The sequence below is a fragment of the Phoenix dactylifera genome, chromosome 2, assembly GCF_009389715.1.
Source record: "Phoenix dactylifera cultivar Barhee BC4 chromosome 2, palm_55x_up_171113_PBpolish2nd_filt_p, whole genome shotgun sequence".
Lineage (NCBI taxonomy): Eukaryota > Viridiplantae > Streptophyta > Magnoliopsida > Arecales > Arecaceae > Phoenix > Phoenix dactylifera.
The window spans coordinates 20,088,315-20,232,493 of record NC_052393.1 but is presented as its reverse complement, the minus strand read 5'-3'; the positions used below and the strand labels follow the sequence as shown (position 1 = coordinate 20,232,493).

Below are 144,179 nucleotides of genomic sequence, written 5' to 3'. Positions count from 1 at the left end.
TACGAACCGATTGAGTACTCCGCGGCGAATAAGCGCCTCAATCTCATCTCGGAGCTGAAAACAGTCCTCCGTGTCGTGCCCGTGGTCTCGGTGGAAGCGGCAATACTTCCTGGGATTGCGGGGAACTCCTGTATCCCGCATAGGAGGCGGAGGTCGGAAAAAGTCCCGACCTTCAATCTCCATCAGAATCTCGGCCCGAGGTGTGTTGATAGGAGTGTAGTTTTCGTACCTCCCCGGGTGCATCCGAGGTCGTAGTGGGGACCTTGGCTGAGGCGGGGACCTCTGTCGAAACTGTCCCCGCTGTCGAGGCGGGCTTCTCAGCCGAGGAAGGTTCTTCTCTCGGCGGGGGGACCGGCTTCTTTGACGGCCGCGCTCCTCGCGGCGTTTCTTCTGCTTCTTTGAAGCTTGTTCGGTTGTACCCCGCCTGGAGGCAATAGCCTCCTCGGCCTTAGCGTACTTTCGAGCTCGGGCCAGCATCCGGTGAAGTCGACGGGGAAGTTCTTCTCGATAGAGAAGAGGAATCTGTAGGAACGAGCCCCAGTTTTCAGTGCCGGCATGGCTATTGACTGGTCAAGCTCGCGAACTTCCCACGTGGCGGCGGTGAAGCGGTCAAGATACTCCTTGAGAGATTCCCTCTCCTTTTGCTTGATATCTAGGAGGGAGTCCGATGTCCGCCGCTGGCGCCGGCTGGCAGCAAAGTTGGTGGCGAACTGCCTGCCGAGCTGCTCGAAAGAGGATACCGTGCTCGGCTTTAGTCCGGAAAACCAAAGCCGAGCTGTCCCTCGGAGGGTCGCTGGGAAGGCCTTGCAGAGCACGGCCTCCGAGGACCCTTGCAGTGCCATAAGAGCTAGGTAGCTTTCCAAATGGTCGAGGGGGTCGGTGGTTCCGCTGTAGGGCTCCACTTGAGGCATCTTGAACCTCGGGGGGACCGGCTCGTCCTCGATTTGGCGGGAGAAGGGGGACTTGGTGGTAAATTCAAAGTCCCCCTCGTGCCTTGCCTTCCTGCTGTGGAGCGCTTCAATCTGGCGCTCCAGGTTCTCGACTTTCCTGTCGAGCTCCCCAACCCAGGAAATTGTCACCGTAGTTTGCTCCGGCTCACGACGGTCCGGGGCCGACTCGGCTTCGGAGAGCTGGGGTCTTCTGTCTAGACTTCCCCCCGGCAGCTCTCTCTGGGGGGACACTCGCTCTTCGTTGTTGGCCCTAGAAGAGCCATGAAGGTTCTGGCCTTGGAGAATCGGGCCGTTCGGAGGAAGCACCAGCGGGATCTGGGCCTGCGGGGGGAGCGTAGGTAAGGCTTCCTCACGCCACAGACCTTGGACGGCGGCGGCCAAGACCTGGACTTGCTGCACCAGGGCGTTGAACTGTTCCGGCTGAACTTGAGGAACCGGATCAGCCGGAGAAGGCGAATTCTGGACAGAGTGTCCAGGACTCTGCGGGAGACGCCGGGAAGCGTTGGAGGCTCCCTTACTTCTCAGCTTCATGACCGCGACTCGGGCCCTTCCTCTAGCGCCAACTGTTGCTGGAAATTGGACCCGGGGGCGGCCGTCGGCTGAGGAGGAGGAGCTCCGGCAAACACTGGCGGGCGGCGATCCGTCGGCGAGCGGCGTCCTCCGTGGGGGGCCTGCAAAAAGCCGGTGGCCGGGGTTCCCGACGCCGGCCCTCCGATGCTTAAGTCAGAGAGGGGGCTTAATTTTGAAAAAGGAGAGAAGAGGAAGATGTATTTTTTGCTGAGTTTTTCTGAGTCCAACCCCCTCTGGGAAGGAAGGGTCCCATTTTTATAGGGGGGTCGGATTACCTGTGATGTGATGGGGCGAGGTCGCCGTACGACTTAGCACGTTGCTTGAGTTGGTGCGCGATCAGGTGAATTAATGCCTTGATGTCGGAGGTGAGGCCGGGATCAGAGAGTTGTCACGGCTGACCGGACGCTGCCGAACCGATTTGCCGTGGAGGGCTGAAGATCCGTAGGTAATAGGAGCCACGCGCATTAATTGTTGAGTGGGTCGGACATATGCATTAATTGTTGAGTGAGTCAGAGATATGCATTAATTGTTGAGTGAGTCGGAGATATGCATTAATTGTTGAGTGAGTCGGGGGTTTGCAGAGATCATGCGTATTAAATGCTGGAGGCGGTGGCAGGGTATGGCCCCTGACCGGACTTCGGAAGGGTGCTACCGCGGTAGGTGGACGGCGGGGTCGGACTTCCGAGGTCAAAAGCCCTGAAGCTAGACGCCTGATGGGGCGCCAGGTCGGGCGTATTACTTGTGGAGTAAGCCACCTCAGGTGTGATCCTGCGTCGGTCCGTAGGGGAAAGTACCCACAGTGGACAGTTGGTGGGGTCCAACTCCCGAGGTCGGGAGCTCTTCGGGTCGAGTGTTCTGAAATCGGGCGTCAAGCTCGGCCGCCATCCGGTCCCGTACCGGCAAGGTTCTTATGTACTCGGGGGAACCTGCGTTCCCCCAATAGTTTTCAATGATTTGGGTTCTCAGATCGGGTTGCTTTGGGTTCGGAATAGATAGGGTACTCTTTTTTTTTTTTTTTTGACCCAAACTAAATATTAGTCAAAAGACGGTTCAAAATTACAGAATATAGACCCAATTCCGAAGCATGTCCATTTAAGCCCGATCTGGCTGGGAGTCGTAAAAAGCAAATTGGGCAAGATCTAATCAGGTGAGGACTAGATAGTTCGCAGGTTGTCCGACCCATTTGCACCCTATTCTCTCTCTCTCTCTCTCTCTCCTCTCTCCACCCTCTTGTCATAGAATCAATTACTCTGAGGGGAAAGAGGAAGAAAAGCTTTTCTAAAAAAAACAATCAAAAACGGAGAGCATATGTAGGAAGAAATGGGAGCCAAGAAGCGGTCTTTCCTGCCACTTGGAGAGAGGGGAAGAGGGTTCGGATGCCCTAGAGGTCGAGAAGAGCTCATCGGATCAGACGAAGACATCGCCGTCGGCGAGATCGTGATGTTCTCAGTCGTTCCATCGCGCGCCACTCGTAGACCTTCGAAGGCGTCGTCTATCTCTCTCCCCGGCTGTGTGGACGGGAAGACGCCGAGCTATGGCGAAAGCGGTAAACATGAGCCGATAAAGAAGGCATCCCAGCCTAGAATTCAATACCCCTTGGCAGGCACCATAAACTCGAATTCAATCTCCCCTCACGTCCGCTGGAATTTCTATTATTGAATTAAAATCCTCTTTCTCCAGCATTATTTAAATCCCCCCCACCCCGCCCTTTTTCTTTCTCTCGCTTTCTTCTCCTGCCTTTATGCGGACTCATCCCTTTCCCTGTCTGCCCCAACTCCTTCCTGGAAATACACCCGCACCCCTAATCCTCGCCTTAAATCTCGCAACCTTTGGATTCGAGGAAACTCTCTGATGGAGAAAATTCTGTCCGTCCGATTCAACATTGTCGGCTGGGATCCACGTAGGGCGAGAGACCTGGGGGTATGACGATTTTACTCTCTTATTAATGACCTAAATTTTCTGTTGCATGGAAAGAAACATTGAGCAAATGCATGGTACCACAGTGCAATCCTTTTTTTGTTTTTTTTTAATTAATTTCAGTATTCCAAGAGGACAAAGGGTTGGATCAATTTGTGAATGACCTGGTGAGCTTGCTTTGCTGTTATTGCTTTATGCGTGCAAATGAGCTTGAAATGTTGATTTGCTCCATGTTGCTATTTGAAAATTTTGTTAATAGATATACCTTCTTTGTGCTTCTGGGAAATATAGAATTCAATCCCATTGTGTCTTGATATATTTGCTATTACAGAGAATTGCAAACTATAGTAGTGCTCATTGCACATGCATGTATATGACTGAGAAACTAAGATTGCGCTTTTGTGGTTTTCACTATAGGCCCAACATCCAACTAGGCTGAGGGGAAGGAGGAAGAAAAGCTTTTTAAGGTCTCTTGTCATAGAATCTATTACTCTAGGTCAGGCAAGAGATGGAATTTATTACTCTGGTTATGGCCTCTAGTATTTTAGTTTAGGATTTTTTGCATGAATATCCTCCTAAATATTAGATTTTGCATGAATACTTTCTCAAAATTGATATTTGTATGTATACCCTTGTCAAACACTTGTTTTGCTATTTTATTTTTTTTAATTCTTATTTTTATATATGTACCTATGCTATCTAACGCCATTAAAAAATTAACGGTTTCAAATTAAAATGACTAAAATACTTTTAATGGATAGACGTACAAATAGAAACATGTATAAAGATATACAAGCAAATAGCAACTTTACAAGAATATTCATGTTATTTTGCATATTTAGAAGGAAATATATGAAAAAAAGAATCATGGTAGATAGAAAAAATTTAGATACATTAATTAATGTGATAGCGTTCAGTGCACCCAAGTCTTGCATTCCGATATTAACTACATATATGCATTCTTCAACCAAGTCTTGAGTTTCGATATTAACCACGGTGCACCCAATGGCTTTTGCTGAGTTCAGGCAAATAGTGTGATTCTCATTTTTCTCCCATGGGTTTAACATTCGTTTTGTGTTAATTGCTCTGTCATCTATTGTCCCCGGCACCGCAACATTCATCAACTTACTAAATCAAATTGAAACGAAGGCATGAAAATAAGAATAGCAATATCCAAATACCTATGAGCCTCTTATCTAACATGTAAACAGTAGGATCATTTGAACAGACATACTAATAAGATAAAATATGAGAATCTAAAACCACTGAAAATAAATCGACAACAAATTTGTTAAAGAATTGAGAAGACCCGACCCAAACAACTTGCCCGAGAAGAACACCATCCTTCGCAAGGTCGAAGAGATCATCTGTACCTGGATCTAGCGGGAGATAATGCTTCAAAAATGGGTCATCCCGAAGATAACTGTTGATATGTGCCACATAAGAAGCTTTCTCCGATTCACTAATAGTGTGCACTTGTGTGGTTGTGGCGGCCTTCAGGAATGCCGATGAGTTTTTTGAAGCACCCAATTTGCCTGCAGCCCGTGCTTGGAGATTTAGATATGCCTGCTCAGTTCACCAGTTCTACTTCACCAAGTCTTGCTCCCAATCCTACTACACAAAGAATAAGATCCAATGACAACAGCAGAAAACTACACAATACCTCAAGGGATTATGCTTCAAAGTCAATTTCCTGGGTGGTGGCCTGGTATGACTCGCCCAAGATTGCAGAGATCTCTTCCTCGGTCATTGAGACCCTTCAGTTTTCCCATCACTGCCGGCAAGTTACCAACCGTCACCTGGCCGGACTCCTTCTTCAACGAGAGGAACTGTTCGCTCCCGCTCCGGAAGAAAAAATTAAGTGAACCGACCCGCAAGCGACACCACTTGAAATTGAAACAAAAAGAACTGAGAGTGTGGTTTGTAATATCTTACTTTGGATTTGAGGCCCCGTAGCTCAACCTGAGTGAATTGGCTCTGGAGCCAGGGATCGGAGACAAGAACCCCAACGTAACCAGACATTTTTTTTCCTTCCAATTTATTTGATCTTGTAACCCGATTCACCATCGGTTCAAGATATTCATTCCTTGTTGAGCTCAATTCAGTGCGAAATTCTAAAACCAGCAGACGCAGTCGCCGGTGTTTTATCCTCTTTCGATGTCTCGCGGCCGAGAGACGGTGATGGAGCGCAGGAGAAAAGGAAGTCATGAGGAACAGAGAGAAGAACATAGGGTGGAAAAAGAACCCTTTTTCTCTGCGGAGCCCACGAAGACAGAGGAGACAGCATGCCGTCTTTTATAGCCACCGCCCCTCCATGAATGAGAGGAGTCATGCAATGCGTGGCCTCGTAGACCCGCATCCATGCGTACACTTCATACCGGAGAAGATATGAAAGTTGCTAGTTTGTCGTTCAGCGGGATCGCAATGCCGATAGCCCCGGGGGGGGGGGGGGGGGAGACGGAGGGACAAAAAAATAATTTAAATATTTTGTTTTATTTTTTATTAAATTAAATATAATTTTATTAACTGAAGTATTGGTACAAAAATAGTATTTTATGAAGACAGGGGGAATCTCTTCTCTCGACCTTCTTGTCATAGAATCTATTACTCTGGTTATGGCCTCTAGTAGTTTAGTTTACGGTTTGTTTACAAAGACCTATGTTTCGTTTCAGCCAACATCATAAAGCTTCATTGGGTATGAGTTTGTAGCTTTGATATATCATATAGGCTCTGTTGGATGGGCATAATAAAGATTCTTTGTCTGCCCTCCAATACTTTGTGCTTTTATCCTGCCAAACGCTGTTTTGGGCACCTCGGAGTAGAGTAAGACCCTGCACGGGATAAGTAGATGAGAGAGTGAGAGCGTGTGTAATTCTATTCCACCATTTTGAAGGAATACCATACAACTTGGGAGAACTACCCCTCCAATTTTTTTATTGCCCTTATCCACTCTCTAAAATCACAAACAAGTTGGAAGTCAAAGCACCACAAAATGAGATGCACATTAAACACATGCACTTATCCTTTGCAGTTATCCCTTCAACCAAACACACAAAATTCCTATCCCATGGAATAAACCCTATTCCTCTAAACTTAATTCGGCCAATTTTGCATATCCCTTCCAAATTTATTCCGCAATCAAATGCTACCCATCAATGGAACCTTCCAACAATGTGCACCGATCACAATAGTTTGTATTATAACATATCTTTTCATGTCTTGTGCATTTGCACGTCTTGCTGTGAAATGATGAAGACATGACAACCTAGCGAACAGCATGCATACGTTGCAGAACTTATTCATATTCTCCCTGCACCAGTGCTTTAAAACTCAGCTGACCTGCTTGAGTCAACCAAGTTAACTTGCCACCCAACAGGCATAGCAGCTTGGGCTTGGTATAAAGTCTGTTCAAATTGTTGACCAACGGTTAAATTGCTAGAACAGCCTAAGTCAAGCAGCTCAGACTTGCATGGACTGACCAGACTAATAAACAAATCATTATATATATTGTTGCTGGAAATTGGACCCGGGGGCAATCTTCGGCCGAGGAGAGGGAGCGGCGAGTGGCCACCACGGCGGGGCGGCGACCGGTCGGCGGGCGGCGTCCTCCTTCTGGGGCGGTCGGAGAGAGGGAGCAGCAAGTCCTCACGGCGGGGCGGTGATCCGTCGGCGAACGGCGTCCTCCGTCTGGGGTGCCTGCAAACAAGCCGGTGGCCGGGTCTTCCGGCGCCGGCCCTCCGACGCTCAAGTCAGGGAGGGGGCAAATAGTGTTGAAGAGGAGATATAGAGTGTGTAATTTTTCCAACCCCTCACCTGAGAAGCCAAGGTTCCCTTTTATAGGCGGGGGTCGGTGTACCTGTGATATAACGGGGCGAGGCCGTAGTACGGCTCGGCATGTTGTTCAGGTCGGCGCACGATCAGGCGAATTATTACATTGATGTCGGCGGTGAGGTCGTCGTACGACCTGAATTGGGGCGCTGCCAGGCGGATTATTGCATCGGTGTCGGAGGTATGGCCGAGATCAGAGACTTATCATGGTTGACTAGACTCTGCTGGGCTAACTTGCCGTGGAGAGCTGAGGATCCGTAGATGACAGGAGCCATGCGTATTAATTGTGGAGTAAGCCGGAGATCCGCATTAATTGTTGAGTGAACCGGAGGGTTACAGTGGCCATGCGTAATAAATGCCGGAGGGGCGTCAGGGTATGGTCCTCGGCCGGACCTCAGAGGGGTATGGCCGTAGTAGGTGGCTGACAAGAGTAGACCTTGAACATCAAGGTTTTTCTAGATCGGAGTTCTCGAGGTCGGTCGTCTTGAGGTCGGGCGTTCCGAGGTCGGACGCCGACTTCGGCGATTGTGCGGCTTCTTAGGGGCATTTGTGTCATTTGGGGGGGAAAAAATCTTATTCCCCCAACACTACCCCCCGACTTCCGAGTTCGAGCGGCTTGCGGGCTCGGACGTGGGAAGTAAAGTCTATCATTAAAGTTGGGGGGCGAATCTCATCCGCATCCTTGTGTTTCTCGGAGTTTTTATGGCGAGACCTGCGCCCTTGGGCGTTTCGAGGTTGCTTTATTTAGCGAACTTATGACGAAGCTCGTATCCTTACGCTTCTCGAAGCGGGGGTGGCGTCTCTTGGATCGCCGAGGTCGCTTTGTGCGGCGGACCCCTGATGAGGGTCCTCGGGCTCAACGAGGCGGCGCCTCGATCCCGTAATCGAGACTCCCCGCTCATCAATGAGTGTGCCGTTACGGGCTTCAAAACGGACACGCGGCATGACCTAGGGTCGGACGCTTCCGATCTCGTGTTACTGGATCATGGATCCGGCGAGGTGGAGGCTACGTCGGGGATCCACGTGCCCCAGGGCCTTATTAAATGAGGGGAGCGGAGGTGCCGTCCGCTCGTTCTTCAAGGCGATTCGATTCTGCGGACCCGTAATGAGGCGCCGAGATCCGATGGGACAGGGCTTCGATTTCGTACCCGATTTATTGATCCGGAGTGAATACGGTGCCTCGGCCTCCGAGGTCGACACGTGGCGCAATCCGGTCGGGGGATGGGAACCGACCCCGCCGATCTGGGCCGTCAAGGGGGTCTATATAAACCCCTCGAGTTTGCCCTAAAGGTTTTATTTGGCTGCCTCTTATTTTTGTTGTCTTTCTCCCTTGCTTCCTTCCTCAACCGAACCTCGCCGTCGGTGCCCGGAGCGATTTCCGGCGATGTCCAGTAGGTCCCTACCCTGTGATTGCTAGGGTTCCTCTTCTCTTTTCCTCCCAGTTTTCATCCTCTGCTTTTAATTTTATTTCGCTCTCCTGTGAAATGGGTCTTGGTCCGGAGGAAGTAGGGTCAAGTCTGTCAGGAGAGGAGTTGGAGTTAATCCGCTCCCGGTTTTTCTTCCAGCCCGGGTTTCGTCTCGAAACTGCGGGGCCGGAAGACAGGGTGACGCAGCCGCCCCCAGGTCGGATCGCGGTTTACCGCGAGACGCTCTGGGCGGGCCTGCGGTTCCCCGTTCACGAGTTCGTGAACAACTTGCTGGTCGAGTACCAACTCGTCCCAGCACAGCTTGCTCCGAACTCGTGGAGAACCATCATCGGGTTCCTCTCCCTGTGTCTCGGGCATGGGATCCTGATTACCGTGAGCGTCTTCCGTCGGTGTTTCTTATTAAAGAAGAACCCGGCGGACGCGGAGTGGCTATACTTTGCCTTCCGAGGCGGTATGTCGCTCTTTCACGGGGCCCCTTCCTCTATACATGAGTGGAAGGGGAAATTTTTCTTCCTCGCGTCCGAGGCACCGTGGGGGTTCAATCCGAGGTGGGGACACCCTCGGTTGAGGGCCCTCAACAAGCTCTCCGAGCCCTCGGGGAGGGAGCAGAGGACCCTGGACTCTCTCCGAGCCCTCGGGAAGGGCTACGACCTGACCGAGCTCCTACGGGAGGACGCCCTGGCGAGCGTGGGTCTGAGCTCGGCGCGCCCCGAGGGTAAGGGTAGTTACATTACTTTCTTTCCTTGTCCTTTATTTTTACTGCCACTGGTCTGACACTTAGTGAAATTTTTGATTTCAGATATTCCCCATATACCGACCAGCAACACATCACTTTTTTCCCGCCTGAGGAGGCGAGAAGCCGAGGCTGGGGGAGCTATGCCCCAGCCTCGGAAGAAGGCGAGGTCGGCCGGCGCTTCCACGTCGGCCGGGACGAGCGGCCTTGAGGCGGGGGCCTCCACAGCCGACCCGAGGTGGACGCGGGTCGTTAGTGACGCGGGCCCATCGGCCCTTCCTTGCCCTGCCCCCATTGCCCAGCAGGAGGGCCCGGCTTCGGGTTCCTCACAGCGCCTGGGGCCCGAGCCGACCAGGGGCCCTGAAGCAAGCGGCCCCGAGATCCCAAGGCCGGACGTGCCGAGCTCCTCAAGGTACTTTCAAGAGGAGTCGGATGAGCCGGACTCCCCTATCCCCGGGGGGAGTTCGGCTATTCATGATGCTGAGGTCGCACGCGCCGTGTTCCGGCGTGCGATGCTTCCGGCGGACCGGGCCGAGTTTCGGAACATTTCGCTGGAAGAGGTCGTTGACAGTACCTACTGCAACGCCGCCCGGGTAAGTCCTTTTCTCGATTTCCTTAAAGTTATTAGCGAACCCATATGTTTTTATCTCACGACCATTTTGTCTCTTTCTTTACAGCATATTCACGAGCTCGACACCCTGGTGTTCATTGCCCAGGGATGTCAGGAAGAGACCCGGCGGGTCAGCCGGGAGTTGGAGCCGGCCAAGAAAAGGGTCGCCGAGCTGGAGGCGGCACTGGCCGAGGCCGAGGCTCGGAGGGCGGCCACCGAGGCCGAGCGCCTCGCTATGGCGGAGGGGCTCGAGGAGGAGAAGGCTGCTCACGCCCTAACCAGGTCGGCCTTGCGCGCCTCGGAGGCGCGCTTGGGGGAGGTCCAGTCCGAGGTTGCGGGCCTCAAGTATGAGGACGGGGTTTCCCGCCTCCGAATCGAGCAGCTTGAGGCCCGAGAGAGGAGGGCACTCGAGCGAGCTGATCACGCCGTGGAGCTCTTCAAGGGGTCGCAGGAGTTCCGCGACATGCTCGAGGAGGAGACGGTGGACGGGTTTCTCCGGGGTTTCGAGAACTTCCGGCTGCAGATGGCCCGGTACTGCCCCCAGTACGACCTTTCGACGGTCCGTCCGAGGATGAACTTGGGCTATGGGTCCAACACGGAAGACCTTCCTGCCATTTTGACATCCGAGGCAAGATTGTACGAACAAGACCCCGCCGAGCCTTCGACGACGGCGGCCGAGACGGACGGTGTCCCGGAGGCGGCACCGGCGGCCGAGACGGACGGCGTCCCGGAGGCGGCACCCGAGGCCCCTGCCCCCGACCCTGAGCCTGTGCCGGCTGAAGGTCCCGAGGTCATCACTGTGCCAGACGACCCCGCGGATGTTGCTGCCGCCGCTTAAGACTTGGCGTATTTTTTCATGTCAGCGGACGAGATTGTGGAGGCACAGGCGGAGAAGATGGATCCTTCCCTGATAGAGATGCTAAAGAAGCGTGGGCAAGACAAGTTAGGGAGAAGGAAAGGTGCTGACTTGAAACGGGAAGGGGGATGGCATGATCTGGGAAGTGCTAAGCCAGTTGGAGAAGACCCCGAGCCTGTGCCGGCTGAAGGTCCCGAGGTCAACACCGTGGACGACCCCGCGGATGTTGCTGCCGCCGCTTAAGACTTGGCGTATTTTTTCTTTTTCATTGTATCCGAGGTCGGCTCTTGAATGGCCGACCTCCAATTTTGTAATTGGCCTTCCGGCCCTTTGTCAATGAAAAAATACTTTTGTCATTCTGTGCTCGTCTTTCCCTTTCTTGTCGTGAATGAGGCTAGAGCCTTAGCTAACCGCCTCGACGACCTCTAACTTTGTATTTTAGTTTTCGGGCTGCTTAACGAAGTTGCCCTTTTTCCTGAGTTATATCTTGGCCTTCTCGGATTTTAGTCATTCCGACCAAAGGGAGCTCCGAGCTTAGGTTTCTAGAAAATTTCTCTAAGTCCTATAACTCGGATCTTAGAATCGCGAAAGTCGTCACGTTCGGCCTTCAGGGAAATCCCAAGGCATTGAGGTCGGGCCTTAGCCCTTCGAGTAAGACCGGGCTAGGTCTGTTCGTGCCGCTATTCGGGGAGTCTAGTCGGGTTTCCGAACTTGACTCCCGGGTCTTTTGTAGGGAGCGCGGGCTAATAGTCGAATTATCGCCGAAGGTTTCCATGGTTATCGTTCTCGGAATTTACCGAGGTTTCGGTGAGTAAGGCTGGAATCTCTAAAGATCGCCTTAGTATCTGTGTTCGGCTGGTACACTCGCGGCCGGGACCACTTTCTCAGCTAGACATCGGAGTCTATGTATGGGGGCCGAGTTGGGCCCAAATTTATGAAGACTTTGTACAAGTTGAGACTTGACGAGTGGAGACTTGTCGAACGGAGCATGCATAATGTAGTTAGGAGATCGGTCTTAAGCCGACCCATTGGAGTAGCCCGACTTTGGGGCGAGATAGGACTCCAACGTTGGATGATTAGCAGTATGTAGATAAAATTTGACAAGGAGGGCATCGAGTTAGATGTACCTCTTGCATTCTCGGAGTTGTGTTTCACATGGCGGAGTAGGTTGCTTCCCTTCCTCGTCGACCTCCGGAGTCATTTTTGACTTGTAAGGGGGCTCGGGCTTTTCGCGGGCCCGACGACACCCGCCGAAGTTGAGAGGATCTGGGGAGGCTTTATTGATTTACAGTTCTTTTCGAGGTCGAGGGAGCTTGAGACCCTCTGGTCGGACCTCGGGGCGCCCCAACCTTGGTCGAGGAGTCTTGTGTCAGGTCGGCGGGCTTGAAGACGTCTTGCGGACCTGTGGTGCATCCCGAGATCGAGGGAGTTTGGGACTCTACGGTCGATTCTCGGGGCATTCCGAGGTCGAGGGAGTTTGGGACTCTACGGTCGACCCTCGGGGCATCCCGACCTTAGTCGAGGGATCGTTCGTCAGGTCGGCGGGTCTGGGCACGCTCTACCGACCTGCGACGCTTTCCGAGGTCGAGGGAGTCTGGTTCTCTACGGTCGACCCTCGGGGCATCCCGACCTTAGTCGAGGGATCGTTCGTCAGGTCGGCGGGTCTGGGCACGCTCTACCGACCTGCGACGCTTTCCGAGGTCGAGGGAGTCTGGTTCTCTACGGTCGACTCTCGGGGCATCCCGACCTTAGTCGAGGGATCGTTCGTCAGGTCAGCGGGTCTGGGTACGCTCTACCGACCTGCGACGCTTCCCGAGGTTGAGGGAGTCTGGTTCTCTACGGTCGACCCTCGGGGCATCCCGACCTTAGTCGAGAAGGCGCTACGGGGGGCCGCGAAGGTACTACCCCGTTGTTGGTGTTGAGCGCCACGGAGGGCCGCGAAGGTACTACCCCGTCTTTCCGAAGTGTCGAGGGGTCTGGGCACGCACTGTCGACACTCGGGGCATCTCGACCTCAGTCGAGGAAATCTTGCGCCAGTCGATGTTTCATCGTCCTGCGATACTTCTCGAGGTCGAGGGAGTTTGGGACTCTACGGTCGAGCCTCGAGGCATCCCGATTTTGGCCGGGAAATCTGAGGATCATAGACGACCCAATATTAGAAGAGAATTACAGTCATCAAGACGAGAGAATTATTTGCAAAAAGGAAGCTGAGTCCATTGTCCTGATTGTCTTGAACCCCTAGGGGTTTCATTGGTGGTACATTCGTAGATTCTCGGAGTTCCAGCTTCGCGGAATCGGGGTCCCCTCTAGGGACTTCAATTTGTATGCTCCGGGTCGTTGTACTCGGGCGATTTGATATGGCCCTTCCCAATTCGGGGCGAGCTTTCCTTGCTCGGTCGGTTGAGAAGCCTCGGCTCTCCTGAGGACGAGGTCCCCTACTTTGAAGAGCTTGGGCTTGACTCTGGAGTTGTAGTATTGGGCCGTTCGCTGTTGGTATCTTGCCATGCGGACCCGGACGACCTCTCGTGTCTCTTCGACGAGGTCCAAGTTGCTCCTGAGCTGGGAGAAATTGGTGTCGGGGTCATAATGCTCCACCCTTGGAGAAGGCAGGCCGATCTCCAACGGGATGATGGCCTCAGTGCCGTATGCTAGGTTGAAGGGGGTCTCTCCCGTGGGCAGTCGGAACGTGGTCCGGTACGTCCAAAGGACATTGTACAAGTCCTCGACCCACTGTCCTTTGGACCGATCAAGCCTAGCCTTGAGTCCTTGCAAAATAGTGCGGTTAGTTACCTCAGTTTCCCCGTTTGTCTGGGGGTGGGCAACCGAGGTGAAGCGGTGATCAATGCCGAGCTCAGAGCAAAATTCCCTGAAATGAACATTGTCAAATTGTCGACCATTGTCGGATATAAGGATACGGGGTAGTCCGAATCTGCAGATTATGGACTTCCACACGAAGTCCCGCATCTTTTGCTCGGTGATCCGGACGACGGGTTCGGCCTCGACCCATTTGGTGAAGTAGTCGATGGAGACGACCAGGAACTTTCTTTGTCCGAAGGCTAGGGGAAAGGGCCCCAGAATGTCAATCCCCCATTGGGCGAACGGCCAGGGGGCGATGATGGAAGTCAGCAGGGCTGAAGGTCGGCGCTGGATATTGGCGTTTCGTTGGCACCGATCGCACCTCCGGACAAAATCCGTCGCATCCTTCTGGAGTGTGGGCCAGTAATATCCTTGCCGCAGGATCTTATGGGCCAGTGCCCGACCCCCCAGGTGATTTCCGCAGATCCCTTCATGGACCTCTCGGAGGGCATAGTCCGCCTCGGAGGGGCGGAGGCATCTGAGAAGGGGAGAAGTGAATGATCGCCGATAAAGTCTATTCTCGTACAAGACATACCGGGGGGCTTGGCACTTGATTCGGCGAGCCTCTGTCTCATCATGAGGTAGAGTCCCGTCTTGGAGGTAGCAGGCGAGCCCATCGATCCAGCTTGGCTCGGAGTCGATGCACATGGTGGGCTCGGGTTCCTCCGTGCTGGGGATCTGAAGATACTCGAGCGTTGTTCCCTTGGGAAGCTCGCTCATGCGGGAGGTTGCCAATTTGGACAGCTGGTCTGCCCTGAAGTTTTCCGCTCTGGGAATGTACTGAATGCTGAAAGAATTCAGGGCAGACGTGGGTTCCCGCACCTTTTGGAGATACTTTTGCATGGATGGCTCTTTAGCTTCAAAGTCTCCTTGGATCTGGTTCACTACCAGCTGGGAGTCGCTGAAGGCCGTCAGGTCTTCCACTTTCAGTTCTTTCGCCAGCTTGAGCCCGGCGATGAGAGCCTCATACTCGGCCTCGTTGTTCGAGGCCGGGAATTCGAGGCGCAAGGCTTGCTCGGCCACCACTCCGTCTGGACTGGTGAGGATGAGTCCGGCTCCGCTACCCCCCGAGGTTGAAGACCCGTCCGAGTGCAGGACCCATGGCTGCCTCGGGGCTTCCTCCGCGGATACGGATGGCAGCTCGGGGTCGTCCGGTAGGGTACACTCCACGATGAAGTCGGCGAGTATTTGGGCCTTGATAGCTGGCCTGGGCCGGTATTCGAGGTCGAATTCTCCGAGCTCGACCGCCCATTTGGCGATCCTCCCCGCACGATCCGACTTTTGCAATATTTGCTTCATGGGCTGGTCGGTCAATATAGCTATTGTGTGGGCTTGGAAGTAAGGCCTGAGTCTCCGAGCCGAGATGATGAGAGCGAAGATGGTCTTCTCAAGTTTAGAATATCGGGTCTCAGCATCCCTGAGAACCCGGCTGGTGTAATAGACTGGCTTTTGGAGCTTGTCCTCTTTCCGGACGAGGACGGAGCTCACTGCAGCTGGGGAGACGGCCAGGTATAAATAAAGGATCTCGCCCTTCTGGGGCTTGGTGAGCAACGGGGGAGAGGCCAGAAGGCTCCGGAGCTCTTCAAAGGCTCGCTGGCATTCTTCTGACCACCGAAAGTCTTTCGGCCGTTTGAGGCTCTTTAAGAAAGGGAGGCAGCGCTCGGCTGACCGAGAGACGAACCTTCCCAAGGTGGCAACTCGCCCTGCGAGCCGCTGCACCTCCTTAACTGTCTTCGGAGGCGACATCTCTTGCAGTGCCCGGATTTTCTCCGGGTTGGCTTCAATTTCGCGCTGGGTCACTATGAAACCCAGGAACTTGCCTGAGGTGACTCCGAACGCGCACTTCGCTGGGTTGAGCTTCATTCGATACCTCCTGAGCTTGGAGAACGTCTCGTTGAGGTCGGCTATGTGGTGTTCCGCCGCTCGGCTCTTCACCAGCATGTCGTCCACGTAGACTTCCATATTTCAGCCGATCTGATCTTTGAAAATTTGGCTGACCAGTCTCTGATAGGTGGCCCCAGCGTTTTTCAGGCCGAAGGGCATCACCTTGTAGCAGTAAGTGCCCTTGTCGGTGATGAAGGCCGTCTTCTCCTCGTCTTCTGGCGCCATTCGGATTTGATTGTACCCTGAAAAGGCGTCCATAAAAGTTAGCAGTTGGTGCCCTGAAGTGGAGTCGACGAGCTGGTCGATGCTTGGGAGGGGGAAGCTGTCTTTTGGGCAAGCCTTGTTCAGGTCGGTGTAGTCCACGCACATGCGCCATTTTCCGTTGGCCTTCTTGACGAGGACTACGTTGGCGAGCCAGTCCGGGTAGGAGACCTCCCGGATGAAGCCGGCTCCGAGGAGTTTGTCCACCTTCTCGGCCGCAGCTCGTTGTCATTCCGGGGCGGAGCCTCTTTTTTTCTGCTTTACAGGCCTGCTAGTTGGTTTCACCTGGAGTCGGTGGACCATGACCTCAGGGTCAATTCCCGGCACGTCCGCGGGCGACCAGGCGAAGACGTCAGCATTGTCCCGCAGGAAGCTGACGAGGCGATCCCTCTCGCGGGCGCCCAGGCCGGAGCCGACCTGCACAGTTAGCTCGGGAAAATTTTCTTGTAGTGGAATTTGAACAAGAAGCTCACCGGGCTCTACTTGCTTCTTCCAGAGGGTGTCCCTCGCGTCGAGGGTTTCTATGGGCAGCGAAGGGCCCGTTGGGTGGTCCGGCGCCTCAGTTGGTTGCTTTACTGTGTGGGCCGCCATGTAACATTGCTTGGCGACCAGCTGGTCTCCGCGGACCTCGCCTACTCCTTGGTCGGTGGGGAACCGCATGAGCAAATGGCGAGTTGAAACCACGGCTCGAAGGGCGTTTAGCCCTGGGCGCCCAAGGATGGCGTTGTAGACCGAGGGCAGACGGACCACCAGGAAGTCCGTCCTCACAGTGCTCTCCCGGGGGGCGAGGCCAACTGTGACAAGGAAGCTAGCCTCACCTTCAACCGGGACCGAATCTCCGGTGAACCCAACCAGTGGGGCATTGATTCTCCGGAGATGTCCTTCTGTCAATCCCATTTTTTGGTAGGCATGATAATACAAAATGTTGGCTGAGCTTCCATTGTCAACTAGGACACGTTTTACATCAAACCTATTTACAATCATTGAGATGACCACGGCGTCATCGTGAGGGGTCTCGACCCCTTCTAAGTCCTCGTCCGAGAACGAGATGACTTCATCAGTGCGGAGGCGTTTCGGGGATGCTCCCTGGGCGACTGCCCTGCCGAGGCCCTCCCAATCATGTTAATGGTGCCGGCGATAGGCCTGTTGTCGTCCGGATTTTCGGTTGGTGCGACATTCTCCGCCGGCCTCCTTTCCTCGCGCCGGTTTCTCACGAACCGGTTGAGTACTCCCCGACGGATGAGTGCTTCTATCTCATCCCGGAGCTGGAAGCAGTCCTCCGTGTCGTGCCCACGGTCTCGGTGGAAGCGGCAGTACTTCCTGGGATTACGGGGAATTCCCGTGTCTCGCATAGGAGGCGGGGGTCGGAAGAAGTCCCGACCCTCGATTTCCATCAGGATCTCGGCCCGGGGGGCGTTGACGGGTGTGTAGTTCTCGTACCTCCCTAGGTACGTTCGGGGCCGTGGTGGAGACCTTGGTCGAGGAGGCGTCCTCTGCTGTGGTCGCCCCTGCTGACGGGGCGGGCTCCTCAGTCTGGGGAGATTCTTCTCATGGCGGGGGGATCGGCTCCTCTGTCGGCCGCGCTCCTCGCGGCGCTTCTTCTGCTTCTTTGAGGCGGGCTCAATTGCTCCCCGCCTGGAGGCGACCGCCTCTTCGGCCTTGGCGTACTTCCGGGCTCGGGCCAACATCTCGGTGAAGTCGGCCGGAAAGCTCTTCTCGATGGAGAAGAGGAATCGGTAGGAGCGAACCCCAGTCTTCAGAGCCGACATGGCTATCGACTGGTCGAGCTCGCGAACCTCCCATGTGGCGGCGGTAAAGCGGTCCAGGTACTCTTTGAGGGACTCCCCCTCCTTCTGCTTGATGTCCAGGAAGGAGTCTGACGTCCGTCGTTGGCGCCGGCTGGCAGCAAAGTTGGTGGCAAACTGTCTGCCGAGCTGCTCGAAAGAGGTTACCGTGTTCGGCTTCAGTCCAGAGAACCAAAGCCGAGCGGTCCCTCGGAGGGTTGCTGGGAAGGCCTTGCAAAGTATGGCCTCCGAGGACCCTTGTAGGGCCATGAGGGCCCGATAGCTCTCCAGGTGGTCGAGAGGGTCAGTCGTCCCGCTGTAGGGTTCTACTTGAGGCATTTTGAACCTCGCGGGAACCGGCTCATCCTCGATCTGGCGGGAGAAGGGGGACTTGGTGATGAACTCAAAGTCTCCCTCTTGTCTTGCCTTCTTGCTGTGGAGCGCCGCAATCTGGCGCTCCAAATGCTCAACTTTTCGGTCGAGCTCCCCCACCCGTGGGATTGTCGCTGTGGTTTGCGCCGGCTCACGGTGGTCTGGGGCTGATTCTGCCTCAGAAAGTTGGGGTCTCCTGTCGAAGTCTTCCCCCGGCAGCTCCCTCCGGGGAGAAGTTCGTTCTTCGTTGTTGGCTCTGGAGGAGCCATGCAGGTTTTGGCTTGGGAAAACCGGGCCGTTGGGGAGACACTCCGGCGGGGCCTGGGCCCGTGGGGGGAGCGTAGGTAGAGCTTCCTCGCGCCGCAGGCCCTGAACGGCGGCGGCCAGGGCCTGGACTTGCTGTACCAGGGCATCGAACTGTTCCGGCTGGACCTGAGGAACTAGGTCAGCCGGAGTTGGAGAATTCTGAACGGAGCGTCCGGGACTTTGCGGGGGACGCCGAGAGATGTTAGAGGCTCCCTTACTTCTCAACTTCATGATTGCTACTCGGTCCCTTCCTCTAGCGCCAACTGTTGCTGGAAATTGGACCCGGGGGCAATCTTCAGCCGAGGAGAGGGAGCGGCGAGTGGCCACCACGGCAGGGCGGCGACCGGTCGGCGGGCGGCGTCCTCCTTCTGGGGCGATCGGAGAGAGGGAGCAGCAAGTCCTCACGGCGGGGCGGCGATCCGTCGGCGAACGGCGTCCTCCGTCTGGGGTGCCTGCAAACAAGCCGGTGGCTGGGTCTTCCGGCGCCGGCCCTCCGACGCTCAAGTCAGGGAGGGGGCAAATAGTGTTGAAGAGGAGATAAAGTGTTTATAGAGTGTGTAATTTTTCCAACCCCTCACCTGGGAAGCCAAGGTTCCCTTTTATAGGCGGGGGTCGGTGTACCTGTGATATAACGGGGCGAGGCCGTAGTACGGCTCAGCATGTTGTTCAGGTCGGCGCACGATCAGGCGAATTATTACATTGATGTCGGCGGTGAGGTCGTCGTACGACCTGAATTGGGGCGCTGCCAGGCGGATTATTGCATCGGTGTCGGAGGTATGGCCGAGATCAGAGACTTATCATGGTTGACTAGACTCTGCTGGGCTAACTTGCCGTGGAGAGCTGAGGATCCGTAGATGACAGGAGCCATGCGCATTAATTGTGGAGTAAGCCGGAGATCCGCATTAATGGTGGAGTAAGCCGGAGATCCGCATTAATTGTTGAGTGAACCGGAGGGTTACAGTGGCCATGCGTAATAAATGCCGGAGGGGCGTCAGGGTATGGTCCTCGGCCGGACCTCAGAGGGGTATGGCCGTAGTAGGTGGCTGACAAGAGTAGACCTTGAACATCAAGGTTTTCCTAGATCGGAGTTCTCGAGGTCGGTCGTCTTGAGGTCGGGCGTTCCGAGGTCGGACGCCGACTTCGGCGATTGTACGGCTTCTTAGAGGCATTTGTGTCATTTGGGGGGGAAAAATCTTATTCCCCCCAACATATATAATATAAATAGATAAGCCTTGGCTTTGCCCTATCTTCTCAGCATCCATTAATTCCATAATGGGAGGAGGCCAATTCCCATTTTTTTCTCCATATCTATTTCTCTTCTTTTATATCCCCCTTATGCCCACCACCAGTACAAGAGGGAGCTTGGGGGAGCGGGGAATATCGCGGACGCCACGAGGCGTTTAAGCGGCGTGGCCGCTCCCCTTTTTGGAATCCCACGCCGCCCGTATGTCCCGTCCGGCCCCCATCGGCCCTGACCCCACGGCTTCGCCGTAACCTCGCCCCTCTCCGCGTGAACCGGCCGTTAATTGGGATGGCGGCAGAGAATTCCGCCGTTAGTTCCTTCGCACGCGTGTACGACAGTAATGCCTCGCGAATGGAGATTCGCGCAATTTGATGACGTGACAGCAGGGAAAGAGTTTCGAGGTGGGGCGCCAAGTCAGGTATCCGTTCATGGTGTATCTCGACTGGGATACTGGAACCATCTGATGGTGACTGGATGGTTGGTGATTGCTAAAGCGTAGAAAGCTTCAAATGGGACGGTAACATGCTTGGACTCTAGCTCCGGTGTGGAACCTAATTCTAAAGCTATAGAACGGGTATGGATCCGACAAAACCAGATCGCCGGAACAAAAAAAAAAAAAAAAGCTCAAAATAACCGGTATGAATCTTTAAAGTGCAGCTGACTCTGGTAGATTTTTTTTTTTTGGAAGAACCACGTATATATTTCTTCTTCTTTGTATTATTTCTTTTTTATCTAATTTTATTGACCATACCCACATTCATATTGTGTGAAGCGCCGTTATACCAATGAGATTAGTGGTATGGTATTTGCATTATTATTTACTGCATTCTTTATGTGCTTAGCTATTCTTAGCATGAATGAAGCTTTGGAACAAGTGAATACACAAAGAGACATGAAGATAAATTTTTTAATTTGTCTTGATAAATATACAAATGTCGTAATAAATCTAAATATGCAGCGGATGTGGATATAGAAAAATTGTTGCATGCACATGTACAGCATTGCGAAAATTCTAAACATCTGATCCAAAATGCAGAGCAAGAATTCTGAAATCATGATCTAGCTTATAAGAGAAAATTTAACATACAAATATCAACACGTTAGTTATCTAAAAGTTTACAATGATTAGCCACATGGTTCAATTGCAATAAGAAAATCATGAATTTATGAAGCCACAAACAAGCAAGACATTTTTTTTGGTACAACACAAGTAAGACATTCAAGAAGGTGATATTACTCGCATTGTGATTACAAGAAAAAAGGCTGCACACAATGTGCTAAACTTGAGTGAGCATAAAAATTTCCATATTGCAGCCTCCCATCCTGCCTCCGGTAGTTTGTTCTTGTCCTTGGAAAGACACGGAATTTTATTGCCACATTAGGCTACATACCATCATAATAGAATGAGATCTGATACATATAACGATTCGAAACCGACCAAGATTCATTCCCAGCTTCTTGTTGCCGCATCACGAACAAATTCAGAAATATACAGAACCTCTCATCAGTGATTTGATAGATGACATACATAAGCATAACAATTATGCACACATTGAAACATATGTTGCTGCTAACTGTAACTAAACTAACGAACTTCATAACAGATACTTGCTCATTATCATTGTCATTGTCATCATCAGTGTGTCCTCACAAGTTTTTGTGTCCATCCTTGCCACACAAGCCGTCTCCCTTCTCCTACTTTCAAATCCCCAATCCTTCTCTTCCAGTTCAGTCCTCTCTTTTTACTTTCTTCAGAAGCTGTCTCTTCTAAATAACTCCTCGGAGGAGGGTGTGGAATCCCAGTCTCCATATTCTCTATGATGCTTTGAACCATCCCTAACACTTCGCTCATCTTCGGCCTTGATTTGGGACGGCGTATCAAACATTTGTTTGCCACAGCTGCAAGATTTGTTGCTGATTTTAGAGTATAACTCCCTTCTAGCCTGGGATCTACGATCATATGAAACTTCCTGATGTCGGATATGTACGGTTTGACCCAATCCAAGAGCTTCTGCTCGGCTTTGGGGCGGTTCCTATCCATTGGGCGACGGCCAGTGATAAGCTCGTAAAGAACAACCCCGTAGCTCCATATGTCGCTCTTGGCAGTCAGGCGCCCAGTTTGGATGTACTCAGGAGCTGCATAGCCAATGGTTCCCACAACCTGTTTGGTTTAGATTATAGAGGAATCAGACTTGTCTTCAAAGCATCTTTATTAGATAATGCAACTCCACTACCGAGAATATAGTTAGCTACATTATAATTACCATTTTGTGGACACTGGACAATGAATTAGTCTAATATTTTCTCACAAGATAAACCTATGATTCATGCAAAGTCATAAGTTCCTCATTAATTTAGTGAATATCTATTCACTATGGAATAACTAATGCAATAATACATTCCCAAAATGCTCTCTTGTTGCATGACTAACACTGAATATGAACCCTGAAAATATAAAAAAAAAATTGTACCACCAGGTTTTCTAATCAAAGTACAATCTTAATGATCATCTACTAAAACTCTTACAACTAAAATCTTCTTGAGGAAGTCTTTCTCTGGGCTTACTGGCTATGCAGCCAAAAGCATCCAACTGCTATGTTATTAGTTATTCAGAATTTCTGATTACAACCTTTGTCACAGCAATTTCCTAAATGTATATGATAATAATTAAGATGGAGGCTGCCAGGAAAGAAGTGAGAAATCCTGATTAACAGATATTTGTTTCCAGATTCTGATCGTTGTAGATGTTAATTACTAATCAAATTACCCCTGCAAATAATTTTATGTTCATATTTGTGTCTAAAGTGTTTATGTCAATCTTTTTTGTCCAAATGTTCTCAAATTCAGTGACATTTGTTACATGAAGAAGAAGAAGAAGTACTTTAACATGCCATTCCCCTGCCTTGAGGGTGGTTAACAGGACAATGCATAGGGTTAGTTTCGTATTGTTTCAGACTGCATCATTGGGTGAACCATTCAAATTTTGGATATGCTTTGCCCAGACCTGGCCCATTGACATACCTACCTATCCTGACTGCTCTTTTTTTTACTCTCTTTTTATCCTTCCTGTCAATTTGCAAGACATTGTTCCTTGTTTTCCCTTCAAATTGGTAAATGTAAAGTTACTAATTTTTAAACAATACCAACTTGACTATGGTTGCCAAAATCACATACTGAGATGCCACAAGAGTCCAGGCAGATACCTCAAGGGCCCATCACTAGAAGCAGCTCACTGAGGCAGGATTATTTATGCATAAACCTCGGAGGCGTTTCACTTAGGGGCCCCTGGCAATCTTGCAAAAATGTCAAATACTATATATCTAACTAACATGCATAAAGATACCAACTTTTTGGTGTCAGTTTCATAAATCAAGGTACAATCAACTAAAGTTTCAGAATGTTTTACAAGGCACTCTCGAACTAATATCGACCTTGAGTTGTCAAATTCCTGGCCAAGACAACCATAGGCAAGAAAGAATTCTGCCATTAAACGTAAGAAGACCAATTAGTGGAACAAGAGACCTCCCTTATTGGTTCCAGAGTTTAAGCTCGTGCAGCAGGAGAGCAACCCTATAAGGATTCCTAGACATGGAAAGAAGATATAAAAAATGGAAGCAAGAGACAATTTGAACATACAATTTGCATATTTTATTAAAAATAAAATCATAATTTACATTTTTTTCTCAACATACATACAGGTTGCAAATTAGTTTTAGAAAAATCACAATACTTAAGTAAAACATGACCAGCACATATAGCATAGTCACATACCCTATCACTTTCCAAAAGTTACCACATATTATCAAATAATATGAAGTCTCTTTGAATTAATTTATTTCATTATGTAGATAAATTTTGATATTCATAAAATTGATTAATAATAGACCATGCAACACCTAGATGACACTTAGGATTCTAGGCATCTGACCATCTATGACCTGGATCAAGACTTTGCTATCAAACTTTTTGAAGTGTTTCCACATTGTCCATGAAAATTCGCGTGTAAATGCTGATATTCCAACAATAAGCATAATAAAGAAGATGGAAGAAAGTGCTTAATGTTATTAACAGAGACTAATACTGGCATGATATGCAACAATGCTGAGGTGTCTAGATAATCATATTATTCTTACTGCTGTTGAAACATGAGTTTGTCCTTCCGCTGGTCCTTGTCTAGCCAAGCCAAAGTCAGACAATTTTGCATTCCAAAGCTCATCCAAGAGAATGTTGGATGTTTTCATATCTCGAAAAATTATCTGTGCATACAGATCATTTCAGTATATGAAAACCTTTGTAGGGATCAGCATGATAATCACTAGCAATAGAAGTACGCTACTGGTAAGCAACTAAAAATCATAAAAAAAACATTTTTCTTTTTTTGTTATTGACCAAGTATTTTAGAATGGCAGCTGTCTATATGCTGGGATGCTAGCAAAAATAAAAGCATAAGTTTTTAAACGTTGTTTTATTGGTTTATACAAGTAGTTGTAAGATAATATGTTAAAGATAATTCTTAACTCTTGACACCCCAAGTAACCAAATGAACATTTTCCCTGCTCCAGCATTTACTCATTTTGTTAGCAATCCCCAACTGCATGCATGAAGAATGAAGCTGTTCATCCACTAATTTTAAAATGTTGTTTGGAAGCATCTTGAAAAAAGTGGGGGGGAAAAGGAAAATGCTATGTAGGGTCAATTTGATTGCCCATAATAGCTGTATATCAATACCCTGACTAAAGTGGTACAAAGTTCTCTTATGAAGGCATACTGTCTGACACTACTACATTGCCAATTAAATTCAATTTGTATTACTTTAACTCAGGAAACATTTATGCCAGCATATTGTAACAAAGGATCTCAAGTCCTGGCTAAACACCATTGCAGATGCACCAGTGGTACAAATGCGTATATTCTTCAATGACATTTACCAAAAGTACATCGGATGTTTAAAAAAATTATGAATTTAAAAATAAATAGATAATAAGCTCCAACTATTTACACTGATTTGGTACTGTACACTTGTCACTAAAGCTTTTCGATTTTGATTCCATTTGGCCATATGTACGACATCCTTGTATAAAACGTCCAATAAAAGAATACATACTTGACAAAAAAGAGAAAAGGATTGTGACCTTTAATGATGATGAAAGCTTTAAATGGAAGAAAGCATGGATAGAATAAAAGGGAAAAGGAGCATGACCCTTGATGATGACAAAAGCTTTAAGATGGAAGAAAATGTGGGGGATCTCTTATAGTGATGGGAAGGATAAAGAGGTAAATAGTGAAAAAGTGGCAAAGAGAAGAAGATGTAATGGAACTAATGTACTCAGTTTGGTTCGTATATCATTTTAAATAGGTGGTTGGCTTTTGGTAGCCCAAATATATTTAGGCTGCTGCACCAACCCTAGCATGCACTATCACATTCTACTTATTCTGTGTAAATTCTATATGAAGAGGTGGCCAGCAATAAGTGGTCCATGCAATTTACATATCTTACTTCGAGAAATGCTGCTTAATCTCATTTGAATGAATAAGCCATATAATAAATAAAAGATGAAACTTATCTACTGGATGCAAAACAGGAGGATATGCAAAGATGCAGCAATATATCAGAACATATATTGCATGATTAGGAGAGGTTGTGACATCATCCAACACTTTCAACTTGGTCACTATGATTGGCTAGCGCATGCTCCATGCACAATACTACAATAATTGTATGAGAAAATGGTGCTGATGGTTGCAATGGTTTTTTTTTTTATCAGTCAATTCAAATCTTCCAATCAGTTATGGCTCTCGCTTACGCATCCCAAATCCAACGTAGTATAAAATGAAAAAGTGATTGGATAAAACATCTAATAATAAAGTGTGGAGTCCAGAATGGGTAATTAGATCTATAGATTTTTTTTCTTTCTTTTTTGTCTGAATTTGCTTCAAGCAGCTCGAAAATGAATATGCAAATTCTGTGACAGATTAAAGGATTGACTAAGACGGGGTTGTTCAAATGATTTGAGAAGCTCAAGCTCTACTCGAGCTCGACTTAAATTCAAGCTCAAAATAAGCTTGGTTCATATTTAATTGAACCAAGCTTGAACTCAATTCATAAGCGCTAAAAATTTATATATGGTGGTCGTGTTATATTATATATATATATATATGTAAAGATAATACATTTCTTAGTACAAGTGGCAAATTAAGACCCGACCCCCAACTGACCTGCTTTAAGCAAGTTCGGGTTTGACATAAATATGTCTAGGTCATAACCAGGTCAACCTGCCTAAAGCAATTTATTAAACAAGTCATGATCAAGTTTAGACCTCCAACTCATTTAATAGTTGGGTCGGGTCATGACTCCTCGTTTAACCTATTTAAAACCTGCAAAACCCATTTAGAAACCACTTAACCATTTAAGACCTACTTAACCTATTTAAGCCATCGAACCTAATTCAAACCGTTTATTAAACTGAATATACAAATTGGGTCGGGTTACATGTTTAAAAGCAGTGGATCTAGAATTCCTTAACGCAAAACACAATGCCTGTGATCTAGGTAAACATGAAATTGACAAAAAGGAAAACAAAATACCTGGAAATCCATTTCTTCATGCAGGTATGTCAAGCCACGAGCAGCATCAAGAGCTATCCTCAGTCTCATGGCCCATGGAAGAGGCTTACAACATCGAGCTGACAAATGATTCTCCACACTCCTGTTAGGCATAAATTCATATACAAGAAGACGCTGCATTCCTCTTTCATCATCTTCAGCACAGTAACCAATAAGTTTGACAAGATTTGGATGTTCAACCACCCCAAGAACATGTACTTCAGTCAACCATTCCTTGTGTCCCTAAAGACAATATTAGGATCAAAATGTGTTCAAATAACTTTCTTTCTAGTTGATCAAAACATCAAAATTAAGCATAAATTCACAAGTTAACAGAACAATTAATTATTTAGAAGAGAACCGAAGAAAAGGTAGCAAGCTCGGCTAGTGAGGCATTTATGGTGTAACTCAAGTAAAATTGACACATGGAATCAGAAATTGATATGTTGCTAGGCTATCCAAACATTCTTGAATAACCTAGATATCTAAACTTTTGTCAGAGATATGGACTGGTCTGAAAATTCTATGGTTGGTGAATAACTTTCTTCAAACTACTACAATTAAATAAATGAATCTTACTGGCACAAAATTAATATAAGTGAGGAAATATTTCTGGGCTTTGTTTTCTGGGGCAGTGGTAAACAAATCTATACAGTAACTTATTTCTATTAATTTAACAGTTTATATCCATTTGGTGGATGCCCACTCAAGTGTACCCGAACACATTTATTGGACCCCATTATATTATGGGCTGACTGTGGATACCAAATTTACATATACAGTTCTTATTCTTCCAGACACTTCAGAGGGGGAAAACGTGTCTTACTAGGGGCAAGTGTTTCAGTCAAACCATTAAGAACAAAACCATTCAAATGAAAAAAAATGTTGTGTTAAGAATGAAATCCCAAATAACAGTTGAATGAAGAAAGGTATTTGGCAATCATACAAGAACGATGAAATGACTTCACTTCATTCTCCCTATACTTATATTAGATATATCATTTTTTAATTCTCCATTTTTCAGCAGAATGAATCAAACACATCACGGTATCTCTAGGAACGAATCTTGATTGGGACATTACTTCTGTTTTTAGTCGTACTATATTCACATTCCATTTGCTCTTTGGCTCTACCGTATTTTCATTATTTATCTAAAGCTTTCTCCAAAATTCCAGCATTAACAGATTTTCACCTCATCGACTTCTACTGTATCATCTGTGAACGGCATACACCATGTCTTCTTCTAACACATATAATTAGTGGGTTAATTAATAACATGTGAAAAGCAATAAGCACTCAAGTTTAACTCTGGGCATCAGCCCACCACAGCACTAGGGAAGTCACCTGACTTACTGCAAATAATTAATGCTTGTTTCTGTTTGTTTAATTATAGATGTCCATTGGATCTCTATACAACCCTTAGAGAAAACTTTATTTCCTTGATATGTAATAAATTAAGCTTGTTTTTACTGTATCATATGTTTTCTCTGCACCTTGGGGAAACATGTTCTAGTGTTTCTCCTTTCTTTAGTAATCTTCATAAATTGTCCAAGGAAAAATAGTATCCACATTGTTGACATTCCTATCATAAAACCAAAACAGTTATTGGAGCTAGTTTTCATTTTACAGGCTTGATGATGAAATGTAAGAATAACACATTATGACTTGTAAATGGGAGCCAAAAGTGGACTAACATTCTGAGACAGAATAATAGCATTGGCGATAAGGAACAACTTTTCTAACATAGGCAAGTACTGGCAAATAAGACAAATAGAAACATTGCCATAATCTGTGGTGGAACAATATTTTCCTATCTGTTTTTGTTGTCAAAGAGTTTGCACTGGAGCAAGACCCATTAATACAAGATCAAGTTTTCATTTACACAAGGTCTAGCCAATGCTCTCCTAAAGGTTCTACAATGATGATAGGACCAAGCACATGGGTCCTTTCTCTGAGGTCAAATTACTGACATCTCAACCATATAAATGTCAATGCACTAACTTGTAGAGAAAAGGAAACTTCATGTCCAGTTTATGTTAACTGACTATGGTTAACCATTAGTTCACATAATGATTTTATGCTTGCCAATACAGTATGAAGGATACAGCTCATTTTTTATCATTCCTAAGATTTAAAATATGAAGACACTTGGGTTACAACTGTTGCAGTGTTAGCTTAATAAAATGCAAGTTTATGCTTATAATAGCTTGGTTGACAAATTAAAGGTGTGTGATTTTTTGGGGTTTACTGCTTGTGCTTCTTTCTTCTTCTGCTAATATCAATGGGGTATATTTTTCTTCTGCATTTACTCTTCTTTCTTCTGCACTTGCTCCTTCTATATCAATCGCTGTGTTCTTCACCTCAGTCCCATATCTTGATATGTCTGGTGTAATAATGTCTCATCTGATGTGTCATTACCTAGAATGGTGCATTCTCCAAATGAGGAACAAATACAGATGGAGAAGTGGAAGACTATGAATGGTTAAATAGGAACTTAGCCCCTTGAGGGGAACTGATGGTAAGATCAGAGTTTTAAAATATTTTGGTTCAACTCATATGAACCCACGCTTTTTTTTTTTTAATGCTCTTATACAATAAGTAACATTTAGGCCATAGTTGTCGTCAACTATATAATTATTCAAGCACTCAACAACTGAAAGGTAATAATTAGACGTTTGGAACAGCAAAGTGAAATGACTCTTGATCAAAAAACTAAACAAATTATGTGATTTAAGAGCAGATGATCTCTTTCTGGTGTACTTGGGGCAAATGTTCAGTCACCTTCTCATTTCCTTGTCATTTCAGTCAGCACATATTGCAAAAATCCTTCTGGTACTTCAGCACGTGATCACCACTAGCTACTGGAAAGAAATATTTGACAAATAAATGCTTCTTCTTGTTCTACCAAATGCAATTACTTTTGTTCCCTAATCATCAATTTTTTGGGATGTGTAAATTTAATTTATAATTTATATGATGATGTTTGGGAGGTCAAATAAAATTGATACTCCAAACTGATCAAGAGGGATACATGGTTACAAGATGGACTTCTCTATATCATGAAAATAATTTCAAAAGTAACAATTTTGTCGCATGACCAAACCAAGCTCCTTCAGTAAAGAAGTTTTTCAAGACCATTTATGAATAAAATTTAGAAGATTTATATATTATCCAGGGTCGGCGGAACCATCCCAATGGCGGACCGGGGCGTCCCGGCAACGGAAATGAAACCCGTTGCCGAAGGAGGAGAAGGAGAAGGAAAGAGAGGAAAAGAAAGAGTGAGCAAGAGAGGGAGGGAAAGGGAGAGGAAGAAAGAGAGAGGGAGGTGGAGGCGGCCGGCGGAGGCCGACGATCCAGGCCGAAGGCGGAGGCCGATGATCCAAGCCGAAGGCGAAGGAAGTTTCCGCGGCTGGGTTCCCTGTTTCATTCAAAACAGGGGTCCGGCCGCTTTTTAATTTCGCGATTTTTAAGTGAAAACGACCCTCCGCCGGCCACCGCTGGCCCTCCACTAGCCTCCACCACTCTCCTCTCTCCCTTCCTCTCTCCCCCTCTCTCTCTCTTTTCCTCTCTCCCGTTCGCCCTCTCCCCCACCTTCTCTACTGTGTCGGTACAAGCCCGGCACGGCATAGCGCAGGCCCATACTGATCTGTCCGCCAGGCAATCGGTCTGGTGCCCGGTACCGGCACAACAGACTATTGCCTCACATTTAAGTTCCTAACAAGTGAAATTTTTTTTTCTAAAGCATCTTAAAACTATTCTTTTTATTTTATTTTTTTTTACAGATAAGCAACTCAGATCTGAAAACTTCAAAGTTGCTTAAATCCTCATAAGCTAAGTTATGGACCTGAAACCCTGCCTTAATGTTTGCCAAAGATGTGTAAAATGGCGAGCAACAGCAGTGATGGTGAAGGAACAGTATCTCATGGAGCCCCCCCCAACCCTACAGCTATTAAAGACATGTCTACAAGCAAGACAAGCAAACATGAAGGAATGTCATCCTATGGAATTCCCCACTACATATTATCAATATAAGGATAAATGGCAAGATGTGAATGTTGTCACATGGAAGGTCTGGAATTAAAGTATACGAGGAAAATAGTGGATGCCATTGAAGAGTGGCAAGATTTTGGAGAGAAAAGTAGGAAATTTTAGTGGCTGTCATCATGAGGGTAGAAGGTAGTTTTGCTGTGGATGACAATCAAATAGACTAGGAGATCAAGAAGATGTAACTGCAGACTGACTACCAAAAAGTATTTGCTCCATTTTTAATGCCCTAACTCATTCTTACCGGTTCGTAGTTTGGTTACTTCTTGTTTTGGTATTCCATTTGTAATTTGCTTATGCCAATATACATTACATAGAGTTGGATAAAGGAATAACTGTTTCGACTTTGTTCCTTGTCATGCCAGGAAGAGTAGTCAAATGCATAAAACATGTAAAAATGCAGAACTCAAGAAGTGACAAACTAACAAGAAAAAGAGTGAGTGCATGAGGGAAAGAAAGCACTTCATATAATATCCTGTCCAACAAGCGACCATGTTTCATGACATATATCAGTCAGGTTTATCAACCATCAAATTCAGGCTCCAGATTAGAGTTTACCAGTTGAAATGCTGATACATTATATCAGTAAAGAAAACAGAGATGCAGGACCAAGAAGAAAGAATTTATAATTACTTATCTGTAGCAAATTTTAGTTTATATATACTTCAAATGACATGTATTGTTAGTACACGACAATCTATGATCATTTTGTTTCAGGGTAAGCACATGTGAGAAGAATTTGAGGGACAGCTCCCTCAAATTCTATATTACCCAACTTCCTGTAGTAAATTACCACTGTTAGTTTTTGTAATCTCTCTCCTCTTCAGTTTCCACTGCCCTTTTTTCAGGTTTTCTTCTTCACGGGAATGCCTATATTGGTCTGCATGATAGTTCTGATTCTGGCATAGATAAAAGAGCTCATATGAGAGTCAAATATAGTTCTTTAGCAGTGGAAAAAGCATAGTTGATTGAAAATTAAAGTCTCATCAGCATCAATTTCACAAAGAAATAGCCCAATGATCTGCCTCAAATATGGTTTCTACTGTGACAGAATCTTTCATGCTTTTCTACCTTCTAGTGCTTCACTTTTTCGAGGTAATCTTGGTGACAATGCTCTAAGTCTCAGTAACAGGTCGAATAGTGGTACCTACAGTATGGTACACTGCATATTGGCATGTGATAAATTGTTGGATTCAACATAGCATCCATAACGATGTGTTCATAAGGGAACATATCAAGCCCCCAGACCATACCAGTACCATATCAGGTTGGCACGGTACGTACTGGACTATCAAGTACAGTTGGGTACTTAAAAAATTGCCTGGTGAAGCTTGTAATGGAACCATAAAACATGGGAATTTATTCATATGCAATTAGTCAAAGAAAATACATTGTCAAATCTGTGCATATGAGTTTCCCTATGCATAAGCCCACTAGGCAAACTGGTAAACCAACTAAATGATTGTATAAGACCTTGAAATCCAAAGTATACCATCTAATTCAACCAAAACCACTAAAAAAATTACCTAATTTGGCTGAAACACAACTTTAATCCCACACTGAAACTTTAGGCCCAATTTTTGAACATCAAAATGACTAAAACAGCCAAACTCAGAACACAAATCTAGTAAAACTTGAATACAGCATCAACACAAGTATTTGCATGCTTCAAATGGTCTCGTATAGCTCAAGCAATGCCTAGGGAAAGAGAACTAATTTGTAAGAACTGAAAATTGATAAAATTATTTCCATTAGGAATCCTTGTTTGCATCAGCAAGCCACTTAGATTATCTCTCCATTCACTTTCCTCATAGTAACTGACACCCCAAGCATTCATATTCCCCTATATCTACAATGACAAACCCAAAGGCATTGACATAAGCAATAAGGCAAATGATAATTGTCACCTAACTAACAAATAGCTGGACAAAGATTTAGTGTTATAGACAATTCTATACCGATAATTAGACTAAAAGGTTGATACATGATAATTACCTAAATAGAAGATTATTTGTATCCATAATCTTAAAATCTGTACCCAGACAAAGAACTTTTCCTTCTTGCTGCTTGCCAGCAAGATATTATTCAATGATATGTAGAACAAAAACATAATGTTATGAAGAATAAGTAATAAAGTGATATTTTTGAAGGAAAGGAACATAACGAATTTAATAAAATAAACTGATGAATAGATGAAACTGTAAATAACTCACCTGCAGCCCTCTGCGACTGAGTTGTTTTATGGCAACATCTTTCCTTGTGTTTGGTTCATCAGAGCTCCTGATTGCGCCCCTGTAAACACATCCAAATCCACCTTCTCCAATCATTAGTGAGTGGCTGAAATTCCTTGTAGCATTCCTCAGTTCTTCAAAAGTGAATGTTCTGAGATTGCTTGGTCTCTGTGAGAAACTAGGGAACTGAGACCTCCCTATGGAGTCAGCACTCATGTCTGAGACACTAAGAGAGTTGAGCTCAGACCCTGACCTCCTCATATCACGATCTGTCGACATGGTGCTGCTTGACATAGAAGATGGAGACCTCCTCGCTTGAGGTTCTCTTTTCTTTCCATTTGAGAAAGGGAAACACTTCATAGCCTCACTGTAAGACCCCTTATTTACTCTGCAGATTGAAATTAAGAAAAGAAAAGGGAGTGAACTTTTTATATCACAAAGCGCTAAAACATCTCAATTACATCACAGATAACATTGTATAGGACCACTAAAATACACATAAACAATCAACAATTAACATCAAAAGAATTTGTTGTACGCTAAGATCTACACACCATCAGGGACTAAAAGTTTGTAATTTCCAATGAAACGCAAGGAAAGACTAATGGAATATATAAGAAGTATATCAATAGGCACCAACAAGAACAATATTTTTCCTCCCTCAAATCATGTTCCAAAAAGGCAACCTCTAAGAGTGAAAACGTGTCACCTCTATAAGAGCAGAAGTCATCATTTTCCTCCCATTCAAGTTTCAGATACCCAGATTAATACAAGGGAACCAGGTTTCTTCAAGAGAATCCTCCACCATCTTTAATTTAATTAAAAAAGACGTGTGCAGCTGCTATATTCTTTCGAGAAGGGGGGAACTCTTTTCTACCCAACCATCCCATTGAAGGAAGAATTTCAAAAGAAATTTGGAAGGAGGAATAAAAAAAGATACATACTCAAGATACTGAAGTATAACCTAGCCCAGCAATTATGCAAGAATCACAAGTCACTTTCTTAGAGCAAAAACCTTTCTTTTTTTGGTTTAGAATATAGGCAATTTCTCAGCAGTTCGCGCAAAACCCACCTTTACAATTGTCCTTTTAAAACCTCAAGCAAAACCATTACAAAGTAAGTAATGAAACAATCCAAAGTAACCATCATTTCCTCTCTAAACCCATATCAGAAATTCCACATGCAAACCTCAATAACTCAATTCTTCAGAAAGTTAGCAGGTAACTCGCCACATTATATGAACAAAACATCTTATAGCCAAACAATTAGCATGACGGAAGACCCTCGTAGTTTGCTAAAATCTTCGATTTTTTATTGATTACCAGCAAAAAAAATCCAAGAATTATCCAAATGAAGGAACAAATAAACTTGTTTTAAAAACGATAGAAAAATCCATATTTACACATTCGTAGAAATTCCAAAAATTATCGAAACGAAAGAGCAAAGAATCTTCCTCTATTCTCAAAGCGATACAAGAATCCACATTTTTCTCTTCAAAAATCCTACCTTTCTAACAACGCGTGCAGCAAGACCAGCAAAAGAAAGGAAAAAACCAACGAGTTCTTACTTTAAAAAAAGGAGCTTTCTTTTGAACTCGAACTTGCCTTCCAGCGAGAATGAGCAAGAACCCACGAGTCTCCTTATCTCTCAGGGGTTTCTCAGAGAATTCTCAAAGCTCGAGAGGGCCCTCAGAGAAGAATCGACGATGAGCATCCCATGACGAGATGACGAGTTAAATACAAGTCAATGCGGTAGGTTTCAGCTCACCCAACTATGGACACCTCACCGGGAAGACGACACGTTTGGAGAGGGAGAGGAGAAACGGTCGCGAGAGCGATAGGCTTCTGAAAGGGAAATGGGATCAGACCTAACCCGAAACGTAAAGATATAGAACTGCTTAAGAGACGAGTGGATCTAAACCATGTTAAAATTTTTTTTTTTTTTTCTATGCTCAAATCCAGCCCATAATTTATAAAAAAATAAATAATAATTAAAAATTAATTAATGTAGATTTTAAAGTACACTTTTATTTTTTTAAAAAAAAGTCTCTTTTTATGTGTCCCTGCATAAAATTGTCCCGAGCGAGTGCATTAATTAATGAGTTAAGCGTATGATAAATTTTTCTAAATTGGATAGGAGGTAATAGAACTAGATTTTTGTGAAGATTATTATTCCATAATCCCATAATATAAAATTATTTATAGAAAAAAAATTAATGTATTAGTGTGTGTATATAAATGCATACATATATAGAATGAAATATGTGAATGGTTGAGGTTGGATAAGACCCACAGTGCTTTCTCTTTTAGCAAATGTTATATCCCTCACAAATAGATGGTGGAAAAGTTGAAGCTTACTCGTGGATATAAAAATTGTAGACGGATGACTCGAAGAAAAAAGAAAATGCAATGGCTTAATAGATAGGATAATGGAGAGATTTATTCTTCCTAGCTACCTAGCTTTATTCTTATATAAGCTGTGGCTCCACTTTATATATTCTTTTCTAGTTATTTATTAAGTAAATAGTATTTAAGGTTTTGTAAGATAAGGGAAATGTTGGGTCCACTTCATTATTTAGAAGATAATTCACTAATATGTAATCAATATAGACTTGAAGTCATATATGTATTATTTATTAGGTTGGAAGAGAATATTAAGTAGGAGTTTTTGACCTCTATCTGTCAATTCAGAATCCTCTGACAATGTGCTGTTTTAGTGAAGGTTGCCAGAGTAATGCTGTCAAAGATTGATCATCTTTAACATTATTTGAACACTCCTAACTTCCAGATTTGTAACCTCTATAAATTTAGATAATCGAGAATTACCATTAAATCCATACAACTAGAGGTTCTAAATTTGAATCTTAAAGGGTGCAATCTCAAGTATAGGAATCTAAAAAAATATAATATGGATGAGGAAGAGCTTAACACATGGAGAAAGAGCTTAACACATGGAGAAAGAGCTGTGGCATGCATAAGACCCCTGATGGCCCCATAAATCTGGACGGCCATTAATGCCTGGTAATTGACCCTGACCCACCAAAGCTTCATTCACGTACAAAGAGAAAGAGTCGTTCATGGATGGCGCACTGTAACTGCATAAGGAAAACAAGATTCGACACGCTTACACCGAAGCATAAGCATGCCTTAAAACTAGAAGCTGGTTTTCTAAATCCTCCAAGCCTATCATCCTTATGTTGTTTGAGGCTATGGATTCAGCCATTTTGAATGAGAGTTGCTGATTTAGCACAATAGTAATTTTTTTTGTTTATTCTTGAAAGGCTGCCCTCTTCTTCTTTGGAAGCCAGTACTCTGTCTCCTCTATGTATTCTTTGCCATCTTGGCTTAATCAATAAAAGCTGGGTGGTCTACAAACTCCCTTTCAATCAACAAAAAAAAAAAACAGAAAAAAATCAAAACAAAGCTGACGTTGCAAGACTGTTAGCCTACAACACAAACAATGAGTAGTATTCAGTGATACACTAAGTAATTATAAAACAGAAGTAAAGTGATGATTAACAATAGGTTTGCACAAGTAACAGTATCAATGGATGGTGCTCGGTAGTTTACCTACTTTGATTGTTTAAGCAAGCAAGCAATCTCTTATTTAGAAAAAAAATTAAATACTACAGCAAATATCCTGATGTAAATTACTTTAGAATAATCAAATATGATCATAAGATTTGTCGAATTGTGTTTGGTGCATTGTTTTAATCACAAGTTAAAAATCCTGAATTTAGAGACAGGTAAGGGTGATAACAAGCTCATTTCTTTAAAAAAAAAAAAAAATCCACGTGAAGCTAATAGTTATTGTGATTCACAACCAACCAAATATTTTGTGCACTTATTTGCACATATAGGGAAAAAAAGTTCTATGAGCAAAATTTGTAGGAAGAATTTATTCCGCTACTTATTTATAGAAAATTATTTTAGAATATCAAAAAACAAATCTCAAGTTAAAATGATATAACAATTTTACTATATTTTATTTTTAGATTTCAAGAACTAATTGATTCAGGGAAAACTCTTATCTTATTTTTCTAGGAGCCAAATTGTTCGGCAAACTAGTTGGCTATACTTTAATTCCTATATTAGAATCAGAAATTTTCTTCTAAATTACTAAAGAAATGTAGTGTCTACAATAAATATTATAGTTATTTTAGAAGAATATAATTAAGCTCTAGCTTTTAGAATAGAAAAAAATCTAAAAGTGACACAAAGATGAGCATTTACTTAAAGTGAACCAGTACAATAAAATATGGCCTGTACCAGTTTGCCTAGAACTAAAGCAAGGCATGCATTAAAATTGCAAGCCAAGAGCAATTGAAAAGGATATTATTATAAGGAGATCAAAAAATAAAAAAAAAAGGTGTGAAAAATGATTCTAGCTTTCTACCAAATCATATGGTTATGTTGTGCTTATAGTCTTGCCTTTAAGTTTATCTATTTGAGCCTTTGAGGTCCTTGCATTCAAATAAAAATCCAGACTCATGTCATCAGTTAATAGCTAAATTGGTGCACTTCATATGATAATAGTAGCCGAAGCATTGGTTTACACATTTTATCAAAAGGATGTACATGTGTTATATATTGGAACTTTAATCAGTGATTCATGCATGCGGTTCTTGAGCGGAGGAAAAAACCTTAGTAAGTCAATCAAAGAATCGAGTTCTATCTCTTCTTTTGTTTCTAGAAGAAATATGATAACTCCCAACGATGTTTGTAGAGAAAAAAAAAAACATCGTAGGAAACTTGTTTCAAATAGCAATATAGTCTTGGTTTGTACTAACACTTATTTAAGACAGACCAGAAACAATACAAATAAACCAGTTTTAAGTAGCATGAGGATGGACTCAACAGGATCCAGGCTACCTTAAACTTTGGATCCAGTTTCATGGGTCTTGGCTAGCCTACGAGAGGTCTAAGCCCAAAAAGGGCAAGGTCTGGTCTTGGCCAATGCAAATCAGTCCGAACGGTACCAAAAATGAGGTGGTCATGAACCAAAGAACCATAGCATTGTTTGGTACCTTTTTTAAAAAAAAAATATTGAATTCGATGCAGAAAATATATTTGTTTAATTTTTTAAAAAAATATAACTTCCATCATTTCTGAATTTTAACTTCCATTTTATATAAAAGTTTATTTTCATCCTTATCCTCTCGATCCCTCTTCCTCCACCCAACCTCACCCTCAGCCTCATCACCCCTGCTCGACCGTGCCGGCTTCCCAGACCTCTTCGACCACCTTTCCGCCCGATGTCGAGTTATTCCTCATCCCAGTTGCATTGCTAGTCCCATTCCCCCTCTCTCCCTCCCTCTGTTTGCTCCCTTAGCTGACTCTTCACTCTACGCCAATCTCTCCCTTATCCTTGGCTGCATCGCCAACCCTATCCTTCCTCTCCCTTTGCCGCCCTATTGGGTGTCTCTCCTCTGACGTCAAGCTCTCTCATCGTCAACTGTATCGCCAACCTCATCCTCCCTCCCTTTCTCTCCATCCAATGCAAAATCTTTTGCGTCCTCGACCACATCGCCAACCTTATCCTCCCTCCTCCCTATCCCTTGGCTACATCGTCGCTTCTTGTTAATTTTTTTTTAAGAAGTGAACCAAACATATTTTCTTTTATCAGCAATCGAAAAAAAATAGAAATAAAATTTCTATTTCTAGTTAATTTTTTAAAGTAAACTGACGGCGTTGCCAAATATAGTCTTAATTTTCATCATCGTCTACTAGTCCTCCCTCTCCTTTACCAAATGTGATCTCGATACTACTACGAGGACTAGTTGCCAACCCTATCATCACCCAAGAACCGAACACATTTGGAAGGCACTTCGATGCCATCTCAAAACTTATTTCACATTTTTTTTGTTTGATAAGACGATCAAGAGAGGCAACTATGAAAACATAATCAATAAAAATTAAGAACTATATAAATAACAAACAAAGAAATAATAAATTTGATATGGCAGTTTTAGTTTTAACAAGTAAACAAAGTAACCATCGTACTATTAGTTTATTAATAAAATATTTAATTCAAAATTTTGAGATTTTAGAATTTTATCTTAGATATTTATCAAAATATAAATTTAGTTAAATATAAAAACTTATCTTAGCCTCTCAATTAACTTGGTTTTCTAAATAGATAAGATTTAATTGTCTATCTTTATCTCTCTCCTCTTAAAATTCTGTGGACACATCTCTAATTATTGCTCATGTGGTATCTTAAAAAGAAGCGTAGAGACGCTTTCTCTTCTCACAAAACATCCGAAGAAATGTTTCTTAAACAAACTCTTCGGGAGACTTCCATAAATGTAAATATGCATTCTCATGAAAAGACGCATCTGATCTGATAGTGATCCCAAGGGACACAACCCTTGATGAATGGATGGATTATATGAAAGGATGCAACGAAAGGATGCTTAAGCAGCTAATCATACTCACTCTTTCACATCTATTAATAGAAAAGAGATCGTACTCTCCATCCATCAGAACATTCATTTTCCATCTAAATAACTCTAAATTAGATAAGAGAATTGAGAGTACTAAGGAGTGAACTTAAGTGTACCCAATAAGCATTTGAGAAGAGGATTGTGTCCACATATAAAAGGATTGAGAGAGATTGCTTCAATCAAATTTGCTGATTTTTCAATACATCTAGATTTGGCTAGTTCAGGTTTGACTTTGATTCTTCTTTGTTAGAGTGCACTTTAAAGAAAATACAAGACGGTTCGTTGTATCTTGGGAGTAGACCGTCATTAACTATTTGTACCTGGGCAGGACGAATTCTACTCTAAAAAAAGAGCCTTTCATTGCGTACCTCGAACTGGATAACATCAACACTTAATTTATTAATTTAGTATGTGCAGAAAGCCATTAATTAAATATTGAAGATAAAATAATAAAATCATATAAAAAAGATTTATAAGATTTTAACAGATTATTTCCAATATGAACCAGGAAGAAATATCAGTGTAGATCTTACAAAGAGTCCGCCATCTGCCGGTCAATACCAAATACCAAAACTATGGTCTATATGGTCTGTTTTCTAATGAAGTAAACCTTTTTACAAAGCGACCCATAAATTGAGCTTTTACAAACGAATTGTTGATTAGTAGCAGGTTTCCGACAAGGTAATGCACTATTGTCAGAAGATTAATACCAAAAGATGAGTAAGAGCCATCCAAGCTCGGGACCACTCATACCGAAGTGTTGCACCATGATGAGCCCCGAATCAAGCGAATTACACCATAGGCCCTTCTCTAGTATCATAATCCACAAACAAAACCATGTCCATACTCTTCAACTTGTTCATTATCACAATCCACAAACCAACTAGGTTTATCGTTGGATGAACTGCATTGCTGATATTGACCCCAAGAGAAAAACGGTAGGTACAGCTAATCCGTAAACAGCCAACCATCGTACTGTAAAAATTGGATAGGTTCGATCTATGGTCATTGGAGGGCCTCCTAAAAGGATCTACGAACGAATGGATCGGATCGAAAATAGAAAGATTTGTACAAGTTATACGTTTCGTCACCACTTTGTGGAAAATCCTTAGGTATGAATATGTCAGATACCCGTGACTCGATTGGTGAAATAGTCTCCCTCTCCCAAAAAATATATTTTTTTTTACCGACGCACAAAGAAAATATTTTGTTGCGAATGAATCTTGTCTGAAGTATAAAAAACATGACAACGGTGGGTAAGCAGAGAATACTTAGGGGTATTAGGCAACTCTTTTTAAGGAACTAGGCAAAATAGCCCTGTAACATCTAGAGAAGGGGTGCCTCCTCACAAAGAGGGTCGCATTGATCAGGCCTGGACGACTGTTTACCAAAAACACTGATCTCTGCAAAATGGTAAGACAATGTATGGGAGTTGACGCCTGCCTAGTGCTGGAAGGCCAAGAAAATTAATGACCTAATGATGACATGGAATCCAATGACCAGTGACCGAAGCCATTAGTCTTGTATAAGAAAACAAAACATCTCAATCTCAATTTCTATTGTCACTTCATATCCCAATCATTTTGCTATCTTCCAGCATTTCTTGTAACAGCTCCATCCAGATTTGATCACCATGAAATTTCTCCACTGCTACAGCTAAGCTGCTCCATATATGCCCTCAACTGCATTTAGAACGGGCATGCTCTCTCTCTCTCTCTCCCTCTCTCGTATCGTTTGAGGTAACCCTCACTTAGATGCTGGCCCAAATGATAAGAAGAGCTCATCATTTTTTTCTCCGAATGTGTGCCAACTAGAAGCATGGCTTTCCATGACAGGCTTTTTATAAATACATAACATCTGGTATATGTGTGTTATAATTGTTATAATAATGATTAGCTGATCGATCACAGCGTCATCATCGAACCTTATTATTTTTACTAAAATCCAAATTGCTTTTATATTAATATACCTATAGAAGATGAAAATTTATTTAAATATTAAATTACATGGACAATACGGCTATACTACTATTGTGTGAAGTGGTGAGGAAAAAAAAAAGAAAGTTTGGAGGAGTGGATTTTGTGATCAGAGACTACCATGGCACACTAGTTGTGGTGGGAGATCGGTGTTCCCCTGGATTGACCGTCGTGGAGACAAAGCTCCTGGCGGCATAGAAGGGCATTTCCTATGCGAGGAGGGTCCTTGATGTAGATAGGGTATACCTCGAGGAAAACTCCTCTACTGTTATCGATTGGATTCGGAGTACGGATCGTTACGGGGACGGCCACCCCCTGATTCGGGAGACTCGTAGATTGGCCAGGAGGATGAGTTTCCTTCAAACAGTACATGTGTATCGAGAGGTGAATAGAACTGCAGACTGGGTTGCCTCCCACGTTGCTCGGCACTCGGACGAGGTCACTTGGACTGGTGCCGCGGAGATTCCAGTTTCTTTGTATCATTTTATTTCTTCTGACTTGGCAGGCTTTACCCATATAAGAGCTATATGAATGCTGTTTTTACTAAAATAAAAAAAGAAAGAAAAAAAAAAAAGATAGGTTGCAAGGATTCTGTTTAAGTTTGGATACGCTACATAAAATGCCCTGCATTTACATAGTAATCAATGTCAACGGCCAGTGTCCTCTGATATAGTATTCTCTCTAAGATTATTTAACACTATTATACCATGGAGAATATTATGGCCGTTGTTTGCTCAATCTAGCCTTTCATTGTATTCTTTTATATAAAATAATTGATAAATGCATGCCTCGACCGTTGTTCTTCGTTCTGAAACGAGGCCATCACTTTTGAAGTGGCCGGACTGCAGCAACAGCAGCCATCTGAAAGAAAAACCTCAGGATAGACGCTATTTAGAAACACTTACTAACATAGAGACGCTGTTCTTCCTTAAAAAAATATAGGAAGACATTGCTCCACGGCAAAGAAGTTTTAACAATCTATTGACTTAGTAGGAGAATCCGTATGAATGTGTATTTTGTCTTGCATTGATTATTTATTGGATAGATTTTTAATACTTATATAAAACTAAAAAATTCAAATAATACCTTTCGATTAATTTTTTTAGGTAAAATTTCGAATTGTTACAAATATTATCAGAGCGAATTCGACTCATAATTAATCTACGTGGACTAGATGACACTGCAGCACGGATTCATTAGGACTAATCATGAGCCGACTATGATGTTTGTGATTAGATTTGGATGAATTTGAGTTCTTAGCTTGATAAAAGAGTCAAGAACTTAAATTGTTGCAATTAATTGATCCACATTGCCCAGTTGTTTGAGTTTTATTTAAAAAAAAAAAAAAGTTGGTGTGGAATTTTTTTTTTTTAATCAAACTATCCAAGGGCACGGCCAACAAGCAACAGAATTAAAATATTGATAGGACAAAAAAGATACGTTCTGGTCGTGCTCATCATCCCTGGTAACATTAGCAGGCAAGGTGGGATTTGCCGGATTTGACGTGACATTGGCGTGCAAACGGTCGTACCAATTCGAGTCTGGTTTAGAGAAATGTTTTTCTTTAAAGAAAAGATGAAGGAGCCGATGATTTAGGTCAGCCCATGGTTTTCAACTCTAGGAAATTTAGGACAAGATCACCAGATTGGCATCAAAAAAATACTCATGACTAACTTGGTAACATCGGATCTTATTATATGGGCTGGTCGAGAGAGGTAATGCCTTCTTTAGCAAAAAAAAAAAAAAAGAAAAAGAGAGAGAGGTAATGTCTTTTAACCTTGGTATGAAGTTTAGATTCTTGTTCTTTTAACCAAATCCTCATACATCGTTAGATATCAGACCATGTGTCATCCAACATTCTGGCCAGGATTGATGTTTTAACTCTATTTAAATATTTCACTGTTGGTTTTTGAGTACTAAATTGAAATCAGTGGTTAAAAATCAAAATCAATATTTTTGAACTAAAAGAGGATGAAAACTGACTGCAAATTGGGCGATAGTTGGATTCAAACAAAGATCATGGGAATTGATTTTTTAATAATTGGCCATCTGATATTACAAAATCTGGGTCATAATAAAGCTAACACATCCAATTATGTTGGTTCTTGTGCATTTTCTTCAGTCTTGGCTTAAACAAAAAGCTTGTGGACATAATAATGTGAATAGATTTCATATGGAGGAGTGCCCATGACTTGCTCAACTCAGAATTAGTATTGGCCTCATCTTGACCATAAAAGGTGGTTTTCTGCACCAAAGTCAACTTAATTATTGAAGACGACTTGTTGGGTCAAGTTTGGATATGAATTTGATTTACAACCCTGCTTGTTGAGAGTTTTACTCCTGGATACTTAACCCACCCATATACGTGTTGGGGTTGTATCTTGTGCGCGAAAGATTGGTTGATCTTCTTTCACAACATCGGCCGTCTGCTGCACTGATCTTGAAGTCGCCATTGCATGATCTAAGAATGGATTCGTGAGGAAGGTAGGTGAATCCTTCTTTTATACAAAAGATACAACCCTTTCCCCCTATACCTATGAAGCAAGAAACATGCCAAGCAACCTCTACTGATCTTATTTAATCAAAACATTGATAAGAATTCTAGACATGCTTGAACGTTTGGCAATCTACAATATGGAGGAATCCATCAAGTTGAGGTTCAATTTGCTTGTGCATAGTGTAATATCCGGGCCCAATTTGAGCCCAATACCTTTTTGGGCCTGTACTCGAGCGTTGGGCCAGGATACCTAAAGGACCTAACTGGGGCCCATTGTTAATGGCTGCCACCTCATGCTTTATGCATGGATGTGACTAGGGACAGGTGGGGATCAGAGGAGGACCCAGCTGTTCAAGCTCCTCACCAAGAAGAAGCTGGGCGTGACACTCGTCCCCCCCCCCCCTTCTTTCTTAAGAGTATCTATTAAACCCTACTGGCTCTCTCTCCAAAAATCGAAGGAACCCCTAAATCGGCAAAGGCGATGGAGTGGAGGCACTGGAGCACGGAGCACTGCAATCCCCTTCGGAAGCCAGATAAGCCCCTGCCTTCTCTCCCCCTGTTTTGTGCAAGACAACAAAGAAACAAAGAAAGAAGGGAGGAAGGGGATTGTTGGCAGGCCGAGAGCCACCGGCGACGGCCATCGGCTTCAGCCGTGATCCCGTCGGCGCGGGCGTCGGCTGCTGGCAGACCAAGGGAGCGGCCGCGGGCATCCCGCAGTGCCGCCGGCTTCTCCCGGCATCTCTTCCCCGTGGGAGAAGAGAAGGCCGCCGCAGGCGCGACCGTGGGCTCAGCCGCAGGCGCGGCCGTGGACGCCGCGAGCCTGGCCACCCACGGCCGCGCCTGCAGACGCCGCGAGCCCGGCCGTGGCACCGCCGACTGTGGCTCGGCCCTCCCAAACCCCCCTTCTTCCTTCACAGGGGAAGAATGGAGGGAGGAAGAGAGAGGGTTTGGGAGTGAGAGAGAGAGAATATGGGGTTGGTGAAGGGAGGTTGAAGAAAAGAAGAAGAATGAAAGAAAGAAAGGAAGAGGGAAAAGAAGAGAGGAAGAGGAGACTCATCCTCCTCGTCGTGTGCGGCGGCCGCCGGCTTCGGCCGCGAGCACCGTCGTCCCAGGCTCGGCCGAGGACGCCGCGGGGCCTAGCCGTGGACGCCGCCGGTTGTGGCCCGGCCTTCTTCCGCTCGCCGTCCTCCCTTTCCGCTCGTCGTGCTCCCATCGTCGGAGAAGAGAGGAAGGGGGAGATCGGGATGAAAGAGAAGGGAGGAGAGGAAGCTTCGGGAAGGAGAAGAAAAGAAGGAGGAGAAAGAAGACATGGTAACGGGTTTGCGGGTCGGATCTGAACCCGCAACCCGTTAAGCTTAAATATATATATATATATATATATATATATATATATATATATATGTATATATGTGTGTATATATATATAATTAGAATGGGTTAGGTGAACCCAATAAAACCAGACCCAGTCTGTTTGGATGAACCCGGATGAGGGATGGGCTAAATTTCAGGTAGAAAAGGAAATAACATATTATTATTATTATGACATGATTGTAGGTGACTTAGGACTCGTCACCAGGACGCGGGAGACCTAGGAAAAAGGCAAATTACTGTAAGTAATCTATCTTAATCTTATCGTATATCTTGTATTACGTTTTATAAGATGAACCAGTGTTTTTCATACAATTTGAATTGTATACATGATTTGTGAAGAAAGTAAGTAACCTGTTCTAATCCTACGTTGGATCATATGAGTACTATGTTTGTTAAGTTTCTAAAGTGTTATTCATGCATGATATGTTATGATGGATAAGTAACTTGCCTGATCTAATAAACTATGGCCATGTATGCACCATGATTATGCTGATATTTTAATCATGCAAGCAAGTTAGTATAACGAAATACTATCTAGCCAAGAGGCACTATAATGGGCTCAAAGATGCTACTGATCGAATGCAACTGAGCTGGCCTGCTAGTGGCCGAGAATAACTTCGCTGGCCTTGCTAGTGGCCGAGAATGACTAGCTGGCCCCGCCAGTGGCCGAATGGACTTCGCAGTAGCATCCGAAAGAATGGACCACGGCATGCCGGGGGCACGGTTTCATATGCATGCTTTATGAAAATGATATTTGAAGCATGATCATGAGGCTCGTTTCAGAGCCTGGGTATATGAGGCGGGTGCTTCCAAATCCTGCAGATGCGTTTTTGGGGAGAAGCAAAATCGGTGAGGGGTGAAGGACGCTTGCGTGAAGCCCCGGAACCGGCCAACATCTGGCAGGGGAGCCCCGTGTTTCCCCCTCATGTGGGCCCGATAGTCACGTGCCCTGCGCAGGCGGACCGTGACATTTATGAACGTGCCTGGCCAAAGCATACATTGTTTTACAACGGATTTTTGAATATATCCATATGAAATGTTGTATTTTGCTAAAACCGCTATCTCCTTTAAATGATGCCAATCGCATGAATTCTTATGTTTTATGAAAATTTTTGTTTGACTGAAAATACTGCTTTGTTTTCCAAGCATACATATTTTGCCATGATAAATTGTGAGATAATACGCATGTCAGCTTCTCAAACCTTGCATAAACATGGTTACCATTATGCCCGATCCGGTAAGATTATGTATGATTACTTACTGAGCCGTGTAGCTCATATCCATTCATTTACTTTTTTCTTTCAGATCCTCACCACTGATAGCTGCCAGAGACACGTTAATTTGGTATCAGGGCTTCTTTTTTTTGGGATAAAGCAAGTATACTTTTGTGTACATAAACTACATAGAAGCTCTGTATTTGGGTACTGACCAGCATGTTGTATTAAGAATGCTTTCATATGAAAAGATTTGGTTGGTTTGACTACCCTGCTACCCAGGTATGAGGCTGCGTGCTATTGTGGGCGGTAGTCGGCAATAGCACGGCCGTGTCACGGATCCGGGTCCGGGGCATGACACATAGAGTTTTGGTGACTGCTGTAGTTGACAGTGAGAGATTATTTATCATTGAAGAAACAGCTCGATCGAGTCTCACCTATCATGCAAATGAGTCAAGTAGCCGAGCTGGTTGTGTTATAATGTTATTCCTCCCTTCTTGCCATGGTTAATTTTTTTTGGACTTATACATATATATATATATATATATATTGTATCAGAACTATTATGAAACCTTTCTTCTATTTCCCTCATCTCCTTGCTATTATTCCCTTTATATCAGTCATTCAACAATTTTTAAGTACTCTTTTCTCGAGACATGGAGAAGAATCACAGCACCTTCTAATCATTTCAAAACGTGATTAATCATAAACAAAAAATATTAAAATTTAAAAAAAGAAAAAATATTTTTGTGATCCTAGGACGTCTTGGCAAATATTACACAAATATGAGATCCCTCCAATCATGGTCAATATGGTAAAACACAATAATTTAAATATTTAATAATTAAAATAATATGGTAAAATTTTGGTAATTATTTGAGAAACTTTGACTGATATTTTGATATAATTATGGATGATAAGGCTAATAAAATAGGGCCATGATATAGTTTATATCATTTCGGTGATCGGTCAATAATGATAAAAATTAACATTTTGGCCAAGATATTGACCAAGATAAAAAAAAAAAATCTTGATATCAAATTGTTTATTCATGTTTTATCTAGTGGAAAATAATTTATAATTAGACATGCTTGTATAAATTTATCAATAATATTAGGCAATTTTACCAGGTAAAAAAATGGGTGGTACTATATCCAAAACTATATTCATAGAGCTGAAAATTAATGGAACATAGACCGGATATTAGTATATTTACTAGTATGTAATTTGCGTGGATCGAATATTAGCATATTCACTACCTCATAACCCATGCAATGCGCAAGTTACGATTTTTTTCTCTTTTTCTAACTATTTTTTAAATACAATAGAGTAATATAATAAATTATCATAAATAGAATACTTCACTAGCTAAATTTTTGTTGCATATTTTTTGGTACAAAATAGTTGTTGCATATTATGCAATTAATTTTAATATCGGCTCGAAGTGATGTGCGGAATATGTTTTTTTCCTACTTTCATTTAAAATATAGTGCAATAATACAATAATTTGTAATAATAGGAGGTTTCGATGGCCAACCTTTTATTGCATAGGAGGTTGTGCACATTAATATTGTTATTGTTAATAAATGTTGGATATTAAGAAATGCAGTTTTATAATGGCCGACTATATTAATACATGTGTTATGAAAATCGACGTCCATATAGTGAATAAAAAACTCTGTACAACTGTGCTTCCATTTTAGATGGGTATATAATAGATATCCATATCTATTTATATATGATGAATATAAATATGAATATGATTATTGATTGGATGCAAAAATTTATATATATATTTGTTTTGAATAGATACATATATAAATCAAATTACGAAAGAACGAATTTAAGTCAAATAGTCAAGCTATATTTGTGATATTACTAAATAGAAAGCAAATTAAGTTAGTATCATATTACTATGATTGCTTATCTTTTTTAAAGTTCAAAAGTGCTATATAAAATTAAAAAAAATATTAAAAAATCTCTCAAATTGGATTCCATATTTATTTTTTTATTGAGAGATATGGATACAATTATACATATTAGATGAATCCTCAAATTTACATCCATATCTATATATAAATAAAAATATAAAAATAGATCTAAATAAATATTATCTGAAGTATTTTCAGCCCAATACAGGTATTTTTTTGTAGAAATTTTTTCTTTATTCTTCGATAAACCTGTAATTTTAACCGCTGAACGCGGAGCAACGATGAAAAGAAGTCTCCATGTAAAAAAAAGTCGCCCGGTGCAAGAAAACGTGTAGTCGCTTGGACAAGACAGTGCAAGAAAGCCCACAGACAGTGGCGTTACCGCGGACTTCGACGACCACCTTATCATACGGACGTTTAAAACCTCCATCCCTCCTTCATCTCTGCCATCCACGCCTTCTCCCCTTTCCCTTCCCTCCCCTCTTTTCTTTCCATGTACCCAATCTTCAGCTCCAAGCACCCACCCCACACACCACCACCAATCCTCAGCTGAGATCCCCAATCCAACGGCTAACATCCCCCCTCCCACTTGCCCTCTTCAAACCCCGTCTCTCTGCCTCGGGAAGGTTCGAATGCCGGCGAGGTTGGTCCCATGTATTCCCCTCGCCGGCGTTATCACCGCCGTCATTCTCCTAGGCCGCCTTCCCGTCGGACGCTGCCAGGTTGGCGGCGACCGGGACGGCAGCGACTGGGTCCCGTCCGTTTCCAACCGGGTTATGAATCTTACCAGCGGCTTTGTGAAAGAAGCCAGCAAGAACTTGGGTTTCTGCATCAAGGACTGGTATGTTGCCGGCTTTTGGTTTTTCTTTGCCAAATCGCAATCAGCTTGAGGTTTATGGGTGTTTCAAGGTTTGGAACGTGTCTTCCAGGGAGAAGGACTGGAATGGGGCATTCGACTTCTCGGCCGATTTGGGGTTCTTGGAGCAATGCATGGAAGAAACACGAGGTACAAGCTATTTTCGTGTTTTCCAATGTTATTCCTTTATTTCTAAAATCTGTGGTTGGATTCAGTAAAGAGACTCAATAATGCTTATGGGAAAGATAATTACTTATTTCCAACCACATCTGCTTCAGTAATGGCAAGTCAAATTATTTAGGTTCTTTGGTGAGCTGGTCCAGCTTGGACGCACTTCTTTGCTTGTTGAAACTGCACCTAGTTTGCTTGAAATAGGTGATCTCCTTTAATAGTGTGGTTCATTTCCCTGCTTTTTTCAGTAATGGCTTGATCTTCTGGTTTTCCTCTGTCTAATCTTGCCTACTGCTCCCAGTTCCATAGGTGGTAGTTCATGAATTGAATAATTCTGGAAGATTTTGCATGCTCTTGGTAATCCACAAAGATTTGATTGGGCCCTTGCTGTAATTCAATTTGAGGCTGGTTGGAGTTAATGTTGATTCAATTTGCTGGGCATCAAGATTAGTACTTATTTTATCTCTTAGATTGGTAACGACCTATGCTCTATCACTTACAACGATAGCAATCTATGGAGACGTATCTTGATGCACATCGAGTGCCATAAAATTGTTCACTTATATGTGCTGGAGGCTTTAATCGAAATAGTTCCTATTGATCAATTTTTGCAGTGGATTGCATGGACGAAGCAAATGAAGTAAATAACAGTCAGAGAACATTACCTAGGCTGAGCCATACTACTGCCTTCCCTTTAGAGTAGAAATTTGCCATGTGTTGGTGTTGGAAATCAAGGTTGGGTGCCCATGAGGGCAAATGCCCAAGCTCGGTTCAAGTTCTGGTTCCTGTGGGTGTTATTAGATGGTGATAACCACTTGTTGTAGTTATCATAGCTCCCATACACTCCCAAAAACTTCCCCAGTCACTTTGTGATGATAGGTAGGGGATCAGAAACGGGAGAAAGACTCTTAGAAAGAAACACTTCTCTCCTCCTTCCTATCTTCCTCTGCCATTTGCGAACCTAAAAGCTTCTTGGATCATGGGAAACAATTTTTGTTTCAATTGTAAACAGATTTCCGACCTTGAATTCATGCTACAATGAGAAGAGGATGTTCAAGAACTCGACGAGAAGCCCTAAGCATGTAATTTTAGCCAAAGAAAGGTCCTGAAAACATTTGACCATGGACTTCCAAAAGGTCCTGTGAACATTCTGATTGAAGATTTTAATTTCTTTCTTTGGTATCAGCTGGGCTAGTTTACATGCTTCATAGGGCTCTACGGAGTATGAACGTACTTTTGAAATCCTATATTTATATGATTGTCCATGGGTTGGCTGTTAATGGGACCTCGACCGTTTCTAATGGTTCAAGCCTTCAAGTGTTGTACGGTTCAGTACACCCCAAATTGGGTGGCCCGGGGTGATATGATCTTCAGGACTTTTGAGTGAAAAGTTGATAGCAGGATTTGATGTTGTGAGGAGGACATAAAAAAGCTGAATTTATTGGAGGGTGCTGCTGCATAGCTCTGTGTGGGGGCATGGAAGGCAAAAGAAAAAGAATCATAATTCCAATTAAAATATGTAAGATTAATGGACTCAGATACTACCCTGTCATCATCTGATCTGTCACTTTAGGCTCATTTATAGCTTAAAGTTTTAAACTGCACAAGCCAAACAAGTGACAGTTAAAAAGTACCATATCAGCGAATTATATGTGCAAGTGACATTTTAACCATGCTAGTGCAACTCATCTCTAGGAGATGGGATATAACTTATGTATAGTTGATATAATTTTAGTTTGAAGAAAGAATTCATGTATATGGCATTCGTTATTGCTGTTGGTATTGTGCCTTGTAGATAGGATGACTCTTAAGATTAGAATGTCAAGTTTTTTGTTTTCTTCTCTCCCAAATTTTGATGTTTGATATATGGCAATGCATGTGAATATACTGTTAGTTCGGAGGGAATTGCTGTTTTTGTGTAATGTTATTGCTGTGCCTTCGGAGATACTATGGTATTTAACAAGATGTTGTAAATCCTTGCTTTTGCATCCTTCATATACATGTCACTAAGATAACATAAGGATGCTTTCCTAATAGACTTTTTTTTTGTAATGATTTGTTAAAGAAAAAATGCCTTTTATTATGTGCTTTCCTATGCTTAACTAGTATTATGTTGGGATAAAACAAGCATACCTGATTTGTTGTCCTGGATTAAATTGAATCAACAGGGGATCTCCCACAACGCTTATGCACAGCAGCAGAAATGAAGTCCTACTTGAGCAGTTTCTATGATGATGGGGTTGGTAGTAAATACTTGAGACCTAACAAGAACTGCAATTTAACTTCATGGGTTTCTGGATGTGAGGCAGGATGGTCATGCAGTGCCAGCCAAGATCAGAATATTAGCCTCCAAGATGCCAAAGATATGCCTTCTAGAACTCTTAATTGTCGTCCGTGTTGTCCGGGCTTCTTCTGTCCACATGGTCTTACTTGCATGATACGTAAGTGTCTTGCTCTATGGTTCTTTCTGAAGTGATCTGTGACTAGTTTTAGGTTGGATACTCCCTAAGTGATGTTTTGTAGGTATGAATTTCATTAGGGTTATAACTTATAAGGTGATCAGTTTTCTGTGGTCACTCATTACAATTTCTTATAGAAACTAAAATAGAACTTCCACGAATTATGAAGAGTAACATATTGATAACACTTACAAAATATTTTATTTATATAATCCTTATTTCCATCCAAAATGCATATATATCTAAACAAGAATGTATCCTGGTGGATGAAAAGTTTCTTGTTTTGTGAAAATTTGATTCACCTGTTGAAATAAACTGTGACCATGCCCCTCAACACATCTTCTTGATTTTTCAATTATCATATGATATACAGTAGCTTAAATCTTTCTAAGTGGTATATATTTTCCGGAAAGTGAAAAGAAATAAATTTTGAAACCCACAAGTACCTGAAAAACTTATTCCTTTTGGCAACAACACTATATGTATGACCTTAATAAGTTCATGACCACCAAATTTGAAACAGGTTATAGCCCCATGCTATTTCCTTACATCCATTAAAGATCAAATCTTTTCCATTAGTTGCAAGTGATCGTAATGAACGATCATTTCATTTCAACTTGGTTTACAGAAAGCATCTCTATAGTTTGGCATCACAGATTTTCTTCTTGATGTTAATGTTGCAAAAGGTACAAAGCACTGATGTGCCTCTAAGTGGTTCCCCCATGCATGTTTAGATGGAAGTTTGGTGGTTCACTGGGTTTGCATCTAGTTAGGTCCGCTAGGGAGTATAGTAAGATTTTACAAAAGAGGTTTATCAAAAGCACCAAAACAAGTGTTTCTACAAGAGTGTCTTTGCAGATTAGTCCCTGATATTTGCATATTAATCCCTGTCTTTTTTATATTTATATAAAAAATCCTCGTAAAGCTCTCTGTTTTTACTTAGTCCTTGTGCTAGCCTTTGTTGATTATACCTTAGTGCAGGTTAACCAGTATTACAAAAGGACAAAAAAATGTTTGACTTAATAGCAAATAAGCCTCAGAACTTGGCCTCTTCTCTCTCTGCCATCTTCTTGCTTGGGACTTGCTGCTAGGGGACCAACGGTGGAGGGACATGATTAAGAGGTTGGTTCAGTGCTAGGGGCAAAAATGTTCAGAAGATATGAAATTAACACTGTTAGGAGAGTTAAAGTAGACTATTCCATTCTTATATAGTTAACCTAAAGAACTTAGAAGCAATAAGTTACAAGATTTTAGGGATTAAATAGAAATATGAAAAAAGATAGGAATTAATATGAAAATATAAATGATTTCAGGTACGAATTTGCAAAAACCTTTTCTAAACTCATTTGCTTTAGTATAGACTTTGTTTTACTAAATCATGACAACTAAACAACCCTAGAATTATTTGGTATTATACAGGAAGGCTAAAAATCTTTTCTTAATTTTATAATTGTATAAAATCTTGAGATGTCCGGAATACTGGTTTTTAGAAGCAACACAACTTCAAATACAATTTTGCCACCACGCTTGGGAACAAGTGAACAACAATATGCTGATTCATGATAAGGACCATATGTGACATGAGGCACCTTACTGAACAGAAACTAGGAGGATGATACTTCCGATCAGGTCCATCCATACATCATCTAAAGATTTTGAAAATAGTTAGTCCAAACTTGGCATGTAGGGCCAGTTATATTGCTAAACAGCCAAATTCCATTATGCTGCTTCCTCAGTTTCCGAAAGAATAAATCAAATTATTGATGGACATGAGACAGCTATTTTTAAGTTGATATTTTGTCATTACACATGGTTTAACCGGTTGATAAAATCCCCGACTAATAGTTCTTTTAGAAAAAGCTTTTTCCAAAATTCCATGGTGCAGGTCAGATTTTATACTAACTTGGAGAGAAGAGAATATCCACAAATATTATTTTATCAAGCTAATCATCTATATATAATCAGCTGTATATCTATGTGATTATTACATGTGAAACATCAAACAATAATTAAATAAATAATGAAGTTTGTGACATATAATCCTGTTGTTTCTACAAACATCTAACAAGCAACTATTACATGGCGTGCTCTTCAGTTTTGGACCAGCAACATTGCATACTAATCTCTTGATTGCTTATCTGCCAAAACAAAAATGAAGAATCTATCCTCTAAAAGAAAATCAGTTCTCAAATGATAATATTTGGTTTGAATGCACCACTATTGCAAGTTCATTTTACTTGTATAAGGTGGTTTATTAAGGTATTCAAACACCTTTCACCATATATGACAAATTATGGAAGAAGTTCCTTATTTTTTTCACAACTTTCTGTTTTTGTCAAATGAAGCTTGTCCCTTAGGTGCCTACTGCCCACTTGCCACACTAAACAAGACTACAGGGATTTGTGATCCGTAAGTTGATTTTCTTCTTAATGGATCCATTTTAACATTTTCTTTTAATTTTCTTGCAAAATATGGCATGTCTTGTTTATTGCTCAAAAAACTATGCAGATGCAATTACCAGCTACCTCCAGGAAAGCCAAATCATGCTTGTGGTGGTGCAGATAGGTGGGCTGATGTTGGAAGTAGCCCTGAAATCTTTTGCCCAGCAGGATACTATTGCCCAAGCACCATTCAGAAATTTTCCTGCAGTAGTGGGTATTATTTTTATCCAACATGTCTATTTTCTTTCATTTGATCCTATGTTATCTTGTAACAAACATGATCTTGCATCAGAATGTATGAAAAAATGTCAATTATCCTTTTAAATGTTGATTTTAGATCTTGATGATTTGTTGTTTCTTCCTTTAGGGATTTGTGGTTATAAATCTCTAACCAGCTTCATGTTGCATCTTCCAGACATTATTGCAGGAAGGGTTCTACTTCTGAAATAAGTAAGTTTTTCATTGGTCATTTGATTGAGTAGCTGTTTCTAGGTATCTTTAAGAACCCTTTGTTCTACATGCTATGGATTATTATTTTTGCAGGTTTGTAGATCTTGTGAAATCAGGTTCATTTAATACTGCGTGTAGAAATAACAACATTGTAATTTATGGCTGTTCATTTATTTGGCTTTTCTGAATTCTTTTGAAATAAAAAGCTGAACCAAAAGCAAATGATACACTCATTTAATGCTACAAGGTTATTTAATTAAACTAGTTAAGGCAAGACTAACAGGCTAAACTGAAGCTTGCCATAGAACTAGCCGTGTATAAAGATCGTAGTAACTCCAAATGTAGAAAGTAGAAGCAGGTTGTCATTGTAAGTTGTGTTATGACATTTCTGTAAAGATGTCTTATAAGATGATAGCTGTGAAAAGCTTTGATCTTTTATTTGGAGGGTTATTATGCAAGTACCGGGGAATGTTCGATGCAGGTCGCAGGTTTTCGCGTGCCTTCCCCGACCCGTGGGCTCATCGCCTCACGTGTGGGTACGTCACCCCAGATGGAAGAAAAGCATATTCGCCAACGAGCCATCCGGGTGTGGGGCATCTGGTCCCCTAATTTAATCGATGCCCGTGCATTTCGAACCCGGGCAACTCGAGTGGAATTATCGCCCCCTTACCACCAGGCTACCACCTTGGTGGCAAATATGATTATATTTGCAAATATGAAAAGTCAATGCAACAGAGTTTGCATTTATAAAAAGCCATTCTATGCCCTTAAAGAAAGTTAGAAACCTTGTTCTATTTGGCACGAAGTGTAATTCTATTGTTGTGTTGGAAGTTGCTAAACAAGAGAAGAAAACAAAGAAAAGGGAACTTCCTCTTCCTTCCCTTTAGTTGCTAGAGTTTCTTTCTCATTCTCTTGGAGCGAAGGTGGTCACCATGATTCTTCTTTCTCCCTTCCCAAGTTGCTGTTGCTATCTTTTGCTGGATGCTGGTCCCAGTCCTAACCTACCCCTTTTGGGGGATAAGCATGTGCCAAAGTGCTACGTGATTAGAGAACCCTTCCCTAATACAGTCAGTTTCCCAACAGTTCTGGCAAGTCTATTTGGGCAAACATAACTACTGGTTCAACATCTTTTTTTATTTCTGGTCTCCAATATATATGATTCAATTTCGTTATTACAGGAAATTTGCCAACCTATATTCTCTTTTTGTTTTTCATTACTTTTTGAGCTGGCACTCTTGATTAAAGCTCATAATTAACTTTCAGGATGCTACATCAAGAGCTCATGTAAGTCAAATTCCGCAAATCAAAATATCACTTTATTTGGTGTTTTATTAATGGTAAGTGTTTTTTAGCTTTATTTTACTTGTACATTTTGCCTCTTTAAAAATCAGAGAAGTTGCTTGAAATTATCTTTCTCTTAGTAGTAAACATATAAATATCATTACATTCCTAATAACTGCTTCAGAATTAGAAACAGGCATTAGTCTTGTATGGAATTCTTGAAAGCTCTTTGTACCTGCAAAGGATGGTTAATAATGTGTCATTTAAAGTAAGTCATCACAAAACTATCATTTTCTCTTCTAGGTGTCTAGAATTACTTGGTTGTTTCATCCAAGTTGTTGTGGCTCAAAATGAATGCACTTCGACTGGATTTGGAGTTGGGGCCATGGGCTTTTGGGGTTAGGCAATGGTGGGTTTTAGGTGTGGAAGGTATTTACCTAGAAGTGCTGACTCTTGCCTAGAGCTGCGTAGGTTCCTTTTGGGCTTAAACTAGGTCTCTATTAAAGGACCATACAGTCAAACCCCAAGTCATAATTTCCAGCCCATGAATTTGAGAACGCAACTCCATTAACAGGTTTCTTGCAGCAAGGAGATAAGAGTATAATAGACTGCTTTTCTATGGAGATTTGATGCTTTATATTGATTTGCTAGGGGAAGCTATTTGTATAAGGCACTTTATTGAATGAAAATTTGCTGGGGCTTCAGCAAGGAGGGATAATTTAACTTCTGTTGATGTAGGAAAGGAGGGGAAGATTTAAGGTAAATGGATGAAAGTTATGATAAATGCAAGGTTGGAAACTTGACTGTACTGTTGCATCTCAAACCCATGTCAAGCACTGTATTGATCCGTATCCACACAATGTTGTTGTTTGGTTCAGCGAACATGATTAGATACAGGGGGCATCTCATGTCTCCTACCATCTTTGTACATGAATGATACAGGGGACCTTGAAGAAAATATGTGGAAAAGCTTGAAATATACATATGTACATACTGAATGATACAGGGGACCATGGAGAAAATATGTGGAAAAGCTTGAAATATACATATGTACATACCTACGTGCACACATACATGCATGTATTGTGCATGTATGTATACATAGAGAATGAGAAGACCCAGTAAAAGTAAAATTTTTGGTACAAGTCCTGGTTCGTCCTAGCTGTTCCAATTGTCAGGGACCTCAGTACCTGAAAAAATGGGTCCACCCTGTATTGGCTATTATGAACCAAGACATTGACTGGAATGGGTGATGTCCACTGTACCGACACTTGGTGTGGCCTGGTATCTTGGTAATTCACTGGCATGCCATTTTTTCCTCTTTATTGCTGTGTCCTATGTTTGTTTAGAGGCATTTTAGGGTTCCTTCGTATCATACTTTAGGATTAGGGATGTTTTTGAGGACTCGAAATTTGAGGTTAGGCCTTTTTCTTCAGCCAAAGGCCCAAGGAGAGGCCCTGTGCCAGTATATCACCTAAATACAAGACACATCATAACAAGGGAGAAGAGAGGAAGAAGGGCAGGAGCTCAAAACGTGGGTGCCATGAACCCAATACCAAAGTGGTCTCGGTACCAATGTAGCATCATAAATCCAATTGTGGATTGTTAAACAATATCTATTTTGTTCCAAATCACGAATTATCTTATTTGTGAAATAAAACTATGTAGACAAATTCAATTTTTTTGTTGATAATGCTTCTTTTCATAAAAAAATGTTAAACATTAGACAGACTCTATAATGTAACTTAGGTATTCCACTTTTATGATTACAGTGCTGCTGGTATATGAGCTAATTATTATACAAATGCACAAATACATATACAAATACATGCATAAAAGCATGTGTATGTGGTGTATTCACACACACAATCCTGACCTTAACTCTATACAACTTGGTGCTGAACTCTTACCCATGAAAATTTTGTTCCAGAGAGGGTCTGGGCTTAGCACGTGGAAGGATAGCTCAGGCTAGCTCATTGGTTATGTGATTTTACATTGTAACACTGAAGAATAATTCTCTGAAGTTTCTGTTTAGTATGAAAGATTTTAAACAAGAACAGAAAGCTAAGTTTGACAGACGAAATGGCATCTGTACTCAGGGAAAAAATTTTAAGCCTCAGACAATCACAAAACATATTTTTTGAGGCCCAAATTTGTGCTAAACTTTTGCAGAACCTGCCTTCGTCTTGTGCCCCTTTTCAACCATCATCAGCAGTTGTTACACAGAGAATTCCCATCTTTGAAAATTATAAAATGTGCTGTTGTTACCTATGGAAGAATAGGCACCTTTAATATAATATTTATGATTTTTCTACAAACATAATAGTCACTATCAATTTCCTAGTGTCTATAGCAATGCTATACATAGGTGTTAAAAAATAAAAACATTGTCATAAGCCACTTGCCAATGTACTTTTGATATTACTGCAACTTCCTAAGCTATGGAGCAATGGTCCTAGGAAGATATTTATGTTAGTCTATCCTATCTTAATCTTGAGCATAAGATGTTTGCCTTCTGTTTCTGTTACTGTAGGTTGCACTGAGTTTGTTATTATTGATAATATACAATTTCTCTGGCCAAATTATCACCATCCACAAAAGGAAACAAGCCAAATCTAGGGAAGCTGCTGCAATGATGGCTAGAAAAACTGTACAGGCTCGTGAAAGGTGGAAAAAGGCAAAAGAAATTGCAAAGACACATACAGCTCGGCTTCAGAATCAATTATCTCATACGTTCTCTCGCAAAAGGTCTGTTGAACGGCAAGAGGAGCTAAAGTTTCTTAGTCGATCTCAGCAATCACCAGCAGCATCCACATCAAAGAACAGTGAACCAGATAATGTTACTAAAATGATGCATTCACTTGAAGAGTACTCTGATAGTGAAGGATTCAGTCTTGAAATGGAAGATAAAAACTTTAAGAAAAATATGCCTAGAGGTGAAGAAAAGCAGACTCGTACCCAAATCTTTAAGTATGCATACGGTCAAATTGAAAAAGAAAAAGCTGCGCAACAACAAATGAACCTGACCTTTTCAGGAGTAGTTTCTATGGTTGCTGCCAATGAAATCAGAACCAAGCCTATGATTGAGGTTGCTTTCAGAGACGTAACTCTATCTTTGAAGGGAAAACAACTTCTGAGGTGTGTGACAGGAAAACTTATGCCTGGCCGTGTAACTGCGGTCATGGGCCCTTCAGGTGCAGGAAAAACCACCTTTCTTAATGCTATGACTGGAAGGACAACTGGATGTGAGATAACTGGTTTAGTTCTTATAAATGGAAAGGTTGAACCTATTCATGCATATAAGAAAATCATCGGTTTCGTACCACAAGATGATGTTGTCCATGGAAACTTGACAGTGGAGGAGAATCTTTGGTTCAGTGCAAGGTGCAGGTAAGAATTTTCTCAATACATACACTGCATATATTAATGTTTTATGTCAAAGCATTACCTTCGTGACTGAATATCTATGACAGTATTTAAATATTTGGAAATTTGATATTAGTAACCTTTATTTTACCTCCTCGTTCATTCATTCGATGCTTGCTCTATGAAATTTACTTTATTATTCATTTTTTATCAAGGTTATATTTAGGATTAGATCTGGATTAGTATTGTGGCCTTTGAGACTTTTTAGACATTGTATTAGCCTATCAGGATTGGTGGGCAGACTTTGTCCTAGACATTAAAGTTTGCATAACTGATGGATTTCGCACAATTATCTTGCTCCTATAATCTTTCATTTTTTCCCCCTCTTTTTTACTTCCAGATCAAAACATTGTTTCTCTAGAAACATAGTCTGCCTTGGTTTCATCACTTTCATGTTCTTGTGTTCAAGTTTCTGTTATCTAGAATTGTTTTGGCAGCTTGCCCTCAACTTCAGGACTTGTGTTTGTCTTCCTGGAATCTGTTTGACTATACATGCATGATGCATATTTAATTTTAAGAGATCTGAAGTTTATCAAGACATCTGTCCTTTTGTAATCATGTGGTCATAACTTATTGCTGATTGTGCATGGAAGAAACACATAGCAACAGATCTGCTACCAGATTTGATGTGTTTATCTATCAGATTCTTTTATCACTTTTGAGATCGACCGTGCTAGATACTAGAGAAAAAAAAGAAAAATGCATACCATTTTCTTGATAAGAAATCCCAGATTTCCTGCTGCTCTATTTTGAGGCTAGCAATCTATCCTTTCCAGAATTCACAAATGGAAGTCATGGAGTAGAATAATCTCCATGGCAAGTAACGTGTTTTAGCCAAGCGACGCAGGACAGAAGAGAGAGAGAGAGAGAGAGAGAGAGAGAGAAGAGGAGAAGAAGAAGAGGAGAGAGGAAAGCCAAGGGAGAGAGAAAGGAGGATATCTCAATATTCTATAATCTCAATAATGTAAATTGTGTTATCATTAACACAGGAATGGGTTTATTTAGACAACTCGAAACCCTAATAAGAGTCTGCATAAAAATAAATTCTAAATCTAAATAATATTCTAGAATCCAAATAAAAAATAAAATTTTCTCATTTTTAAATAAAATAAAATATCTTAATTTCTATATTTGCATCTAAGATAAGTGCATCAAGATTTCTTATTGTTGGACGGGCTTCTGTCACCAAGGTTTGTCATCTTAGTATCGGGTACTGTACGAGCACATTGCTAGTTCGATATAGTATGATCCCTTTGGAATGTTATGCACCCCATGCCGAGATAGATCTTGACCTCTTATACTCACTTTTTATCATAGACCGCTTGAAACTGGGCGGTACGGTACAATATGACCTCAGTATGGAACGGAACCGCTCAATTCGGATTGCTACGGACTGCCATCGGTCAGTTCAGGTTTGTTTGGGGCCTGTACCAAGCCAAAACTATCTCGTCTCGGTTCTAACCGGGTACGAGTTGCACATCCGAACAAGGCAATTCAGGATGAGATGGCAATCATTGGTTTTATCTCATTGGACCTTGGCCCAATCAAATAGAGAAAATTTTTATTACCGAGAAAAATACATGCTAAAAGGAAGTTACATTATTTGATAATGGGTCCTTGTTTGCATTACTAGTAGAATTTGTTGTTGTTGGATTGGGAGAAATTTAATTGATGAAATAACTTTAGAAATTGAACCAGCAACTATTAGTTCAGCTAGTTGGCACCTCTCTTCTTAGGTAGGGATGGCAACGGATCGGGTAGGTCATTAGTCGTCCCCACCTCCTATTTGCTTCGGAGTGGGTAGAGTCAGATGGGGTAGGGTGGGGTAGGTAAAGCTAGATAGGGCGGGTTGGATGGATTGGGTCAGGTAAAGCTACAAATTTTTTTTTTTTTTTTTGCATACAAATCAATTTTTTGCCTTAGAAAGGGGATTTGTGAAAAGTTATATATTATCGAGTCGAGTTCGAGTCGGGCTTTAGCATTACCCACACCTGCCGTGATTCTGTTGCGGTTCGAGTACATGAGGGGTGGAGTAAATTGCGACCCCTATCCTTAGGAATTCCTTTTGGGGGAGTTCCAAGGTTCAAATCCTGGTGGTGGCATACTACCACAGTATCGCTTAGGAAGAATTAATGAACTAGCTCACAATAGTATGGACTCATTCATGTGCAACGGTAACTTGTCTTTTTAACCTTGTTGAGGAGACATGGGAGGCTTTATATGATAGGCACTCTGCTCAGGAGGTTGTGTAAGTAAATGAATCTTTTAAGGTAAGATAAGGTTCCAAAAACATGAAGAATGTTACATTTACCAAAAGATATATGTTTAAGAAGTTGAATGTGTGTTGACCTCTCATAAAGACCTTGTCGAGAACAAAATTGACAACAAGAGTTTCAAGTGGTAAAACTTTTGCTGGGTTAGACTCAAATTATCAACATTTGCTTGGAGAAGTTTTTATTGAGGATTGGATTCCACCTTTTAATTCCTTCAGCCCAACCCATCCCATCTGCACATATTTGATCAAAATCTGCCCTTCTTACCTTGCCTTTGAAAAATGATAGAGATCATGGTCTTTGTGTACAAGGAGGAAGAGATGCCCATAGTGGAGGACATGAATAAGGAGATGCTATAGTAGAAGCTATGAATTTGTGCAACCAATGTGGGTTAACTAGTCATACAACATTGATATGCTATGTCCTTCATGGAAAATCAAGGTAGGAAAATCAAGCTTTACTACTCTTAATAGGCTTACCTTGAGTTACTTAGTTGTCCTAAACAGGAAGAGTAGAATTAACTTATGAGGAAAATTTTAGAACTATATATTGGGTCTTTCTTTGTTAAATAAGCTGCCACATTAGGTAATGCATGTATTATCATGTTTTGGTGTAGGGCCAATTTTTTTTCCCTTTGGTGGGTCACAAATACATTTAGTAAAACCTAAAGTTCTAATTGAGAAAAAACTATGTCCATGATCATGTTGTAAATTTTAGTATAAGGTAAATAAGAAGTGCTACTATTGAATTTGGGTAGTTAACTTCCAAGTACATATACCATAATTAGAACAGATGTTAATGACACAAATTAAAAATTATAAAATAAATTAGGTAACTATATTATGTTGAAAAACATTTGCTAGACTTATGAATACATATCATATATCCATGTGTTTTGGAGGAAAAAGTCATATTGAGTATTTACCAAGGAAGGTAGTAGTGGAACCAGCATCTAGGTCAGTTGGCTAGCGAGATGGTACAGTATGCCCCTGTGCTATGCCGTTCTGGCATGAACTGACAGGCAAAACCGGAAGGGAGGGGGAGAGGGAGAAGGAGAGGAAAAGAGAGAGAGGGAGAGGGTGGCGGTTGGAATAAGAGGGATGGAGGGGGAAAGAGGGCTTCAAAAGAGAGAGAGAGAGGGAGGGAGAGGGTGGTGGTTGGAATAGGTTCGAGGGATGGGGAGAGAGGGCTTTTGAAGCCCTCTCGCCTCTCCCCTGTTTTGACGCATGGAGGAGAAATGGCTTTGAAAGCCCTTTCTCCCCCTCCCTCGCCTTGTTTTGGTTGCTGTCGGCCACTCTTTCTCCCTCCCTCACTCTCTCTCTTTCTTCCTCTTCCCTTCCGCTGGTTTCTCTATCGGGAGGCCGGAACCATCCTAGTCCGCTACCAATGTGATTTGGTGCATCCTAAACTGAGTGATTCGGGATGGTTCCGCTGATGTTGGTATTTACTAATACTTTACAAACTTTATGAGTCAATAAACTAAAAAGGGCATGTTGTGTGAATTTCTCAAGTTCCAATAGCTCAAATTTGTTATATATCATTATGTCATTGCGATGATTAACAATAAAGAGGCTTAAATGATGAGATCTAGAATAGCTACTTATCTTTAAACTTTTGAACCTTTCAAAGTGATCTCAATAGTGTTACCTCCAACATCGCAACAATTAACATTGAGCAATGGGTATGGATGAGAATGGTGAAAAGGAGGAATGACGGTAGAAGGGTATCTTAGGACTTTGAAAATTGGAATGTTACTACCAGAATTAGAGAGAGAGAGAGATAGTATCTTGGTTTATGTGGTTTTCCTTTTTCTTTATATTTTTCCTTTTATAAGGTAGGAATAATTGGATAAGGAAAAAAGTGTGGGATATAAGAGGCTATTGTATAATTTGAGGTTTCTTTTTTAACTATTTTGTTTTTATAAATAGTTGCAATGCATCGATTTTAGGGGTGCAGCTTGAGTGTAATGCCAAGATTATAAGGACATGTAGGTTCCGAGAGCTATCTTGGTACAGGGTGTGTACTATACAATAGATTATAAAAAGGAGCCAGGAGCTATCTTGGTACGGGGTGTGTATTCTACCATAACGACCATACTGTACCAAACTAGTAATGTATCGATATGGTATCTATTACCGAGACTGTGGATCTTGGCCGATATCATATCAAAATATATATTTATAACTGCAACTCTTTTCATTGTCTCGTACCCCGTTATTGAAGTCTGAATCCTTTATCCACTCCACTTTTTTCCACTTCAGCATTATTAGATCCAACCACTATATGATGTTGGTGGGCAACGGTTTGGAGATGTTAGACCACCATTTAATGTTGGTGGGTAATGGCCTCTAGAGATCTGATTGTGAGCATAAGATCATTCCATCTGCCCAAGGAAATTCAACCCTTGTTAGAGGATAGGGGCCTCTCCTAGGCGTTCTCAACCTCTAGGAAGTTGCCAAACTAATTGAAGTTGTGGGAAAGCAGAGAATATTGAAGGATTGTGCTTGTCCTCTCAACAACAAAGATCTGGTTGATCACCCCGAATAACATCACCCACATTATTAGCCTCTTTAATCAGAATCCCACCCTTGCCATCTCCATCCCACGTAATTTAGTTCCTAGAAGGACACTCCGATGTGTTGTCTGATACTAAGTTGCTATCTGTCTGGCCCATGGAATGCCGTACCGGCCCCTACCGGCCGGTGCATACCGGTCCGGTCCTAGACCGGTACCGGAACGGCAAAAAAATCGGTATTTTCCGTTTTTTATCCGAACCGGCCGGTACGGGCCCGTACCGGTGCGAACCGGCCGGTTCGCACCGGTACGATTTTTTTTTAAGAACCACAGCGCCGCGCGCTGTGGTTTTTGAAACCACCGTGTACCGTACCGGTACCGGCCGGTACGTACCGGACCGGACCGGTACCGTACCGGTCCGGCCGGCCACCGGTACGCCGACCGGTACCGGTACGGCGGACTCTGGCCTGTTTCAGCCTTGTACAGGGCTCGGACTTGATCTTGTAGAACATTTTCAGGCTTTTTGTGCAGCCAAGCTTATGCAAGTTGTAGTCTGACCAGAACCCTCCTCTATTCCATAATGTTCCAAAGTTGCTTGAAGTGTAATGTTTGTAGTAATTTTTTATTGGTTCAGCGTTGCAATTAAGTTTCTCTCTTCGTCAATGATATTTCCAATGTGGACTTCCTCTCCGGAGTATCAACCTTTGCTGGGTTTTTATCACATCTAGATTGTGGACTCCACTGGGTAAGGTAGCAACCTTAGCTGTCCTTTCGTCCTCGTGTAGATAGATATTGGCTCGTTTTTACTTAATATCTTTAGTCACTCTAGGACCAGCTAGGGATATTTCTAGATTTCAATGATGAAGTATGATTCAGTAGTTTTTTCAATCTTTTAGTTATTCCACAAGGAAGAACAAACTCAATATAATAAGAAAACTTCTTGCTGTTTAATAAGTTGCATACACTCTTACTACTTTGAATCGTGTCATTTTTTATATAATGTTTCCTAAAAAAGAAAAAGGGATTTAGTATATATCTTATATCTTTCGACAATTAGTTTGGTTATAAATCTTCAAGTATTACCATGTTGGCCATATCCCAGCTTTTATTTCTTTCAAGTATTATTGTTTTCTTAAAGACCCTTTTATACCATATTCCTAATTTAGTTATAAACTTTATATGATCTGTCAATTGTTTCTGAACTATTAAAAGGCTCATCAGCTTGACTAAAAACATGTGCTGCTCGCAGACTTGCAGTTCATGCTATTTTCCATGCAGATATGCTAATGATGTACTTGTAGACTATCTTTGACTTGGCTAGGTGCTTTTGTTGAATGCATCTGATGTACACTGACAACTCCATAATTTACTTACTAAACATTTAATAACATTGAGAATTCTTTCAACTATTATTTTCTATTTCCAAGCCAATTACCTGTAGTTCACTTTCCTTGCCATAAAGAACTCAGGATTGATGTTTGGTACAAATGACTGTCTACTTAACCTAAATGAAGGTTTCAAACACCGGCCTATGCCACTCTGTGCCAGCTGACATATACAATGCTAGGCCAGTATGGGCATCTAGAAGGGTTAGAATGACACCAGTTAGTTATTATTTAAGATATTCATAAATAAAAGGGTACTAAGTTTTTGTTTTTTATTTCAACATGGTAGCACATGTGCAATTGGCAATGGCACTTAAACTTTCTACTCCTGCAACCGACATTGGTGTGGAAGCTGTCTTTAGAGCTTTTCAGTTATATGCACTGGACTTAGTACGTAGATCCATTTTTGTGTTTTTAGTGCCATTCATGCTATTCAAGATTTTTCATTTGTTTCATGTATCCTTATAAACCACCCACAGCTTAAATGCCAATCATTCTGTGAGATATTGTTCTATACTTCTATTCATAGCTTAAATGTCTGTCGTTTTGCAAATTGATTGTCTGCTGATTTAGAATATCACACTCATCCTCTAATTGCATTCTATTTTTTTTAATCTATTAGAGTTAGAAAAGGTTACTACCTTTTTATCCTTGTGATGTAGGCTTTCTGCTGACATGCCAAAAGCGGATAAGGTTCTAGTTGTGGAAAGAGTTATCGATTACTTAGGGCTGCAAGCAGTGCGGGATTCCTTGGTTGGGACGGTAGAGAAGCGTGGAATTTCTGGTGGACAGAGGAAACGAGTAAATATTGGGCTAGAAATGGTTATTGAACCATCTTTGTTGATACTAGATGAACCTACATCTGGTTTGGACAGTTCCTCATCTCAGCTGCTTTTGAGAGCTCTTCGTCGTGAGGCACTTGAAGGGGTAAACATCTGCATGGTGGTTCACCAACCTAGGTTGTTCCAAATTCATGAGAATGTGAATTCTAAATTATGTTCTCCCATAGATCTCTCTCATTTTTTTCCTTTCCATAGTTGCTTTTATATGTCCTGAATAAAGCTTGAACTGTATTTGTATCACCAAAATGTACAATATGCTAATAAAATATTGATATGGAAAAGAACTATACCATTTGCTCGACTAGCTTACAGTGAGGTTTTAATGTTTATCATTTGTTTCGTTTGTTTCCTTCTGAACACTTGAAGCTGTAAGCCAGTTGACCTTCTATTCAATACTCTCATCATCTTTGTTTGAAGGAAAAAATTGTCATTCATACGTTCTGGTCACTTTAAAGTACATAATGAATTCTGAGGGAAGACAGTAACTCAAGTAATGAACTGAAAGGTGATATGAGATCTATGAAATAAAAGATCTATAATTAGTTATATGACATGTGGCTTGTCTAGTTCAAGGTTCGTCGAACCGGTACCGAGATCCGTACTAGTTCGAACCGAACGGAACCTTTGTTCTGTCTGGTTCCGGTCGGTTCCGGCCACATCCAATCAGGTACCGGCCCCTAAGGGGGCAGAACCGTTTTTTATTAAAGAACCAACCCGGCCTAGGGGCTGGAACCATTTTCCATTAAAGAACCGACCCGGCCTAGGGGTCGGAACCGTTTTCCATTAAAGAACCGACCCGGCCTAGGGGCCGGAACCGTTTTCCATTAAAGAACCGACCCGCCCTAGGGGCCAGAACTGTTTTCCATTAAAGAACCAACTCGGTCGGAGACCGGATTGGCTCGGTTCGGGCGGAACCGGCCGGTTCGGCTCGATTCAGCAATCATTGGTCTAGTGTGGATCACAACAGTCTGGTTGGGTGGTTTACCTTGTGAAGCAAGAGAATGGAGGCTGCTTGCATGTCAGGATAACTATAATCAAATTGTTTGAGATTTTGGTTTTTGTGTTTGTCTGTTTTAATATGGAAAAAACTAGTTGATGTGATGAAATGGATATAAATTTTGTAGTTCATATAACTTTTCATGCCATTCCTCTATATTTGCTGGAATAAGTCAACATTCTTTCGTTAATTGTAATGAATTTTCTGCTTTAGCTATACTTTGTTCAAGATGTTCGACGATTTGATACTGTTGGCAAAAGGAGGTCTAACTGTGTATCATGGAGCAGTGGAGAAAGTCGAAGAATACTTTGCAAACCTAGGGTTCAATGTTCCTGAGAGAGTGAATCCTCCAGACTACTACATTGATATTTTAGAAGGCATTACAAAGCCAGGCACAAGTATTGCTGTTACTTGTAAAGAGCTGCCCCTCAGATGGATGTTGCATAATAGGTACGACATACCCCCAGATATGCAACATAATCTTGATGGAGTTGATACATCAGCAAGAGGTGGCAGAACAAACTCTTCTAGGGATGGATCTGACGGGCAATCTGTTGTTGGTGAGGCAGGCAGAAATGCCAATGCTTCCCTAACCCTAAAGCAATATCATATGGCAAACAACTTCTCAAAATTAACAGATTTATCTAACAGAAGGACTCCTGGTATTTTGGTGCAGTACAAGTACTACTTGGGAAGGTAGTTTCTTTAGTTGAAATTGTTATTATTCTTTATATTTTACAAATACGATGTGCATACTAAAAATGTTGAAGAGCTTTTTGTCATTGTCATGGAATCTTGGACATTGTTTGGTCTATCTAAGAAGGATGTCTTCTTCACTTGCAGAGTCATGAAGCAACGTTTACGTGAAGCTAGAATACAAGTAGTTGATTTTCTGATCCTGGGTCTTGCTGGAGTCTGCTTAGGAATGCTTGCTAAAGGGGGAGATGAAACATTTGGGGTGCAAGGTTACACGTACACCGTGATTTCTGTTTGTAAGTTGGAGATGCATTTACTACTATTCTTATAATATGATTTTTAATAAGAACTACAAACACCAAATAATTATTTAGACCTTTCTCTGGAATGGCAGGATTACCTCGCTATGCTTATAATATCATGACAAGATAATATCATAATGTAATGCCATTTTGCTTGGTTGTTCACAAACATATTCCTAGTTAAAATGCCAAACTAACTAAAAATTGAGGGCTTCATGATTCATGCCACAAATCTATAGACCCACAAATCTTAAAACCCATAAAATCTAAGTTTGATCTGGAGAAAATGCTTCGCAGATTGGAAGAAATGACATAAAAAGGGCATACATGGCTTATATGTGCAATAAATTTGGCCACATAAAGATTTGGCTAAAACTCTGACGCTAACCATCGTTTGGAAATGGCTCTGGGTGAAACTGAAACGTTTTGGAGTTTCATTGTAACTTCGAAAGAAATGTTAAAAACAATTTGCTAGGATCTAGTTGTTTTCAACAAGTAATTGTCAATGCATTTAGCTCTATTTTACTTTGTCTGCCATTATAACATTTCTTTTTTCATCTCCCATGAATGAGATATTAAACTGATTGCTGGTTGAAAGTATTTAGATCAGGTCCGCTTTTAGCACTTTAAGATTATGTCCTTGGGATGTAAAATATAATGGTCATTGGAAGCATCTAAATACCTCTCTTGAGAGGTCACATTAGCAAAGATAGAGTTCTGCAAAATCTTTCTACTCCAAAATTTTGATTGGTTGGTTGATGCACTCTGTTGCAGCTCTCCTATGCAAGATTGGAGCTCTAAGGTCATTTTCACTTGAGAAGTTGCAATATTGGAGAGAAAGAGCATCGGGCATGAGTTCACTAGCTTATTTTCTCTCAAAAGATACAATTGACCATTTCAATACAGCCATCAAGCCTATAACTTATCTTTCAATGTTCTATTTCGTCAGCAATCCAAGGTCATCCATTGCAGATAACTATACAATTTTGGTTGCACTTGTGTACTGTGTAACTGGCATTGGTTATATTTTTGCCATCTGCTTCCAACCAGGTTCAGCCCAACTGGTGTGTCCAAGAAGTTACCTGAAACTCTTTTTTTCTACTATATCTTTTCTCTTTTCATTATCTCTTAACTCCAAGGTAACATTGATGTTGCAGTGGTCTGCTCTACTTCCTGTTGTTTTGACTTTGATAGCAACTCGGCAGAAAAGTTCAAAGATCCTAGCTGACTTATGCTATCCAAAGTGGGCACTGGAAGCATTCGAAATTGCAAATGCAGAAAGGTTTATATTGACTATATTTTCCTTTATGCTAGTGATATGCTCATAGTACCAGATTTGTTTAGTTGTGATGAAGCACATCAATTAGTTTTTCCTTGTTTTCATATATACATAGTAACTGTAGATTGTGCAGACATGAACCTATGCATATCATTCTTTGAGGGGGAAAAAAGGAAAATTTTTGGTTCCACGGACATAGACATATGGAGAAATGATGCACCTGCTCAACCGATTTTAGATTTCATGTAGCCTGATGAAGAAAACATAATTGCATGTTAAATAGCATAGGTATTTATATACATATATGTATGTAACGCATTTAAGAATATTTGCCAGAATGCTTCCCATGCAAAATCAATAATAACCCCTCTAGAATGAAAATCCACACTATCTCTTACCTATGCATTGAGCATATATAGCTCTGATGGTATGATCCCTCGCTTTTATTTAATTCATAATTTTAAAGCTTCCAAATTGGTTAAAATTTTGGTTTCTAAATGTTTTAAGATGACTATGTCAAGATCGACTCTTATTGTATATTTAATCTGACTCTTTATTACTGCCATCCATTCTGTGCCCATTCCATGCATAGGTAAACTAGTCCAAAACAAATGATTTTTGGTAACTGGGCATTTAGATGTCGCATTTGTGTGGATTTTCCTTTAAAAAGGATTATCGTTAATTTTGCATGGAACAGTTGATGCCAACTACTCTCAAATGTATTTGTGCGCATGTGTCTGTAGGTGCATGTGCATGTGTATGCACATATGTTTTTCTATTAGCTAGAATGTTATCAATACTATTTAGTCTCAAGTACTATTAAGTATGGACCCAAAATTAATGATAATCCTTCAAAAATGAGAATAGACATCATTGCTCAAGATGTTCAATGCAGATAATCAAGTGTTTGGAGGTCTTTTACCTATAAGCTACAATCTCGTGAGCTCTTGCTGCATAACTCCTTAGTTTGATCCCCCCCCCCCCACCAACCAGCCTCATGGGGCTGGCTTTGTGGATCAAGGAACAAAAATCAACTTTTGTGACTCTTAACCCATTGATATGTTTTTCAAGTTCATTGAAAGAGCAACTCTAGGCAAGGAGGTCTTGCCAAGACATGAAAAGTCCAATAGTAGGAAGCCTACCTTATTGTTTGGTGCAGTTTGAACTTTGAACTCATGCGACCAAGGAAAAGCCCTCCAAGCTTCCTCTAGACTTTGCTCTTGCTAGAGATGGCAATAGTCAGGGTGAGGTTGGGTCAAATTTGGGAGTATGAATAATGCAAATCAAAGACCATTCGTTATGCATAAGAAGGTTGTGAGCGTGGACTATCACGCTGCCATGAATTGCTCAGTCACGGGTGTACCATACTGTACTGGGTCGGAAGTGATACGAAACTCATATTCGGGCCAATATAGGCCTCGCATCGAGGTGTATCGAGGCATACTGAGATGTACCGAAGGGTGTACTGACTTGTACCGAGTTATACCGACCCATATCAAAGCGTACTATAATAAAAATTAAGAAAAATAGTTTAATGGTTGTTTCCAAGCAAGATGAACTTTCCAGGGCTCTGTGGGCATAGCTTGATGGTCACGTAGTTACGGATGGCAGTTTTGATATAGTAGCCGGTCACAGGTGTAGAGACCTCATTTCATTGGTTTATCCGGAAAAGCCCTTATCTCTTAAGAAAAAGGCGATTCCACGAGGTCAAATAGGCAAAGCGTTATCCCCATTTTTGAATTAGAATATGCAGTTGATTAAATTAAGAAGAATATTATTATTTAAAATAAACTAAATTAGAGGTAGAAGCTGCAGCCGGAGTGACAGAAGATATAGCCAAAGAACTGGAAGAATAGGAATAGATTGATCATGCCTACGCCGCGCCAGAAACAATGGAAAGAATCTGCAACTCTATTGGGAACTGCACCTCACATGGCGCCTACGGAGACGGCAACAATGAGCTCAGAAAACTGAACAGCGAGGAAAGGTATGGGGTGCGTACAGTGTCGAACCGACCTATACCGATCGAACTAGTAACGCACGAGTATGGTACCCAGTAATGAGATTGCGGACCTTGGCTATGAGATTAAGCAATTGTCTAAGATTTAAGTTTAATTACCATTTCCAAGGTCCGCCGTACCGGTACCGATCGGCGTACCGGTGGCCGGCCGGACTGGTACGGTACCAGCCGGTACCGGTACGGTACGCGGTGGTTTCAAAAACCACAGCGTGCGGCGCTGTGGTTCTAAAAAAAAAAAATCGTACGAGGCCGGTACCGGCCGGTTCGGATAAAAAACCGGAAAATACCGGTTTTTTTGCCGTTCCGGTACCGGTCTAGAACCGGGCCGGTACGGGCCGGTACGGCATTCCATGACCATTTCATTGTTTTTATGTTATTTCTGATTATTTTGAGTTTTATTTAATAGCTTGATGAGCCTAAGCTCTATCCTCATACTGTCATTTCAATATATTATTCAAATCATGGTCTGCCGAACTGGTACCGGTAGGCGTACGGTGGCCTACCAGACCGGTTTGGACCGGTTCGTACCGGTGCCGAACCGGTTTGCATAGTACTGCGTGCCGCACGTGCTACCCAGTACGGGCGTGTGGGGGCACGCTGCCCAGCGCACGCAGCAAACGCGTACTGGGCTTGTACCGGTGCACCAATATGCCCTCCATGCTGCTCCGTTTCGCCCCGTTTTCCACCATGGTACTGTACTGGTCAGGAACCGGACCGGTCCGGTACGTGCTGAACTAGCCGGTATAGGCCGGTTCAGCATACCATGATTCATACTACAGTAACTCCGAGCAGTAACTTGTTTTGGGTTTAGAAGAAAACTTGTTAAGGTTTCTTTTTGTTATAAATAGGGTCTCTGGGTTTTATATAGTTCATTTAGATGGTTGATTAATTAAATATATGATTTCTATGTTCTTTTCCTTTTGTGGTGTGATTCCACAATAGAGATGTCAAACCTTTGAAGTTTGAACCCTATGTGTGATTCTTGGATCCCCGAGTGAGTCATATAATACCTTTCCTCTTTCATTTACTTTTTTAACTTTCTTTGTTGTGCTTTCATATTTCTCTATTTTTCTACATCTGGTTTTGATTTGTCTATTTTCTCTTCAGATGTTAGTCCACCAAGTAAACTTTGAATCCCGGCAACCTTACTTTAAGTCCTATCCTAAATCTTAATAAGGCCTGCTTACATAGACTGTCCTACATCACATATTCGATCCTTTTATAGTGAGGTAGAAAAGAATAAATCCATAATAAACCCATCTATTTTATATAGGCCCATACCTGAATCACCTGCCCAATTAAAGCTTTACTTGTCAGTTATATACCCGAAAAAATCTAAATGGAATAGGGCCAGTATCTTTCGTTGGATATCAAAATAAATTGAGAGATACAGAAGGAGAACAAATTAAAGTGGAGAAGAAACTGTGATAAATCCTGGAACGCTGAAACATTGTCAGCTCCACTTTTTTCTACAGTGCATACTTTTCTTCTTTTATCACTAACTATAAGGTCTTTCCGGTCATTGGAACTGGGCTTATCTAGCCTATGGCCCGCCATACTATTAACAGTTTAACACTATCCTAGGAGCCTAGAGATGGATCATGGGTAATGCCTGTCAGCTTTAGGAGCCAAATCTGAACCTGTCCCCTTTATAACTATGCTATTTGAGGTTGACACAAATCTGACCTCATTATAAGAAACTCCATCAAGAGCTGTTTATTTGGGTAAGTTGGTGGGTCTGGGTTAGAAATTGCCACCCCGACTCCTTCGCTTCATTTATCTATATAATTTCCTTGTAAGGGTTTAATCTTGACCTTCTAATCCATGGTATGCTGTACCGGTCGGTATTGGGCATACCGTACCAGTCTCAGTGGGTACCTATATCGGTATGCTAGTGTTGGTACGCCTGGCGTACCACGTACTATACCGTACTGACAGTCGGTAGGCCTATATGCTAGTGCGGCACCGGTATGGGGTCCGGTACGGGATCCGATACTGGTATGGCAAACCTTTAGGACACCATGCACTTGAATCTTTTAAGGAGGTACTATGCACTCGGTAGGCACTATGCACTATGTTATTATTATATATCAAATGTTTATGCTGATACAAAGTACTACCGAGACCAACTTTTTCTGATGGTCCATGGAAAATGTCAAATACAAATTTATAAAAATATGAAGATAAACATGCACATATACATTTAAGTACTCATGCATGTGTTTGTATACACATAATCAGAAACAAGGAATGGAGTCTTGGACTTACACGAAGAAAGGATTGAATGAAGAACTGAGACATCATGGATGAGCAACAAAAGTATGAAGAGGCAACATCTGAGTTTTTAGCAACTACCAAATGGTCTAGTAAGTAGGAGGGAAGCCTAACATAGTGTGGATGAGTGTTGCCATGAAGGGTTTCAAACAAAGTTGTTGTTAAAGAGCATGTTGTCCTTCAAGGTTTAATTTTGAAGGATTTGCAAAGATGAACACAAAGAGTGAGATTTAGGTTTTTAGTTATAGTTACACACTTACACGTAATATACAAAACATAAAAAGATTGGTAGGAATATATTATTAAAGTATCACGGTATCGGGCTTTACATGATTGGCCATGTTGAACATTTGTGATGTCTTTGGACTTGGCATATATGTCAAGTATCTTAAACCTCATGGAAGGCAATTTGTTATCTGAGTCATCCGAGCGATTTGAACTGACTGGGAAAAAACTGGTTCTGGACAAAATCTATTTATCCAAAATTTGTGCCTGCAAAAAAAAGTCTGTCTGTATTTGAAATCGGGTCTGGTCAGGTTCTATAAATTCGAACATACTATACCATACGATTCATTTTAACACTTTCATTCACCTGTTAGTTTTTAACCAAAGGAAGAAGGGAAATTTAAAATGTGTGCCCCACCTCTATCAATTGTCCTTCTAATTTGGCTTTCTTTTAGCCTGAGGTTTGAGGCATTATGGGAGACTGGCTATAGCCAATTCGTTTCAGTTTTCCCTCTTTACTTTCTGCCACATGGACAACCAGAGAGAGAGGGAGAAAGAGAGAGAGAGAGAGAGAGAGAGAGAGAGAGAGAGAGAGCATGGCCATCCCTACATAAGCCTCCTCTGGTTTCTTCCCAGACAGCCACACCCACACAAAGGGACTATTCTCCTACAACATAGATTAAGCATATCCCCTTATCTTCTATCAAATTTATCCAGTTGGGAATCTAAGAGACATCAATATGATGTGTAAATGTGCCATTTGTGCTGCCAGCGCAAAGAAATAGCTGTTCATAAGCTTGGGATGGCTTCAAACTTTTATAAAGTTCCATGCGATTTGAGGTGTACAAATATCAAATTTTAGGAGTTTCCCATAGTTAAGCAGTAAAGTACCCAGAGAAAAGCAACTGCTAAGCAGGAAATGCGGGCAATCCATATTAGAGAGGTTGGAATTTTGTACAACCAAGCCATGTGATTGTCTAGAAACCCAAAGGCTCTAGTATTCTGCCGCAAGCAAACCATATCTTCTAGGTATCTCTTTTTGTTATCCATCAAATATAGAGCTTATCCAGAGACAGATTCATTAGGTTAGCATAAACTAAAAATTTATTTCACTGTTCTTCATCACCATACCATTTCATTCTGTTCTCCATCACTTGACTGTCTATGGACGCATCTCCTAAACCTCTGTTGCTTTTGTTTCTAATTTTCTCCTAAACTACCTCAACATTCTCAGCTTCTGTCTTTTGACTTTTTCAGTCTATTTAAATTATGGCTAAGTCAATGTCAAATAAAAAAAAAAAAATGCAACAAAGCTGCATAATGTCACTGTAAAACAAATTTACTAGATGGAGAGGTGTGTGCTCTAAGTAGAATCATAATAGTGCAGTCTGATATCGCCTTGCTTGGTAAACTCCAAAAACTTTTTTTCTTCAGCAATAGCTGTTGTAAGAACAGCATCAGGTATTAAGATTTTGATGATGGAAAGAGATACATAGTCTCTAGTTGGTTGAGGATGTTGTTGTTGGCAAACTTTTTCAGGCCTCTAAAATAAGACAATCGGGATATCTGAATGGTTGTACAGCTAATAGCCATTCTCCTTGAGTCTCTTTTGCATTGGCAATAAGCTCATTTATTGTAGCAACCACCCAAAAGGAGTTTGTAGGCTGAAAGGAAGACGTTCAAGATTCAAGAGAAGTTCTAGGCCACCCTAAAAGTTCGAGCTGGTAGGACCCTAAAGGAATGAATCTAAAAGAAGATTACGAGGCTTCTATTTATGTTATATAGTGGTTTATACTTATCCAGGCCAAGGTGGCGAATGTTTCAGAGGTGGTTAATCTTTTTCTCCAATTTGACATGGAAAGGCTCGCATTAGGACTTTATTATCTGGGACTTGGTGTACAAAGGGAAAAGGAGAATGTCCATTTTGTTTCTCTAAATGGGGTTGTGCGGAGAGAGCGGCTACAGTTTAGACTCCTCCCGTGGCAATCTCATATGCACAGTACTCTGTTGGTGGTTTTCTCTTGTGAGCTTCCCTTACAGATGTGCCTGACAAAGAAGCAACAGAGATTGCTGTCTGGTTATGCTGAAACAGGGAGTAGATTGACTTTATTTCCTTGTATTTCATTAGCTCATGACCTTTTTATGTTTAACTGAAATAGCAACCATCTCTCACTGCCAATATGGTGTAAGCCTCTTGTTTTGTAGATTTTTCTTCTCTTTATTTTTTCTATTATTTTTTAATTGTCCTTTAAATGCAACTTATACCCATGAAACTAAGAAATCCATGACAGAATTTGGCTTTTGAGATTCCATTAAATCTAACTTCCACTTTAACATTATAGTTCCATGCAAATTTTTTTTTTTTTTTGCTTGTTAATATTTTCTTATTTTTGAATCCAAAAGCCATCTTTATTTTTAACAAATTAAGAAAATGTGTCACAAGACAATCAATTATGCAAATAAATATTTGCTCTATGCTCTCAATGTGATAGTAGAGAAATGTTTTCTCATACAGTGAAATTGACTGCTTGACTACAGAGTTTATTTGACAAGCTGGGAAGGAAAAATGGTAAATAACGCAGCTAAAGCCAGTAAGAACATATTATTTCAGTTGACAGTGGTGTCTTGTTTATACCATGAAAGTGAAAATAAAGAAAGATAGTCAGACTTAAAACATCCAAAATAAGAAGAATAGATTATTATTATTTTTTTTTTTGACATGTAACATTAAATGTAGGGATCAAGAAGATTAAACACCATCAGATAAATGTTATATCGAACAAGTTTTCTTACCCACTGTTTACAAGGCATAGGAACTGCAGGCATCTGTTATCTCATAGTTGTGCTTTATATACCATTAACATACTGAAATTTAAAGTTATTCCACCGAATGCCTTTGATGCGAAACTGACACGTCTCTTTTTGAACTTTTCTTGAATACAGGTATTCTGGTGTGTGGCTGATAACGAGGTGCGGTTTGCTAATGCGAAGCGGATATGATATCAATGATTGGCGTCTTTGTATATCCATCCTCATTCTTTATGGTGTGGTGTCTCGATTCATTGCTTTCTTGTGTTTGGTAATATTACAGAGGAAATAAAGGTATCCCATCAACACGGTAAACTCAAAGTTAACTATTATTGATATGTCAAAGAGATGTCCAGATACAAAAACAGAGCTTGAAGATTCTTCATGTTATTTATACTCATTTTCCATCAATCACTGTCCCTCTTGTCAAGTTTAGGGGAGCAGGGTATGAACTTTAGTCCACTGTCCGAGCTAAGCGGTAAGATCATCGTTTGCTAGATGATACTCATCCTCCTCATCAGATTTCTAACTTTCATAGTTTCAGTCTCACTGCACAGATTTCTAACTTTGTTTGGATCTCTCTACAAATTGTCTATAGAATCGATTATTCTGAAATGATGAGATGAGATGAGGAGACCTGTGATTTCCTAAGAATGTTATAATTTTTCTTTCCATAAATCCTTATAATAAGGAGAGGAAGGCGAGAAAGGAGAAATAATGGATGAAAAACTTTCTTTGAAATTTATTCTTCAAAATTTTGGGATAATATACATCACTTTTCTAATAAAGTCAGTTGTTCTGAAATATTGAGATGATGACACCTGTGATTTCTCTAGATTGTTGCAATTTTTCTCCTTATAATTCCGTTTTCTTCTCTTGTTTTCTCACTTGCGGCAAGTTATCCATGGATACGTTGGGCATTTAGCTTCTCAAAAGAACTGGTGTTGTCTCCTTTCTAGGTTAATATAATTTTTATATTTATCTCAAAACTAAAAAAAAATAACAATCCAATTCTTATTGAATAGAAAAAAAAAGTAAATATCCGAAGATTGGAAAATAATGATCAGAAAATATGGATCAAAAAAATCATTTCATATTAAATTGCACTGCCAATACCTTTAGATGCAAACTGAGATTTGGCTGTGACACTTTTTATATTGCGGAGTCTGAAAATTTAAGCTATTGGAAGAAGAACCAGCTCAACCTAATAAACTTATATAACAAATTTTAGGGACTAAACTAATAAAAGTTGTGGTATGTAATGGACTTGTTGCATGCTCTAAAAACTTCGAGGAGAGGACCCAGCGAGAACCGCCCAAGCTAATAAACTTAGGTGGCTCGCCTCGTCAACAGCTTGGACAGACGGCGCTCGACCATCATAAAAAACGAAATAATTTCTCCATCAAAACCCACCCACCCAACGCGTATCCAATAATCCAAATGACAACAAACCTCCGGACAGAGCCTCTGCTATGAGAGCGGCGTTTCGAACCGCTATTCCCGCCCTCCTCTCCTCCGCCGCCGCCTTCCGCCCGTGCCGTCGTATTCTCCGCCTCTCCCCTCTTCTCCTCCTCCGAAGCTCTCCCCTCTCGTCGTCGATGGCGAACCACCCCACGCCACCCTCATCCGCCTCTCCTTCGTCCTCCTCCACCGCCGCCGCCGGCGCCACTGTCGGTTTGTCGTCCTCCTCCTCGTCTTCGATGGAGAAGCAGTTCGAGGATTTCCGGGTCCAGCTCGAGGAGTCGGGGAGTGTCCGCGAGCGGATCCGCAGGGTGGTCATGGAGATGGAGGGCGCCATCCGGCTGATGCACTCCAGTCTCCTTCTCGTCCACCAGTCCCTCCCAGCCCCAGGTCCGAAGAACTGAAGTTTTTTCTTTCTTCCCTTTTTGGGGGAAAAAGATTCTATTTTTGGTGTTAGGGTTTTGGTAGGATTTAGGGTTTGGGCTTTTTTTGCTTATTTTTGGGTCTTTTTGTGGTTGCAGAGGTTTTGGAGAAGGCTAGGGTTCAGATTGGGGTGCTTAATGACCTCTTTGGTCGGCTTGCTGAGATCCTCCGAGAATGCCCGGGACAGTATTACAGGTGGTTGCGGTTCTTCTAACTTTGTTTCGCTGCGCTGTTCTCCTTAGATGGAGTTTTTAATTGAAATGGTTTGGGGTTTAGGTATCATGGGGATTGGAAGAGCGAGACGCAGACCGTGGTTTCGCTGCTTGCTTTTCTGCATTGGTTGGAGACCGGGAGTCTTCTCACGCATGAAGAAGCTGAGAAAAAACTTGGATGCAAGGCCTCTTTCCCTCTTATTCCTTTTTTTTTTTAAATGACGTTGCTTCTAATATTCCTTTTTTTTTAAAATAACGTTGCTTCTAATATACTTATAATATTGTTGTTAGAGATGCTGTTACTCTTAGGTTGCTTTCTTTTCATTTATGCCAATCTAGACAACATTTAGAACACAGCTTAAGAGAACACAGCTTTAGTAGCTCCTTTCTATATGTGATAACTGGGTTGCATTTATCTTCCTATAAATCATTAGCTCTCATTGGACCATGACTGCTTGCAAATGTTGTATAATTATCTGAAATAAGTCGCAAGCAAGAATATTACCTAGACTTTCCCAGGGGGTTCCAGATTTTATGATTTATTGCCAAATTTACAGTCATCTAGTAGTCTTGAATTAGACATTTGTGGTATGATCAAATGGTTAGTAACTCAAAATAAAGGACCATTAGGCAAATATGATAATTGGACCGGCACTGGTGGAACTTTGCCAAAGTTAATCATATTGACATTTTGACTTGCGAACCGGCCTGTTCATTTATGTATAGATCATTTTTATTGCCCCATTAAGATCTTAGGTTGAAGGGGTGTTTACTGCATCACATTTACATGCGTAAAAGTGTGCTCAACTTTGTACCATATTCATATGATATCATAGTTAAGACTGCCAAGCTGTTCACAGCCAACTTGAGCAATCCATATCTGCAGATTCTTGCATAAATTATAAAGGTCTTTATCCTTTCAATATGGTCCATTCTTACGGATGCTTGGGGTACTTTGGAGCATACATCATATTTTGTTAGGGAACTTTATTTATTCTTCTGTGATTCATGCAGTGAACACCCATAACATCCATCCAAATTGTGTCAATAATGTATGCAACAACATGGACCAATATTGTGTTAACAAAAATGTGCCTGCAACTATTTGACTAATAAAAAAATCAGTCTTAGTAGTTCAGCATAGATTTGAGATGCATATCCCACTCTTAACTATTGTTAATGAGGGAGCAGGCTAATCCCAATATTTTTAACAATAATGATACCAATAACAAATTATTATACAGGACAAATTATAAAGTGCAGAATCTTTTAGATTTTGTTAAGTATGAGTTAAAATATGCATTGGGTAATGGTATAAAATGGTGATTGAAGGCATTTCATCTTCCTACTTGGAGAAAAAGGATATTGTTCTTAGAATTTCCAAAAGTATACATAAGAAATGAAAAAATGTCCTGTTTAAATCATGTTTGTTCTTTAGAACACCTTTTAGAAAAATGTTTATTAAGTTGCTGTGAGATTATGTAGGTTGGCCTAGTGTCATTGGTTTGAACACATCATGATCCTTTGAGCAAACCTTGCTATCTTGAGCCATAATTTAATCAATATCATCAAAATAAGGTTTATGTTCTGCATTACTTATGTGATGTTACTTTGGGCAAAATGCATGCATATTCACCTTGGAGATCTCTCCAGTTATTCCAAAGTTTTTTACTTTACTTTCTCTGATTGCTTAATGATTTAAGAAAGCCACAATCTTGTTTCAATTGCAGACAGATGATATAATATTGCCTGAATTCTGGTGCAGTTTTCTGAACTTCCAGTTTGTTCCTCCTGCACTTGTTGATTTATATTGCTCTTCTCAAATATTTTCAAAGTTCAAAAATTTGAGACATGGTTTTAAAAACTGTCAGAACGGGACTATATGATGGTATTGTATCATTTTGGTGCAAAACTAGCACAGTATGGGTGCCAGGATGCCGAAACATTGTGTACCGGCACTTACCAGCCATACCAGTATATACTGGTGCTTATTGATGGTACCATACTGGCAATTTATCTTTCTTTTTTCTTGAAGTTGTCTCAATATGTACCATCAGTGCTAGTATCATACTGGTACAGTATTCTAGTGAAAATTGTACAGAGTTATCAGTATTTAAAACATTTTTTTGATGTCTCTTTTGTTGTTTCATTTAGTTACAAACTTTTGGCCTCTATGAATTATTGGGAGCCTCAACTCTCTGACTTATATGGTCTATGGTCCAGCAGCTTATCCAGTTTTGAGTTATTAGTTGTCAATCCTAAGAACATGGACTTGAGAAGGGATTTAAAGTTTTTGTTTGAGCAAGGCTTAGGTATTGCATTCCTGGCACGATAAGCTTGCTGGCCGGCTGCTACATTCACAAATATTTTTGCTAGGCCGACTGTAGAATTATATCCTGTCGGTTATATGCCATCAGTTCCTGATTCCATTTCATCATGTTTTCTCACTGCATGCACGCGTATTGCATTCACCTGAATCCTAGTAGTGCAGAAATTACCATGTAGTATGAGTTGTGATTTATTTACTTTAACATGTGGGTGTCGACTAGTACCATTAGTAAACTCATTGGGCTGTGGTACCCAATGACCTAGGTTCGGATCCTGCAAACACCCTATTAGCTGGGTGGGGGTAACCCCTCTCCCTTTTCTTGAATTGGAAAAAAAGGTTCACTCCCCATCTGAAATGCACTCCATTTCTTCCTATTATTACTGTTATGTAAAGCAGCATTGCAGCGTTCCATTCTAGGTCCAGTTTCTAAACATTGGCATCCCAAACATGATGTTATTGTGAGAATTTTCTTGCAGGATCCAGAAAGTGAACTTTGTAAAAGAATTTGCTAATCTTGTTTTTATTCTGTGCAGTGAATGCTTCGGAGTTTGGTCTGGACATTGAAGATTACCTCATAGGTGCATCTTATTTTCCATAAAAATGTTTGGTTATTAAAACTGAATTTTCTTTTGGAAAACAAAATCCTTGGAGCATTAGCTGGAAAGAAATCACTTTTTTTTTTGTGGCCTATGTCATATGAATGATGTGATTGACTTTGAAATGTTTATATGTCACTGCTGTCATGTTGCTTCTGCAGTTGAGTAGTCACTTCATCTCTTGCTTTTATTTTTTCATCTACCCACATGAAGTACCTATATGATTAGGATGACTACTTTATGTAGTGTATTTGTACATGCAAGCCAAATCATCTGCAAATAATGTCTCTCTGTTATGCAGTTCTACAGCACAGGTGGAGCACATGTTGTAGGAATATATATAGTGAATTACTTATTCTACTTTTCTTTTTATTATGGTTTTTCGTTAGTATACTACTATGTGAAACTTTCTGCATACATTCTTCCTTTGTTGGAAGCGTATTGGCATTGTGTTTAAAGAAATATAGGTCAGTTGTAAATTGTGAATTTGCTTTCTTTTTCTGAGGCATTTGTTACCTACATGACTTATGGATCTATCATCCCATAATATCTGGCAATATCAAATGGAGCTCACTAGCAGGTTTGAGTCTTGTTTGAAAAGTCAAAGCCAATTGTAAAACTGCTTTCGGCAGCAAGCAGTTTCCACATATCGCTTTTAAAAAGCAACCAGCCTCTTCTAAGAAGAGGCCGTCTGAACCTCTTTCTAAAACTATATTGCCATGACAAAGAGCATAATTTGTAGGATTGTAATGTCATAGGTTTAGAAAGTTTGGTCCAGTAGGCAGCTTTATAGTTCTGATATATATATATATATAGGAGCCAATGTAAGAGGATGAAACTGTTGTGCTCAGGAATAAGGTGGTTATCTTTGTAAGGTAACATGTAATATTTCTTAGTCACAAATTGCTGAACATAGGAAGTTTAAATTAGTAATTTTGTGAAATGTGATGAGATATTATATGGCAAAATGTGAAAGGATCGCTAGGTAAAGCCTAGAATAATATAAAGGTAAAAGGTACATAGTTAAATACGCTCATGGAATATTTATATTTAAGAGGGAGTGAAACAGGAATGACATGAGACAAAGGTGATAATAGGCTTTCAAAGACAAACCTCACAAAAGAGAGAAAAACTATAGGAAGCTCAATATGTTCTTTGATGGCTTGGGGTAGTAGAGGTGTGTAGGGTGTTGCAAATTAGCTAAGATGAGGGAGAGCATAGTGGAGATCTGGGTCAGCATAGGTGGATTGATAAGCGATGGAAATTGACTTTTCATGAACATTGGCATGATCAAGGAAAGATTGGCAACTTTTTATTAAAAATTTCTGAATAGAATGTCTAGAATAAACATATCTTAGTAGGATTCATGAGTACTGTTGTTGGTTCTAGATAATTAAAGTATAGACTACTTTGAAAGGGGATGCAAAAGGTAAGGTTTTGGAGCTAGATAAATTACCAACCTAGAAATAGAGTATCCTGGCTGAGACTGGTTTGATTTAGTTAACTAGACTTAAATTGCAACCTTGAAAATAAGATCAAGGTTGATAGAATAAAACTATCATGGTATCGTCAATCTGTGAAAATGGAAGGGCATTTGAAAAATAATTATATTTAACTATCTTTCTACATACAAGTCTCATGGTGGTGTTTTGGAAGAAGATAACTGACCAAAGAAGGAAGTGGAAAACTTACATGTTGAAGTCCTGTACTACTTGTGTTTTGGAATAAAAACTTTTCAAATTACTTTCTTTTGTAGGGAATTGAAGGTCATATGGACTTCCAAGATATAGAACGCACCATTGCTTTTATCATTTGGAGAAAGCATATGATACACTACCATGATGGAGTTTAGTTTTGCAGTAAGATAACATTACCAAAAATTTTGAAGTGTGATTTTCTTAAGGTAGGATATGGAGTGGTTGCAATTTTCAGGATAATTGTGCTCTGTTGGTTTCTGTTCTGGAGGTAGGTGTATGAGGTCTACAGTGGTTTGTTATTAATTAAGTGCCAATTTTGGAAAGTTGCTGGGGCATATATTATTTGCTGATGGTATGTTGATCGATGAGAGAAGAATAATTTGAAGGCCATTATCTTGCAAGCTGTAGATGTCAGCAAAAAGCATAAAGAATTATATTTTATTGAGGTTAAGATGAAAATCAGGCACCATGCATTATTAACAACCAAATGATACTCCAAATTAATCATGTTTCCTATATTTAACCCATTGAACTTGAGAATAGAGAGGCTGATAGCAACCTATTAAATAGGATAAGAGCAGGGTGGTGGAAGAAGAAAGGTGCTTATGGGGTGCATGCAACCATCCCATGCAGTGTATTGCTTAAGCAGAGGAGAATTGAGTGTGGTGGCATTGACACGTTCAGTGTGGAGAGTCAATATGAGTATAGAGAACCTATGAAAACTTGGATGGAAATTGTTATAAAGGTTGAAATTTGAAAATCTTTCATTGCAAAAAGATGTCAAATCAAGCCGAAATAGTCATAAAAAGGCTTAGTTATTTAATAATAATTTTATGATCAGCCATATAAAATCACTGTCTCTTTTCTTTCTTTCATACTGAAAGCATCAGATTGCTGAACCTGTATCACCAGTGTGATAGATGGAGAGAAAACAAAAACAACACAAAACGACAAAATATGTTCTGTTTGTTGTCTCTAAAATGTGAACATGTTAACAATATAAATGAGTATTAAGTATAATTGTATATGTTCTAGTAAATAGCATTCAGGTATATATAAGGTGTCAATTTATTTATTTATTTCCCCTTTCTGTTGGGAAAAAATGAAAGAAGTATTTAGCCCTTTCTTGGCTTAACAAAAAAAGAACAAACAGAAATAAGAATTAATGTTTTAATAAAATTCTTTATTATCTTAGCAACTTTTTTCCTAGAGAATTATAATCTCTAAAACATGGCTTGACTTTGGATATGTTTCTAAGAACAAGAGTGAAACATGTTCACCCTGAAACATGCATAACTTTTGGAGAAATTTCGAGTTACTATGATTTTATGGATACATCTTCAAGTAATGTGCTTGTCTAGGTATGTGAAGATACCATTGGCTTTCTTTTTGGAAAGTTGAAAGCTAGGTAAGCAATGGTTGGTAGAAACATATGCATCGAGATCTGGTTGCTTATGACTTAGAGGATATGTCTTTCCCTGGACCCACGACTTTATCAATTGGTGGATTCTTGAAATCAAACTTGAAACTACCTTAAGCCATGTCTCGCAGGACCACCTATTTTCATTCTAAAGGATCTTTGCAATCTTTTCCTCCCCTGGTAATTGTCTTCTTAATAATGGTAATCTTAGAGCTTATGATCTGCTGGTTCTCTTCAAATAATATCTGATCATTTATTAGAAACTTGTCAACAAATTTGTCTCTTCAGGTGCAATATTGATAATTCTGGAGCTTAGTTTGGGTTATATTTAGATGTAAATGACTTGCCATCTAGTATGCGTTGTATATGTTACTGTGATCTCTCTGTAATTTCTAGATGGAAAAGAATCATCTGTGTATTGTTTTGGGGAATATGCTATAGAATATTAAGCAAAGTCATTTTTCTTTTGCAGGATTGTGTTTTATGTCCAATGAAATGGTAAGACATTGTATGCCAGCTATGGCATTTGTCTATTTACTCTTTACATGACTGAAAGGGAAATAAGTTATTGACCCACAGTTCATGGCTTTCCAGCCCAGATATGTGGTAAATCAAGTAACTGCTGGGGATTATGATTGTCCAAGGAAGGTGTTGAAGTTCTTGACTGATCTCCATGCAGCCTTTAGGATGCTAAACCTTCGAAACGACTTCTTGCGTAAAAAGTTTGATGGTAGGTTCTCATATGTTATTCTTGTATAGTTGAACCAGTAGTGACAAATACACTCATTCAGAAACTTGCATATATACATTTCCTGGCTCCATTTCTCAACTTAATATTTTTGGATTTTGTTTTAGAAGCCAAATTTCTGTTATTTGAACGTTGCGTGCTTATCCAACTTTCTAACACAAGCTTCTCAATGGCAGGCATGAAGTATGACTTGAGAAGAGTTGAAGAAGTCTACTATGATGTCAAGATCCGAGGTCTGGCATCTGGGGAGACCACAAAAGATCAAACCACCCAAGCTTGATGGATACTAGAGTTGCTGCAATAAATGCCGATGTTTCTATTTGTTTTTGTCAATGTCTTGCTTTGCTGTAACCCAAAGTTTTAACCTGAATTACTCTTTAACACTTCGATACTTGAAAATCTTTCTTGCAGTTCTGATTCGCCATCTATGTATGGAGTGTACCCTTGGATAGCTTGGATTTGTAAGGCAGAGTCATGGTCAAGAAGCTTGGATTTGGATGAGTGAAGGGCAGAGTCATGGTCGAGAAGCTTGGATTTGGATGAGTGAACTGGGGAAAAAAGGTTCATCTTCACAGCTTAAGTTCTACCTCTGAAGAATGTCAAATACAACATTCTTTTGGTATCTGGATCAGCACAATTACTTTTAAAAGAGATGTTCTGTTCTACCAGCGCTACATCCTTTTTTTCCAAGTCATGCTGATTTAACCTTGGTTTTCTTCTCTCTCTTTCTCTACGAAACATCAAGGTTACAAGTTTTTTATCCTTGTTGATATCTGCATATCTCCTTGCTATAATCTGCATGTCCCTGTTGAATCTGAAGTGTGCGAGGATACCTTTCTTTGGAACTGGTGCTACTGTTGGGAGGCGAACAGGCCTTGGACTGGTCCTGTTTCCAACTCGCAGGCCCAAATTTGTCAAGGGCTGAACAAGGACCGGTTGGAGTGTGAGTAAATTTAATATAGGTAAATTGATAGAATTATATTCAATTACGTTAAATTCATGAACGCATGGTTGGCTCTGTTACTTGACCTTGGCTTGTTTATGATTCGAGCAAGCTTGAGCATGGCATGGCGTGGCCGGTCAGTATGTTTATACCCGTGGCCAGCCACGGGCCCTCATACCATTCTCGTCTGACTTCAGGATTTGAAGTCAGACCTACTAATAATTTGGCGCGTTTGCCCCATGCTCATCCAATTTGGCATGTCTATGGTTGTTCGCTTGGTTGCTCGCTTCACAACTCAAAGACAAGTCTCCTAGTTGAGACAAATGTCTCGGAGGCAACCAAGACTTTGACCCTCATTGCATACTCCATTTTTTTATAATAATAATAAACTGTCGGTGGCAATCATGTCCCCTACATCCTCTACAGTCTACAGCCCTAGGTGTAGGATTACCAATAACAAATATTTTATTAGGTCAAAAAATATTCAGGCCAGGCGTCATCTTTAAAATGGCACCTCTGGTGAGATGTGATGAGGAGCAGAATTTGTATGGCCGACAAGCATTTGCAGAGAACTCTGCAAGAATTTCCTGGAACCGATATTATAAAGTATTTGCGCTTCTCTTGTCGTCAATAATGATGAATTTCTCAGATTGAAGGCTTCTTTATTTTCTCTTGGAAATTTGGAGGGCCCGGAAGTTGAATTTATTTGAAGGCATTTCTGTGCTCCAACGTCGCCCTTAATCTATCCAAGTTCACTTTGCTGACATCTTTTTTATCTTCTTCTCGATTAGGCCTCTAAGACTTCTCTGGCAATCATCTGGTTTCTTGCTATGTGACTGCTTTCGGAGAGTTGCTCTTGCAGGGTCAATTCTACTCTCTACAACTTCTGTCCTAATGGCACAGCTATCGGCGGCACGGAAAGGTCTCGGGATGGTTGTTCAGGATCTTCGTGCCACCACACCACCAATATCTGCAATACCTCATCTGCTACTCATCCCTACTTCCGCAACCATGGTGTGTTGCTCAACTTATTGAGGATTTCCGGGCCTCACAGATTTGTAGAGAAGGGACTCAATCGGCCAACCTCTTGGCCAACATGGCTGTCCCTCGCAAAACTCCCGATTTGGATTAGATCTATCAGCTCAATATAGCCCGATCCAACTAGAAAGCAACACCAACACTTCCAAACAAAGAAGAAAAAAAGGACAGGTCGATCATTTTTTTATTCGTATTTCTTTTCGGTTGGGTTGTTCCACCACTGAATTGGTGGACCTAATCCAACTAATAATTTCTTATGCCTATACCAGACTCAAATTAAGGTTCAAGCTCTAGCTATTACACACATATTAAGAGAAAAAAAAAAAAAAAACTCTATGAATGACTTACCCATGTGACACTCGGTACTCTTTAGCCAATGATAAACCAAGCAAGAAATAGAGTGGAGGTAGATAGAAACAACTGAGAACTATCAAGGTTCTAGTAGATCTGTATCATAGTATCCATTAAATAAATAAGCAAATACTTCTCAAATTAACCATATATAATTTTTCCTTTGAGAAGAAGAGAAGTAGCCCGATCCTATTGATGTTTAAGAATGCACTATTCAAGAATGAACTTCTGAATTCTTAGTTGCTAACTAGAAGGATGGTACCATCAGGGTAAGAAATGGTTCACCTTCCAGTCCACATTAACTGATAATTTTCGTCCCTCGATTTTGATCACCACGTTTAATTCTAATTATGTACCTACTTGAGTATAACTGTATACAGAACCAAATATAAGTACACAGAACAAGTAACTGCATTCAAAACACTTGTATAAGACAAGTATAATATGCTAAGTTTATGAACAACTCAAAAAATAAAAATAGTGGTTAAATAAAGGACTGAATGTTAAATTGTTCTTCACAAATACTCTCAGGATGATCACCTTCTTCACGCTTTTTTTAATATGCCATGTCTCTGCGGCATCCAAATCCACAAGTTTGGGAGCCCTCCACTGCTTACCCTTCCATACCCACCGTATCCTTCGCACGTAATACCTTTCCCAAAAGCAGCCCTCATCTTCTAAAGCTCATAAAATATTAGCATAACCACCAAGCAACCAAAGATATCATAAGCCAAAACCCCACATGGAGCCACAATTGGAAGCCAAGAAACGAGTTCCCTCCGCCCTCCTCACCTGCAATGCCTCGTCCTCGTGCGAGGCGGTTATTCGACTCCTCACCAGAAACCAACCTCTGTGAAAGCTCCCTCCCATCCTCTCCTGGCACCCAAGTCCAATGTTCTTCCTTATTCCCAAAGACTCCATCCCCCTCCCACCAGAATCCATCCACCAACTCCGACGCCTACCCAGGCCTTTTTAGCGAGAGCTCCACATGCTGCTTTGGGCCGAAGTGCAGGATCTTCCCTTTGTCTCTCATGGCGCATGGCATTCGCAGTCACGCCACGGCTCCCGCGGCCCCCCGAATGGTAAGCTCATTGCGCTGCAATGGCTAACTTAGATTTCATTTACTAGATTATGCTAGATGTTTTGCATCGTATGGTTTCATCAGGTTCCTCTATGTCCATGTCCTTCGCATGCATCTAGTTAATTTTGAATGTCAAAACAGGGAACAAGAAATTGCAATATGATATCACCGTTTGTGTTCCACTCAAAAAAAGATTTTTGTGTCTGGTTAAGGCATGGCCTAAAAGTGGGGACATGGAGAGGATGAATTCTGCCCAAGATGTGCTTAATAAATGTTTAACGCAATAAATGTGTCGTATAAATGTTGTTGGAAAAATTAGTATGACATTGTGACTGGGTGCCTGAGGTGTGCTCAAGATATGCTTAAAGAACTGCTCTGATAAACTTATATCATGCCGTTTAGATGTTCTAGAGTCGGTCATCATAAGTTAGGAGAATGCTTGTTGGTTTTAATATATATATATATATGTAATGCATCGGTGCTTATTTATTGCTTTGCTTGTAATGTTTCAACTAAATTTTAGGTATGTTTTTTATTTTCCACATGAGTACAATCTGTTTTACTTGTGATCAGGGGTCCAAAGAGCAATTGCATTTTAGAAAGCTTTGTTTTTTATAGGGTATTTAGTGGTTTTTCCGAATTGTGATAATATTGTTTACAGCGTAGTATTGTTGATTACCAGATTATATTAGTCGAGGTGATTTATATGTTTTTATTTGTTTTGAGAATACAGAGAGTGAAGGACATGAGTGTGAAACAGAGAAGGCAAGAGCTTGAACAAGAGGTAAGATGCTATATAAATTCCATCAGAGTTTTCCCTTTTAGTAGCTTTTATAACTTTAATTTCTAGTCGGTGACAGTGTATGGGAACTGACAAAATAGAGATATTAATATTAGAATCAGCTTGTCCCAAGGGAAAATAGAGAAAAGTAGTCCTGAGAAAACTGCACTTGACGTTGATAAACAAACTGCTGCTATCTTACCTACTACTGATACACTGTCAAAGATTTGAGTCCCACCTTGCATCCTCCTGATTTTGATGGCTGTGATTGTGACACAACACTAAGTTTGGTACCTAAGGAAGCAAAACCATCACAAAATTGGTCCTTTTTGTTGTCCAAGTGGCCCCAGGTGCTAGACTCAGGACATTAAGCTGGTGAGTCATTTCTCTCCATGTGGAATGGAGTGGGAGAAAGAGAGCATTTAGCACGGCCTAGTACGCACCTTGTTTGAAAGGTATTGTCTACATTGTCCTCCCCGTGACTTGTGGATGCGAATGAAATGAGTTGGACCAACGGCGAGCATTATCCGAATTTATTACATATTTGAATTAGATCAGATAGGTGAATCCAAGTCTAATATATTATTATTCAAATCGGATTGGATCAGATTTAATATTTATTATATTTATCCTTCAATTTTTTTGAACAGAATCAGGTTAATGTGTATAAATTGATGAATTACATCATAGACATATTATGTAATAAAATTACAATTAAACAATATATAGAATATAGATATTAGCAACAGAACATTTCACATAAGATTGATTGGCCACATACTTAAATCATTACGATGATATAAATTGATGATAGTTGTTTTAACCGGCCTTAGTGTCATGTTCCTTGTAACGGACATGTGATACTGAATAGTTCAAATTGGAGATTGCTTTCAATTCTCCCCTTCAACAATATAAATTGAGGATTAATTACATGAAATGTCACTGTTATAATTAAATTGGTTTATTAAATTCAAATTGGAAATAGTATATTTCTATCAGGTTAGTTTGGGATCAAATTTGGTTGTTTAGCGATCTATATTTAAGTCCAAGCCAATCCAAATGATTTCAAGTATGATTGGATTATGTTAATTTTGGGCTGGTTCCGAATTGGAAACAGATTTGTCCAATCCAATTATACAGCCCAATTGTCACGAGGGGACCTTATGTTACTAAAGGAGGGCAAGAGTTTAGGTTCATAAGAAGTGAGTCTATCCCTCCTTGTAAAATTTATCGAAATCTTGTGACCTGCGCCTGATTCTCACTTTCGTGGGATCAAGATGAGCAACACCTGAGACTCATTGCATTGTGTGTCCAAGAGGCAAACAAATCACATTATAAAGGTAGCAATTGTGGCGAGTGATCTCCACATCAGAAGCTTTCCTTCTTTCTTTCTTAATTACCTTATTTCTTTTAATTTTTTCTTACCTTTCCTTCTGCTTTAAAAAAATAAAAAAAAAATTAAGAAGTAGGAAGTGTTCTTGTTAGGGATGACTATTGATATTATCCAAATATGAAAACAGGAAAGTTAGATAAATCAGGACATTTTTGTAAAAACATGGATCTGAAGCCACAGATTTCTCAAAAAAGTAGGACTAAATTTTGCAACCCTAAGGGATGTTACTTCAAAACCTCTAGGTGGGGTTTATGTTTGTTTTGGAACAATGATATTTTTTAAAAAAAATGTTGATGTTGTTGCAGGTGGCTCAGCTTCAGAAAATGTTGAATGATGAGGAGAAAGTGCATGAAGTTCTGGAACGCGCACTACTCCCTCAAGCTGCTAGACACACCCTTCATATTCCAAGCTTCCTTCCAAAAAAGGTATTCTTTTATCTTTGTAACTGTTCATCGATCCCTCCAAAAAATGAGGCAATTTGGAATCCAAATAGGCAATACAAAACTTGCATCATCAGGAACTCTTTTCTTTGAACTATCATTTGAATGCATGCATACATACATAAACACACAAAAAAAAAAATACAGAGAGAGAGGCATCAAAATGAAATGTTGTCAGCACAATTGCCTTGTGATTTCTGACCAACCATAAATCCACATAGCAAATCAAGAGGGGAAATAGAATAATGAAGGGAGAAACAATGATAATAAACAAATATTTTTGTAGCATTAGATATGGAAGACATTATCTATATTGGAGAGAAGCTATTTATTCTTTGAAGAAAAAGGATGCTATTTATGTAGAAAACTCACTAATGACTAAAACCTAAGCAAAACTTAAAAATTAATCTTGGTCTTTGAATTGATGATTTAGGAAGTTTTAGATTCTCCTAAAATTCACCGCAAATTTGTCTCATTAATTAGGAAGCTGGTTGGCAACCTAGAAGACCCAAAATAGTAAGAAAAAATCTAAGTTTATTTCATAATCAGTTTGGAAAATGAGTTTCAAATAGTGATACATCAAGAGTTCGACCAAGACCCAGTTTTCATTGTTTAAGCTGGAGCTATGACATCTAGACTCCAAATTATGCAATTATCAGAATGATAATGCTTAGCCAATAAGCAATTTGGTGGGAGCAATTTTATCTTTAGTTTCAAATTGTTCTTTTTTTTTCAGTTTACTGATCTTTTGAGTGCCAGAATTTGAAGCCATATGATACCATGATTCGCAGAACTATGATGCATTCCACCCATTTTGTATCGTCAAGTGCCCTATTCATTTGTCAGTCATGTGTCAAATTTTTTTCTAACTTTTACTATGTAACTCTATGGCAAAAAGAAAAGATTTTATCAAATAATTTTTCTGGGACCAGTATACTTTCTCCAATAGTCTCCAATAGATGCACTTTATTTCTTTATAAATTATAGATATTTTTTTTCTTTGCAAAGGGTTCTAATTATTAAAAAAATGAGTCAAACAAAAGATCCATTCAAATTATAATAGCAGGTAGCTGTGTTTTGCATTTGAAGCTAACATTATAGCTTTTCTCAAATTAGTTGTAGGGAATATTTTTGTAGTTGTAAAGAATATCTTTGTTTATGACGTGTACTTTCTTTTCTTATGAAGTTGAAGTTTTAAAAAGTACAATAAGATTTTGATGCCTTTTGTTCTTAAAAATACTTTATAAAAAAATTTCGATATCTTACTAAACAAGGTTCATGATACTGATACTGGTTATTGTACTGGTACCTTATTAGTGTGGCTATGCCTAATATAGTAAAGTATGCCTAGTATGGTACAGTATGCCTAATATGGTACAGTACATCCTCCATACTAGCATAAAGTTGGAAGATCCTTTTATCACACTCAACCACATTACCACTTGAAATCAGGCAATACAGGTTAGTACAATACAAAATCAAGTAAAACCCACCGGTTCCACCCAGTACAAGCCAGTTTGGCCCCCTATGTCATATCGAAGCTCAATACCATATCAATACCTACAGTATGGTATACCCAGTACAAGGCAGTTTGGTGAACCATGATGTTGAATATCATAACTATTTGTACACTCCTATAATTGAAGTTGACAACCTTCCTTCATATCAGTTTCACATTACCGTCGCATGGATATTGTCAAAACCCATAAACTTATATGACTTAATAAGTTGTGAATTTCCTAAACCTATAAAAAACACCCTCCACAATTATCCAAATCATGGCAGAATTTTATTTTCCATGAAAAATATGATCTTCATAATAATTATGCCATACATAATAGGGCTTCACTTTTTTCATCTTAATGAATTATCTAACTAGAGTTATGAATCGCATACTTTTGAAAATTACATCAAGTAAACCACATTACATAAATCAAATTAAATTATATCATATTAAAATATATTATTAGATCTGCTTCAATCTCACAACATGCTTGTTCTGTTATGTATATCACTTTTCTTTCTATTCCTTAAAAAAGTTAATGTTTCAAAATATTTATCTGCTAAACATTTCATGCATAAATTGCACAGGCAAAAGAACTTCTGGCAGAACTTGTAATGGTGGAAGAAGAGATAGCTCGTCTTGAAGATGAAATAAGCAGAATTCAGCAAGGTTTAAACAATGAACAAGAAGCTCGAATAAAGGAGACTTCAATATCTAATCATTGTAAGCAAATAAATGATAGTACAGTTTCACCTCTTGACCATCCACCGACAGCTCCATCTCAAGCTCCTGGTACCAAAGTAATGCAAGAGAAGGTTGCAATGGAAACCAAACCTATGTTCTTCATAAACCAGGCAATAAAAGGAAACTACTTAATCCACGGTTTCACTAATGATGGAGATATCAGAAGCATAGTTAAGACTATTGGTAGAAGGGAAAATCAGAGGGTGGTGGAACTAAAAGAGAGAGTTTCAATGAAAAGCGGAATGATTGAGAAGGCATCTATGCCTAAGCTGCCCCCAAGACCTCCAACAACTAGAGTAAGTCTAGTTTCTCTCAGTTCACACTATTATGTCAAACTATGATGTGAATACCTTTTAAATAAGAAGAGGATAAAAGGAAGATATATATATATATGTGTGTGTGTGTATATATATATATATGTATGTATGTATATATATATATATATATATATATATATATATATATATATATATATATATATATATATATATATGTATGTATGTATGTATATATATATATGTATTATATATATATATATATATATATATATATATATATAGATATAGATATGCAAACATATTTTACTCTTTCTGCTATGGCTTTTTGTAAAGTTTGTTTTTATCTATTTCTTATAGCTAATTTTAATTTTAGTTCAATTTTCAGCCATCAAATGCTGATGCAGATATGCTACTCAAACTCTTACAAGAACCTTCTTCCATTGCAAAGTCATCAGATAAGGAGTATCAAAAATGCCAGCCAAACAAATTATCTGAGAAAATTATGAAGTGCTTGATTTGCATTTTCTTAAGGTTGATAAGAACTTCACGAGCTGTGGAACTAGAAAAAGCAGGCAATTTATCAAGGTCCAACAGCTCATTTTTAAGATCAGGAAGCTTCAGAGCTGATGGTAGTGTGAATTTAAATGCAAGCATTACCACTCAAAAGGAGACGAGGCAGCAAGATCCCTATGGGATTTTTCAGATTGAAGGTTCTCTTTCAAGAGATATTGGTCCTTATAAGAATCTTGTTAAATTCACATTGAGTTCTTTGGATTTAAAGGGAATATCAAATTCTCTTTCTTTACTGAACCAATTAAGGTGAGTATCAACATGATTTGTCATATTAAATGATTTAAAATAACACATACATGAGAATAATCATTTTGCATGTGTATATACATTAATTTTTCATAGATTTTTTATACATCTAAACCTTGCATAGTTGTTGTAGCCCTAGAGCTTGCATTACATATTAATTTGTTCCATGTATTCATGTATTTTTTGTTATGGTAGCAATTCTAATTTTGTTAACTTCTTTCTTAGGGCGCTATTGAACAGCCTCCGAGAGGTGGATTTGAGATTTTTGACCCACCATCAGAAATTAGCATTTTGGATCAACTTGTACAACACCTGTATCATGCATGTATAGCATGGTTACAACCATTTTTAACCCAATTATTGCATGAATATGAGCTAAGAATCTTTCATCAAAGCATTATCTAACATATCATGGATGTTTATGCCCTTTTCAGGGATTCCTGGAGCATGGTTTGCCATCAGATCCAGAAAAGGTGCTTGGTTTGAAAAATAAGGTATTCAAAGCCTAAGTCACTGTAATTCATTGGACCGCTAAAAATATTAAAATGATTGTCATTAAAAACTATATTTTCTGTATAGGCTGTGCTTAATATTGGAGGAAACAAACTTAATGCTTTAGCAATAGAACATTTTATTCTAAGACAACCATCAAGCATGAAAGAGGTAAGTGTCTTAATTTTAATTTTCTGTAGTTAGTATTAAGCTTAACTTTTTATTCTACAGTTTAGCACATGCAATGCATGTGCTTGGGAGATGAAAGAACCGTTAAGTAGAGCCTCATATACTTGAGAAAATTAATGTCTAATATTTGAATGAGTTATTGGACAGGATCATTGGAAAGGTGAGAAGGATGACAAAGAAGAAGCCGTACGGAGTATTTATGGATTGGAACACCCAGAGCCTAATATTATATTTGCATTATGTTCCGCAAGCAAATCTTCTCCAGCTGTAAGTAAATTTTCTCCCATCATTCATACTTAATAGTGTGATTAACCAGGACATTAGTAATAACTATTGAAGAGTACTTTATAACTTGAATGTTTCGGAATATTTTAGAAGATGTTTTTTAGGAAACAATGATGGCCAGTGTCTCCCACTTGTATCATGCCTTATAACATCCCTCACAATGATGCTAGTCTAACTAATGGCTGATAGTGGTGGGGGATAACAACATATTGACAAGCATCACTGCAAGCTGTTAAACTACCAGCCAACATATTTCTTACTTTCTAAAGCGTGCCAGTAATAGATCGAATTTATGTGCAGGTGAAAATATATACATCTGATAATGTCTTAAGTGAGTTGGAAAAAGCAAAGTTGGAGTACCTACAGGCTTCCATAGTGGTGACTAGTACAAAAAGGCTGATGATCCCAAAGCTCCTATTCTCCAACATGCATGACTTCGCTGAGAACTTGGACTCATTAGCGGATTGGATATGCAACCAGCTTCCTACTTCTTGGTCTTTAAGGAAATCTATGGTTGAGTGTTTGAAAGGGAAAAGTAATGGAAAAATATCTGACATCGTGGATATAATGCCTTACGATTTTGAATTCCAATATCTATTGCCCATGTGAATATTTTTTTGTAAGATTAGCATAAAATTCAGTGGTGCATGGTGAGAAGAGATAAGCAGTTGTTTATGGGACATATATGTTAATCTTTTTAAATCAAATTCTTTTGGAGGGAAAATTTTAAATTTTGAAGTGATTTTTAAATCAGATTTTTTTTATATACTGTAGCATGATATTTAGATTCAAAATTTTACATCATCCCTCTGGGTCCTTACTCTAAATAGTGAAACTTTGATCTACTTCATAACATACAAATTTAAAAGTTATTTGGTAAACTTAATCAAAATATTATACTCGTAGAAATGATAAAACAAATCATTCAGTTTTTAATAATTTGAAGAAATAAATCTACTGAAGTTTCATCATCTCTGTCATTCCTCCATAATATGAACTTTTACGAAGCAAGATGAACTTACATGATTCTTTCGAAACGCATGCAAAGGTATATATAACGCGCACACAAAAAAAAAACACTAGTGAAAAAAGTTATAGGAAAAATGTAGAACATAAATTATATCTCTTTTAAATACTAATGTAACTTGGTATGCTAAATAACATGGAAAATTGAAACCAATGTTTTAATTGAGGGCTATTATAATGGCTTTAAAGGGGTCCAGTATATTATGTATAATGTGAATTTAAATTTTGGTTGTTGATCCAAGAGGGTCACCTGATCTGCCGTGGACCAATCTGGTCTCTTTAAGTAGTCGGTCTGCATAGGGATTGAGAATAAGTGCTGCCACATTCAAGACTTGGAAGCTTGAATTTTAGGAAGCTATAACTTTTAATCTGTGAAAAATTTGGCTACATGATAGGAAATGAAGTTGTGTAGTACTTAAGATCTAGCTTCTCCCTAAATATCAAAATTTTATAATATGTTTTATTTTGAGAAAATTCAGCCCTAACTAGTAGAGGAATTCAACATATATTCTAAAATAACTGATCACACAACTATAAATAGAGGCCTTCTTGTGCTATTTGGTTCTTGGTTCTATTGAATGTGTTTTGAGAATATCTTAGTTTTGCAAAAGCATGTTTTGCTAACAATAGGCTTTACTTGAACCCTTGTTTGGAGACAAAAACTGGTATTAGGTTTTTGCAAAAAGTTGTTTGGTTGCTGATTCTTTGATTGTTACTTTTGTGCTTAGGATCACCCAGTTTTCCTAAAATTAAAACATTCAATGGGAACCTCTTGCCAAGATTGAAATGTTTAAATCATGCTTTGCCTAAGAAGAGTCTGAAAATTGAAGTATTAATATTATGTTACTATGCTAAACTAGATATAAAGATATAACTCTATAACATTTCACTCGAACAGAATGTCATTTATGATGTAGATAACTATTTTGATTAAAGTAAAGGATTACCATGGAGTGTGAAAGCACGTGTTTCATTATATACAAGTCATGTCTAAGTTTTGACAAGAGGCATCTATATTTAACAGCGATTCATAAATTACATGTTCATGCAAAAATCACATGATAATCCAAAAAAAAAAGAGAGAATGATTCATTTTATTTGTCGAGTAAGAATAGTTATTATAAAGACACTAGATCTCAAAGAATACTTCTAAAAAGTGGTAAGAATAGTTTGCATTGAGAAATCTATAACTAGAACAAAGAGTTTAACTAAACATGATATGGCCCCAAAACAAGCAACAATAGATCTCTACATTTTAAAACAAAGGTCTAAAAAGACGCTGCCAAAATGTGATTTAGCAACTAGTTTGGTTTATACACCAATAAAACCCATCAAAAAGTCTGAATATTCTGGAACAAAAAAAAATAAAAATATTGAACACACAAGGAGAGAAAGAGGAGAGGGAAGAAGTGCTCATTTATTTTGTTGGTGACTTCCTTTTGCATTGATTATTTCTTGTGAACAATTGAATGAGAAATATCTATAAAATAACATCAAAAATTTTCCTCATACACAACTTATAAGAACTCATTAAAAAGGATCCCACCTCCTTTTACAACCTAATAGATGGAGGGAAATTGAAAGATATTGTACGATTGAGGATGGTAGTTATATTGCAGGACGAGCATATATGGATAGTTTCTGGCAGATTGAGAAATCAAGCAATTGTGACATCCATAAATATTCTGATGATTGAGACTCAGAAAAACCCATTTTGAGAAAAATATAAGACTCCGATTCTCTTATAAGCTTACCTTTTGGATTTTCTAGAATACCAAGATTAGCTCAAACCACTAAATTTTTTTTTCCAAACATCAGCTTTCATAAAATTCTGCATATATCAATTTTGGAAAGATTGTTTTTACTAAAACCTCCAAATCAAACAGCATCTATATCATTGTTTTGGATACATAAATTGGATGAGAATAGAGTAGAGGATTTTACCATGCTTTTTATCAAATACCACTTGTAATCATAAGAAAAATCCATCACATTATTGGTATAAATAGAGAATATGCGAAATAGATCTCATCTTATTTGTAATAAGAATGAAAAAGATCAAAACCCTACTTTCAAATATTATCTTACTTATTTAATATTTTTGAGAGATCCTAGTTGAATAGTTTAAAGGAGTTTTGTCTTCTCTCTCCAATGAGATTAAATTAGTATCAAAAACTAAGATCTCTACTATATAAAGTCCTTGAATATAATTGAGATGCACAAGCAGTACAAGTGGACAAAAAAAAGTCTAGTGGTTGAAGTATGTCATAAGACAAAGTAGAGGATAGCATCTACTAGTGGATGATTATATGAGATCCCATTTTGGTTAATTGGAGATAAAGATTACAAAACTTATAAAGCTTGTGACTCAGTCGATATTTTCAATTTTAACATTTGTAACTCTTTGTCACAAAACTATTTCCAATATTTGAAGACAATAAGAAGTTTATTCCATCCATCCTGAAAGAGATGAAAGTTATGGATATTTTGCATTGGAGGATAAATTCAAATTAAAGGAGGAGCTATAATCTAGGAAGATCACCTAACCCACCATATAATAATGTTGCTGCTACGAGTATGTCTGAATGGAGTCTAGGAATAAGATATGTTATATCTAAGACTCAATTGGGAAACCAATATTTTGGGAAGCCATACTTTTAATCCAAAATAAAGTAGGTTATATGACAAGAATAGAGTTGATGTAAGAAGTAAAATCTAGTTTCTGTTAACATTTGAAATTTTTTATAATATTTTGTTTTTTACAAAATTTGACCCTAATTACAAGAGAAATTTGATCCAAATTTAAAAAGTTAGACCTTACTAGTATAAATAAAGACCTCATACTATAGTTTTAGAAATATCAATTAGATGAGAGGAAAGTAAAGGGATTTATCCTATTTTCTACCCAATATCTTTTTTATTAAAAGAGGAGTCCATTTCACTATGAAAGGATGGATCTTATTAATATAAGTAGAAGATTTATGCCATAGTTTTATCTATTTTAATAAAAACAAAAGGGCTCGAACCTTGCTTTTTGTTTAGTTATTATTTTGTGAGGTTTCAAATTGAGTGGATTGAAAGGAATTTTTTCCATATCTCTTCGATTGATCAACTATTATTTGATAATTGTAATATTATAACAATTGGTAGGTAGCATGAATAGCAACGTATTTAATATTTACACCATTGACCTAAATCAATTAATATTTCTTAACTTGAATTGTTTCTACTAGTCGGAAAAATATTTCTCTATTTGATGGGTAGTGACTTGAATGATAAATTATGTTGTATTTTTATGATATTAACCATTATTTTCCCAGGTGCCAACTAGTGTAGTTAGGAAAGTTTTCAAGTCCTGCACTTGTCCTGATTTTGTTGGAGATTTTCCCTTATACTGATAGATAACAACCATCATAGTAGTCATAATGCAATCCAACATAGCGCTAATGCAAGAGGATTTGAGCAATCGGTACCGTTAAATTCTATATCACCATTACAACAATCGACAGTGCGTTAGAGGGTTTCATGGCATTACTGAAACCTTGATTAACAACTATTAATTTTTCTAAGGCATTGTTATGAGGACTAGTTTTTTATTTTTTTAAGTGAGCAAAAGCTAATGAGTTTTATCTTTAGGAAATTCCATAGTCTTCATCAACAAATTGCTCTACCTGTCTTCTATGCTGAGCAAACCAATCAGTTAATTTATTGCCATTTTTTGCTACCAAAATGACCTTAATTTGTTAAAATTTATTCAGATGCTCCCAAATATAATCAAACCTGTCTTTCAGACAATGTGAGAATTGATTTTTGAAGAGCTCCTATCAATCTTATTTATTATCACTATTTCTCAAGCTTAGCCGGCAACTTTTTTCTTTTTTCTTATTTTTTTAATACAACGACGCCACACACAAAACGAGTATGAGTATAGCCAATAAAATCAGAAAAAAAAAGACTGAGAGAGAAAAGAACAAATGCTTAGTTCTCCCAAACAAATCCTTCAGAATGATGAGCCATAAAGAAGACGATCTAGTCAACAACACCGTTCGCCTTCCGATAGATATGGATGATCTAGAAGGAGCCACATTCTCTTGTATATATTGTGGAGCAGTAACTGTTTGCCAATATTGCTGTGCCGGTTTCGAACATGCTCGGTCACCATAGCTGAAATCTCGTACCTAAAATAAGTCTTAAAAAGTGATACTCTCCTACACAGCTTTTAGCTCAGTAGGTGGGCTGCTCTTCGTTCAACGTTGCTTGCTGCTGTTGAACAGAAAGGGATCCATGTACCCAAAAGGTCTCATGCAGGCGATCATGAGGGAGAAGTAAAGGAAAACAGCACGTGGCGTAGGACCCAGGTTTTAAAGCAACCACGGCCACATGATTTCGGACCCAATCCGGTTTAGATGGTCTGTATCAAACCAGACACTCTCAACAGCTTAAAAAGTACCAACAGCCCGAAACCTCGGATACCTTAACCCGCAGATTTAGATAATCCAACTCTTAACCTAGTCCCATCGGCTCAACCGTCCGATCCCACATTAGCCCGTATTTCGCGATGCTTCCTATTCGCTGGTTTTCGATTGTTAAACTGCTCCGCCAGGAGCACTGCCTCGGGAACCGCACCGCCGCTTTCCCCATCCTTGACACGTCGCATCTAACGGCGACGCACGTCATACCGTATAATCGCCGTTTCTTCTGCTGGAATCCAAGAAAGCGACAACCGTCCACGTCCTTCACGCGTCCTCCGTCCCTCCGGACCCCAGCCCCCAGATTCCAATCCGGCTTTCCCTCACCCGCCTCGAGTCCGGAGCCCCAGAGCTGAAGCAAAGCGAAGCAAAGCAAGGCAAAGCAATGCTCGACTTTATCCACTCCTCTCTCTCTCTCTCTCTCTCTCTCTCTCTCTTCCCTCACTCGCGCTCTTCGTCTCCCCCTTCTCTTTCGCTCTTTTGACGCTTCTCGATCTCCGTTTCGAACTCTTTCTACTCGAGGTTTGATCTTCCCCCAGTTGTTCTCTCATTTTTTTCATCTTTTCTTGGAGAATGTTGCTGGCGATTGCTACTTTCTGAGCTGGAACGGTTTTTGTGAAGGATTTTTTTTGTTGTTTTTTCGAGTTTCTTGATGTGATTTGGTTGTTTTAATTTTTTTTTTGCCTCTTCGCTTATTTTGGAGTCGGTTTTCCTGGTGTATTGCGATTTTGTGTTGCAAAGAATTTGGTAATTTTGTGCGCTTAAAGTCGGTTTATGGAGTTGGAACAACGTAGGAAATCTTTATCTTTTTCGTTTGCGGAGTGAGATTTGGTCAAATTCATTTGCATTCATTCCAAAATTTACATATATAGATCTGAAATTGAGGTGTGTGGCTATATCCGTACATAAGAGTCATGTGATTTTCATCGGGTATTGGATCATATCTCCATTTTTTGGGTTGTTTATCCCTCAAGTTGCATCAGTGCATGGGACATAAAAAGCGACGCTCAATAAGACCTGTCAATTGGGAAAAATACCAAACTAAAAAGCAATGCTACTTAGGCAAGATATTGTTAATAAACTAAAACATAGCAGAATCCTTAATAATCCAGAACTACATGAACAAAAAGAGAAATGGACGGAAAGTTATATGAAGAGCAGTCTTACCTGGGCATGACATTCTTTTGGGTTTTATGCCATGTCTTCATGGGAAAACGACATGACACGACATATATAATTGCTGACATGCCTCCCATTCTTCCATGCCCTACCCAAAACCCTAATCTCGTAGACTGCCCAATGGGATAAAAGACCAACGTTCCTAATCTCCCTAGAATGGAAGCCACAATGGATGCTTTATTCTTTTAAGCCTTACAAACCCACAAAATGGGTGAAATTAAAAAAAGAACAGAATGAAGAGGGAAGAATGGTTTAGGATACCTTCCTCATGAGCCTTTCCGACCTCCAAGCAGCAAATATTTCTCTTATTTTCCTTTTTCTTATTTTTGGCTTTGCTTCTTGGCTTGAGATCCGAAGACGAGACTAGGGAGTGAATTACTAGATGTTTAACCTAGATGTACATCAAGCAAAGGGTTCAAACCAAAGTTCACCGTCTCGGTTCCAGACCCTATACCATAGTATCATCCTGTTATAGTGTTGGTATGTTTGATATCGGAGTTGGTTTGACATACCGAGTGTCGGTACATCCTCTATACCATGGTTTGCCGTACCGGTACCGGATCAGCGTGAAATCCGGTACCGGTAGTTTATTGTTGAAGAACCGGTACGGGACCGGTTCGGACCGGTACGCCACCGGTACGGGATCGGTTCGGACCGGTTCGGACCGGTACGCCACCGGTACGGGACCGGGTTCGGACCGGTCCGGGCCGCCACCGGTACGCCGACCGGTACCGGTACGGCGGACCTTGCTCTATACCGTGTATCGGTTTGGTACTAGTCTGGTATGATATGGTTGGTATGCAGCAGTACTGACCGGCATAGCAAACCTTGGTTTAAATTCATTTTTTGAGCAAAGCTAAAGCAACATGACGTAGGCAAGGAAGGCGTGATGTTAGTTTTAGAGCAAAAAGTGGAAGATTATAATTATATGAGCAAGAAATTAATTGTTATAAGCAAGATATGATCCAAACCAAAAAGTTAGAAATCAAGAAATTAATTTTGAAAACTTGAAGGTTAAGGAAATTGTATCGAAGAGCTAGGGATATCTGGTAGCTTCTTCACCTTGCTATCAAAGGGCTTCTACATGCCAAAAAATTCACCAATTGATGCCTTGAAGCATGCCGTGATTAAGGAAGGTACCAATTGGATTTATCGTCATCCCTAGAATCCACTAGGTCATGCGCTAAATCCACTATACAAGGAAAAGGGAGCAAGATTGCACCCAAAAGAATAATTCTCATTGGCTTGTGAAAATAGGAGGTTCTCAAAAGACTAACTTATGAAAGCAAGAGATACATAGGGTGTATTTTATAGGCTTTGGGACTGATAAAAGGGGTAAGAATGATTGAGTGTCCTTGGAAAGCTTGAAATCAAGGTTTACCGGATCATGCTGAACCTCTTGGTCCAAAATGGAGGGAGAGGGAAAAGGAGAGAGAGGAAAACGAGAGGGAGTGAGGGAGAGGGAGAGGGTGGAAGGGAGGGAGAGGGAGAGTATTCCCTATATCGAAACGGCCAAAAAAAAGGCAAAAAAATGTATCCCTTGTTTAGATAAGGGTTTTCAAGTCCTCTCGCTCCTCTTCCCTTTTCCTTTCTCTCCCTCCCTCTCTTTTCTTCTCTCCTTCTCCCTTTCCGACTCTTCCTGTGTTGGTACACCCCAAAGTGGCACGATATAGACCTATACTGTGCCGAACAGGTTGCCAGCCGGTACATCTTTTAATACCGATTCGGTGAACCTTGTTTGAAATAAAACTCCGAAAACACTAAAACTAAAGACTTCTTGCCGAAAGGCATTCTAGAAGGCAATATCCTTCTGATGGTGAATAATTGTTGTTGGAAGTGCTGGGATGGTGGCTATTCCACCGTAGGATAATGATAGTGGCTTGATCCACTGTCAGATGCTTCTGGTCTAGGACTTCATCTTGGCCTTAGTTCCCTGCTATTTGGTCTGTGAGTTGGGCTGTTAGAGTTCCTAGAGTTCGCCTCGAACTTGGTTGCTTCATGAGCAAGCCTTTTAGAATCCCCTTCTGATGGTGACTTGAGCATTGTCGAATGGCTTCTGATGGTGTGCAACTCACCTTCACCTGGATTCGACTTGTCTTAGGCTTCCATTTGTGTTGGCCTTTATTAGCTTCCCCCTGGCTTGGAGAAGTTTGGCTTCGACGAGTGAAGCATGGTACTCCTTGTAGAGATCTAGGTTCAGGCTCTGCAAGTTTTCTGCAATAATCCATAATTTCTCGAACTTAGTCCTTTCCACCTTTCTAGGAATTTTTGATTCGATCTCTTCTTTGTTAGCACAATCCATTCATCAAGAAGGGCCCCGACTTCTTGCTTCTTTTGCTTCATTGGTTTTGGAAGTTGATGGTGGAGATGGGGTGGAGATCCTCTAGTAAGTCTACGACAAAGATGTTATCTCCTACTCAGTCAATGATTCTGAGGGGTCCAAGATTTTTAGGCTGCCACTTGTTGGTAATTGGGCGGGTATAGGTCATGTCTGTTGCAGACGTCGTTCATGTCTATGAAGGATTTCTTATGTCATTTAAAACAATATGTAAGATGGAATTTCGAGTGTCCAAATCATTTTTCTCTGTTCTTTTGTTTCTCTCTAACGTATTTAATTCATGTTTTCATGCATCATCATCCAGAAACATTTACATTATGTCTTAAAATATAATCACTAAACTTGATGAATAGAACTTATGCATACCCTTTCAGTGAACATTTATACTAACTTTGTTCAGAAAATTGCTCTATTAAGATCTTGTGCTATGCGGTTAATTTCTGACATCGTAACAAGGCCATTTGAATATTTAATGTTAATCTTTGTTAGTTGATATTTGCCAGCTGACCATTTCACATATTGCTTATGAAAGTTGAATTTTACACTAGCTGCTTTAGTGATGTTAATGTATAAAAAATTCATTTCTTTTATTTTTATTTCACATTCTACAATGACGTTGGTGTATATTTCAGTCTTTTATTTTTTTTTTCTTTTCAGATGAAACAAAAATCAGCTTTAAATGCTTGAACCCAAACTGCACTTTTTAAGTGCAATGGTTCTAAAGTTATTTTCATTGCTTCTCATTCATAAATAGGATAATCGAATGATAGTTGGCTTGTGTTATTCCAGTTTTTCCATTTACAGCATTGATCTGATGAGCATTTGCCAAACTTGTTGATATGTTGGAAGTTGAGAATGATGCAAGCAAAGGTGGGACTGCAAAATATGGTGAGAAAGACAATTGGGCAGAACAAAGCATAGGGGTAGACCAGTTGACATTTAAGCTGGTTCAGGTATGGACAGTTATCTGTTTCTAAGCAAATGATTTCTTGGTTAGATCCGAAATTATATTTTGTAGCACTATCGTATTGAAATAATTCAATAATACCATAGGGAGTTATTTCGTAATACTATCTTATTGAAACAAAAAGCATTTTTATGTAAACTAAACATTATAGGTGTACTGAACATCAAACATAAATTAAGCCAAATATTGAGCGGGCAACTAATAAATTGACTAACCACCTGATAGAACATGCACTTAGCTGATAAATTAAACAATAAGAACATGCTCATCCTAGGTTCAACAAGCAAAAAGTTGATATGGTATGGTAAGATCCTCAAGTGTCATATTAATGCATACTGAATTATAATCATCCATTGATCAAACAGCCATAAGAACATATATATGATAGAAAAAAGGTGATATTCTATGCTTTTCCTCCGTGCACTTCACTTTCTCATTAAATTGTTTTTGCAATTTAAGTATCATTGTAAAATCATTTTCATGCTAAGCATATTTATCCCACCACTTTCTTGGCATATCCAAATTGAGAGTCATCTTATCATCATCCAACCTTTTGTGAAGTTGGGGCAATAGATGTAAAAGAGACTACTAGGCTCTAATGTCGATGTACCACTTGATGCAACATAATGTCAAGACTCAGGATTAAGACAAGTTAACTTTCTGTCATAATAGGATTGCACCAAGTGTCAATACTGAGCCATATCTTTTCACACTTGTCAGATGTACTTATTGCTGGAAGACGTACTTTGAATAATTGATACCATGGAGGCTAAAGATCAACCAGTGCAAACTTGACCTGGTCTTTCTACTAAAACTAGTCTCATGTAAACTGGGTTTTATAAGTCAGCAAAAATTCTCTAATCCTAAATTTTGAACCTTACTAGCAGGGAACCTATACCTAGGAAAAGTAACTGTTTGGAATCCATCCTCACCAACTTCTTGATCAATTTCTTTAAAAGATCTGCTTCCTTGCACCAAGATCTGCACCCACTCCTGCGCCTTCTCCTAGTTACAACAACTAGGTCTAAAACCCCAGAAAGTCCTTTCTGAAGGTCATTAACCGCTCTCTAGAGTTGAAAATAGAATTTGATACTCTTCTTTTCTCATATCCTCTCTTCTAGAAATGGATGGAAAATTAAATTAGTGACTCAAATCTTAAATTTCTAGAGTCTCAGGCTAACTAATTTATTAGCAGGATGTCAAGTGCTTGTGCTTGAGATTGGCATTAAGAGTGAAATTTTTGACCAGCTTTGACTTGTCTTCTTTCCTTCGTTTGACTCCCTCCTCCATGCCCCACCATGGTCTCGGATGATTAGATCAACAAACAATTTTGAGGGAAGGGAACAAGATATTGCCCATTAAAATGAAGACATGATGTAATGAGAGCCTGCAACCAGGAAAGCAGTTGTAATTGATATTCAATTCCAATTTAACCGATTGAAAGAAATATGTGGAGGCTCTTGAACTAATTGCTTTAAATAGTATGTTTTGTAGCTGAAAGGCCCCTGGAATTCAGATGGTCTTCCACCACCTATATCCTCAGTTTACACAGCTAGTGCAAGTATGGTCGAACTACAGAGTATACTGTTAATCTTGCAGTTCATTCAAATTTCTCCAGGCTTGCTTGTCTTCCATCTTGTAGGGTTGGGATCAGCAGATTATGCACTTAGTGGACACTGTACAGGTTGGCTATCAGACAAATGACTTGTGGGAAATACCAGCCATGAAGATCTTCCTAAAAGCTTTTTCCAATTCAATCAGGACTTCTCTTCTTCTTTGTAATAAAGAGTTGGTTGAATTTTTGTTTTAGTTGACTGAATTGCTCAAGGTTTGCAGATGCCTCCAAACCAGGAGGATAGTTTCCAGACCAACCTCAAGCTTAGTTTAATAGGCCAAACCAACCTGAAACTCAGGTTGGTTTGGGTTAGCTTTCAGCCTATTTAACCCAAGTTGCAGACCATATACATAGGCAAACCAAATAATCTTGGCCTTACATCAAGCACAAGGAATACATTTAAATGAGTCTCCAACACAAACTGCTGAGTCTGGGAATATTAGTAGAGGTGCCAAAAGTAAATGCCTCAAAAAATCTTGGATTTTCCAATCATAAACAACACTGGGGATATCAGAAGATGGATATTTGTCGTGAACCTTTCAAGATGGTTCATTGCATAGAAGTGAAGAAGAGAACTTCAACTTAAGATTGATTATAAACATCAACCAATCATGGACCATGGTCAGCTATTGTGTGCGTGTCTTTTTGAAGTTTCTGTGATTAAGGGAATCATTTATCTACAAAATTTGGTATAATGTATGGAGTTGATTTCATATGAATAATGGGGAAATAATTGAAGCCTATCAGTTCATCATAAACATGATACTTTTTTGGTGCTGAAAATATGAAAGGAACAGGTAATATGAAAAATGTTCAGAATTGGTATATCAACATGGGATTCAATTAATCCATCCTCACCTCTTCATGCCTGTGAAAGTGCACATGTTGGCTGTGATATGTGAGGTTGGCTTCAGATTTATTATGTTTCCTCATCTGAAAGCCCTGTGATAATCAGGCCACTAAAATATTACTTTGCCCAACAGGTTGACTTCTTGTTCTATATGCTGTACAATGCCAATGGACTTATATGATATAAATCTTTAATTAACTATTTCATAACCAAAAGTAAATGTATAATGCATGTGCTTGTTATAATAAATTATTCTTATCATCTTTCAACAAATAGACATGCATTAATGCGATGGGGTGTATATTACGTAGGAATATGTAGAGTATCAATTAAGAAACAAGACTTCATCAAATGTCATTTCAACTTCATCTATCATACATTACTATTGACCCTAGGGCTTAGTGGGCAAGCATCAAGTTAGTATTATTTGTTTTTTTCACTATTTAAATCTTTTAAGTATCTTTTGGACAAATGTTGATATTGAGGATCATATTAGAAATAAAAACAACTCTAGGTGTCTCCCACTTCCAACGCTTCCAATGCTGGGATCATATTTCCATGACAAATCAAGTAAACTTTATTTGAAAACCCACAAGGTAGCTTCTTCTATCAGAGCTTAGCCCTTTATTCTTTAATAATGCGCAAATTCCTTCTCTTTACCTTATCATTGTTATTTCTTATCTGTTCAACTGGCTAGATGCTAGAAAATGGAAGTTGACCTTTGTGCATGTAGCATGGTATCTTATAAGGTATAGCATCTATCCAATTCTTAATGTATTGCAGGTTGAAGGAGATCGGACTTGTATTCCTGCCTTGGAGGATGAAGCTATGGAGGTTGAACATCTACTTGCAGAACCACAAAGTGAGGAAGATTTAATTGTTGATGTCATGCATTTGAACTCAGAGAACACAAATCCGCGTTTAGGCAATGAAGATTTTCCATGCGAAGTTGGTTGCGGTAACCCAAAAAAAGATTTTGGTATGACCTATAATTTGTTGTATGTTATATCTGTATTTTTTCTTCTCATTCATGCCCCATCATCTTCAGCATACTTCAAAATTCTCACTTTTCGATGCATCTGATGCCTGCAGCAAGTATAATGCAGTAATTTGAGCCATTTGATTATTAAAAGCCTCGGATAAGTGAATGGTTTTTGTCAGTTTGTTCCTTTTATTGGTTAGTCTTTATTCTTTGTTCTCCTAGGTTATATTTTAATTAGTATCAAATAAATACTATTTGCGATGCACACATGGGAAGATTCATTATGTTAGTGGGATCTAGGATAAGATTGAGTTATTTTCCATTTAAATGACTATTTTCTATAAATTGAACTGTGAAACCTTTGTTAATTTGTGATCTTGATCTGGGACTACACTGCATTGCTCGATGGTTGAAGGCCATTCAGCTAAACAACTTTATCTCGCATGTGTTCAGATCAAGCATATGAAATAAGAGTTTATTTAGTTATTGCTGACATAATTTGGGGTGAAAGATAACAGAGAAGAGAGAGCCAAGAACTATGAGAGAAAGAAGCATAAGAAGTAAGAAGATGAAGAAGGGCTATGGGTTTGGGAAGAGAGAGAGAGAGGGGGGGTCTAGGCATCGCTTAGATACCAGATAAACTCTTTATTTGGGAAAACACTGTGCGAAACAAGCAGCCTATCTACATTTTTTTAATCAAAGTAAACTTATGAAAATCTTCTAGCACATTCTCAGCACTCGACTTTTGATAATTTATTTTCTTCTATTTTTGTTATTAGGCTGTGGATTCTTTGTTGGTCATTTGTTTGTCCAAAGCATCGTTTGAAGTTTCATCTAAAACTCTGAAAAGCTGAAAGCAGAATATCTGATTTTTGCCTTAACCAATTTTAAACCTGAGATTGATTTGGGTTTTTAGACAACTAACTTTTAAGACCAAACTTAATATTTACGTGGGATACTTCTGATTATTATCATTCTTCATTTCTATTACTTTTATTGGTTGCTGAGGATGTGTGCAAAAAGAAAGTTTGTCAGAGGGGATCTGCTTCCAATGTTTGGCAGCGAGAAGGAAATTTAAAAACAATTTTTTTTCAAGTTAAAACTTAAGAGTATAAATTTTATCCACTCGTAAGTTGTCCCTCATCCAAGGAAGTGAGTTTGGGAAATAAAACCAGAATCTTGTTCTCTCTGAAAGTTTGGATATGATAACAATGAAAATAATCCAAACTGAGGTGCCTCTCATCATCCTGGACAATTGAATAGTAAAAATTTCTCTAAAACTTCGTCTTTGATTTTTTAGTTCAACGAAACAATAGGTGATCCCCTCTTTTTTTCTTTTCTTTCTCATCATACAAGACAATGCATCTTCTTTCACTTTTCTAAGAAGCCAACAGAGCCTTAATGTTAGGATTGAAGAGGTTTTTTTTTAAAAAAAAACTAAACTTGAAATGTAAAAGATATTGCAAGTTCTAAGAATAATCAGAAGCACTACAATGTCAGAAACTAAAGAGATCAGAAGAGAAGGAAAGCTTTCGACATAGTTTGGCTATTCTAGATCTCAACTTTTTTTTTTTGTTTTGGTAAAAAGATCTCTTTAGTGAACTCTTAATATTACACTTTGAGCTTTTTTTAAAAAAAATTATTTCTCAATTGTTTCAATTGAGTACTGTTGTAATAGTTATCTAGAAGTCTTAAACAATATAATATATTCTGAATGATGCCTAATTTATTATTATTGTTGATTGAATTTTCACTTTTTTTAATCTTAATTCATGGTTTTTAATTTCTTATATTTTTCAAATGAAACTGCCAATCTAATGCAAAACAAATAAGATTATTGAAACTGAATCTCAATAGTGCAGTCAAAACTAAAATCAGAACTGAGTTTTGAGCTTTGGCCCGGACTAACAATTTTGCACACCGAAGAAACCATCGTAGATGAACTTGTGACTATGCAGCCAATCATTAAAATGTTGATGTCAAATTGTTATTTCTGTAAAGATCCCTGAGGTCAGAGACATGCAAATATTGTCAAAATGAAAAGTCTTTATTAATTGTGCAGTTTCTATTGGCCATTTTGTAACCTAAGTGCACCGTATACATTCTTTTCCCTGTTTTCTTTTTTTCATTAATGTAATGCTGTGCATAGTTAGGTGCAATGTTTGCGTTTCATATCTAATTTGCCTGCCTTTTCCTTTGATGTCCCTTCAGTAAGCTTCATTATGTTTTTAGTCCTTAGAATGCATACTGCCACCCTACAGTCTAGAGAGAGCTATTTCCTTTCAACTTGTTGTTTATATGTCTGTATATTACTTTTTCAATATACTCTAGCAAATTTCCTTGAGGATACACTCCTTTTTTGCCTAGTTCTCTTCTCTAGTTCGGCAGCAAGTTGTCTAATGTACAAACACTGTATGGTTTTTCTGCAGGCATGCTGGACTCTGATGATGCACATGTAGTGAAGCAGGAACCAAAGTATGAAGTATGTTTCCTCGTTACCAAACATATTTGCATGACTTTATTTTTAAGGATGGAAAAAGCATGGGATGTCAGAATTATTTAATTTTGTATGTTATTATTAAATGTTTAGTTCCCTGAACTCTGTATGGCATCTGGAAGCCATGATCTTGTTGATGGCTGATGAATTTTGGCCTTCATGAAATTGTTTTGACTTTATATCTTACTCTATTCTAACCCTTCAGACATCTTTAAAACGTGCTTCTTTAGATGATGAATTAGAATTCTGAAGGCTACCCATGTTTCTAGCCTTTCTTGTTAACCGTTAGTATGATATATTTAGTTTTACATGTCCAGAACCTCTTGTTAACTTGTACAGACATGGATGCACAGAGTACCACTTCTCTAAAATATTTACACTTCTATAATATTTGGATATTGTGGGATTATGGTGCTTAGTTGCAAGAATTTCACCAATCATGCTCTAACACTAAGGCCTTCTTCATGAACAGAGGTAGATGATCCAGCAATCTAAAATAGCAAAATAGGATGAAGAAGTGACAGGGGAGATTACAACTGCCAAGAATGAATAGAAAAGTTTCGATAATAGACTTGCAGATTTTAAGAAACATAGCTCATATGTATTCTGTCTCTATTCATAATGATATTTAACAAATAAAGCAAACAACTAGGGAATCTTGAATTCAAATTATCCCTTGATTTGAAGGTCTGAATGTTCAGAATTCACCAACCTTAGGTCTAGCTAGAACACTAACAGCTTGGGGAAGAAAAAAGTCCATAACTTCTTTGTTTAGGATCCAATTTGTGTTATTCAAATTGCTTAAGGAAGCTTACTGAATGAGCTTTCTGATGGTTTTGCTCTTAACTTAAGATCATCTATATATGGTGAGCTGCATATCAATTACTACTGCTGGATGTCCCTAAATTTGCAACTTTAGCCTGCCAATCATCTGTAGTTGTCTCTTAGTTCTATTACCTAGGTTTGACTTGTCTGATGGGGTGAGTTTTATGCGAATATTGTTATTGCAAAGGAATTTATAATATAAACCGATTGAGATTGTGATCATGGAAATATTTAACATGTATTTGTTGGTCTTTGGCTTATGTAACTTTGTTTATCTTTCTACCTAGTTTTTTTTTAAAAAAAATTATAGGTAGCCATGTGGTCATTTTATCAAATTATTCATGTATTGAATTTCTTAATAGAAATTTAATTCTAATAAATACAGATATCATGGATGTTGAATTATGTTAGAGTGACTCATGGTGTTATGTTGAATTAGTTGGTGACTTGGGTTAGGCATGGATGCAAAGTATGCGGAACCAGTACCGGGCACCGTACTGGTTATCCGGCGGGACGAGTTGGTACGGGCCTGCGCTGTGCCATGCTGGGCCCGTACTGATACAGTAGAAGAGGCAGAGGAAAGGATGAACGAGAGAGGACAAGAGAGAGAGAGAGAGAGAGAGAGAGAGAGAGAGAGAGAGAGAGAGAGGGCGGAGGGCCGTCGGAGGTAGGCCTGCGGAGGGCCGTGGGAGGCCTGTGGTGGGGCAGCAAGCAGAGGCCATGACTGTTCTCTTGTTTTGTTCGAAACAGGGGTTTGACCGCTGAAAAATTGAGATGTTTAAGTGAAATCGGCAATCTACCTATTACCCTGGAGCCAACCTCCGATGGCCCTTTGCTGGCCTCTGCGGGTCCTTCGCCTCCTGCCCCGGCGCCGGCCTTTAACGGCCCTCCGCCGGCCTCCATGAGCTCTCTGCCGACCTCTTACACCCTCAGTCGGCCTCCCTCCCCCTCCCTACCCCGCTCTCTCTCTCTTCTCCTTCTCCTTCTCCTTCTCCGCCTCCGGCAACGGTTTCCGTTGTCGGAACTATCCCGGTGAGCAGCCGGGATGGCTTGGAACTGCCTGGTTTGGGACGGTTCCGCTGACCTTGCATGGATGAGTCCTTAGGTTCAGAATTCAGTCTTATTTTTTGGAAGTTGAGATATAAATAAAATCATAAATTGTTTTCAGTTATAAATTGGTACTTTGTCCCTGTGTTAGCTAAATTATGTGTCATGTTGAAGTGCAAAGATAATATGCATCTTCTGGATGAATTAGACACTAAATAGACTCATTTTGACCAAGTTAAAAAACTTAAAAGTTCTTCGATTTGGATGTGCTTTTTTGATTCATTTAGTCATAAGTTTGGTTTTGGACTTCTGAATGGTTAGTTAGACAATTGTTCAGAATTTGTCTGGTTACTTTTTAAGGCTAAATTATCATGGACTACATAGGGTAAGGCTATGCTTAAGAGATAGGAGATGAATAAATGGTTTAAAATAATTAATATTTTTGGACTTCTTGCTGGGAAAAGCCAAAGCTTGACTTCCAATATTTCCAAAACAAATTACAGTATATTATAACACTATGAGATACATGTTTTATAAGTTTCTTCCAATTTGCCCATGCTTACTAGATTTCCCCTAGTTTTTTTAATTTTCAAATAGACTCTGTGACTCAAGCAAGAACGTCTGAAATTGAGAAGATCAAAACTATACAAGCTAGATTTAGATCAAATACATCATTTTCTGACAAAATGGTGACTAATCTTAGTGAGAAACAAAGAACAATGTGATGGGAGTAATTAGGTTCAAGAAATGGAGCTGCACATGATACCATATGAATGTAGATGAATGTTCCTGTTGGGAGAAAGAAGAAAAAGATGAGACCATATGATATCTACAACTTAGACCGAAATGCTTGTTCCATGCATATGATGTCTGCTTTGTCTATCAAAATACAGCCAGTTCTCAACATGCAGTTACATTGTACAATGTGGGTTTGAAAACTTGGTCATAAAAACTTTTGGTCAGATTTTTGATTCATGAAAATAGAAGTATACTTGAGATGTAGATGACCTACCTTCTAGATTATGCGATTAACCCCACTCAGAGTAGTAAACCTCCAAGTTTCACCAATTTGTAGGAATAGTTTATATGTAAGAGGAAGAAGGCAAATGTTTAATTCAATATTTTGAGTTCATAAAGAGGCTTCTGATGCTCGGCAGCTTATGGGTTGTGTTTAGCTGCAGTGAAGGTGGCAAGCAGGAAAACACGGATTGTGCTGATGGTTTCGGGTGTGAAGTAGGACGTTTAATTGGAAAGTAGGGGACTGAGTCAGTGCTAGGTCACAGACAATGGGGTGCCTGTTGTAGAGAGATTTTGATTTGTCAGTATAGAGGAGGCTGTCAATTTGAATGTGTCTCCCTCCTGATGGCAATGAAGGTCAAAAAAAAAGAAGCCAGCTTCTCTTTTTAATAAACATGAAGAGTCAATTTCATTTTTTTTATTGAAGTTAATTTAGAGTTATATATTGTAGTGAGTCCTCTTCTCAAATTATTAAACTGGATAAAATTTCTGTGTGATGAGAATATTTCAAATTTAAATATGGTGTTTAGCTCCAAAGCCCACAAGCCCAACCAGGCATCCCTAGTTGATGATGGTATAAATGCAGGTTCTGTATGCTTATTTTACCATGACTTATAGAAGATTGATGTAGTAGTTTTATTTCTGCAGTATGTCGAAAACATGATGCAAGGAATTGAGGAGGAAGGAATTCTACATTTACCATACAGTCTCTCTAGTGTTTGTCCTGATCTTTCAGGTACCTTCATTCCATAATGCATATATCTTTCTTATTCAGTTTTGTCACATTGATCCTCAGTGCTGCTTACAATGCTGTTTTTATTTATGTTAAGATATTGGTTTTCCAGAAAGTTCTGAAATGGATTATGCTTCTGAAAATATGTCATTTATGAGGAATTTTGGATCAGAATGCCAAACAATAAGCATAGAAAGAGAAGAGGATGCTGGTGAAATGTCCCATTTGCCAAATGCTATTATTCCATGTGAAGGTACATCTGATTGTGCTCCATCATTCCTTGACAATATGAGCACCGATGAGCTGCATGATGCCTTTAGAAGCATGTTTGGACGGGATACATGTGTAATGGACAAGCAGTGGCTTAAGCATCGTGTCCTCTTTGGCTTGCAGAACCATACTGAAGTGGGTTATGCTTCTAGCCTTTTAGAATGTGGCCTATCATCGGTAGAAAATGATGACGACATGATTTGGATCCCAAAAAATGTACCTGAAGAAATATGTATTCCTTTGACTAATATCTTTGGGAGCAGCGCACTGGTAGTTGGCACTGGTGCAGGGAAGGAACGACATTCTTGTGAGGATGTCGCAGTGGCCAATATTTCTAAGGTTGGTAAAGCTGGATTTGAGCCTTTAAATTTAGAAGAAAGGCCAAGTGCACTTACAGCTACTAAGAGATTGCGCAAACCAACACGGAGATATATTGAGGAAACATCAGAAATGATATCCAGAGGCTGCAATGAGAGAGCAAAAGCCCCCATTGACAGTGCCCCCATTGTCAGTTCCAGAGATAAGCTTAGTCATGTTAAGACAGACAATAGAGGTGGGCAAGTGGTTTATCAGGAATATTCACCGAGATCTGGTATTCAGGTACCTAACAGCCTGCAATTCCGAAGAGGCCGTCCAAAGAAAAATAGCTCTCTTATGGTGAGGAACTCTTTTCACAAAAAGACTTACATCATTAACTTCAATGGATCTTGAGAATTGTTATTGGCATTGATTCTCAACTTCAGTCTATCTTGAGATCTGTTATTTGCATTGATATTGTATATATTCGATTTTTTTAGCAATTTTGTTATATATCTAATTCTAACAATTTTTTTTTTTTTTTGGGGGGGGGGGGGTGCTTTGATCTAAGCAACATAATGTTATTATATTTCAACAGAGGCTTAAGATGTACTTGATACAGATGCATGCTAGTTGAAAATATCCAGAATACAGAAAGCATAGGCATTTAATGCCTGTGACTAGTACCTAGTAGAGTCAGATGATAACACACATGCACGTGCAAACAAACAGACAAACAGACTGACAAACAAACAGAAAAGAAGGCGGACATAATCAGCAGACTACTTCAACGAGAACTATTTGATAATCTGTAATTATGTCATGCTTAAATGTCAGGTCACCTGTTTTATTAGTCTATTCAGGGTGTCTGCTATTGCTGAATTAGCAGTGCAGAAGTCAAAGTTCACTTCCTGTCATTGTATTGTAGGTCCTTTTTGTCCATATCTGCAACTCAGAATAGGTTTTCATTGTTCTGCTTATCTATTTTGAGAAGATTGCTGCAAAGCTAATGACTATTTATTTTAGGGTGGCCATGACCTGCCTAAGCTGAGCCTTGCACACCTCAGCTTATCTTGGCTCAAAAGTATTACAGTTTATGCAGTTTCTTTGAGGTAGAGATATACAAATTTTTTAGATGCTTGCCACGAGAGCCTGCTGAGAGTGAAATTGTTATTGTTAGTAACTTTATAGATCACTAGAGCCAACCTGGAAGGTTCTTTTTGTTTTAAAGCATGAAGACTTACGCTACACAAAACCTTTCCATCCAATCACACAAGTCCATCTTTACTCCCATCCTTTATGTTGGTGTAATGGGGTAAGTACCAGCAACATGAGTTTATGTAGTTGGACTTCAATAATATTTGACTTTGACAGTAGAAAAGACATGAATTGCTTGTCAAACAGATTGCCACATAAGAGCACCATGAATGATTTTAGATTGTTGGGTTGGTTATAGATCTCAAGAATAATTTATTATAGTTAATTGCAGTTTAATCCCAAATGATGAATCAGAGTGACCTAATTCACCAAATCTCAAGCAAAGTGATAATTGGTCAAAATGAGCCTCTTTGCAAGGTGCCTGGTGTAATAACAGAAACATGAGCGTGTTGGAAATGTACTCAATAATTTCTGAATTGTACTGGTTTCCTTATCTCTCTTATTGTGACACTCTTAAAATTATTTTTACATTATTAGTTTCATATATTTTGATAAACTTGGACTATTTTATAAACAAACTTGTCATCAGTCAAGAAGAATAACGATATCCTATTATATAAATTTATGAAAATAGATTTCTCTCTTCAGTAAACCTAATTTACCATGAAAGAGATAAGTGATAACTATGAACTTGAAACAAGCGCCTGCTACAGCTCATGCACCTTAGCTCCTTAGACTCGGATAGTTAGATGAGCTTGCTCATAGCATGCACTTGGCTGGCCTGTCCAAATCCTAATTCAAGCTTGCCTGATACCAAGTCTAGCTGCACGTGTCACACTCTCCATCTGTTTTACTAGAGTCTCTTATTACATGTAATTTTAAGTAGAATGCTCAGCTTCTGGCTGTTTGTTGATTAACTACTTCCCCTCTTCCAATATTGGGTATGCTAGCTTTTTTTTTAACAGAAGAAAAAAAAGTTGTTTTGATGAGTCCTATGTTTTTCTACTTGGTTCTTGGTTGCCAATAATTATCAAGTTTTATTCAGGGTAGTAAGATCCTAGGGAGCAAGGAAGACATGATATTCTCAGTTGCATGTCAAGCTACGTGTGCTTCAAGGCTTGCTCGGGATGAATTGCAAGATGGCCTATCAGATGATTGTGCTACAGCAACTAGAAATGAGAAAAGTGGGATTCGAAGGAAGCATCATAGGCTGTGGACACTTTCAGAGGTGATGAAACTTGTTGAAGGTGTTTCTCGGTATGGAGTTGGCAGATGGACTGAAATCAAGAGGCTATTGTTCTCATCATCTGCTTATCGCACATCTGTTGATCTCAAGGTTGTTGATATCATATGTGACTAATATGAGAATATTTGCAAATCTAGCTCTTAATGATGCTGTCTACTCTGCTGGGTTATGCAGGATAAATGGAGAAATCTCTTGAGGGCTAGTGGTGCACAGCTGCATAACAGAAACCAGGTTGGAGCTGTGGTCATTTTGTTAATATAATATCATTGTCTCAGGTTATACTGTACCATCTTCATATTTATCCTTTGCATGTGTTAATAATGGAACTAGCATTTTATTAAAATTGTTCTTACCAAGTTCCTTACATGCAATTAAATAATTTGTTAATATACAACAATGTAGAATGCATGCAAGGAGTGCTATATGCTCTTTTGAGTGGACATGTGAGACTAGGAATTCTCTAGGACACTGTGGATGACTTAGACCAGGTAGTGCCGCTAGTAAAAAATGGACTGTAATATTTGCACTGGCTTAAGATGTTCCCTCTGAAATTAAAAATAAAAGCAGTGCTCAGAAGAGGGGCCATAAAGCCGAGCACTTAAAAATGCAACTGGCATCCGAAGTAGCATAGGATGAAAGAGATGGCTTGTGTGCTTGTCTTGTTGAGAGTCATTTCCTTGTTTATTGGAGATTTTTGCTGACAGAGGGATGGAGGAAGGGAGGGAGGGAAAAAAAGGACCCGCATAAGCTTCAGCTTTGCTCATGTTGAAGTATTTTTAATAATTCATATTAGTATGTATTACTTTATTCTAAAATTTGAACTACATTTAAACTAACTTCCATTATTTCCTTTCTCATAGAGAGTTGGAATTAATGGAGATAAATGGTGGATGACAACCGAAGATCTTAGATAGCAGACTTGCGTCAATGATTATCCTTGTAAATTAATGAACTTGACATAATTTTGGTGCAGAATGTGTTTGATTTAATATGTTCTATGTAACATACAGACAAATAAGTTTGTGTACTTAACAAACTTCTGTTCCCCCATTTTGTAGGTTGAGTTGCAGAAGAAGCACATGTCACTTCCCATACCTCAATCTGTTTTACGACGGGTTAAAGAGTTGTCTATAATCCATCCATATCCAAGGGAACGGAAGTCCAGACCTCCATTAGTTTCCTCTTCTCCGGTCTCTGCTTGCAGTAATGGCATATCCATCAGCCGTAGTGGCCGAATTGTACATAAGCAAATCTCTACCTAGTTAGGGGATGAAACGGTATACTTTTTTTTTTTTTTTTTTGACTTCAACCAAAAAATAGTTCACCATCACTGCTGTACATATGCTGACTTACACAGTATACGGTATCTTAGCCAGTCTTGTATTTCACGAAAGTTTGGATAGTCCCATAAATTTCATTTTCATTGTCTCATATCTACAGGATTATACTAAATGTCCAGGGGCAGGCTGTGCTAGCTCTATATGGGTATGGGATACTTGCAGTTCATGGTAGATTGTAGTTGTTGTGCCTCTAGTTGAATTCAAAGTACAGGAGAAATGTTATTGAGAGATGATATTGTGGATAGTTTCTTGCGGACAATCGCGCGAAGTTAAGAGAGGCAATTAATCTGTTGTGATGACCGTGTTTGAATATGCTAATTTGCTTGCTCTGAGGATTTGGAAATGGAATTGTTGTATTGGTGCATTGTGTTTGCCAATAATGTGGAATTTTGGATCGTATTCGGTGGTCTTGGACAGAGAATTGACGGAACATGGAAAAAACTCAGAGGGTCTTGGGCTTTTCTTCCGCAACGGAATCAGAATCCGATTGATGACATGTGAGGTCAGTTCCATTTGCCGAAAGGTCACCATATTTCACTATCCATATCTGGAGATGTTATTAGACGGACCAGGTCCAGTCCAATAGTCGCTCGCTGCATTGCCCTTTTTTTTTTTTATGTATTTGAACAGTTCAAGATCAAAGCAGGGGTGAGAATTTATTCCTACGATCTGCCGTGTGCATGCCTCCGGATTTGGACTGGTTGGCGGGATCTAGTCCTTCTAATAGTTTCTCCGATCTTTGGGCGTGCAGGGCACGTTATTATCCTCGAGATGTCCGCAGCATTATGTGCAGGAATAAGAAACCCAGAGTGCTCGTGATCTTAACTTCATATTTCTTGGCCCAAAGAGCCGAAACTTGTGTGTATGTTCCTTTATATGGAATAACTTGGCATGTTGATTCCGACTGAATAGGAGCCCATAGTGGAGTTCTAGGTGGGTTTCTTTGTGGTTTGGTTGAGTAGGAGAAATGTCATTATACACAGCAATTTGGTGCTGGAAACCCCTTAATATGGCCACCATTACTAGAATCTCAATTTGGTGCTAGAAGCCCCATATTATTGCCGCTACGCCAAAAGATGAAGATAGCGGTAAAGCAGTAGCAGCAGAACTGTTCAGACGGAGAAAGAATAGCTTTAATTGAAAAGATTGAGGTAGCTGGAGATGCTGGCAATGGCTGAAAACATAGTCAAAATGAAAAAGCCAAAGAGGACAAACCAGAGCACGCTGGTCACGGTGTGTTCGTCATGATGAAACAGCCTACACGCTAAAAGGTCAATTGTAGCCGTGCTTGTTTTTAGTCAGCTCAGCAGAGCAGAGATGGAATGGATCAAATTCAATAATCCAAGCACTCCTGGAATTTCAAACCGCAGCCAATAATTAACAGGCCCTCGTGTGTTCTCGCCGCCGGGGCCACATTGTTGGACTCTCAGACAACGGATCTCGGCCCTCTTGCTCAATCCAGGAACGGGGTCTCCTGATCTAGTTGAAGCCTTTTCACAACTACCGTGCATGTCTAGCGAAAGTGGCGTGACCCCTGTGGCCTCCTTTCCGGCTGCATGTTTCTTTTTATTTTTTTTCTTACACGAGGGTTGCGCTCGTTGCGGGACTTAACCCAACACCTTACGGCACGAGCTAACAATAGCCATGCACCACCTGTGTCCGCGTTCCCGAAGGCACACCACGAAGAGATTATTTCCTATCTCTACCTTATACTTACACCACTCCATTTATGAGGGAGTTCAGGTTTTCTGAGTAGGCCAAGCCATTACTAGCTGGTGGTGAAAGTGGACTCGATAATATCAATCCATATTTTTTTTTTATCTAAATCTATTCAGATATGGATAGAAATTTGAACATCTGACTAAAATTTGTATTCGTATTAATATAAATATAAATATAGATATGCAACTATTCGATTCCCATCTGAATATTCTATTTGTAATCTTATTTAATTTTATATAACACTCATGAACTTTTAAGAAAAATAAATGACACGTTAATATGCTATAAACTTGATTTATTTTTTACTTAGTAATATATTTGACTCTGCAGTTATAAAGTTTAATTATCCGACTTATATCCATATTTATATCTATACTTTCACTATTTAGTCCGTATCTGTATCTATTTAAAAGAATATGGATATAAATTTTTGCATTCGACTAACAATCGCATCCATATCAATATTTGTTTTTGTTAAGCAAAATAAATATGGACATAGATATACTAATATCTGATCTGTTTTTAACCCTACTATTAGTGCAACCAAGAATTTTTATATATAGGATTGAAAGAGAGCTGATTCCTTTTGGAATCGAACCCCTGCTCCTAGCTATGGGTGACAAGGGTTCCATCATGCGGCCCTTGATCCAAACGAAAATTGGGCTGCAATTGTAACAACTCAGGATCTCATTCAAAATGACTAGCCGGAAGGTATTATTTGGGTTTCTTAATCTTATATAAGTACCGAAGATTTACTTAGCAAATAACCGATGTGGAATTAAACACACATCTGCATGGGTCCTCACATACTCTCTCCGTTTAAGCTCTGTTGTCCTCGTTAGGCTAAGGATTCAAATCAATTCAAATCTAATCACAAGCACCATGATCGGTTTGTGGTCAGCTCCAAGGGTTCAAATTCATTCAAATCTAATCACAAGCACCACGATCGGCCCATGGTCACCCCAATGGATCTGTACTACAATATCTTCCAGTCCACGTAGGTTATGGGCCAGATCTGCTCAGATACCATTTGTCACAATCCAGTATCTCACCCAAAATGACTAGCCGGAATGTAATATTTAGATTTCTTAAACCTGTATAAGTATCAAACATTTATCCAGTGAATAACCGATATAGGACTAAATATACGTCCGTATAGATCCTCACACTATCTGTCATAAATCATATCATTTTCATCACCATCTTCCAGCTGGGATGCAAATCACAAAGCAAAGTCCCAACCGGACACCTACATTCACTGATTTCCTGACTATTGCACCATCAAAAGAATTCTCGACTATCGTCCACATTGAGTCGGTATTCCCGTGCTCGTTCGACGATTGCTATGCATGCACGGTGGAGAGCCTTGTAGAATAGGCTGGCTTGCCATCCACTTGATATGCGGCCCCAATACGTTAACAAAAAGACCGGCCACGCGGTTTTGGTCGCAAATCTATGTGGAATGATTCGGTCGGCTTATCTCCGTCCGCTTCAGCTTTCAAATAACAGCATTGCTTTCTTAGAAGAGGATAGACAATTAGACATCGATCACTATCATAATTATATCTGTAGCTCTTTTGCTATAAACTATTTCAGATAAAAAATTGATAGAAACTTTGAACGTTAAACAAAAAACTAAGTTATCAAAGAAGGCGGCAAATGGCTGCACTTCTTTAGCAAAAAAAAAAAAAAAAAAAAAAAAAAGGCTGCACTTCAAATACTATTAATACGTATGATCAAATGGACCTTTTCCAAAACTCCCGTGACAGCTATTATTATAAGAGTCATAAATCTACCTTTCGTCCAGTCTTCTTTCAACAAGATTCGCCGAAGTACTTTTTTTTTTTTTTTGGTACCAAAAAAAAAGTACTTTTTTTTAAGCTCATGTAAATGTAAATATTAAAAAAAAAGAGATTATTGACATCCAATCGATTTATGCCTCCTCCAGTACGCAATGCTGGGGAGGCGCTCGACGGCGGAACGGCCCGACGTTCACACACGTTCCCGTACGGTACCCACCCTCGCCGCCCCGCCTTCCATTATTCCACCGTTATCCCCAACCCCACGCCTCCTCTTCTACTTCCCCTCCCCCAATCCCAAACTCTGTCCGATATGCTATCCTAATCGCCATCCTTATCCCATATGTGCCGGAATAGAAGGGACGTCGTGGCCTCCGCTCCCCATCCCCGACGCAGACCCCAACCCAGGCCCTCCCCCCGCGCCTCCGCATCCTCCTCCGCCGCCCCCTCCTCCTCGTCAGCACCCGCCGCCTCCTCGTCAGCACCCGTCGCCACCAGCTCCGCCAGAAGTGACCTCACCGCCCTCTTCTCCACCTCCTCCTCCTCGACCTCCCTCCACGACCTCCGCCTCTCCCTCCGCGACAAGGGCCCTATCCTATACTCCTTCACCGAGATCCTCGCCGCCACCAACAGCTTCCTCTCCCCTCCCCTCTCCTCCTCCTCCTCCTCCTGGCGCTGCTCCCTCCGCGGCGCCGACGCCACCGTCGTCCGCCGCCCCTTCCGCGGCGACGCCGCCGCCCTCCCCGCCCGCCTCGCCGCCCTCTGCCGCAGCAACCACACGGCCGTCGCCCGCCTCCTCGGCGCCTCCCTCGCCGGCGACCACCTCTACCTCGTCTACGAGTACGTCCCCGGTGCTACCCTCGCCGACTGCCTCAGAAACCCTAGAAACCCTAGCTTCTCCCCCCTCTCCTCCTGGCTCTCCCGCGTCCAGGTCGCCGCCGACCTGGCCCAGGGGCTCGAGTACATCCACCACTATTCCGCCGGCACCAGCACGCAGTCGCCCGCGCCGCCGGAGCGCAGGCGGCCCCGCGGCACCGTCCACGACCGGATCAAGAGCTCCGCCGTCATAGTCACCGAGCACGGCTTCCGCGCCAAGATCTGCCACCTCGGCGCCGCGGAGCTCGCCGGGGACGTCCCGGTCGACGACGAGGAGACGGAATCCGGGGAGATCGCGAGCGCCTCTACTCCGCGGAGATCGGAGACCCGGGCGACGAGGATCGAGGGGACGAGGGGGTACATCGCGCCGGAGTTGATCGCTGGCGGGCGGATCTCGCGGAGATCCGACGTGTTCGCATTCGGCGTCGTCCTCCTCGAGCTGCTCTCTGGGGAGGAGCCGCTCCGTTACCGGTACGACCGGGAGAGCGGGGGGTTGGAGAGGATTTCGATCATCGAGACGGCGCGGAGGGCGGCGGAGGAGGAAGAGGTGGAGGAGAGGTATATGAGGGTGAGGGGGTGGGTGGACCGGAGGTTACGGGACTCGTTCCCGGTGGAGGCGGCGGAGAAGCTGATCCAGGTGGCGCTGCGGTGCGTGGAGGCGGAGGCGGAGGCGGGGAGGAGGCCGGACATGATATGGGTGGCGGGGAAGCTGTCGAAGCAGTTGATCGAGGCTAAGGCGTGGGACGAGAAGGTCAGGGTTCCGGCGGATTTCTCTGTGTCGCTTGCTCCGCGGTGAGCTTTGGATGTGACGGGAGTGCATTTTTTTCACTATTTTTTTTGTTTTACATTACTGCACTGTTTTACATTACAGCACTTTGAAAACAAAATACTGGGATTTCGACCGGAGATCTTCGAGGTCGTAAAGATCGGCTCGGCCTTAATGTAAAGCTGCGGTCCTAGTTAGGTTGCCACGCGACTAGGATTAACACCTGTTTTGGATAAGTCAGACAAAATAATTGAGTTGTAAAGCCGGCTAACCCAACCCGAACCCGATTCAGAATCTTCGGTTTGGGTCAAAAAAAAAACTGGGGTTTGCGTTTCTAAATTTAATCTTGGAATATTTATTCGGTTGGTTTTGGGCCCACGCAGATCCATACCCAAAAATCTGAAACCCTATATATATATATATATATATATATATATATATATATATATATATATATATATATATATATATATATATATATATATATATATATATATCACAAATCATGATTAGATTGGATATTCATGATGTTTACTTTGGATAAAGTAATATTGTTGACGTATTTAGTAACGTGGAGAAATAAAACTCTGACCGTCCAAATGGTTCGACGAATATCCAAATCTGGTATGTGACATGGTATCCACTAACGTTCATGGGATGGCCAATTGGGTTTGCATATCCATGCGGCTGAATCCGATTGGAACCTGGTGGACCTTCCCGTCTTTGGTAGCCGAATTGCGTGGTCAAATTTGAGAGAAAAGCAGGCATAGCAAACTTCTATTTTTCCATCTTTGGTGAATGGGGATGACTCTTTCTCCTCCTGGGCTTCCAATCATGTTCCTATTGGATTGTGTCTTTGGTACAGTTTTTATTGGATTGTTTAGTGGGGATTTGTGGATGAAAACTATATCTTTCAGTTCTGATTGGCATGGTGGGGTCCGTTCGTGAGGAAAGCTATATCTACGGTGGCTCTTTTGCTTTCTAGTTGTTAGTGATATGGCTTTCTTGAAGAGTGCCTATGTGGTTAGTCTGGAGGAATTGAAGAAAGCTAGAAACTTGGCGGCTAGAAATCTTTCTTTAGCTACTTTGTTGCAAGTTGCTAATTTAAATGTAGAGAATAAGAATTTTCTTGAAGGTGAGATATGACTAGGTGCTCCCTCATAAACAATTGAATGAGATTTTCAAGAAAGGCGAACTTGTCAAAAACACATGATGAAAAAGGATCATCATCAGATCCAATGTGAACTAGTTTGGCCATTTTATGTCCGCCGCATTCAGAACCAATCATAAGGTGTAACTTTTAGAGTATGCAACTTTCTCACATGATCATGCGACCGTGTTCTAGGCACTAAAACAAAGTTTTTTCAAGTACAATGGAGGTGCAACAACCCTCAAAAGGTGCATTGAACCCCTAGTGATTCGGGATCTAATATTGTTTGTAAAAAAAAATCTTTTTGGATAAGATTTGAAAGGTGTATCTTCCTATTAAGGATGAACAGACAGTGCAGGAGCAGAAAATATTAATGCAGGAGTTGAAATTTAGTTCTGGGATAAATCTTGTTTCAGCGTAAAGTCATTGCTATTTTAGGAACTTTCCATCCCCTTTAATTAGAAGAGAAATCTGACCAGAATTCAGATGGGCAAACATCGCCAGTATATTTATATAGAAATTACGTGTATTAGTTTATCATTAATTAACAAAAGTAAAAAGGGATACCCTATATTTGAAATTATTTATTTTATTATTATTGTTCATGAGAGGTACAAGTTGGACAAATCGAAAGATTTGTTTCATTATTCTTCGATTGGATCAGAACATCACATATTAATTGGCTTCTAATGCACCGGTTTCTTCTGCAGTTCACAAATTAACATAGAAGTGCAAAGTTGGATTTTCTGCCTCATCAAAAGTGTGCGTCAAGACGTCAACAAGCACGACAAAGCTAAGATTCTCATAGATAAATTGCCGATAGTTTTTGGAAAGAGCAGTCCATACCTTCTCAAAGCCAATCTAAATCATCTCCACCCTATTAAATTCTCAAGTTGACCTTTGAAGAGCTGTTTTCAGAGGAGATTTAAAGACACACATACACATATACATTCATGTACATATACATACATATATTTGTGTTTGTGTATTATATATAGAAATGATAGTTTCAGAATCCGGAAATATTCTTTCTTGATTCTATCTGTTATTTTTATAACGAGCATACCTATTTTGTTTATTTTAAACATAAGTTACTCACCTATTAACTTTCTCACTCTTTCTTCCTTTCCCAATCAGATTGTATCTTTGCCATACAACTCCCAATACATTAGATTCTATCTGTATGTCTTTCTCTAATTCAACTCTAGGGGTGCAAATGGGTTGGATCGGATAGGGTCCTGGGTGACCCCGATTCGATCCGGTTTTTTATTCGGGTCCTAATTTTGGACCCAGATCCGACCCGGTTGAAGATCGGATCGGGTCGGGTCCGAGTCGGATCCGAACGATCCGAATCAAGTCCATTTTTTTGTATTTTTGGAAAAGAGTTTGGACGAATCTAATTTGGTCATATCATAATTATGAGGTGCTGGGTGACCCATGACTTGAAAGACTTGCAATTGACCTCCAGTCAGAACAGGTGACCCATGACTCACTAAGTAAGTCGGCCTAGAAGCCAAATTTCATATCACACTATTTTTTGTCTATATGACTGGTTGGACGGAACTTGGTGTCTCCCAGCTTCCCTCTCACGGGGACAAAAAAAAATCCCAGACCTTCTTCCAAAATCCAATTCCATTGCAGAAAACTGGCACATGACCCATATTCAGTTCAGTGTTTCCTCACTTCCTCCCTGCAAAAGTTAAAAAAAACAAAAACCAAAAAACAGAAGGAAAAAAAAAAAAAAAGCCAACTACCGAGACACCAGAGGTATCAACAGTGTAATAGATTGAGAGAGAATTCTGATGGACTAGTAGTGCCACGACCCACATACAAAAAAAAAAAAAAAAACTCTCTTTTGCTTTTCTCCCTCTCTCTCTCTCTCTCTCTCTCTCTCTCCCCCTCTTCGGGTCCATTCAGATCGGATCGGGTTCGGGTTTAAATTCGACCCGGATCCACGGGTCCTAAAATTTGGATCGGGTCGGGTCTACGCGGGTCGGGCCGAGTCGGGTCTCGGGTCGACCCGACCCATTTACAGCCTTATTCAACACCCATAAAGATTAGATTGGAATTTTACGTTCAACTACTAAACATATTGTACTCTATCACTCACTCTTCCTTTTCTCTTTCCTCAAATATACATTGCACATGTCCGATTTCTCATATGTAAGTACATACATAAGTATTTATGATTCATGTATGTATGTGTTGCTGGAATTTGGACCCGGGGGCCGCCGTGAAGCCGGGGAAGGAGGAGCTCCGCTGCTGTAGGAGGCGGGCGGCGGTGCGCCGGCTGGCTGCGTCCTCCGCCGCGGGGGGTGTGCAAGTCCTGCAAGGAAAACCGGTGGCCGGGCTCCCCGGCGCCGGCCCTCCGATGCCTAAGTCAGAGGGGGGGCTTAACTTTGAAGAAGAGAGAGGGATTGTATGTGGAAGTCCGAAATAATCCCCTTGGGAGGAAGAGGCCTCTCTCATCTTAGAGGGAGAAGCTCCCCTTTTATAGGGAGGGTGGCCGGATTACCTGTGATGTGACTGGGCGAATTAATGGGTTACCGTCACTGTCAGGGAGCTGTCACGATTGATCGGACCCGTTGGGGTGGTTGAACCGCCGGCCGCGGTGGGCCTGGGGTCCGTAGATGACAAGTGCATTGATTGCTAAGTGAACCGGTGGTCAGAAAGAGCCGTACGCTTTGATGGTTCAGTGATCCGGAGATCATCTTGAGCCGTGTTCATTTAATGACTGAGTGCATTGGAGGCCTGAGGGGGTCTCATGCATTAATGATAGGGTGTGCCGAATGCCTGCGGAGATCTTGTGCCTTAATGACTTGGGGATGGTGGCAGATTGAAGTGGAGTCATATATTTAGTTGTCAGATCCTTTGGAGGGTTAGGCGGAGATTGGATATTTGGCTAAGGCATGGGCTCGGCGGGGTTGCCTTTCTGGTCGGCGCTCTCTGGTCTCGGCCTTCTGTGCTCGGCCTTCTGTGCTCGGCAGCCTTTTGTGCTCGGCCTGCTGTGCTCGGCAGCCTGCTGTGCTCGGCTCGCTGTGCTCGGCTCGCTGTGCTCGGCAGCCTGCTGTGCTCGGCTCGCTGTGCTCGGCAGCCTGCTGTGCTCGGCTCGCTGTGCTCGGCAGCCTGCTGTGCTCGGCTCGCTGTGCTCGGCTCGGCCTATGAGCTCGATCACTTAGAAGAGCCCGATCACTTGATGAGCTTGAGAGCGGAAGAGCTCGATCACTTGGATGAGCCGAAGAGCCCGATCACTTGGATGAGCTCGATCTTGCTGACGGATTTGGGTGCTATAATTGCATTTGTGGGGTGGTCCATTTTACCACCAACACTACCCCCCGACTTCCGAGTTCGAGCTGCTTTTTGGCTCGGACGAAGGAAGTAGTCCAGTCGTCGATCATCCTGTAATATAGCCAAATATGTATAAAGATGTACGTGCCAAGTAGGGTGTACCTCTCATGCAGTTGGAGTTAAGTGCTCCAGGTTGACTCAGCGGCCTTCTTTGGCTTGTCGTAGGAGGCGCCGAATGGCGTTGAAAGGCGTCGAATGGCGTCGAAGTGTCGTCGAATGGCGTCGAAGTGTCGTCGAATGGCGTCGAATGTCGTCGAATCGCGTCGAATGGCGTCGAATCGGCGTCGAATGGCGTCGAATGGCGTCGAATGTCGTCGAATGGCGTCGAATGGCGTCGAATGGCGTCGAATGTCGTCGAATGGCGTCGAATGGCGTCGAATGGCGTCGAATGGTGTCGAATGGCGTCGAATGTCGTCGAATGGCGTCGAATGTCGTCGAATGGCGTCGAATGGCGTCGAATGTCGTCGAATCGGCGTCCCGAGCTTAGCTAGAGCATCATTGGAGACGCATACAGGAGACGGACCTCGTCCGTTGGCGATCGTGCGCCCTATTCGGGGCGACGTTGGTCGTTTTTTGGATTCTCCGACCTGGAAATACATAAAATATTAAAATTATTTGAAGCCAAAGTGGCGTCCTGTACCTTTTGGAGATATTTTAATGGCTTCCAAGCTTCGAAGTCCCTTAGGACTTAGCTTGGCACTAGCTTTCTTTGGCTCGATTTTCTGGGGGAGGTGTTCTGCATTCGGGCTTCGGAGCTTGGCAGCCTTCTGAGCTCGGCGGCCTTTGGTGCTCGGCCTTCTGAGCTCGGCGGCCTTCGGAGCTCGGCCTTCTGAGCTCGGCAGCCTTCTGGACCATGAAAGGATTTAGCTTCATAGTACTTTCTTGGGGTAGAATCGCCTATGAATCTAGCCAGAGGAGCGCTCATCCTTTGGAAGGCATACAAAATAAGGTATCAGCCGAGCTTTCATGATGTATTAAAATCCTTTTTTAAAACCTTGCAATGATGAGGGAAATAGCTACAGCGTCGTCATAAAGAGGGCTCAACACCCTTTTGGTCTTCATCAGAAAAGGAGATGTGACTTTCACAGAGCACGGATGCTTTGAGGAAGCTCTTTTTTCCGAGCTCGGAGCTTCTGGTACCTCTAGTTGCCCGCCCTCTGATGGTATTGATGATGCCCGTGAGAGGTCAGTGGTCATTCTGCTCCTTATGCGGCACTGGATTTTGTTCCTCGGGCTCTCTCCTGTAGGCATGATCACGGACAAAATAACTCAACCGACCTCGGCGGACAAGTGCCTCGATCTCATCACGAAGCTCGTAGCAATCCTCCGTATCATGGCCGCGATCTCGGTGGAAGCGGCAGTACTTTTTTGAGTGCTTCCGCGACTCTGTCGGACGTATTCTCAATGGAGGTCGGAGGTAGCCCCGACCCTCAATCTCCATGAGGATTTCTGCTCGGGTGGATGTGAGAGGAGTGTACGTCTGAAATTTTTGGAGGGGAGACCCCGGGCGAGCTAGGCTCTTGGGCCAAGGAGGCTCTTTCTCATGCCAGGGGAATCTGCTACTTGGTTGGGAGTGCTCCTGGTGCTTCTTCTGCATCTTGGCAGGTCGTTCGGCTTCCTCCCGCCGAGAGGCCATGGCTTCCTCAGCCTTGGCGTACTTGCGAGCTCGGGTCAACATTTCGGTGAGGTCCGCAGGGAACTTCTTCTCGATAGAGAAGAGGAACCTGTAAGACCGGGCTCCAGTCTTTAGTGCCGACATGGCGATTGACTGGTCCAGCTCCCGGACTTCCCATGTTGCGGCAGTAAACCGATCCAAGTACTCCTTGAAGGACTCTCCCTCCTCTTGTTTGATGTCAAGGAGGGAGTCCGACGTCCGCCGCTGGGGCTGGCTAGCGGCAAAATTACTGGCAAACTGCCTGCCGAGCTGCTCAAAGGAGGAGACAGTACTCGGCTTCAACCCGGTGAACCAAAGCCGGGCCGGTCCTCGGAGCGTTGCTGGAAAGGCTTTGCACATCATGGCCTCCGAGGCTCCTTGTAGGGCCATTAAGGCCCGATAACTTTCCAGGTGGTCAAGGGGGTCGGCCCTGCCGTTGTAAGGCTCCACCTGGGGCATCTTGAACCGCGGCGGGACTGGTTCGTCATCAATTTGCTGAGAGAAGGGGGACTTTGTGGTGAACTCAAAGTCACCATCACGTCCCGGTTTCCTTCCATGGAGTGCCTGGATCTGGCGCTCCAGCTCCTCGACCTTCTTGTCGAGTTCATCATTCTGGGGGATCGCTGCAGCGGTTCCTCCGGGTGCAGGTTGCCCTGGAACCGACTCAGCTTCTGAAGGCTGTGGCCAGCCTCCGTGATCTCTGACTGGATGCTCTCTCCAGAGGGAGGCCTGGACTTGAGGGTCCTGACCTCGAAGAGGAAGCCCGCTTGTAGGGGGCTCCGGTTGAACTGGAGCCGGGGGAGGCGGTGCTGCTGGAATGCCCCTGGGTTGCAAGCTTTGGACGGCGGTAGCCAACGCCTGCACTTGCTGCACCAGGGCATCAAACTGTTCTGGTTGAACTTGAGGTGCTGGCTCAACCGGGGGTGGTGAGTTCCGAGCGGAACATTCTGGGCTTGGTGGAGGACGTCGAGAGGCGTTGGAAGCCCCTTTGCTTCTTAGCTTCATGGTAGCGAACTCGGTCCCTTCCTCTAGCGCCAACTGTTGCTGGAATTTGGACCCGGGGGCCGCCATGAAGCCGGGAAAGGAGGAGCTCCGCGGCGGAGGACGCAGCCAGCCGGCGCACCGCCGCCCGCCTCCTACAGCAGCGGAGCTCCTCCTTCCCCGGCTTCACGGCGGCCCCCGGGTCCAAATTCCAGCAACAGTATGTATACTGCATGTATGCATGCATGCATGTATATGTGTATGTACATATACATATGTATGTATATCCATCACTTACATTATTGCATAGCACATGCCAAGTACTATTGTTTGTGTGTGCATGCTTGCTTAAGATTTTTCCTTTTATACTTACACTTTATAAAGGTTTGTAGAATTTTCACCCTTAAAAAAATTTGTATATAAGGTGTTGGGTTACAGCATGCTTCCATCCTCATGATGAGGTTTATCATGATATGTTGTTCAACTTATTCAACCTACAAAATGTTTGCTTCGCTTAAGCTTGGATCATAAATTTATTCAAAATAAAGAGACCTTGCAAGTGGTGATAAGCATGCAAGATATGGCGTCTATGATGGAGGCTTTCTTGAAGTATTATATGGAGTGTAACATTTTGATAGAGGATTGGAGAATTTGGGAGCTTTTCTCTGAGGTTGTTCTATGCTGCTCAGAACCAATGGTTTTAGGATAAATTATCTTCAAGCTTTATTAACATGGTTTTGATATGATTGAAATAGGTAGTTAAAATGTGCTTTCTCGAACTTGATGACACGCTTTTGAGTGAGAACTACTTTTGTTTTGTCAAAGCTACTAAGGTGATATTTGTATTCCTCCTAAAGATTCTGAAATCTCAAGAGGTCTTAAAGAGATTATTATATTGTTACAGGCATGAATCTGCCCCATGTCCTATTAGAAGTATGTAACTCTTCCTGCATAAAACTGGTGTTCATGTCTCTGCTCCCATGATGTTTGTTGGTGGTGTGCCTTTTAAATTTTGGTTCACTGTCTTCTGCTGATGGCCACTATTTTAGTTCATTGATTTTGGCTGCCATAGTGCGTATCTGTTTACCTAGTAGTGTTGCATATTGATTTAGCTTGTTTATTGTTGATTAAGTAAAATCCAGACTCGTAGGCATGCATATTACATACTTGTTTTCTACTAAAATGTAATCGTTCAGCTTTTTTTCTATATTTTTTTATTTTCTCATAGTCGTAGCGTCTATCCAACAGAACTGCAAAATTGAAATCATGGTTTGCTCACGAAACTTTTTTTTTATGTGCTGAATCCTAAATGCAATCTGTAGAAATAATATACCTGGTGCAAGAAGTAACTACTCGATCACTACAACAAAAAAAGATTTTTGCCGACTCTATATTGCCGACGTTAGATAAAAGCATCGGCGATTTTTTTTTTATTGCGATAGTAACCGCCGACGCTTCTAAAAAGCGTCAATAAAAAATGTTCTGCCGGCGCTTTTTTTTAGTGTCGGCGTCTGGGGTCCATTACCGACGCTTATAAGCATCGGAATATTTAATCACCGACGCTTATAAGCGTCGGCATAATGGAGAAATATGACGACGCTTATAAGCGTCATCGGACTTCATTCCTTCCACAACAAAATCCGATTGACTCGCTCCCTCCACAGCCCTAAATCCCTAGCTCATGCCGACCGACGCCCTCCCTCCTCAGCTCTTTTCACCGATCTCAGCCATTCTCCTCCACCGAGCGATCCCAAATCGCGTTCCTCCGCCGCATCTCCTTCCCCTCCTCCTCCTCTCTATTGGCCTCCTCTCCGTGGACAACTTCCTCCTCCTCTGCCGCAGAGCACTCATGTGGCGTTTGAAGTTTGGAGCCGGCAAGGACAAGGACAAGGACAAGGCCATGTTTGAGATCTTCTTCTCTTGCTTCGATTTTTAAATTCTGGATGTTTTGGATTTTCTTTTGTTTTTATAATCCGATTGTTTAGAAATTTAGTTCTAATTTTTCTTATTTCATGAATTTATAATCGGATCATTAAATTCTTTTTTATCATTAATTTTTATCTGATTATGCAATCAAATGTTGTTTGTTCCCACTCATATGCAATCAATTTGAAGGGCATCCAGGATGCACTTTCATGCACAAAATCAATACCGGTTGGAATCATTCCACTTCCGGAATTTGTTGCATGCTATACTGTCATCAAACCTTAAAAAAAAAAATCTATCAAAGAATTCGAGAGACACGGGTGCAACTAACCTTAAAAGCTGAAGTAGGAACACTTCGACGTATTTTTTTATGAAAAAAACAAACAAACAAAAAGCTTTTGATTTCAAATTTTAGAGGACGTCACCTTAAAAGTAGAGCTGATCACGGGCCTTCTAGCCCGCCTAGCTTGGTCTGAAATTTTTCAGGCTTGGGCATTAAAAAAAGGCTCATGGGTCGGGCCTGGATAGGAAAAGCGGCCCAATCAAAAAATCAGGCCGGGCCTGGAAACTTTTAAAAATAGCATGTTGGGTCGAACCTGTCGGGTCGGGCCTAGGGCCAGATGGTCCAGATTTATAAAGTCGGATCAGGTTTGGACAAAAATTTAAACCCGACAGTCGAGCTGGGCGGGCCTGGGCATAGCCATCGGGCCTAATTTCTGCTGTAGAGCCCGGCTCGAGCCCGGCCCGATCCGAATTTTGATCAGCTCGGCTTAAAAGCCTACAGAACGAACAGCTAGGAAAGTAAAACTAATAGAGCTACCAAAAGCTCCCAGCATGGAAGCTGTCTCAGGAACAAGTGTTATTCACCATTGATATAATCTAGCAAGACCCAATTATAAGTAATTATGAATTGGCAGACGGTCTGCGACATTTATAACTGAATACTAAGCCACTATTTAGGCCCAAACGAGAAACTACTAAATTATCAAGAAGATGGCTGAAAATCAGTTTCAAAAATATGTGGTCATGTACAAGATAGTAAATTTACATATTACTTATTACTACTCCTATATTTAAGCATAGGCTACATAAGAAGTTTTGATCTCCAAATAGTTGTTTATGGGTCCACAGTCATGATTGCCCATGGGCTTTAGCACCTTGATCCAGCTGGGTCATGAATTTGTACGGATATGAATGTCGGCCAAGAAAGGGGAATGATATGTGCAAGTAGAGTACCAGGCAACTACCTGCACTGGGCACTAGGTCCACATGGCCCATCATGATATATGTACTCCAAATTTGTTCGATTCACTATTCTCGTGGGCCTGAGTTTGTTGAAAAGAAAAAATATGAGAATTTTTCTAAATAAGAAATCCTTACTGATCTCTGTAGCTTCAGTTGGCCTGTAATGTTTCAATGACTGGTCAACTCTTTGTAATCCTAATCAAATCTCCAGCTTTGGGGAAGTTTGGTCAAAAATCAAAAACTTGCCAAGTATGCTATTATTAGTAAGATGATTACCTATCTCCTGCATACTTTGTTTTGGCAGAACACCAGGTGAATGTCCTCCTTGTTGCAGCCATGGTTCTTCTTCACACTCCTCTGATTCAGAAGCAGCCATTATCTTCCCTCTTTTTTTTTTTCCTGCCTCCCTTTCAATCAAGAAAAAAAGAAAAAGAAAAAGAAAAGAGAAGATCTAGCCTTATCTCGTAGATATGATTCTCAAATTAACTGAGTAAAATGGATATATAGAATTCAGTCCGGATAAGAATTGTTCAAATGTATTTCTGAATAACACATTTGCAGACATCCTTTTCGACACATTGAGGGTTTCAGAACCTTTTCTGTAATTTCCACTCCCATTATATGCCACTGTGCCACTCCCATTATATATAATGTGATTGCAAGAATATTTGTCACCCTTTTGGAGGAATCTATGGCAGGTGCTAGATGGCCACTGTGCCATTCTTACATTTGTTAAATGCTTGATTATGTAACTTTTAGTAATATCCGTTTGGGTGATAATTGACAGTGATCCCAGTCAATCTCTCCTACTTTTATTCTTTATATATTTTATTCTAGGTTCCTGGGTTCAACTACGGATTGTCACTTTGCCATAATATCTTTTTTAGATAATTTGCAGTTCAAGCAGTATTTTAATAGAATGGACAAAAGTTGGATGAATAAGCCGAGATCCAGTGACGAATATTTGAATGGAGTTCAGAATTTCATTAAATTTGCTTTTGAGAAATCTAATATGAATGGGAAGATTTTATGTCCATGTCGAAAATGTGTAAATGCTTCTTTTCTCACTCCAAAAATTATTGAAGAATATTTAGTGTGGAATGGTTTTACGAGAGGTTATACTGAATGGATATTTCATGGAGAGTTCATATTGTCATCTCCATGTAACCAACCCTCGTATATAGAAGACACCTCTAGTTTTGGATCCAGTAACACAGAAAGAAATCCTGTAGAAGAAGATGATATAAGGGGCTTACTCAGAGATGCTCTTGGACATAGTATTAAAAATTTAACAGATTTTAGTAGAGGACAAGAAGCAACTGGATTAGGTGATGAGCGTACATCAACTGATTTTATGCATGTTGAGGAACATATACACTCTGATGATGACACAACTCGGTATCATAACTTGCTGAAGCTTGTGATGAAGAACTATATCCGGGTTGCAAGAATTTTACGAAGATTTCTTTTCTTGTGCATTTATTCCATTTGAAGTATTTGAATGGGTGGTCTAGCAAGTCTTTTACTATGCTTCTCCAATTATTAAATGATGCATTTCCGGAATGCGTTACTTTGACATCATCTTCTTATGAAGCCAAAAAATTAGTAAAAGAATTGGATCTTGGATGCGAGAATATACACAGTTGTCCAAATGATTGTATTTTATTCCATGCTGAAAATATTAACGAAGAGTCGTGCCGAATATGTGGATCTTCATGGGAGAAAGCTAAAGACGAGCATGATTTGTTGAATGAAGTGGATGCTGCACAGACTAAGAAAAAATCGGTTAAAGTGTTGAGATATTTTTCTCTCATACCTAGATTGAAAAGAATGTATGCATCATCGAAGACGGCTTCCTCGATAAGATGGCATGATGAAGGCTGTACAAAAGATGGAATATTACGACACCCAGTGGATAGTTTAGCATGGAAAGTATTTGATGATAGGCATCACGAATTTGCTTCTGATGTTCATAGTGTTAGACTGGGTTTGGCTACTGATGGGTTTAATCCATTTCGAACTATGAGTTCTACATACAGCACTTGGCCGGTTGTTTTGATTCCATATAATTTGCCACTATGGATGTGTATGAAACAGTCTTCGCACATTCTGTCAATGGTTATTCCAGGTGATAAGGGCCCAAGTAATGATATTGATGTTTTTTTGCAGCCTTTAATAGAGGAATTAAAACAGTTATGGAAGGGTATTGATGCATTTGATGCTTTCACTGGTCAAACATTCAAATTGCATGCAGCTCTTATATGGACTATTAATGATTTTCCTGCATATGCTAATTTATCTGGTTGGAGCACTAAGGGGCGTATTGCATGTCCTTCTTGTGGAGATTCAACCCATTCATATTGGTTAAAACATGGAGGAAAGTGCTGTTATATGGGCCATCGTCGATGGTTAAAACCAAACCATCCATTTCGATTTCAGAATGATCTATTTGATAGTACCACAGAGTTGCATTCTGCCCCTATTCCACCAATTGGTACTGAAGTTCTTAGACAAATGCATGACATGAATTACATACCCGGTAAGGTCTCCAAATGTTCAAAGAAGAGGGGAAGGGAGGATGTTGGCAGCTCATTAAATGATGGGTTAATATCAGAGGTTTTAGAGGATGCTATTTTTTTTGAGAATGATGACGATGCTATCTTTTTTGAGAATGATGACAACGTATATGGACAGAAAAATGACGATGACATAATGGTAGCTTCTACACAGAAACAGTTATGAAAAAAAAGGAGTATTTTTTTTATTTACCTTATTGGGATTATAATCTTCTTCGACATAATCTTGATGTCATGTACATAGAGAAGAATGTTTGTGATAACTTGATTGGAACATTATTAAATCTTGATGGAAAGACCAAAGACAACTTGAAAGCGCATCTTGATTTGAAAGACATGGGCATACGACAAGAGCTTCATCTGAAAGAGCTTGCCAATGATAAATTTTTTATACCTCCTGCATGTTATACAATGTCTACTCAAGATAAGGATCTTTTTCTAATGGTTCTGAAAAATATGAAAGTTCCTGATGGGTATGCATCGAATATTTCACGGTGCGTATATCTTAAAGAGCGAAAACTTTCAAATCTTAAAAGTCACGATGGTCACATTTTGATGCAAGATATATTTCCATTGGCTTTAAGATCGTCAATGCCGAAACAAGTTCTTGTAATTGTTTCTCAGTTGTCATCATTTTTTAAGGCATTAAGTTCAAAAGTTTTTGAACCTAGGGTGCTTGATCAATTGGAGTCTAATGTTGCCCTTACATTATGCCATATGGAAAAGATCTTTTATGGTTCATCTACTAATTCACTTAGCGGCGGAAGCTAAACTTGGTGGACCCGTTCACTACCGATGGATGTATCCTATTGAGAGGTGATTTTGCTAAACTCTAATGTCCATATTTATAAATCATATCGGTGTTGATATTGATCTTAAAAATTTCTTGTTGAAAGTTTCTTGTGCGCTTAAAAGATTATATACATAATCAAGCTTATCCCGAGGGCTCGATTGTTGAAGGATATATTGCTGAGGAGTGTTTGACATTTTGCTCGAGATATCTCGAAGGTGTTGAAACTGCTCTCAATCGACCTCCAAAGAATTGTGATATTGTAGAGAATGCAGAAATTTACAAGTTCTCATCTACGAGAAGAGTTTTGGGGACAGTTAAAAGTGTTGTTCTTGACCAAAAATCTTTAGCACAGGCACATCGCTATGTGTTACTTCACAATGATATAATATCCGAGTATCGCAGGTTAGTATGATTGTAATCTTCTTATCTGTCATATCAGATATAATATGCTTAGTTAAAGAGTTTCTGATCGTGCAAAGAATTTTTAGTAACTCAGCGAAGCATCAACAATAACATTCGTCCTACCTCAAGGATTGAGCAAAGATGGTTGATTGAGTTATTTCGTGAATGGCTATTCAAACAGATTAGACATTTAATACATTAGGTATTTTTTCAATTTTTTTGGACATTGTCATTGAATAATTAATCATTGCTTCTATAATTTTTCAGGTACCCATGATGATGGAGAAAAATTATTTCGATGAATTAATAGTCATTGCTCGAGGTTCGAACAATATTGTCAACAGATATGATGGGTTCATTATAAATGATTTTAAATTTCATACTAAAGAACGTGAGAAATTTAGAAAAATCCAAAATAGTGGGGTTATGGTTGAGGCGGACAAGAAAACTTATTACAGTGCCCTGAAGGATATTTATGAGCTGGATTATTATGAAAACTTTAAGGTAGTACTATTTTGATGTGATTGGGTGGATATAAACTCATTTAGAGATTTGAGACAAGACATAAATGGTTTCACATTTGTAAATTTTTCAAGGTTGATACATACCGGTGTGCTATTGAAAGATGACCCATTCATTTTTTCATCTCAAGCTCGACAAGTATTTTTTGTACAAGACTCAAAAGATAAAGATTGGTCTGTTGTCATTAAGACTAAACCTAGGGATTTATATGATATAGAAAAAGGGTTGGAAGAGGAGGATAATAAGACTTATACTCAGTGTATGCCTTTTAATATTGTGCCAATTGATGGACAATGAGAGAGTATAGTTTCGTAATGGTAAGAAAAATTTACGATGTATACATTGAATGATGTATTTTTTATTACTAATTCATTTAGTATTTAATTATTATTTAACTGATATTGATTCATTTTCGTGCATACTAGGTAACAAAATGCTCCAAGGAAAACGATTCAGAGATGTGGAGTTCCAGCAGTTTCAGGTGGGATCTTCTTCTGCTCAGTCCATGCGATCCCAGCAGCCCCAGCAACACTTGTCCGAGTCTCAGCGTGAGTTCCAGTCTCAGCACGATCCAGGGCAGGAGGTTATGGATGACTTGCATATCCAGGATAATTTGATTTAAAGTACATATATTACAATCTAATTATTTTAATTAATTTGCCTCCAATGTTTTAATGGATATTTTATTTTTTTTTATAGATGAACAGGGGAGAGTGAAGACGACACGGGTTTCTTCTTGAGCACGGGATGTGTGGCAGCTTCGTGAGGATGAAAAGATAGTTGTCGGATGCAACGAACTAGGGCAACCCATCAAGAGGACTGGAAGATTTTTATCAAGTTTCCTAGGATCGGTTGCGCGTAGGGGTCAGTTGTGTCCGCTCAACTATCATAAGTGGTATGTATGCTTCCTTCTTATAAAGTTGAGCTTCTTAAAGTTGTACAGGTAAAGAATTAAATTTAATATTGTTAATTTGATACCTACTGTATGTTAATTTGCTTACTATTATAATTTTAATTTTTTGATTTAATATTGTTATAACATTCTTTACTTTGGTGTAGAAAAAGTTTGTGCTCCCTCCAGAGAGCCATGATTGGGTGCTAAAGTCCCTCAACCGCAAATGGAAAGAATATAAGTCGAAGTTGAAGGCCGACTGGAAGCGCGAGGGTATGACAGAGGAGGAGGTTGCTCATGTTTGTCCTCCTGATGTATACCATCATCAGTGGAGGGAGCTTGTTCACTATTGGTTTTCAGAGAGAGGACACGTTGTGTATACTCTCTCAATACCTTATATAATGTTTAATACATTTAATATATTACAATAATTACTTTTTTCGTGGTAGACATATTCTGACATTGGTCGAGCCGCACGAGCATCTCAAACAGTTCCTCACACTTCAGGCTCGAAGAGTTATGCGAGGCTCAGAGCTGAATTCATAAGTTTCTTTGAAACTCTTGTATCATATAGCATGTATCATGATATATAGAACTTCCAATATACTTTTTGTTATAGATGAAAGACCATGGGAGGAAACCTGGTGAGGTGGAGTTCTATAAGATGACTCACATCTACCGAGATGGCAGCTTTGTTCGGGAGGAGTCGAGAGATATAGTTGTATGTGTTCATTAATAATTTGTGCAATGATTTTTTATGTATTTCAATTTTCAAAAATTAATTTGATTGTTTTTGAGAGATATAGGACAAAGTTACATCCTTTATTTCAGAGCGTATCGGAGAGTCATCTTTAATCGCAACACCAGATGTATCGAAGCTCAGGTGTTTACCGAATTGATGGGCTCGGAGCATTATGATCGAATGAGGGGTTATGGCGTTGGAGTTACCTCCACTCAGTTGTCTACAGTAGGTAGATATACTCAAGATGCTAGACAGAGTAGTAGCACTGCAGAGGTTAATGATCTGAAGGCAGAGATACAAGAGTTGAAGCAGAGCCACCAGACAGAGATACAATCTTTGAGGGCTCAAATTAATCAGATTACATCTTTGTTGCATCAGTTTGTCCCTCCTCAGGTAAATTATTACATCTACTTGAACATTTTACATAAGTATCATATTTTTTTAATGAGCTTAATAATTTTCGTATTCTTAACTTCTTAATTTTTTTTATTAGAGGTTCCTGATACTTCATCTGCGCGTAGAGATGGTGATGCCATCGACCCCTGAAGCTTTTATTTTGGAGTTTTATATGTATTTTTTTTATACTTTTCGAAGTACATTGTAAACGTAAATTGACAGTATGAATGTAATTTGACAATATGAATGTTTAGATAAATATGTTTGATTGTGCCATGTGTATATCTCGTTTAGTGTGTATGCCTTTAATTTTGTAAATAGGGTTTTAAAATTTTTTTAAATTTTTTTTAAAAAAATACCCTAGCGACGCTTTAAAGCATTGTTAAAATCACGAAGATGTATCAATTAGCGACGCTTTAAAGCACCGGTAAGTTTGACTTACCGACGCTTTAAAGCGTCCCTAAATCGAACATTTACCACTAAATTGCGATTAGCGACGCTTTCTGCGTTGCTACATTGTAAATTACCGATGCGAAAAAGCATCGGTAAAGCGTCGCTAGTTCCCGACGCTTTTGGAAGCATTGGAAAATATTTTTTTCTCTGTAGCATAGGCGACGCTTTACCGACGCTTAGGAAAGCGTCGGGAAGGTTTTTATCGATGCGTAAAAGCGTCGCTAATGCCCAATTTTCTTGTAGTACATCAACTTGATAAGTACATAAAATTCCCTTAGAATCAAATCCCCATAATCAAATATCTTAGTTTTACTTTCTTAATATCCTATCATCAATCTGGTCCCCCATGTACAGGTGATACTTTTCCACACACACCTACTATCAAATGTGTGCCATCTATTTATCTTCCCAGCTTTGTAAAACCTTTATCCCCTGCATTTCTGCCAAAGACTAGGGTTCTTATAATGCATTTAACTGTAAGTGATTATGAAAAACATCTTTTTTATCTTAATATGTCGATATGGTTACGTGTGAAATATAACTGCCACAACTTGACTTTGGCCAGGTCCTAACTTAGCTTTCATCCTGCATCATACTTTCCTAGTAAAACACTGCAATAGATGGACACAAGAACAACATTTCTTCTGTTTCATTCTTCAATGTATGAACTGAAACCTCATTAAAATGCAACAGATTTACTGTGAGAGAACTCCTAATAGCATGGCTTCCCTGTCTCTTCATGCTGCACTACTGCTTTTTCTTCTCTGCACCCAACCGTTAATTTCAACTGCCCGTTGCTTGCAGCAAGAGCGAAATGCCCTTCTTGGCTTCAAAGCCAATATTAGAGATCCTACCAAGAAGCTTGCTTCATGGGTCGGCGATGACTGCTGCCAATGGAGAGGAGTACACTGCAGCAACACGACGGGTCATGTCATCCAGTTAGACCTCCATAATCCACAGCCTCTCAACTACGACGGCTCGCCGGACTACAGCGGCTCTCTCGGTGGTGAGATCAATCCATCCTTGCTTGGCCTTGAACACTTGAGCTACTTGGACCTCAGCCTCAATTATTTTGTAGGAGCCTCCATTCCTAAATTCATCAGTTCATTAAAGGAGTTAACATACATAAACTTCTCTCGAGCCGGTTTCACAGGGATCATACCACCTGAGCTTGGAAATCTCTCTAGCCTTCGCCACCTTGACTTGTATTCCCTCACTCCGGCACTCTATGCTGATGATGTTCAATGGATTTCCAGTCTCTCTTCTTTGAGATACCTTAATATGGGTGGTGTGAACCTAATCAGCGTGACCAACTGGTTGCTAGTGCTCAACATGCTCCCCTCTATTACTGAGATACATTTGTCTTCATGTCAATTGCGTAACCTTCCACAAACTCTTCCTCGAACCAACTTCACTACTCTCTCTGTTCTTGATCTTTCTGATAACACTTTCAATTCTAGCAGAATACCAGATTATTTGTTTCACATAAGAAGCCTTAAACATCTTGATCTCCGAGCAAGCGAATTTAGGGGTGCTGTCTCAGCTGCTATCGGGAATCTGACCTCTCTCGAGTACCTTGACCTGTCTTACAATGTTTACTTTGTGGGGCGAATGCCTAGATCACTTGGTAGACTCTGCAATTTGCATACATTATACCTGTCTGCTTCATTATCTAGCGATAACCTGGCTGAGTTTGGGGAAGTCCTTAATGGTTGTATTAGAAATGGCCTGGAGGAATTGGCTTTAGAAGCCAATGGATTTTTGGAGCCTTTACCAGATTGGTTAGGGAACCTTAAGAATCTCAAAACTCTTGATCTCTCCTCTAATAACCTTTATGGTCCCATTCCTGCATCTATAGGAAGAATGTCATCGTTAGAAAACCTTCAACTCACAAAAAATGGATTCAATGGAACAGTTTCTGAAAGCATCGGGCAACTCTCAAAGCTAGAGTATTTGGATCTTAGCTTCAATCCTCTGAAAACTGTCATGTCTGAAGCACATTTCACTAATCTTACGAGTCTGAACTATCTCGAGCTGACTGAAAGTTCCTTAGCTCTACATGTGAGCTCTGACTGGATTCCACCATTCCAACTTGAGGTGATTCACTTGTCTTCTTGCCGACTTGGTCCACGGTTTCCGGCGTGGATCCGAACACAGGTGAATGCTTTTATCCTCGGTATGACGAACACTGGACTATCAGGTACCATGCCAGACTGGTTTTGGGAAGTGCTTTCTTATTTGAATGTTG

At 40.5% G+C, this 144,179-nt stretch overlaps 7 protein-coding genes across 12 annotated transcripts in view; 6 read left to right on the top strand and 1 right to left on the bottom strand.

The window, feature by feature from the left end:
• Positions 1-20,773: 20,773 nt before the first annotated feature.
• On the bottom strand, positions 20,774-34,283 carry LOC103696856 (serine/threonine-protein kinase PCRK1-like). The gene is made up of 5 exons (XM_008778578.4): positions 34,043-34,283; positions 32,458-32,863; positions 26,183-26,443; positions 23,731-23,853; positions 20,774-21,758 (listed from the first exon to the last, which is right to left on the bottom strand). Exons 2-5 carry the CDS (start codon positions 32,833-32,835, stop codon positions 21,234-21,236), a joined length of 1,287 nt encoding a protein of 428 aa, XP_008776800.2. The 5' UTR covers positions 32,836-32,863; positions 34,043-34,283; the 3' UTR covers positions 20,774-21,233.
• Positions 34,284-48,291: 14,008 nt separating this feature from the next.
• On the top strand, positions 48,292-77,597 carry LOC103696855 (ABC transporter G family member 28-like). The gene is made up of 14 exons (XM_039123624.1): positions 48,292-48,750; positions 48,839-48,915; positions 51,105-51,377; positions 53,741-53,804; positions 53,904-54,050; positions 54,252-54,286; positions 55,550-55,623; positions 58,101-58,957; positions 65,828-66,124; positions 67,218-67,700; positions 67,848-67,996; positions 68,777-69,066; positions 69,160-69,284; positions 76,744-77,597. The coding sequence occupies exons 1-14, from the start codon at positions 48,542-48,544 to the stop codon at positions 76,898-76,900; spliced, it is 3,237 nt and encodes a 1,078-aa protein (XP_038979552.1). The 5' UTR covers positions 48,292-48,541; the 3' UTR covers positions 76,901-77,597.
• Positions 77,598-77,827: 230 nt separating this feature from the next.
• Positions 77,828-86,256, top strand: LOC103714540 (translin). Of its 2 annotated transcripts, none has more exons than XM_008801823.3 (8): positions 77,828-78,459; positions 78,591-78,687; positions 78,769-78,884; positions 81,567-81,611; positions 85,219-85,244; positions 85,341-85,476; positions 85,671-85,777; positions 85,906-86,256. In XM_008801823.3, exons 1-7 carry the CDS (start codon positions 78,081-78,083, stop codon positions 85,772-85,774), a joined length of 903 nt encoding a protein of 300 aa, XP_008800045.2. In that variant the 5' UTR covers positions 77,828-78,080; the 3' UTR covers positions 85,775-85,777; positions 85,906-86,256. The 2 variants fall into 2 exon arrangements, with proteins under 2 accessions (XP_008800045.2, XP_038979554.1); XM_039123626.1 differs by having other exon boundaries at positions 85,671-85,806; positions 85,906-86,216.
• A 233-nt stretch (positions 86,257-86,489) lies between these two features.
• Positions 86,490-96,570, top strand: LOC103714542. Of its 2 annotated transcripts, none has more exons than XM_039123625.1 (10): positions 86,490-88,908; positions 89,641-89,691; positions 91,387-91,506; positions 93,613-94,065; positions 94,421-94,866; positions 95,092-95,191; positions 95,301-95,360; positions 95,446-95,529; positions 95,695-95,814; positions 96,133-96,570. In XM_039123625.1, exons 1-10 carry the CDS (start codon positions 88,624-88,626, stop codon positions 96,439-96,441), a joined length of 2,028 nt encoding a protein of 675 aa, XP_038979553.1. In that variant the 5' UTR covers positions 86,490-88,623; the 3' UTR covers positions 96,442-96,570. The 2 variants fall into 2 exon arrangements, with proteins under 2 accessions (XP_038979553.1, XP_008800047.2); XM_008801825.4 differs by having other exon boundaries at positions 86,500-88,908; positions 94,433-94,866.
• Positions 96,571-101,696: 5,126 nt separating this feature from the next.
• On the top strand, positions 101,697-119,921 carry LOC103714543. 4 transcript variants are annotated; one of them, XM_026807453.2, is made up of 10 exons: positions 101,697-101,849; positions 105,634-105,797; positions 109,060-109,255; positions 111,688-111,740; positions 115,293-115,380; positions 115,475-116,304; positions 118,130-118,438; positions 118,523-118,579; positions 119,407-119,625; positions 119,789-119,921. In XM_026807453.2, the coding sequence occupies exons 2-9, from the start codon at positions 105,684-105,686 to the stop codon at positions 119,608-119,610; spliced, it is 1,851 nt and encodes a 616-aa protein (XP_026663254.2). In that variant the 5' UTR covers positions 101,697-101,849; positions 105,634-105,683; the 3' UTR covers positions 119,611-119,625; positions 119,789-119,921. The 4 variants fall into 4 exon arrangements, with proteins under 4 accessions (XP_026663254.2, XP_026663255.2, XP_008800048.2 ...); XM_026807454.2 differs by lacking the exon at positions 119,789-119,921 and having other exon boundaries at positions 115,490-116,304; positions 119,407-119,781; XM_008801826.3 differs by lacking the exon at positions 119,789-119,921 and having other exon boundaries at positions 118,148-118,438; positions 119,407-119,781.
• Positions 119,922-123,552: 3,631 nt separating this feature from the next.
• Positions 123,553-124,881, top strand: LOC103695734 (lysM domain receptor-like kinase 3). Its single transcript, XM_008777128.4, has one exon. It carries the CDS (start codon positions 123,553-123,555, stop codon positions 124,879-124,881), a length of 1,329 nt encoding a protein of 442 aa, XP_008775350.2.
• A 17,770-nt stretch (positions 124,882-142,651) lies between these two features.
• LOC103695738 (receptor-like protein EIX2) overlaps positions 142,652-144,179 on the top strand; it is a 3,073-nt gene continuing 1,545 nt past the window's right edge. The window contains exon 1 of the mRNA XM_008777133.2: positions 142,652-144,179. This exon is cut by the window's right edge and continues 1,545 nt beyond it. Coding sequence (XP_008775355.2) covers positions 142,652-144,179 — 1,528 coding nt within the window.

What these genes read in the sequence shown, in the direction of transcription:
- LOC103714540 (XM_008801823.3), top strand. Translation starts at nt 78,081, where the DNA reads ATGAGAGCGGCGTTTCGAACCGCTATTCCCGCCCTCCTCTCCTCCGCC. An exon ending in AGCTGAGAAAAAACTTGGAT is followed by an intron (nt 78,885 to 81,566) that starts GCAAGGCCTCTT and finishes TATTCTGTGCAG; the next exon opens with TGAATGCTTCGGAGTTTGGT. An exon ending in CTTGCGTAAAAAGTTTGATG is followed by an intron (nt 85,477 to 85,670) that starts GTAGGTTCTCAT and finishes TCTCAATGGCAG; the next exon opens with GCATGAAGTATGACTTGAGA.
- LOC103695734 (XM_008777128.4), top strand. Translation starts at nt 123,553, where the DNA reads ATGTGCCGGAATAGAAGGGACGTCGTGGCCTCCGCTCCCCATCCCCGA.
- LOC103714543 (XM_026807453.2), top strand. Translation starts at nt 105,684, where the DNA reads ATGTTGGAAGTTGAGAATGATGCAAGCAAAGGTGGGACTGCAAAATAT. An exon ending in TGTTTGTCCTGATCTTTCAG is followed by an intron (nt 115,381 to 115,474) that starts GTACCTTCATTC and finishes ATTTATGTTAAG; the next exon opens with ATATTGGTTTTCCAGAAAGT. An exon ending in GCACATCTGTTGATCTCAAG is followed by an intron (nt 118,439 to 118,522) that starts GTTGTTGATATC and finishes TGGGTTATGCAG; the next exon opens with GATAAATGGAGAAATCTCTT.
- LOC103696855 (XM_039123624.1), top strand. Translation starts at nt 48,542, where the DNA reads ATGCCGGCGAGGTTGGTCCCATGTATTCCCCTCGCCGGCGTTATCACC. An exon ending in AAATTTTCCTGCAGTAGTGG is followed by an intron (nt 54,051 to 54,251) that starts GTATTATTTTTA and finishes TGCATCTTCCAG; the next exon opens with ACATTATTGCAGGAAGGGTT. An exon ending in TGGTTCAGTGCAAGGTGCAG is followed by an intron (nt 58,958 to 65,827) that starts GTAAGAATTTTC and finishes CTTGTGATGTAG; the next exon opens with GCTTTCTGCTGACATGCCAA.
- LOC103696856 (XM_008778578.4), bottom strand. Translation starts at nt 32,835, where the DNA reads ATGAAGTGTTTCCCTTTCTCAAATGGAAAGAAAAGAGAACCTCAAGCG. An exon ending in TCAGTCGCAGAGGGCTGCAG is followed by an intron (nt 26,444 to 32,457) that starts GTGAGTTATTTA and finishes TATTGTCTTTAG; the next exon opens with GGACACAAGGAATGGTTGAC. An exon ending in ATGAAGAAATGGATTTCCAG is followed by an intron (nt 23,854 to 26,182) that starts GTATTTTGTTTT and finishes CTGTATGCACAG; the next exon opens with ATAATTTTTCGAGATATGAA.
- LOC103714542 (XM_039123625.1), top strand. Translation starts at nt 88,624, where the DNA reads ATGCCTCGTCCTCGTGCGAGGCGGTTATTCGACTCCTCACCAGAAACC. An exon ending in CAAGACCTCCAACAACTAGA is followed by an intron (nt 94,066 to 94,420) that starts GTAAGTCTAGTT and finishes TTTTAATTTTAG; the next exon opens with TTCAATTTTCAGCCATCAAA. An exon ending in ACAACACCTGTATCATGCAT is followed by an intron (nt 95,192 to 95,300) that starts GTATAGCATGGT and finishes TGCCCTTTTCAG; the next exon opens with GGATTCCTGGAGCATGGTTT.